This window comes from Oncorhynchus masou, chromosome 31 (genome assembly GCF_036934945.1).
Source record: "Oncorhynchus masou masou isolate Uvic2021 chromosome 31, UVic_Omas_1.1, whole genome shotgun sequence".
Classification (NCBI taxonomy): domain Eukaryota; kingdom Metazoa; phylum Chordata; class Actinopteri; order Salmoniformes; family Salmonidae; genus Oncorhynchus; species Oncorhynchus masou.
The window spans coordinates 21,036,352-21,145,760 of NC_088242.1; the positions used below are offsets into that span (position 1 = coordinate 21,036,352).

A 109,409-nucleotide genomic window follows, 5' to 3' on the forward strand; every position below is an offset into this window, starting at 1 on the left:
TGTTGTTTAAAGTTTGCCACAAGCCACCTGGGAGACACACCAAACATGTGGAAGAAGGTGCTCTGGTCAGATGAAACCAAAATTGAACTTTTTGGCAACAATGCAAAACGTTATGTTTGGCGTAAAAGCAACACAGCTCATCACACTGACCACACCATCCCCACTGTCAAACATGGTGGTGGCAGCATCATGGTTTGGGCCTGCTTTTCTTCAGCAGGGACAGGGAAGATGGTTAAAATTGATGGGAAGATGGATGGAGCCAAATACAGGACCATTCTGGAAGAAAACCTGATGGAGTCTGCAAAAGACCTGAGAATGGGACGGAGATTTGTCTTCCAACAAGACAATGATCCAAAACATAAAGCAAAATCTACAATGGAATGGTTCAAAAATAAACATATCCAGGTGTTAGAATGGCCAAGTCAAAGTCCAGACCTGAATCCAATCGAGAATCTGTGGAAAGAACTGAAAACTGCAGTTCACATATGCTCTCCATCCAACCTCACTGAGCTCGAGCTGTTTTGCAAGGAGGAATGGGAAAAAAATTCAGTCTCTTGATGTGCAAAACTGATAGAGACATACCCCAAGCGACTTACAGCTGTAATTGCAGCAAAAGGTGGCGCTACAAAGTATTAACTTAAGGGGGCTGAATAATTTGCACGCCCAATTTTTCAGTTTTTGATTTGTTAAAAAAGTTTGAAATATCCAATAAATGTCGTTCCACTTCATGATTGTGTCCCACTTGTTGTTGATTCTTCACAAAAAAATACAGTTTTATATCTTTATGTTTGAAGCCTGAAATGTGGCAAACGGTTGCAAAGTTCAAGGGGGCCGAATACTTTCGCAAGGCAATGTATTATAGATGACATCTGTACCATGTTTTATTGTTTTTAGGGTCTCAAAACCCATTGTGGACCATTCAAATTGAGTTTGATTTTTGTATCTTTATTTTGTATTATTGTATTATTGTGGACTGACAATTAAATACCTCTTTCTGACTCTAACTCTACCAAAGGAACTCAGCACAGTGTTTCCCCTACCATTATACTTTATAGGTATTAGGGAAATTGATTTCAATTGAAATCAACTCCATAACACTATCCCTGCATTGCACTGGCCACATCAACTGGTTGCCCTTCGTTTAAAGTTGTTGATGAGAAGTTGTACAGAGTAGTTGAGGAGGGCAACCAGTTGGTGTTGCCAGTGCAATGCAGGGCCAGTGTTATGGGCTTATGGCTGATCATCTAGGTAGAGAGAAGAGTTTTATTGGCCCCAGATAACACACGATGTTGCAGATATTTGCCAGTCATGTCCAGTTTAGGCTACAACTCTTCTCAGGGTTTTAGAGAGAGGGCCTTTGTGTCCGCGGCCAGTATATGAGGAGCCATTTTCACACATTGCCATGGATATTGTGGGGACGTTAGTAACAAGCAGCTCAATTAACAAATACATGCTAGTCATATGTGATTATTTCACACTTTACTTTGAAGCTTTTTCTCTGAGGAACATCAAAGCTAAGCAGGTAGCGAAAGCTCTAGGTCATTTCATCACACGTGTAGGCCTACCTAGAGAAATAATTACATATCAGGGCAGCAATTTTGTGGCTACTTTGCTATACAAGGTTTTAGGCATAAAGTCCATACGCAGTACTCCTTATCATCCAGAAACAGATGGGTTAGTGGTACGCTTTAACCAGACCCTCAAGGGGAAGCTCCAGAGATGTGTCAATGAGTTTGGAAAGGACTGGGATATATGGCTTCCCTATCTGCTGTTTGTGTACCACATGCATCCTCAGGATTCTCCACATTTGAACTCTTGTATGACAGAAATGTACAGACCCTCTGTTTCTCATGTTCTGCAGGTGAGGCACAGGCTCTCCCACAACACTATGCTGGGGAAAGAGAACATGACTGAGGCTCAGAAGGCTCAAAAGTGCTGGTATGACCACCACAGCAGAGGGAGTACAGAGGGAGTACATACGTGGCCAGAAGGTGCTACTGCTGCTGCCCTCCTCAGAGCACAAACTGTTGGCCAAGTGGCAGGGGCCGGTTGAAGTGGTCAGCAGGGAAGATCTTTCATGTGAACCTTCTAAAGAAGAGGAAGGAGAGGAAGAAGGCAATGGCTTGGTAAGGAAAGTGGAGGACGTGGAGGCTGCTGAAGGGTGTTCTCCTTGTGAGGAACGCCAGGAGACTAAGCCAGACATCAACCATCTGTCAGGGGACAAGAAGGAGGGGCTCACTGTGAATGGAACCAAGTATGTTGTTACCAGAGAAGATGTCCTGTACTTGGGCTTCCGCATTGGCCCAGAGGAAATGTGCCCTCAAGTGGCCAAGTAGCAGCTATGCAAAACGGTTCTACTCCTGGCACACGGGCTGCTGTGAAGTCCTTCCTGGGGCTCATTGGCTAGTACCACCATTTTGTTCCAGACTTCTCAGATGTGACCTACCCCTTGAATGAGCAGGCCAAAACCAAGGAGCAGAAACCATTCCTGCGGACCACAGCCTGTGAAGAGGCGTTTCAGAGATTCAAACGGGTGGTATTTAGCCATCCAGTTCTGGTCAGTCCAGACTTCTCGAAGCCTTTTGTGGTGCAGAATAGACTGATACATCCAAAATGGGACTACGAGCTGTGCTAGCTCATGGAGAGTCAGGACATAGTGTCCGAATATTTATCTTGTCACCCAGGCTCTGAAATGGCTGATGGGGTGGGAAATGTGAAGGGAGGCCTTCACGGGGTGCCTGAGTGGATGCATGAATGTTTACATGTTTATCCTTTATTATACTGGCCAGTGTCATAATCCATACTTCCTCAACTTAGTTATATGCATACTTTCATCATTACACCTTGATTCTTTGTTCTTAAGTAGTTGTATGTGATGTTATTTTGTTGTACTACCATTTTGTTTTCTTTGTTCCCTCTCTCTCCTCCCTCTATCTCTGATCACAGGTGGCAGAGAGGAAGGGCATATGAGGTGGTGCATTTGGGGTGGGGCTTGGGTTCTGGGAGAACATGTGAGAGGATGTCTCCGTGAGAATCCATTTTGCATTGCCACCCGTACCATGATCTGTTTCTTATTTTCAGCCTAAGGGCCAAGAAACAAGCCATATTAAATGTCCCTTTACTTTTCACGTAATACGTGGTCTTGAGTTTCATTCAATATTCAGTCAGTGGCCTGTCTGTGACAGATACAGTATGAAGAAGTGAACTCCAACCATTGCTGTCACTGTCACCCACTCGTGATTACTGATAGTGCTTCTGAACTTCCCTTCAGTTTCCATTCAAGTTCATATATGGGTGTAATGAAAACAGTTGAGAGCATGTTGGAATGGCTTTTTGTATAATTTGGGAGATTCATATAGGTGCCCCCTGTATTGTTTTTCATTACAGTAGGAGCTATCTTTTCAGTTTCTCTCCTTCAAACTAGTAGGTAATCATACTTTTTTGTCTGAGAGACCTACCCTTCACACCAAAGGTAGACATGATCAACAATTCACCCCAGCTGGGTTTTATGGTCTTGTTATAGACTGTAACGGTTTTCTTCCTCTTCTGACGAGGAGTATGAAGGATCGGACAAATGCGCAGCGTGGTAATTGTTCATGTTATTTATTGGAACAGAAACACTAAACAAAATAGCAAGAGAGTGAAACGAAAATTAAACAGTCCTGTAAGGTGCAGCAACACAAAACAGAAAACAACTACCCACAACCCATAGTGGGAAACAAGCTGCCTAAGTATGGTTCTCAATCAGAAACAACGATTGACAGCTGCCTCTGATTGGGAACCATACCAGGCCAAAACCAGAAAGGAAATAAAGGTCAGAACGTGACAGTACCCCACCCCAAAGGTTTGGACTCCAGCCGCAAAAGCTAAACCCATAGGGGAGGGTCTGGGTGGGCATCTGTCCACGGTGGAGGCTCTGGCGCGGGACGAGGACCCCACTCCACCATAGTCTTGGCCCACTTAAGTGGCGCCTTTGGAGCGGCGAGACACCCTTACAGCCGGCCCCGAATAGGCGGGAGACTCTGGCAGCGCCGGACAGGCGGGAGACTCTGGCTGCTCCGGAGTGAAGGGCGGCTCTGGCAGCTCCTGACTGACGGGCGGCTCTGGCAGCTCCGGACAGGAGGGAGACTCTGGACGGAGAAGACGGAGAGACAGCCTGGTGCGTGGGGCTGCAACAGGACCCACACGGCTGGGGAGACCTACAGGAGACCTGGTGCGTGGAGGAGGCACCGGATGGACCGGGCTGTGGGGGAGCACTGGAGCAACCTTGGCACCACTCCTCCAGGCTGGATGACCACTTTAGCCCGGACCCTCCAGAGTGTAGGCACAGGTTGAACCGGGCTGTGGGTGAGCACTGGAGATCTGGTGCATACCACTCGCACCTCTCCCTTAAGCTCAATGCCCACATTTGCCCGGCACAGGCGGAGAGCAGGCATAGGGCGCACTGCACCCTCCCAGCGCCCCGGAGACACAACACGCTGAGCCGGCACAATACGCCCTGGCTGGATGCCCACTCTCGCATGGCACTTGCGACTCCGCCAATCTCCCCGTGTGCCCCCCCCAAAAAAATTGGGGGCTGCCTCTCGTGCCTGTTGCGCTGCCTTACATCATATCGCCGCCGCTCAGCTTTCGCTGCCTCCAGTTCTTCCTTGGGGCGGCAATATTCCCCAGCCAGTGCCCAGGGTCCCTTGCCTTCCAATATCTCCTCCCAAGTCCAGGAGTCCAGAACCCTCTGCTCCTTGTTACCACGCTGCTTGGTCCTTTGGTGGTGGGTAGTTCAGTAACGGTTTTCTTCCGTTACAGGACAGGACGTGACATAGACAGTGATTTTGTGTTCCAGAATGCAATACAAAACACCCTGCTCCTGGCTCTTCCTGTGCTTTTCCACTGATGATATCAACCTAAATGCCTAAGAAACATCCATCAGACACAGACTGTGCATTATCAGACACTGTTATGTTTAACTTCTTGATACTACCCATCCCGTATCTGGGATCGTAAATACAGCTCATTACCATAACGCAACGTTAACGATTTCTGAAAATCGCAAATGAAATGAAACTAATATGCCTGCTCTCAAGCTTAGCCTTTTCTTAACAACACTGTCATGTCAGATTTTCAAAATATGCTTTTGAACCATAGCAAATCAAGCATTTGTGTAAGAGTATTGCTAGCTAGCTTAGCATTTTGCATAGCATTTAGCACGCAACATTTTCACAAAAACCAGATAACCAAATAAATAAAATCATTTACCTTTGAAGAACTTCGGATGTTTTCAATGAGGAGACTCTCAGTTACATAGCAAATGTTCAGTTTTTCCTGAAAGAATCTTTGTGTAGGAGAAATCGCTCCATTTTGTACATCACATTTGGCTACCGAAACGAACCGAAAATTCAGTCACCAAAACGTCAAACTTTTTCCAAATTAACTCCATAATATCGACCGAAACATGGCAAACGTTGTTTAGAATCAATCCTCAAGGTGTTTTTTCACATATCTCTTCATTGATATGGCGTTTGTGGAAGCCTGCTTTAGTCTCAGAATCCCATGGAAAAATACCAGCAGCTGAAAATGACGCACCAATTTCGACGGAGGACACCGGGCGGACACCTGGCAAATGTAGTCTCTTATGGTCAATCTTCCAATGATATGCCTACAAATACGTCACAATACTGCAGACACCTTGGGGAAACGATAGATAGGGCAGGCTCATTCCTGTCACATTCACAGCCATATAAGGAGACAATGGAAAACAGAGCCTCAAAAATCCTGCACATTTCCTGGTTGCAGTTTCATCTTGGTTTTGCCTGTAGCTCCTGTTCTGGGGCACTCACAGACAATATCTTTGCAGTTCTGGAAACTTCAGAGTGTTTTCTTTCCAAAGCTATCAATTATATGCATAGTCGAGCATCTTTTTGTGACAAAATATCTTGTTTAAAACGGGAACGTTTTTCATCCAAAAATGAAATACTGCCCCCAGGTTTCAAGAGCGCAAGACATCCAGTTCCGTATTTACATCCATAGCTTATGTACAATGCACAACTCCATGCTCAAACGGCAAACATAGCAGACAAAAAATGTATTATCTTCAAATAGTACAATTTATTTTGGCATGCATGCCCCCAGCTAGTTCAATATTCGGCCAGGATTCAATCCAAGTGCAATGCACTATCGACAAGGCAATTTCCCTGACATTCTTAGAGATTACATTCATGGTAAATGCTGGGGATGTTGGTGTCACACCCTGATCTGTTTCACCTGTTCTTGTGATTGTCTCCACCTCCTCGTGTCGCTTGTTTTCCCAAGTGTATTTATCCCAGTGTTTCCTGTCTCTCTGTGCCAGTTCGACTTGTATGTTTTCAAGTCAACCAGCAGGTTTTGCCATGCTCCTGCTTTCTATTCTCTTTTTCTAGTCTTCCCGGTTTTGATCCTTGCCTGTTTTTTTCCGGACTCCGTACCAGCCTGCCAGACCCTTCTGCCTTCCCTGACATCGAGCCTGACACCACACTCCAAGTGCCTTCACCTTCTCCCTGTAGGCTGTTTTGTCATTGTTGGTAATCAAGCCCACTACTGTTGTCCTGTCTGCAAACTTGATTGAGTTGGAAGCGAGCATGGTCACGCAGTCGTGTGTGTACCGGGAATACAGGAGGAGGCTGAGCACGCACACTTGTGTGGCCTCAGTGTTGCAGGTCAGCGAAGTGGAGATGTTCTTTCCTACCTTCACCACTTGGGGACGGCCCTTCAGAAGGTCCAGAACCCAATTGCACAGGGTGGGGCTGAGACACAGTCCTCCAGCTTGATAATGAGCTTGGAGTGTTCTATGGTGTTGAATGCTGAGCTGTAGTCAATGAACAGCATTCTTACATAGGTATTCCTCTTGTCAAGATGGGATAGGGCAGTGTGCAGTGTGATGGCGATTGCATCATCAGTGGACCTGTAAGGGCGGTATGCAAACTGAAGTGGGTCTAGGGTGGCCAGTAAGGTGGAGGTGATATGATCCTTGACTAGTCTCAAAGCACTTCATGATGACAGAAGTGAGTGCTACGGGGCGGTAGTCATTTAGTTAACACTTTTAAATGTTTTACTCACGTCGGCCACGGAGAAGGAGATGGGGGGCGCAGTCCTTGTTAGCGGGCCGTGACGGTGGCACTATATTATCCTCAAAGCGGGCAAAAATGGTATTTAGTTGTCTAGAAGCATCGGGTCGGTTTCCATGACGTGGCTAGTTTTCTTTTTATAGTCTGTGATTTCCTGTAGACCCTGCCACATACGTCTAGTGTCTGAGCCATTGAATTGCAACTCCACTTTGTCCCTGCACTGGCACTTCGCTTGTTTGATTGCCTTTCGGGGGGAATAACTACACTGTTTATCATCAGCCATATTCCCAGACCTATTTCCATGGATAAATGTGGTGGTTCGCACTTTCAGTTTTGCGCGAATGCCGCCATACATCCACGGTTTCTGGTTAGGGCAGGTTTTAATAGTCACAGTGAGTACAACATCTCCAATGCACTTCTTTATGAACTCACTTACCGAGTCAGCGTATAGATCGATATTGTTTTATGTGGCTGACCGGAACATATCCCAGTCCGCGTGATCAAAACAATCTTGAAGCGTGGATTCCAATTGGTCAGACCAGCGTTGAATGGTTTGAGTCACTGGTACAGCCTGTTTGAGGGGGGAGGGCTTTGTATGCATCGCGGAAGTTAGAGTAGCAGTGATCGAGTGTATTACGCCTGCGCATAGTGCAATCAAAATGCTGATAGAATTTAGATAACCTTGTTCTCAAATTTGCTTTGTTAAAATCCCCAGCTACAATAAATGTAGCCTCAGGATGTATGGTTTCGAGTTTACATAGAGTCCAGTGAACTTGCTTGAGGGCTGTCTTGCTCGTAGGGGTATGTACACAGCTCTGACGTAACTGACGAGAATTCTCTTCGGAGGTAATATAGCTGGCATTTGATTGTAAGGAATTTTATGTCAGAAGGACTTGAGTTCTTGTATGTTGTTATGATTACACCATGAGTCATTAATCATGAAGCATACACCCCTGCCCTTTCTCTTCCCAGAGAGGTGTTAATCTCTGTCAGCGCGATGCATGGAGAAGCCCGGTGGCTGAACCGATTCCGACAACAAATCCCGAGAGAGCCATGTTTCCGTGAAACAGAGAATGTTACAATCTCTGATGTCTCTCTGGAAGGCAACCCTTGCTCGAATTTCATCTACCTTGTTGTCAAGGTAGATGATGTTTTGGGTCGGCTTCTGGGATTAGATCCTTTGTCCTCGGTAGTGGTCCAAGCAGAGGATAAGCTTCGGGAAAGTCGTATTCCTGCTTGTACTGTTGTTAAGTTGACATCGCTCTTATATCCAATAGTTCTTCCCAGTATCCATGTAATAAGACTCCAGATTTTTTGGGATAACAATGTAATAAATAGTACATAAAAAAAACAAAATACTACATAGTTTCCTAAGGACTTGAAGCGAGGCGACCATCTCTGTCGGCGCTATCACAAATTTGTGACCTTGTTGCCGATAAGTGGACAAATTTTATGACTTCCTCCACTAATTTTTCATTTATGTTAAATTAGGTGTCTATTATGCATTTCCCGAATGAGTTTGGTCTACATTGTGCTGACTTTGAGACAAATGAAGGGATGTGTTGAAATGGAGGTGAAACGTACGTATAAGAGGAGCTTCCTGCAGTGTGGTAAAAATAATTGTAGTACATATTCTGATTTTCTGTCGTGCGTGCAATGATGTCAGAGGGACAAACCGTGTTTTTTCTTTCTTGTTGTATTATCCCAAAAGGAAGTGGCAAATTAAAAATTACAGCTTTTATGGAAATTACATTAAATTAAATTTGACGGCTCATTTTATTGACTTTGTGTCTTTGTGGTTCCCATTGAACAAGTCTTGGCTAAATAACTTGCAATTGTTAAACACTGCCTTGATATGTTACAATTGACACTTATCTTATTATTGGATCAAACATTTCACAATTCACAGAGCACACATTTGATTTTGTGTCTTTAGAGTAAAAGATAAATAGGTTTTGCATGTTCCCTTGTGATTGGCGTTCCAGACAGTGCTGAACAATTACAATCCTGAAAATCATACCCATTAAATATCAAAACAACCACCAATTATAAGTGCCAACTAGTTTACCCTGCAACCTTTGGACCCCCACTTGGGATTTCACATGAACTTGCTTATCGCCTCTTTATATTCGATTCTATTTAAGGAAATTAATACATTTATATATATGCATAATGATGTGGATTTGTGAATAGTGTGTGTTCCATAATATATGACACAGTCCATTTTCCTAATCAGGGCCACAGTAATGATTTAAACAGTGTAATCAGCTTGATTTTTCCAAAGAACCCTGACTGAAATATAATTTGCTGTTATCTATTCTGAAAACCTAATTAGAAGAGAATAAAGAGTGTTGGAAATGAGAAGAAGTGAGACAATTTCAAATCCCAGGTGAAGACTGCTGATGTGGTACTTGAAATGAATTAAACATTTTCTCATGGAAAAACAATCTGAATGATGTGGATGATCATAATGGGATTGTATTTGCTACTCTCAAACTCAAATGACTTACGGAATGAAAATTCAACACATTTCAGTGGGTAATGGACTGCATTTCGTAATGTTTATGCATGGGGTTCTCATATAATAAAGTTTATATTTATATAGTCAATTACACAATCCTTTCTATCGGTTGAAAATGCCCATCTTTATTTCTGGGCATTATTATGGGAATGAAGTTCAATAACAATACTTTATTTACTATCCTAAGAGTTAAGATGGGTTTAAATTGCATAGACGCAGGAACAACAGTCCAAGATCTGACACCTCTGAGTTTTTCTCACACATTCGACACACTTCCTGATCACAGGCCACACCAAGTTTACCCCCGACTGGTGCTTCGGCCTCATCAAGCAGCGCTTCAGACCAGAGTGAACACTTTGTCTGAGATTGCTGGTGTTGTGAAGGACACCACTGTGACAGGGGTCAACATCCCATAGCTGGTTGGACTGGAGGATGGTATGGCGATGGTGGAAAGCTATGGCTGGCAACAACACCTGACTCTGTACTTCAGGCCGCTGCCACAGATTAAGCAGTACCAGCACTTCAGGTGAAAATAATTGTCATTGTATTGCATGAGGTTATTCTTCTTATCTAAATTTGGGAGGTGAATTGATGTTGTTCAGGGTTGTAATGTCTTCTGATTTTTTTGTTGTTGTTATTCCCTGTTTTACAGCTTCGATGCTCTGGAGCCTGGTGTTGTTGTAGCCAAGGAGCAGTCGGACTGTGGGGATCAGGTTTCATTTGCTGAGCAACGCTGACATCCTTCCTCCCATAGATGGTCTACCTGTACAAGCACCACCTGGACAGGACACAGCTAGACAAACGTATCTTTTTGAGAAGATCTGGGAGTTTTGTGACAAAGAGGCTATGGACATCACATTTCCTGCACCAAAGTCAAGGGCAGGACAGAAACAGGCTCTCTGGATATAGATTCCCTTGTTCATGCGTGGTTTTGACGGACCAGTCATCAGCACTATCTGCAGTCCCTCGTTGCTGCTACAAAAAAAATCCACTTTACCCCTGATTCTATGGATATAACTACCTCATCTATCACTGATATTTTTATTGATATTGTTCTTGTACATAGTGTATATTATTTTATTTTGACACTATCTATTTCTGATATTGCTACTATGCAAGTAACCATTTGGCTGTTCTGTTAACACCTTTTGTAGAGACCCATCCACTTAGTAAGACTTAGCAAAATATTGATATATAAACTTAATATTGATATGTGTGGTTGTAACATATCACAACAATATCATGTGACCGTATCAAGTGTCCACCACATAAATATATTATCATTTTTTATTTTACCAGGCAAGTGAGTTAAGAACAAATTCTTATTTTCAATGACAGCCTAGGAACAGTGTGTTAACTGCCTGTTCAGGGGCAGAACAACAGATTTGTACCTTGTCAGCACAGGGGTTTGAACTTGCAACCTTCCAGTTACTAGTCCAACACTCTAACCACTTGGCTACCCTGCCACCCCAATATGGCACATCCACATAAATATGTAGCGCATGCATCTGTTTATGTACTGTACATGTGCACCTCACTCAGGTTTCAACTCAGGTTGCATGGCCTTAACTTATGTATGGAATACTATGTGATAAGTGTGTGTGTGTAACAGTATATGAAGTATGCTAATGTATTGGTGTGAAGACATTTGGTCAGTGGTCAAAAGTACTTGTGTAAAAATACTTTAAAGTACTACCTAACTACTGTATTTTTGGGGGGCTATCTGTACATTACTTTAGTATTTTTGCCAACTTTTACTTTTACTTTACTAAAATCATGTACTTTTTACTCCATACATTTTCCCTGACACCCAAAAGTACATGTTACATTTTGAGAGGAAAATTGTCCAATTCACACACTTATCAAGAGAACATCCCTACTGCATCTGATCTGGCAGACTCACTAAACACAAAAACTTCATTTGTAAATGATGTCTGAGTGTTGGAGTGTGGCCCTGGCTATCCGTCAATAAAAAACAATAAGAGAAAAAAATAGTGCTGTCTGGTTTAATATAAGGAATTTGAAATGATTCATGTTTTACTCAAGTATGACAATTTAGTACACTGGATGTGGCTGGGGGCTATAGCATTTCTTTCACATGACCCATCATCAAGTCTGTCTGGGTAAGCGTTATCTAATATTTATAAAATATTTTTATCTGGACACTTTCTGTTAACCTGAAAATGTTCCTTATTGTAAGCTGCTACCACTTTTAGCCTTAATTTTTACTACACTACTCACTGTTTAGCACATGGCCTCACATATGAATCCTTAAAGAGATGGGTGAGGCTGGCTTAAGAGGGTCTGAACAACGCTTAATAGGTGTAGACAAAGCAGAGTTCTCCAGTAGGTACCAAAACTTTCAAAGGCCCTTTTCTCAAAAGTGAGTTTACAAGTGTATCAACTTTCAAAGCAGAATAACTTTCCCATTGTTCCTCAAAAATTCTGTGTATGATATACCATTTTGTCAATGCCAATGTAAAAAAAAACTATTTAAAATGTTGTTACAGAAGACTGAATCCAGGTGGTGAGTCACAAATGTAAGCAAATTTTGAAATTATTTTATTTAGTTAAATATGATATCTGTTTGGGTTTCTTGCGGTCAATTTGCAGTTGACAAATGATTTGTAATTATGTTCCGGCCCCTGACCATCCGCTCAACAAGAAACCGGCCCATGGATGAATCTAGTTGATGATCCCTGGTGTAAATATTTAACTTTGTGTTGTAAGAGTTGCATTATTTTTCTGTATGAACAATTCTGTAATCACAAGCGTTTTGACAAAATTCCAGATTTGTCTTAAAACAGAGGATGCTTTTAATGTTACCACAGTGAACATTGTATGGTGTGTACTTTTTAAATTATTATTGTAAATTGGAAAGTATGATTTTTACTCAAAATATCTAAGTATACATTATATCAAATTACTCACATTTTCATTACAATATTTAAAATATGCATGATACCTAAATTTTACATTTTTGTTAATCAGCAAACCGTTGTTTTTTAAAAATATACTTAAATTCAGAATTTTTGTGCCATGATTGTTTTTTACAAGTACTCAAATATACCATTATCTATCAAGCACTGTAATAATTATTAATCTGCACACCTTCCCTCACTATAATGCAGCAAAACAAGGTTTTGGTTGAACACTTCAAATCTCACATGAATGACCAATACGTTTTCCCCATCCAATCCACTTATAATGTCAAAGCTGTCAAAGCATTTGACATTGTAACTTGGTATCACATTTGGTATCAACAGGTGTGTTACAGCCAACAAGCCAATGTGTCATGTATGCTTTAGGTGTAATGGTCCCATGTGGCTCAGTGGTAGAGCATGGTGCTTGTAACACCAGGGTTGTGGGTTTGATTGCCACGGAGGACTAGTATGGAAATGTATGCACTCACTACTGTAAGTTGCTCTGGATAAGAGCATCTACTAAAATGTAAAGTGCACAATTTGAGACAGAGTTTTGTAAGAATGAACAATACAGAGTACGGCTGTCCCCATAGCAGAGCGTTTTTTGGTTCCAGGTAGAACCCTCTGTGGAATGGGTTCTACATGGAACACAAAAGGGTTCTACATGGAGCACAAAAGCGTTCTACCGGGAAGCAATAAGGGTTCTCTTATGGGGACAGCCGAAGAAAGCTTTTAGGTTCTAGATAGCCTAGAACAGTGTCTGATGTCAGTCTCTCCTCTTCCCTTCCTTACAGAAGAGCTAGCCTGGAAACAAAATGATGCCCAGAAAGCAGCAGCTGTTTTCAGTTATTGCCAGGCTTTTTATTACCAGACAGGGGACCTCCACCGGCTTTAGAGGGGCTATAATTTGATACTTTGAAATCAAATATTTCATGCCCCGTGTACACTGTTCACCAGTCCCTCTCTCGTTTAAGTCCCTCTATTGTTTCTGACATGCTGTTCTGCAGTGTTACCTAAGGGAAATTAAATAGGAGTCAGCTTTTGTGTTTGGATTAAGAAAATATTCAGATCCATCATTAGGGAAATCAATGCATGGTTATGACCAGGTCTATGTATGGCTCTGGTTATGACTATTTATAAGAGGTATATTTATTCACAATTTACACCATGATGACAGTTTACATGAAGAATACATTCACACACAGAGTGTAACTCAGACTAGAGGAAGATGATGAATTAGGCCTCGATAGATTTTTCTACGGTTGGACATTTTGGATTGGATTGATTGTCACTTGTCAGTGTGATTAGCTTCGTTGAGTTGAATGATAATGAGGGTTGTTACGCTTGCTCTTCCATTAATATGACATGGTCTGCCTCAGACCTTAACCTCCGAGTACCAACTCTGTCAGATTTTAACAGAATAGAAGAGGTGGGCTCTATTGATAACCTCTTATTTCATTAGGATGCCAATACCTGTGTGACAGAGAGAAGATAGACTCTGTGGAGTTGAGAGCTGTGTGGTAGGTGATATGAGTGATCAATTCAGTTGACTATCAAGCTGTTGTAGTGGCTCAAAGAAAATAGGGAAAAAATGGTTGCATGTGGTTGAAATACGATTTTCTCAGTCTTTATGAATTAAGTGTTTATCCTGAAGATCTGTGAAAAGGGTAATAATCCCTTTTGGTTACTCAAAGAATGTGTCAGATGACAGGCTTCCGTTTGTTTGTCTGTCCATTGATGTCTGGAGGCTGGAAATGAACCATCCAGGATTTGGCTCACATCAACCTATTCTGTTCTTTGTTGGATTTCGTTAATGGTAAACCTCAAGCCATTCAGTATAGCCACCTGACTTGTTATAAAGCTGAAGGATGGGGATAAAGAAATGTAACCACTTCCAAATTCGATTGATCCTATGGATGCATTGACTGACAGTCCATGACATCAATTTGATAGTTACAAACTTTTAAAGCTGAAGGAACCACCTTGTTTGAGGAACATCGCTCAACCAATCTGAGAAAATGTAGGTAACAGTTCCGTAATTATTTCTAGGTTGAAAATAATCTTTTTATTTTCAACCTGGCATTGTCTTGCTCTAAGCCTCCTATATTTCATTACTATGGCAACACAGTCCATCTCAAAACTGCACACTTAGACACTGCAGAAAACATAAGCACATAGAAAAAAACACATTGAATGAGCAACACAGGCCCCTCTCTCTTATTTTAATTGGATAGTCTATTTTCAGATAAGCAAAGTGAAAATGAAGGACTTTCATGGCATTCAATACATTTATGTGATGTTTATATAATTGTGCTAAGGTTGTACAAGCTGTGTGACTACAGTAATTGATCATGGAACTGTGATCTAAACCAGGGGTGCAACTTTCACTGGGGACGGGGGGGGGGGACGACGACGACATTGCATTTTTGTCGCCCCCAGTTTTATCATTGGAATATGATACAAAACGAGGCAATGGTGTGTTTTAGGACCATGCGGACACCCCGAGCGGTCAGATAGGCTGTTTGGAGTGTTTATTTATTTAGGACCACACGGACACCACAGAGCAGGCTCACAGGCTTTGTGAAGGCAAAGCTGCTGGAAGGCTGGCTGGACCAGCATGGGAGAGTTGAGCATAGTTCAGTGTGTTTGAGTTGCACTCTTTCACCGAGTTGTAAAAGGAAGCAGAACAAAAACTGGCTACTCTTTAGTTGACTGATGTAGCTGGCAAGGTAACTTCTGTAAACTAATGTTTATTCGCAATGCTGAGCTAGTATTGTAACTGACATGTAACGTTAGCTAATGTTTCATCCCCTATCGACTGAGGTAAATAAGCTATGCCAGTGAGTAGCTACCACAGCCAGGTTATCTCTAGCCTCTAGTTATCTGTCAGATGGCGATATGAGGTGGCTAATATTACTATGTAACAGTAGTTGTTTGTATGGAAATGTTTTGTAACCTTTGTTCTGTCACGTTTCAGAAGTAAATGAAATTGGCAAGCTTTTGCCAGTTGATGTACCGTTGGAGAGAGAGCTGGCTAAAAGTTGGCTTTCATTTTTGCCTCAGTTAAACCATCGGCCAAACAATTCAAGATTTATATTTTATCCGTGCAATGTGAGTTGCATTAGTCAGTGTAACATCATTGAGCTGTCAGCTTACCTAGCTAATTCTCTACATTTCACTAGGCCAGTCAGTTAAGAACAAATTCTTATTTACAATGATGGCCTAGGAACAGTGGGTTAACTGCCTGTTCAGGGGTAGAACAATAGATTTTTACCTTGTCAGCTTGAGGATTTGATCCACCAACCTTTTGGTTACTGGCCCAAAGCTCTAACCACTAGACTACCTGCCACCCCACTTACAGTGATAAACAGCTTCCCTGTCATGGTACACAGTAGAGGTCTGTGGGACCGATTTCTTCATTCCCACCTGCCACCACAAGAACTGGTGCCAAACCCAACCGCAGTCCCGCAATGTTATTTTAGGCATATGTGACGCAGCTCACTTGCCAGTCATGGTCTTAGCAATTTTGTGCCCTATAGGCAATATCAAATGTGAAAAAATAACTTAATAGGTTAAATTACCAGAGATTCTCACATTGCCCTTACATTGTATTACGGGGCTATATCAGTCAACACTTGAACTCTCACGCCCAACTAGGAGAGGTAGGCTACTGAAGTTGAAGTAGTAAATTCTGAGTGTGTGAAAAATGCAGAAAAATATGTGTTTTTAATACAATAGGTAGGCTAACGCAGAAAGAGGACCCTTTCAAAATAACGTGTGAGACAACAAAATATTTTCATCCCAAAGTTGCCTCTCTGACCGCCCACTCCCACCTGCAGCATGAAAAATGCAGATCGCACCACAATGATCTCTGTCAGACCCGCAGGCATCCTGCAGGAATGCAGCCCTCTAGTGCAGTCAGTACACAACACTATGCTCACTGTTTCTTAGCAGGATCAGATGGTGACAGGGGTCCCAGTAGGGTCAGACAGCCAGGGAAGACCAGTCTACAGAGTGAATTTTGAAGTGTATTCAGTGAATGATACAAAGTTCCATCTTGAATTGATGGGTAGACCTATAGTAGCTACAGGAAAGTAGCTTAAAGCTATAGTCTGGGATCTGGGAGTAATGGTCATTTAAATGATTGAACCATTGATTATATTATTTGATAAAATAATGTATAAACGTACACCAAGGTAATTCTTTGTCATGCCTCATTTTAGGTGAGCGGGGTAACAGGGGTCTCAGCAGAGTCAGGCAGCCAGGGAAGACCAGTCCATGACAGAGGTGAGGTGAATTTTTGCAGAGACAACACTTTTTCTCTCTATCCAGCAAACACTGGACAATGCTATTTTATTAAGGCAGTCTGACAAACCTTCAAAGTTGATTTCTAAATGTTATCAAGAGTTGATAGAGGCTTTTCTCAATTAAAAATTGTAAAACAAAAATGTGAGGAAGACCTGGGAGATGCTATTGATGATGTGTTATTAAATGTTATTATTCTGCTGGATGTTTGAAGCACAAAAGGGGACATATTTGCATATGTTGTGCTCTTGGGAAGGTTGGCTAAATTCTGGCAGAGTATGTTCTTTTATCTCAGCATATCTACAGATTCTTCCTTCTCCGTTTTTGTTTCCTTGGAAATATTGATACTGGAGACTGTTATCAGAAGAAACTGTGTAACCTAGCATTTCTAGTGGCTAATAAATGCATTGCCATTAATTGGAAGGTTGGTTATCCTCCCACAATGTATGGAAGAAATGTCAAATTATGTACAGAATCACTAGATTTGTTTTAAGATTAAGGGTATACTGTGCAACTTTCATAAGGTCTGGAGGCCTTATATGGAATACTGAATGACAAAGGGAGTCTGTATTGAAAACATGCCCACGGTAGGAGAGATTTAGGCAATCCCTATCTGCTGGGCTGCTCAGCCCTGGCCCTGGGGGTCTGCTGTACTGTTGTCACTCTGGCCTTGGCCTAACACACCTAAAAGCGATAATTAATGTTTCACTAAGATCCTAAAGCTGAGTGGGGTGTGTTGGGTTGGGGTGCTACAGGGCCATGGACCCCTAGGGGCAGGACAGGGTGACCCAGCTATTTTGTGTGCAAGTAAAAAAAGCTCTACAGTACTATTATGCCTATGATATGAATTACAGTATTTGGAGGGTGTACTGTTTCTGTGTGTTAATGTGTAGGTGTGTGTGTGTTTTCATTCAACTTTTGTTTTCCAAACCTTTCCATTGAGACATAAAAAAAGGAAGTTGTTTTAGGGAGAGAGTTGAGTTATTGACGAGACTGGTGGGGATCAGGCGTGTAGGCGGCTTGGGTTGGCTGGGTGGTCTGGCTGAAATTTGATATAGAGAATAGAGACAATCAAAAGTTGTCTTTGTATTTTATTTGTAAGAGTTGTTCATTCATTAGGCTATTGGTTAAAGGTGCAACACAATATTGATTATTGAATTATCATGGATCTAGTTCAGTCTTATCAATCACTTAAACATATTTAATAATCTCTTACCTAGCTTAATGACTGTGGGCATTTTTGCTTCCTTTTGTTGTTCTAAATACAGACGGCTAGAAGGGCTGTCATATTAGAGTTATATTAGATTGTGTAGAAATGCAGGAAATCTGCTTTAGATGCCCACAAAAACGTGATGACCCCCAGACCCCCTGCCCAGTTATGTCCCGCTTTGCAAATAGCACTGCTGGGTGATTTAAAACGTCATAGTCAATCGATCAATAATATAATTATACTCTTAGCAAACATGTTTGTTTTTTATTTACAATATGTAGAATCTATGAGAATAGAAAGGTTCAGAACTTTTGTGAAACATCACAGCACAGTTTAAAAAATATATGGGAAATATACATCAAAACTGGAAGGGGTTCAGAGACAGATGGAGAGGGGTTGAGTGGAGCTGAAGGATGTGACTAAAAACAAACAAAATATAAATATTGTAAAATATACTGTGTCCGTAAATTGTATATAGTATGTGTGTAAGCTGGAAGTAGAAGCATAAGTGTTGTTCTCCATTAGTTTACTGCAATTAGGGGAGGGATGGTAGGGTTAGGGGAAAATAATAAAGGAAAACATATATTTTAAAATATATATGGATGATTGCAAATGATGCAGACAATTACATTGATGGAAGCTGCAATCTATCTGCAATATTAAAGCTGATCTACCACCCCCCCCCCCCTCCATCCCCATAAAAAAATATATATAATTGAATCACACCGGCTGTCTGAAAGGTAAACCTTATGTTACTGTGATAACTATTGAAGAAACAGTTCCCTCTGTCAGATGAGTTATCATCATAAATATCAACGTTGGAGCTTTTTGCATCAATATTCATTACATATAGATGGCTATGGCAGCATACCATTTTCGCATTAGGTTCCCACAGTTTACAGTAGATTAGCGCCCAATTGACCTTCCTCTATTGGCTTGTAAACAGTTAGGTATCAGAGACATTTTACGGACAGTGGACAATTAGATGGACTAGAAAAGGGAGAACTTTGCACTTGATGAAATATGAATTAGGATTAAATACAGACCAGCACAAATCAATACTACTTATGGATACTCCCTGTTCAATGAAATAAGATATTGGTTCACATTCACAAGGACGTTTTAAAATTCGTTTTTGTAATATCTAGGCTTGTATGTGATTAGATATTATATTACATTCTATATTACAACTGTATCATTTTTACACCATTACAATATGTATCATTGTTATGCAATACACGCAATTGGATTGATTTCAATCAATGTTCAATTGAACAAATTAATGCGTGCATCGAAACAATAATGATCACGTTAGTACAACTAAATGGTGGTCATGAATTACATACGAATAGATGAACTCTATGGGGCTGGCTTTGTTTCCCACCAGACATTATTCTATGTTACACGTACAGGACGTTCCGATACCTTTCCGTTTCCTCGGCGAATGACTCCGACCTGAAATAATCAACGTCGTCGTACACATTTGAACAAAGGTCTTGGTTCTGAGTAAGAAACCTTATAGCAGATTCTAATCAAACTGAATACAGAAGCTAAAGATATTTGCTTATTTTCGAAAACGATTGCTAACTTGGAATAATGCTTAGCTAACATTAGCTAGCTTCACTCGCCGGAGTTTAAACAATAGGCCTCATTTTAATTTCAAATAATATTTTAAAACTTGTTAGAGTTAACTACTTGTTACTCACTAATCGGTGTGATTAAAAAGTCGCCCGTGTTTAAACGGCACAACGTGAAATCATGTGGCAATGTGATCCTATTGGTTCTAGGCTTAGCTTGCTAGCACTACTAGTATCTAGTAAACAACCAGGATTTCTAGGGGTATGTTACTAGGCTGGACATTTACATTTTTAACAAAGCTTTTTTCTGATAACGATTTCATTGCATCCGCCGTGGGGCCCAGTTTTATAATATGACCATATTTCCCATCTGTTTGCCGTCGTTTTGAAGTAATCACGAAAAAGCAGGCCTTATTTTATGGCATTTTCATCCTCTATTAGTTACATTGAGCACCAACTCGCCTTCCGAACGTTCTATTCCCAGTTTAGTGTTCTTATTCCACAATGCCTGACTCGCTATTGTTAACAATGAGACGGCTCACGTTGTTTATAGTTAAAATGTAAACAACGAAATGACTCGATGAACTCGGCATGTCTGTCTAATTCTCCAACTATCTCGCAATGTGTATATTTGGATTGTTTAAATCAGACGCCATTTTAATCTCGAGAATCTCCTCTTTATAATTATGTAAATAATTTTTTCCCTACTTTCGAGTTTCCCCCCTCTGTTTCGTCCGACGAATATATTGTAGTGGTAAAATAAAAAGGGATACATTTGTACCATTTAGGCGAAATGAAATTCTAAGCATCACTCCAGTCAAAACAGGCTCTGTGATAGGTCGTTACCATTCATCTGCTATGGACTCGCGCTAGTGTTCCACGTTAGCCAACGTTCTTTTGCCGTTTTTCAGCCTTGGGTAAATTTTGTCTCGTTCTATTGTCCAGCCTAATGTTAATGCCAAAGCAGTCTCAATGACTTAACAAGCTAACTAACTTTCCTAAATGTTCAGAAATAACGTTTATACTTTTGGAATATAACGTTAACTAATCTTGAAATGGGCATTCTCATTGACTAAACAACCAAAAACACATAAGTTGATATTTCGTAATGTACCAGAAAATTAATAGTTAACGTTAGTTATTTCTAGTTGTTCAGCCTCATTAATCCTGCTTTGGTCTGTAAACCTATTGCCAGGTTTGCCGGCTTCGTGGCCTAGCTAATAGCAATAGCTTGGTGATTAGGTTTGCCTCTTCCATTGAAATATTCGTTAACTATCATGCCTGGTTGTTGGTTGTCATTATTATGTCATTGGAAATTTCAGACAATATCCACAGGAAAGTTATTTCATCGACTTCAAAACGTGTGTCTGTGCGTGGCTCTGACGGTTTGTTGATCACATGTGCATTTAGCACATGGGGATGTGTGAAACCCATAAAGTGTCCCCAGTTGCATCGTCCGATAGTTTTTCGCGTGCCGCGACTAATATGACGATTCAGGAGGGCGGTCACTTATGCTAGCAAGGCAGAGGTCCTGGGTCCGAGCTTGACGTGAGCCAACTCAGGAGGAACCGGTACTCTACTCTAACCCACAATGTAGGCGAAATGCATGTAATGTATGCGTACTAGTAGAGCTCATGCAGGGGTTTACATGTTTTTTTTTTCTTCTTGCATGTCAGGTGATATAAATCAATGGCAGTAAAAGTTTAATAATACTTTCCGGTGAATATTTTGTTACATTTCCAAAGACATAATGCCAGATTGACAACCAGCGGAGTATGTTCAAATGACAGTTTATTCAACATTCTGGCTATACAATGCACATTACAAATATTTCCCGAACTAATCAGCAAGCTATTGCTAAAAGGTCAGGACACCAGCAATTGCCAGGTAACATTGGCCAACTAATAGCTACATGCACTGACACTATTTTCCTTCCTTGTGTAGACATTTGCCTGAAGATGACAGACCGCTACAACATTCACAGCCAGTTGGAGCATCTTCAATCTAAATACATTGGAACAGGCCATGCGGACACCAGCAAGTGGGAATGGTTGGTGAACCAACATCGGGACTCGTACTGTTCATATATGGGTCACTTTGACCTACTGAATTACTTCTCTGTTGCTGAGAACGAGAGCAAAGCCCGCGTGCGTTTCAATCTCATGGAGAAGATGCTGCAGCCCTGTGGCCCACCTTCGGACAAACCTGACGATGCTTAGTCTAAGGAGTTCAACTGGCAGGAATTAGACAATGTAGTTTTACTGTTTGGCTATCCATCATGTTGATTAGAATTCATGTTTGAGATGCATGAAATGGAAGCAATGTTGACAAAACAATGCATCAGTTTTCCTTTTTCCTCCACCCATTTTATATTTGCCTTAAGAATTTGCATTGAAAATAAACATTGAAAAGAACTGGTTGTGGTCTCGTGTTATTTGTCTTCAAAGAATTGTCTACTTGCCCGACCGCCATCTTGTCCTTACAAATGCCAGTGAGCATTGAGAATGATCATTTTAGAATGTTCTGTATATTGCACCCTTATAAGAGCTTGTTGTCAATCACTTCAACAGTTATCTAAACATTTACTCAATGATTTTGATTAAATTAATTCCCAGTACTGGATAGTAATGAGTGCAGACCTGGGTGGAATATGTCAATACTTGAGGTGCACATTATTTATCTTGCCTGGCATGAGGAGTTTGGGATTATTTGAGTTTATTTGCAATTTGAAAAAGTACATATACAGACAGGACATGCATTAAAAAAGTCCATAAGTTACTTCCATTGTGTTCCTTTTGGCAGGTGTCTTAAAGGGCATGGTTGAATAATTATATAATCACAGACAAAAGTGGTCCTACAAAAGTCAGACTCGCTACTGAGCTCCCATGAGCCTATGGTTCAGTCATCAGCCAGCCATATTCTTTTTAAAAGAATGCTTTATTGCTTTGAGTTGTGGCTGTGTTCCCCTCTACTGAGCGGGTATACAGGAAGGAGTTTGAAACAATATCAGAGTCTGGCACTGGTATTAGACAGGTGAACATCTCTAATATAATAATTAGATAGGTAGGTATCTGGGGGTGGAGTCAGTAATTCTGTGGACCAGACCCAGTTGAATTTGTACAACCATTTCCTCCAGAGATGTAGGCATGAGTGGACACAAACACACAAACCCACCCACTAAGATTGAGCAAAAACAAAATGTATACATTTTTTTTTAATACTCCCTGTTTACTGTGCTCTCAGTTTGAGGGGAACATATGGAGGTACATGGCCCAGATTTATACAGTCCTAGTTACACACAAGATGCCAGTGGTTTGGCTTCAGTATTGTGTAGGCCTATTTGGGAGACAATTTGTCTTAGTTTCTCTATGTAGGCCGTGGTCACAATGTAGAAAATTCACCCTGTTTATTCTTGGTTATTCCATTTCAGATATTGTCCACTGAACTGGGCCTGTAATGGTTATGTTGGCCTTGGTTCTGATTGAAAAGATGCACCCCATTATCTTGTCTACCCACACACAATAAGCCTTATCATTCAAATGCCCACACAGAACCATGACTTTGACTACTTGTGCCTATGACAGAAGTAGAAAGACATTTCATTATGTGAGCGGAAGAGAGGACATGATGATTCAACGTTGAATAGAGAGCGAGCGAGAGATTACGTCATCGTGCCCACACTGCTGGGGAAGTCTCCTGTGAAGTGTGTGTGTGTGTGTGTGTGTGTGTGTGTGTGTGTGTGTGTGTGTGTGTGTGTGTGTGTGTGTGTGTGTGTGTGTGTGTGTGTGTGTGTGTGTGTGTGTGTGTGTGTGTGTGTGTGTGTGTGTGTGTGTGTGTGTGTGTTTGTGGGTGTGGGTGTGGGTGTGTGTGGGTGTGTGTGAGAGAGAGAGAGAGAGTCAGTCTTTGACTACTTGTGCCTATGACAGAAGTAGAAAGACATTTCATTATGTGAGCGGAAGAGAGGACATGATGATTCAACGTTGAATAGAGAGCGAGCGAGAGATTACGTCATCGTGCCCACACTGCTGGGGAAGTCTCCTGTGAAGTGTGTGTGTGTGTGTGTGTGTGTGTGTGTGTGTGTGTGTGTGTGTGTGTGTGTGTGTGTGTGTGTGTGTGTGTGTGTGTGTGTGTGTGTGTGTGTGTGTGTGTGTGTGTTTGTGGGTGTGGGTGTGGGTGTGTGTGGGTGTGTGTGAGAGAGAGAGAGAGAGTCAGTCAGTCAGTCAATTAATTAATTGGCAGGAACATCACCTAGCCGGGGTAAGTCCTCACCGGCTGTCCCCACAGTTTGAATCATGGATGTGGCGATGCTATTTCTGCTGTGTCAGGGCTGAGGACATTGGGAGGCTGCAGAATTTTGTCTCCCACTGGGCTCCCATGGCCAGATTTGATTATTGTTAATGTTTTCCATTTTCCCAAGCTTGGAAAGATGTATACAATAAAGCAAAGTAAATAGTGGGAGCAAGATCATGCGATATCACTATAAACTATTCTTCAATAAATAAAATAAAATTGTATTTGTCACATGCGCCGAATACAACAGGTGTAAACCTTAGTGAAATGCTTACTTACAAGCCCTTAACCAACAAAGCAGTTTTAAGAAGTAAAAAAATAAAAGAGCAGCAGTAAAATAACAGTAGCGAGGTTATATACAGTGGGTACTGGTTATTCGAGGTAATTGAGTTAATATGTACTCTAGGTAGTGTTAAAGTGGCAATTCATAGATAATAAACATAGTGGCAGCAGCGTAAAGGTGTGGGGGGGACAATGCAAATAGTCTTGGTAGCCATTTGATTAGCTGTTCAGGAGTCTTATGGCTTGGTGGTAGAAGCCGTTAAAAAGATTTTTGGACCTAGACTTGTAGCCTCCGGCACAGGTTGCCGTGGGTTAGCAGAGAGAACAGTCTATGACTAGGGTGGCTTCGGACCTTCCTCTGACACCGCCTGGTATAGAGGTCCTGAATGGCAGGATGCTTGGCCCCAGTGATGTACTGGGCCGTACGCACTACTCTCTGTAGTGCCTTGCGGTCGGAGGCCGAGCAGTTTTCATACCAGGCAGTGATGCAACCAGTCAGGATGCTCTCGATGGTGCAGCTGTAGAACATTTTGAGGATCTGAGGACCCATGCCAAATCTTTTCAGTCTCCTGAGGGGGAATAGGCTTTGTCGTGCCCTCTTCACAACTGTCTTGGTTTGTTTGGACCATGAACGTTTGGTGATGTGGTCACCAAGGAACTTGCAGCTCTCAACCTGCTTCACTACAGCTCCATCGATGAGAATGGGGGCATGCTCTGTCCTCCTTTTCTTGTTGTCCACAATCATCATCTCTGTCTTGATCATGTTGAGGGAGAGGTTGTTAACCTGGCACCACACGGCCAGGTCTTTGACGACTTCCCCTATAGGCTGTCTCTTTGTTGTCGGTGATCATGCCTACCACTGTTGTGGTAGGTGGAGTGATGGAGTTGTGCCAGGCCATGCAGTCATGAGTGAACAGGGAGTACAGGAGGTGACTGTGTTGAAGATCAGATGTTGTTACCTACCCTTACCACCAGGAAGTCCAGGATCCAGTTGCAGAGGGAGTTGTTTCGTCGCAGGGTCCTTAGCTTAGTGATGAGCTTTGAGGGCACTATGGTGTTAAACGCTGAGCTGTTGTCAATTAATAGCATTCTCACATAGGTGTTCCTTTTGTCCAGGTGGGAAAGGGCAGTGTGGAGTGCAATAGAGATTGCATCATCTGTGGATCTTTTGGGGCGGTATGCAAATTGGAGTGGGTCTAGGGATTCTGGGATAATGGTGTTGATGTGAGCCATGACCAGCCTTTCAAAGCACTTCATGGCTACAGACGTGAGTGCTACAGGTCGGGTAGTCATTTAGGCACCCTACCTTAGTGTTCTTTGGCACAGGGACTATGGTGGTCTGCTTGAAACATGTTGGTATTACAGACTCAACCAAGGACAGGTTGAAAATGTCAGTAAAGACCCTTGCCAGTTGGTCGGCACATCCTGGTAATCCGTTTGGCCCTGTAGCCTTGTAAATGTTGACCTGTTTAAAGGTCTTACTGACATCTGCTACGGAGAGCGTGATACAGTCGTCCAGAACAGCTGATACTCTTACACATGCTTCAGTGTTGCTTGCCTCGAAGCAAGCATAGAATTTATTTAGCTCGTGTTATACATACTGTATGAGTCTTCCTATAAATAGTGGGGCCAATGTGTGACATTGTGGATGTGATATTTAAAAATAAACAAAAAAAATATTTTTATGCAGTTCCACATGTGTACTTAGAGGAAAATGCAAATTGGCCTGTAACTCCACTTACAACAACATAGGACTATACAAACTTTCAGAACTGTCAGAAACCATGTAAGAGAAGCTCTTATGACCGCACGTGGTTTGACCACAACAGATTGGCGCAACAGGACAAGTCAATTGAAGTGGTGGGAAACAATCGAGTGGCCACATCTCACAAAAACGGATCAAAAATGAAATTACGGATAATTATAAGGGAGCAGGAGAACTTAGACATCGGCTAGAATAATTACAAGGACTTTTCATGTACCAAATTGAGGAAATGTCTGAATTTCAAGGCAGGCCTATTCCAGTACTTGAATTTCTGAACATCAAATTAAATTTGGCTACTACAAACCCCTTTGCAGTGTAACATGGAAACCGAAATGTATTTATCATGTTTTATTACCAGATCATATTATGAAGAAGCCCACTAGGCTATGTCATTATATCCAGAACAGTGGTGATTTTAGCATGTAAATCTTGGTGAGGCAAACTCCCCCACATTTTCTTTATGCATGCCACCAAAGCCACAACACTCAACAATACATTAATTGTGCTATATGGTGACAAACGGTGCCCACAAACTGTTAGGGCCTACATAAAGCTGTCCCAACAGCAAAGATTTCTTACCAGCACCATGGAGTAAATCCTTACTACTGCTACACCTGGCTATCAGCGGAGCCTTGTCTGGGAGCGAAACAGTTAATTCAACCTCATTTACTGCCTTTAAAAAACATGGCTGACTTACTTAAACATACAGTGGGCTCCAAAATTACTGGCACCCCTGACTGGCAATGCACAAACAATACTTTAAAAATATAAACAATATAATTATAGAGATAAACTCAAAATACCAACATGTGAGAAATACTGTACTTTATTAATGTTTCAATGGAACCAACCAAAATCATTCAATTATACATATTACATTTAAGTCATTTAGCAGACGCTCTTGTCCAGAGCGACTTACAAATTGGTGAATACACCTTCTGACATCCAGTGGAACAGCCACTTTACAATAGTGCATCTAAATCATTAAGGGGGGGGGTGAGAAGGATTACTTATCCTATCCTAGGTATTCCTTGAAGAGGTGGGGTTTCAGGTGTCTCCGGAAGGTGGTGATTGACTCCGCTGTCCTGGCGTCGTGAGGGAGTTTGTTCCACCATTGGGGGGCCAGAGCAGCGAACAGTTTTGACTGGGCTGAGCGGGAACTGTACTTCCTCAGTGGTAGGGGGGCGAGCAGGCCAGAGGTGGATGAACGCAGTGCCCTTGCTTGGGTGTAGGGCCTGATCAGAGCCTGGAGGTACTGCGGTGCCGTTCCCCTCACAGCTCCGTAGGCAAGCACCATGGTCTTGTAGCGGATGCGAGCTTCAACTGGAAGCCAGTGGAGAGAGCGGAGGAGCGGGGTGACATGAGAGAACTTGGGAAGGTTGAACACCAGACGGGCTGCGGCGTTCTGGATGAGTTGTAGGGGTTTAATGGCGCAGGCAGGGAGCCCAGCCAACAGCGAGTTGCAGTAATCCAGACGGGAGATGACAAGTGCCTGGATTAGGACCTGCGCCGCTTCCTGTGTGAGGCAGGGTCGTACTCTGCGGATGTTGTAGAGCATGAACCTACAGGAACGGGCCACCGCCATGATGTTGGTTGAGAACGACAGGGTGTTGTCCAGGATCACGCCAAGGTTCTTAGCGCTCTGGGAGGAGGACACAATGGAGTTGTCAACCGTGATGGCGAGATCATGGAACGGGCAGTCCTTCCCCGGGAGGAAGAGCAGCTCCGTCTTGCCGAGGTTCAGCTTGAGGTGGTGATCCGTCATCCACACTGATATGTCTGCCAGACATGCAGAGATGCGATTCGCCACCTGGTCGTCAGAAGGGGGAAAGGAGAAGATTAATTGTGTGTCGTCTGCATAGCAATGATAGGAGAGACCATGTGAGGTTATGACAGAGCCAAGTGACTTGGTGTATAGCGAGAATAGGAGAGGGCCTAGAACAGAGCCCTGGGGGACACCAGTGGAGCCCTCAGTGACACCAGTTATTTAATACAAAATAAATTTAATCAAAATCAAGGTTTCATATTTATTGGCACTCCTCATTTAGTACTTAGTGCAACCACCTCTGGCAAGGATAACAGCCTGGTCTTTTCCTGTAATGTTTGACAAGGTTAAGGAACACATTTGGAGAGATTTTGGACCATTCCTCTATGCAGATCCTTTCAAGATCCTTCACATTCTTGGGTTTGCGCTTATCAACTGCCCTCTTCCACTCAGCCCACAGGTTTTTGATTGGATTGAGGTCTGGCGACTGAGATGGCCATGGCAGAACATTGATTTTGTTGTCACAGAACCATTTCTGTGTGGATCTTGAGGTATGTTTCAGGTCATTGTCTTTTTGGAAAGACCACCTACGGCCAAGTCCCAGCATTCTGTTAGAGGCAACCAGATTGTCAGCCAAAATTGCCTGATACTTGGTAGAATTCATTATGCCATCAATCTTAACCAGTGCCCCTGGACCTCTGGAATTAAAACAGCCCCAAAACATCACTGACCCCCCTCCATATTTCACCGTGGGTATGAGGTGCTTCTCCTTGTATGCATCTCTGTTTCGACGCCAAACATGCCGATGCTGTATCTGACCAAAACGTTCAATTTGGTCTCATCTGACCAGAGCACCTTCTTCCAGTCATAATTTAAATGATGTTTGGCAAACTCCAAGCGCTTGTGTCTGTGTCTTGGGGTCAGAAAGGGCTTTCTTCTGGCAACCCTTCGAAAAAGCCTGTGGATGTGGAGGTGGCGTCTGATGGTGCTTTTTGAAACCTGGTGACCCCAAGACGCCACAAAGGCCTGCAATTCTTTCACAGTGATTCTTGGGGATTTTGTTGCTTCTCTCACCATCCTTCTCCCTATCCTGGGGGGCAAAATGCATTTGCCTCCTCTACCCGTGAGGTTTTCAACTGTTCCATATCTTTTGAATTTTCTAATAATTGCCCTGACAGTGCTCAGTGGTATATTCAATCGTTTGTGGATCTTCTTGTAGCCATTATCAGATTTATGAAAGTCTTTGACCATCTGTCTCTTTTGAACTGCTAGTTCTTTTGTTTTCTTCTTGGTGTTGGATGACAGCGGGATATTGCATGTGTGTTACCTCATTTCTATACCCTAGTGAAACAGGAAGTGATGTAATGGCTCAATATAGTTCCTTAAGACTTAGCTAAACTTAAATAAGTGGAATTTAATTTGTGGTTTAATTTTGGTAGATGTTATTTCCAATAATATTTAAAGAGTGCCATTAATTGTGAAACCTTGATTTGGATGACAATGATTTTTAATTAAATCAATAAATTATTTTGGTTGGTTCCATTGAAATATTAATAAAGTACGGTATTTCTCACATGTTGGTATTTTGTATTTATCTCTATAATTATATTGTTTATATTTGTTTAAGAATTGTTTGTGCATTGCCAGTAATTTTGGAGACCATTGTATGTGGTTTCTACTGACAATTGAGATTAACAAACTATGGCATGAGTGGATGACGAGCGGATGAGACAATCCGTTATTTAGATTAAGACATTAATGAGCGATCTAAGACAGATGTAGTCAATATAACTATTTGTTCAGCACTTTTGAAATATACAGCGACAGAATTCGGAACATGGGCTGGTCTTACAGTTTTTTCCCTGTACACCAAGTCAGAACCGTAGGCTAAATTATAAGGTGGAAAGGGACCAAATTATTAGGGTAAGGCACATGGGCTACTAACAGCTTACTACACTACATAAACTTAGTATTACTTTCTCAGCTACAGTATACATATCTCCCTGGCATATTACGTCATTCATACAGCAATTTACAATACATTTTTGGACTCACTTTGTTGTGCTGTGCTCACTTGAACAGGAAGGTGGCGCGGCAGTCCTCCTTGTAGGCACATTTTGTCATCAAACTTTGGTCTGGTGTTCTCTGGATTTATGGTGTATTCAAGACAACTGGGAACTCGGGCAAAATAACAAGGTTGATCATAACGTCAGTTATCTTCAGGTTGGAGCTATAGAAAGAGGCAGAGTTTCCGAGTTGGATGACCGTTCAAAACACATTTTACCAGTCGGAGCTCGTTTTTTCCCCCCAGAGTTCCCAGTTGTCTTGAACTCACTGAAGTCTGCGATTTCCCAGTTCGGAGTTTCCAGTTGTATTGAACGCGGCAGAAGTTATGCTGGATTTACAGCATGATTATTGTTGAATGTTTATCCTTTTAAGCTTAGATAAGAGACCCTTAAACCCAGACTTAGACCACACACACACTCCACTGAATAGCAGGCTAGTGATTTGCTTTGCAATGCTTGCCGTTAGCCACTGATTCCTTCCAAACCACTCATTGTTGAATTTGCGATTTCCAACTTGTGTAAAGTTTATGTCCAATGGCCGATGAGCACCGATACTTTTTTATCTATAATTTCTCTTCATATTATTGAAAAGGATTTGCCAGTATATTGTTAATGTGATTCATGATGACTGCTTGTCTAGATTGCTAGCTAAGATTTTGAAAGTATGATGTTGACATGATCAGTCCAATCAAAGCTATGGTAGATATAACGTGATTTGACGTCATTTTATCTGTGGACAATGACCTTGAGCCTTCTTGGATGGGCACTTGTAATGTACTAACTCTCTGACAGCACCCAAAGAATTTTCAAACTCTACCTGTAGATTTTGCAGTGACGTAGTCTCCCCATGAGTGACAGAACACTGAGCCAATCACGGCGCAACAAGAGAATATTACCAACCCCTACACTCCGTATTTTCCACCGGCTACCCCACCACCACAGAAAGCACTGAACTTGGCTGAAATGCCTGTATTTTGGAGCTGCCTTACTCAAGAAGGCAAAAGATAAACCATGTTTGACTGCAGCTTTATTAACTCTGTTTTTTTACATTGTTTACAAACTGATATGTGACACATTAATGTCAAAATAACATGCAAAACAGGTGGGGCTCTGCTCAAAACATACGAAGACATGAACTCATTACCTTGATGCTTCCTCTGTTAAATCTAACGACTCCCTGCTGTAAATCAAGCAGACTACCACAGATGAGCAACATCAATTTGCTAGGGATATTAGATCCATCATCAATCCAGTCACAACTGTCTTCACCGGTTTAACGAATGAGACACAAATATTCTGGACATTCCTCGCAAACACCTTTTTTTTCAGCACTTGGGCTGTTGGCGCATTTTTATTTATATTTTTTATTTAACCTTTATTTAACGAGGCAAGTCAGATAAGAACAAATTCTTATTTACAAATTACTTGTCCCGAAGCCAAAGCCTAGCGTCATGTCTGGAGGAAACCTGGCACCATCCCTATGATGAAGCATGGTAGTGCCAGCATCATGCTGTGGGGATGTTTTTCAGTGGCAGGGACTGGGAGACTAGTCATGCTTGAGCAAATTTCAGAGAGATCATTGATTAAAACATGCTCAGGACCTCAAACACCTTCCAACAGGACAACAACCCTAAGCACATAGCCAAGACAACGCAGGAGTGGCTTCGGGACAAGTCTCTGAATGTGCTTGGGTGGCCCAGCCAGAGCCTGGACATCTCTGGAGGGAACTGAAAATAGCTGTGCTGCTATGCTCCCCTCCAACCTAACAGAGCTTGAGAGGATCTGCAGAAAGGAATGGGAGAAACTCCCCAAATACAGGTGTGCCAAGCCTGTAGCGTTTACCAAAGAAAACCCAAGGCTGTAATCACAGCCAAAGGTGCTTCAACACAGTACTGAGTAAAGGGTCTGAACATTTATGTTAATGTCATATTTCAGTTAATTTTTAAATATTTGTTTTGCAAAAATCCTAAACAGTTTTATCTTTGTCATTATGGGTTATTGTGTGTAGATTAATGAGGGGGGAAAAACTATTTAAAACATTTTAGAATAAGGCTGTAATGTCACCAAATGTGGAAAAAGTCAATGGGTCTGAATACTTTCCAAATGTACTATATCAATTAATGAAATGCAAATACATCACCCCCATATGTATTTGGACAGTGATTCTAAAATTCAAAATGTGGCTCTATACTCCAGTATTTTGGATTTGAGATCTACGTTTCACATGACAGTACAGGATGTCAGCTTTTTTAAGGGTATTTTAATACAGTTTAGAAATGAAAGTACTTTATGTATCTATTTGTCCGCCCCAGTTGAAGAAGTCATAAGTATTTGGACACATTTTTTTGTATTTGGTGCCATATTCCTTATACACAATGACTATATCAAGCTTGTGTGACTCTACAAGCCTGTAGTCATTGTGTGCAAGGAATGTGGGACTAAACTTGACTACTTTAATACACTAATTGAATTTGTCCAAATACTTACAAGTTCTTTAAAGTGTGGGACTAGATACATAAAGTGCTTTCATTTCTAAATGATGACTAGATTGAGCTCTATTCCACATCAAGTAACTCAGTCAAACAGTAAAATCGAATTTAAAAAAAGATACAACTACACGTTATGGAACAGCGTAGACTGTGAAGAGACATGCACACACACACAGCTTTGCAAACACATGCTAACACATGCAATCTACACACACAAAAAAAGTTATTTTGCTGTATTATTGATTTTGTATTGTAGATATGTTATGGTAGAGTAGCAATATAGTAGTGTAATAATGTGTTGTGTTATGTATTGTTTTAGTGTATTTAATTGTTTATAGACCCAAGGAAAAGTAGCTTGTGCCTTGTGGCAGCTAATGGGGATCCAGAATAAAATCCAAATACAAAAAAAAACATAAAATACCCATAAATAAATGATGACATTCTGTACTGTTGCCTAATATGACATCTATCAAATCTAAAATGGAGTACTGTATAGAGCCACATATATATATATATATATATATATATATATATATACAGTGCCTTGCGAAAGTATTCGGGCCCCCTTGAACTTTACGACCTTTTGCCACATTTCAGGCTTCAAACATAAAGATATAAAACTGTATTTTTTTGTGAAGAATCAACAACTAGTGGGACACAATCATGAAGTGGAACGACATTTATTGGATATTTCAAACTTTTTTAACAAATCAAAAACTGAAAAATTGGGCGTGCAAAATTATTCAGCCCCTTTACTTTCAGTGCAGCAAACTCTCTCCAGAAGTTCAGTGAGGATCTCTGAATGATCCAATGTTGACCTAAATGACTAATGATGATAAATACAATCCACCTGTGTGTAATCAAGTCTCCGTATAAATGCACCTGCACTGTGATAGTCTCAGAGGTCCGTTAAAAGCGCAGAGAGCATCATGAAGAACAAGGAACACACCAGGCAGGTCCGAGATACTGTTGTGAAGAAGTTTAAAGCTGGATTTGGATACAAAAAGATTTCCCAAGCTTTAAACATCCCAAGGAGCACTGTGCAAGCGATAATATTGAAATGGAAGGAGTATCAGACCACTGCAAATCTACCAAGACCTGGCCGTCCCTCTAAACTTTCAGCTCATACAAGGAGAAGACTGATCAGAGATGCAGCCAAGAGGCCCATGATCACTCTGGATGAACTACAGAGATCTACAGCTGAGGTGGGAGACTCTGTCCATAGGACAACAATCAGTCGTATATTGCACAAATCTGGCCATTATGGAAGAGTGGCAAGAAGAAAGCCATTTCTTAAAGATATCCATAAAAAGTGTTGTTTAAAGTTTGCCACAAGCCACCTGGGAGACCCACCAAACATGTGGAAGAATGAAACTAAAATTGAACTTTTTGGCAACAATGCGAAACGTTATGTTTGGCGTAAAAGCAACACAGCTCATCACCCTGAACTCACCATCCCCACTGTCAAACATGGTGGTGGCAGCATCATGGTTTGGGCCTGGTTTTCTTCAGCAGGGACAGGGAAGATGGTTAAAATTGATGGGAAGATGGATGGAGCCAAATACAGGACCATTCTGGAAGACAACCTGATGGAGTCTGCAAAAGACCTGAGACTGGGACGGAGATTTGTCTTCCAACAAGACAATGATCCAAAACATAAAGCAAAATCTACAATGGAATGGTTCAAAAATAAACATATCCAGGTGTTAGAATGACCAAGTCAAAGTCCAGACCTGAATCCAATTGAGAATCTGTGGAAAGAACTGAAAACTGCTGTTCACAAATGCTCTCCATCCAACCTCACTGAGCTCGAGCTGTTTTGCAAGGAGGAATGGGAAAAAATTTCAGTCTCTCGATGTGCAAAACTGATAGAGACATACCCCAAGCGACTTACAGCTGTAATCGCAGCAAAAGGTGGCGCTACAAAGTATTAACTTAAGGGGGCTGAATAATTTTGCACGCCCAATTTTTCGATTTTTGATTTGTTAAAAAAGTTTGAAATATCCAATAAATGTCGTTCCACTTCATGATTGTGTCCCACTATTTCTTGATTCTTCACAAAAGTACAGTTTTATATCTTTATGTTTGAAGCTTGAAATGTGGCAAAAGGTCGCAAAGTTCAAGGGGGCCGAATACTTTCGCAAGGCACTGTATATATATACACACAGTGGTGAGAACAAGTATATGATACACTGCCGATTTTGCAGGTTTCCTACTTACAAAGCATGTAGAGGTCTGTAATTTTATCATAGGTACACTTCAACTGTGAGTGATGGAATCTAAAACAAAAATCCAGAAAATCACATTGTATGATTTTTAAGTAATTTATTTGCATTTTATTGCATGACATAAGTATTTGATACATCAGAAAAACAGAACTTAATATTTGTTACAGAAACCTTTGTTTGCAATTGCAGAGATCATACGTTTCCTGTAGTTCTTGACCAGGTTTGCACACACTGCAGCAGGGATTTTGGCCCACTCCTCCATACAGACCTTCTCCAGATCCTTCAGGTTTCGAGGCTGTTGCTGGGCAACACATACTTTCAGCTCCCTCCAAAGATTTTCTATTGGGTTCAGGTCTGGAGACTGGCTAGGCCACTCCAGGACCTTGAGATGCTTCTTACGGAGCGACTCCTTAGTTGCCCTGGCTGTGTGTTTCAGGTCATTGTCATGCTGGAAGACCCAGCCACGACCCATCTTCAATGCTCTTACTGAGGGAAGGAGGTTGTTGGCCAAGAACTCGCGATACATGGCCCCATCCACCCTCCCCTCAATACGGTGCAGTCGTCCTGCCCCTTTGCAGAAAAGCATCCCCAAAGAATGATGTTTCCACCTTCATGCTTCACGGTTGGGATGGTGTTCTTGGGGTTGTACTCATCCTTCTTCTTCCTCGAAACACAGCGAGTGGAGTTTAGATCAAAAGGCTCTATTTTTGTCTCATCAGACCACATGACCTTCTCCCATTCCTCCTCTGGATCATCCAGATGGTCATTGGCAAACTTCAGACGGGCCTGGACATGCACTGGCTTGAGCAGGGGGACCTTGCCTGTGCTTTAATCCATGACAACGTAGTGTGTTACTAATGGTTTTCTTTGAGACTGTGGTCCCAGCTCTCTTCAGGTCATTGACCAGGTCCTGCTGTGTAGTTCTGGGCTGATCCCTCACCTTCCTCATGATCATTGTTGCCCCACAAGGTGAGATCTTGCATGGAGCCACAGACCGAGGGTGATTGACCGTCATCTTGACCTTCTTCCATTTTCTAATAATTGCGCCAACAGTTGTTGCCTTCTCACCAAGCTGCTTGCCTATTGTCCTGTAGCCCATTCCAGCCTTGTGCAGGTCTACAATTTTATCCTTGATGTCCTTACACAGCTCTCTGGTCTTGGCCATTGTGGAGAGGTTGGAGTCTGTTTGATTGAGTGTGTGGACAGGTGTCTTTTATACAGGTAACAAGTTCAAACAGGTGCAGTTAATACAGGTAATGAGTGGAGAACAGGAGGGCTTCTTAAAGAAAAACTAACAGGTCTGTGAGAGCTGGAATTCTTACTGGTTGGTAGGTGATCAAATACTTAATGTCATGCAATAAAATGCAAATTAATTACTTAAAAATCATACAATGTGATTTTCTGGACTTTTTTCTCACGGTTGAAGTGTACCTATGATAAAAATTACAGCCCTCTACATGCTTTGTAAGTGGGAAAACCTGCAAAATCGGCAGTGTATCAAATACTTGTTCTCCCCATATATAATTATAAAAATATATCTTCACTGTCCAAATATGTATGGAGGGGAGTGTATAATAATAATAATATATCAATATAACCTTATTTAATTTATGAGTAGTGGACCTGGACTCATAGTGTTGCACAGAGTGGATGTTCATAGATGTAACAGGAAATATACTTTTCAATTGAGTAAAGATGTGTGTGTATTCTTCTACATATTAATCTGTAGTTAAACGCCCACAGAATGGAAGCATTCATTCACACTAATTCACAGTGATGACTCAGATATAACCCTGAGTGATTTGCCTGTGTCTTGTCTCCAGGTCAAAAATGTAACATCATGCTGTCTGTAATTATACTGCTGGGTCTTATGTTGACATTGTCAATTAATTGTCTGTTTAAATGGATTGAATGCATTGTGTCATGAACTTCTGTGCAATTTATTCATTTATTTAACCATTCAAACCACATCTGAACCGTATTGTGCTTGGCTCAGATATTTACTTTCACATATTTCTTTAGATACAGTGAGCTCCAAAACTATTGGGACCGTGACACGTTTTGTTGTTTTGGCTCTGTACTCCAGCACTTTGGTTTGGAAAAGATACAATGACTATGAGGTTAAAGTGTAGACTGTCAGCTTTAATGTGAAGGTATTTTCATCCACCTTGGGTGAACGAGTTGGGACATTGCTTACATCCGCTATGACAGGCTCATTTTCCACCCTCCCTCCCAAAAGCCTGGACGGGAAGAAAACCAAGCCTATGGGTTCGTTGGTTCAACCCCGCAGCGCGCACGCACGCACGCACACACACACACACACACACACACACACACACACACACACACACACACACACACACACACACACACACACACACACACACACACACACACACACACACAAACTGATTATGGACTGCTGAATGTATATATTTCTTTTCTTGCTTTGTTTGCCCTTTTCCAAGTCTATCTCTGATAAGCTACTCAGGAAAGGCCTGAAAATAGTACATATTAATATATTTAGCCTTAGAAATAAGATTAATGTAATCTATAATTTGCTAACATCAGATAACATTCATATATTAGCAATTGTTTTCATTTGATGATAAAGCAGTAGCAATACAAGGTTATAAAATCTATAGAATAAACGGGAATCTGTATGGGTGAGGTGTGGCTGTATATATTCAGAGCCATATCCCTGTAATGCTTAAAGAACATCGTATGTCAAGTGTTGTGGTTGCAGGTTCACTTGGCACATCGAAAGCCTTTTCTTTTGGGGTGTTGCTATAGGCACCAAGTGATAAGTCAGTATCTAAATAATATGAGTGAAATGCTTGATATTGTATTTGATGTAAACCCAGAGGTCTACTTTTTTGGGGACCTGAATATTGACTGGTTTTCATCAACTTGTCTGTAATCAAGTGCCTGTAATTTGGTTCAGGTTAATAATCAACCTACCAGGGTGTTTACAAACATTACAGGAACAAGATCTTGCACATGTATTGATCACTTAGATGGAAAGCTACTGTGGATGGTAGCTGACACTATAGCCACTCCTATCTGTCATAATTATCTTTAATCTGAGCCTAGAGGAAAGTCTTTGTCCTCAGGGCTGGAGAGAAGCCAAAGTCATTCCGCTACCCAAGAAGCAGCCTTTACTGGTTCTAACAGCAGACCTATCAGCTTGCTGCCAGCTCTTAGCACACTGTTGACATTTTTTTCTTCTTGAACAAATACAATGCTATTTCTCTGTCAATAAATTAACAGACTTTCAGCATGCTTATGTTCCTCAATGACATACATGACCGATGACTGCTTGAAAGAAATTGATAAGAAGATTTAGGGAGCTGTACTGTTTGATTTCAGTGCAGCCTTTGATATTATTGACAATAACCTGTTGTTGAGAAAACGTATGTGTTAAGGCTTTTCAACCTCTGCCATATCGTGGATTCAGAGCGACACAAGAAGCACTTTAATCTCACTGTATCCCTCTGTTCTCTAAACTCATAAGGAAGTAATAGAAAACATTCAAATGGATAAATCCCAGGTTCACAAAGAGGAACATCCATCTGGGAGAAAAACAGATTGAACACTGCCTTTTGTGAATTATTTATAGATCAAGATGGAATACAAACCTAGGCAGTGTACCAGATAGGGAAAGTCATCCTGCAAGTGAAATCACATTTTCCAGGTGCATGACATCTACAAGACAGACTGAGGGCAGATTGAGCAAACGTGTCATCATTTAGTCAGAGCCTTAGCTAGGATGAGCCGCTTCACTTAACCCGTTCACAGAGGCACTTTCATTACACACATGCCGCCGAAGCCTCTGCAGATAGCTGGAAGGCTGGTATGGCAGATGAGCTGTGAAAAATTGGGTTATCAATTTATCCTTTAATGTACTTTGGTAGCAGTCTATGACCAATTAAAGTGACATGCAGTCTACGAGGAGCACAAAGAGGACATGTGGTTCATTTAGCAACCTTTAAAAAGCATTTACCTGCCACAATACAGTAACTTAAACTTGTATAGTGGTATTTAGTAGGGGAACAATACTTGATTTATCGTGAAAGCCATTTGCAACCTGTTCAGAGCAGTATATCACAACCCTTATAATAGGTTCAGCTATCCTAGTCTGAAATGACATTGCTACCAACAACATCTATTAATATTCAAGTTGGATTTGTATCGACTGATTTTAATTTCTCCTTAAAATATGCATTTTTCCATTTGATTCATTTCACTTCATTGCAGTCGTTAAATTAATTCAAATTAAAAGGTCAATTGGAAAGCACAGAAATAATTTTCATGGCAGTCCTGAGGGATTTGTCATACGTTGGTGTGTACACTGATTGTCCAAAACATTAGGAACACCTGCTCTTTCCATGACATAGACTGACCAGGTGAAAGCTATAATCCCTTATTGATGTAATTTGTTAAATCCAATTCAATCAGTGTAGATGAAGGGGAGGAGACAGGTTAAAGGATTTTTAACCCTTAAGAGAATTGAAACATGGATGTAACGCCTGGCTTCATCAACTTCAATTAGAGTGGGCCGCATTGCATTTTGCGACCCTTGGTCTGTGATATATAATTATGAGTTATAATAGTAGCTACACTGTGTTCCAGATATGATTAGAAGAGCGTTAAATGACCACTAAACAACGTCAAGGTCAATGCATAGTCTAGGTCTAAATTAAAACTTTCTATAGTTGTGAAATAATTCTTACAATACATCAAATTATCAAGCCAGGACACCATTTTTTAAAGTATTTCATTTCACTTGATCTCTACCTGAACAAATTGTGGACATTTCAGCAGCAGGGGAGTAAACAAGATGCGAGAAAAACACTGTAAATATCATTTAAATCTTCTATTACAGGCCTGGCGCCTCTGAAGATAGCAGCTACGCTGTTTTGATCAAAACAGATTTGATAGGAGACTTAGTAGAAAAGAGTTTAAATATTTCAAGGTGAGGGTGTACAACGTGGAAGTGGCACCTCGGACAATAAAGGCTATTAAGTGGTTTTGATCAAAAAATATTTGATGGGAGAGTTATTAGAAAGTTTCACTCTTTCAAGGTGAGGGTGTACAATATGAATGTTCTGTCCCTTACTGGCTAGACTGCTCCATTGATTACAGCATACTTACTCATCAGTATGACATCATCCCACACAAAGGGGCAACTTTCTATATATTTTTTTTAACCTTTAATAACTAGGCAACTTGATTCTTAAAGATGTCAATAACTAGTCTGCCTCTTCTTTTTCAAAGGACGAGATCCCCAAAATAAACTCATCACTAGCCCTGTTTATACTTAGTTCTTACATGTGTGCTTCATCCAGATATTGTGCTGATCATGTCAGTTTACACTTACAAGATCTGATCACAACAAGTCTTTTAAATTGTCTACACCTGTCTAAATATACGGGCACAATCATAATGTAGACAAGATTAGGGCAAAGGACACATGTTAGCACCAGGTATAAACAGGGCTAGGGACTGATCAATCTACCTTAGCCGCCCCATTATTTTCCTACCTTCAAGCCCTACCCCCTTCTTTTTGTTTCATGTTTCTTCCTGTTGTTAGTCTGGCATTGTTTAAGTTTCTACAATTGTAAAGAGCTATATAAGTCCCATGTATTATTATTACTACTATTGGCTCTTCCCATTGTAGGCATGCCGCAAAGGAGGGCACAATTTGGAAACAGCTAATAGAAGCAATGTTGGCAGATTTGAAATGGAGCGAGCTTGTTTTGCAAGGCCCGGTCCCTTGGCTGTTGCCCGGGTGGGCGGAGTTAGCACTTCAGATTAACAAATGTTAATAGCCATTTGAATCAGAGACAAATGGAAGTGTCATGGTGCTGTCTGTGAAATAAGTCTTGCTTTTTTGATCTGTCTGACAATTAGTCCTTATCTATCGTGTTTTAGTTAGTGACCCACCTTTGCTGCCCCCGACTCAACAGCAATTGATTGCAACAGCAAACTCTGCCTTTGGTTACATGGTTCGGTGTCCCCCGGCTGTGCAAAACAAGCTCACACACTCTGTTGTTGTTCATGGCTGTAAACATGAAGTCGCCTCGCTGTATACCGATGTCATGTCATATTGCTGAGCCTGTGAAACCAATGGCCAATATCACAAATATGTGCACAAATGTAAGTAGGAGGTTGGTGGCACCACAAGGTAATGATGGGAGCGGAATCAGTAATGGTATCAAGTACATCAAACACATGGTTTTTAGGTGTTTGATGCCATTCCATTCCCTCCGTTCCTGCCATTATTATGAGCCGTTCTCCCCCTCAGCAGCCTCCACTGACAAGCAATGTCGGTTTGACTGCAACTCCTACATTAACCTACAAACTGAAACCAATAAACCCCCATCCATGTGAGTTGTGTTGATGTAACCCAATGGAAAGTGATACAAATTGACATGCTACATCTGTCTTACTTCTAGTAAAATATCAAATGTCTTAAGCAACTTTTAAACCATCTGTGTGTTTGCATAAAATGTGAGTTTAGCAGGTGTCAAACAAACGGCTCAAAAGTAACCCATTCCACTCCAATAGACATTCACATAAAGTATCTTCCACACACATATTAGCTACATATATTTCCAGCACAGAGATACACTGCTTCAAAATATGACAAAGAATACTACTTGAGAGACGTGTGGTTTTTGGTCAAGTGTGCAGTTCTGCCTGTAAGTTTGACCCTTCTAAGAGACTGAACTTTTTACTTTTGGCACTTGATGCTGCCTAGATCCACAGAGGTGCTTTGGACTATCCCTTCTCAACGGGAATCAATGGCCAAGGACCAGATAGACAGACAATATGCCACTGAGAACGAGTGCACCCCCCCCTGCTCAGCTTTTAATTGACCCACTCAATGGCTTCACAGTTGACTGCACGGTGGGCTCAGGCCAGGCAGACACATTACTTTCCACTGCACAGATGATTTTCAACACAAACACACTTCGAAAACATTTGGATCCTGGCCACTTTAAAGCCATTGTGCACAATGATCACAGAAGCAGTACGAAAAAAGGGAATCTCATACAAACCAATACACAATGACGGTGAGACATTCAGTGTGTATTTTCATCAATATACATGACATCCTAATGGATGTCTAAGTCAACATGTGACACCAATTCAGTGGCCATGGGGTCACTTTCAGTCTATGTAGCTAATACTGAAGGGTTATGGCATCTTCCTCCTGAGCATACACTGTTGATGTTTCACAGAAATGGTATCTAGTTATGTGATCAACAACTGAAAAATAAAGACATTTAGAGGCATATGATGCACGTATAGACCTATATGCATGATAAATATGGGAGTGACAATAACTGCATATACATTACTATTATGTACATGACATAATTCAAAGATACAGTACTCACATATGAACAGCACATAGCGCCATCAATCGAGATTGGGGTGGGTTTAAAAATAAACTACGAAAATTGTCCTCTTCATCACATCAATGTAAAAATCTATCAGGTAATTGGCAGTAAAGTTGTGATCATGCATCAGATATACATTTTCTTACAGAAAATCCATAGAATGAGAAAGAAATGGACATGAATACTGTGGTTCTCCTCCAATATTCTACACATGCCCTTAGCAGTCTGAAATTAATATAAATTCTGATGGATTGGTGTACCTGATCACAGAAATGTCAAAGAAATGCTTTACAAAAGACATTTTGGACATTTTATGATTAGGAAAAAAGCTCCTGATGGATTTATCTCGGTCTGTAAAATGCTAACATTTACCACATCCTTTCAAACTACACAGACCATCCATTACGAACAGCTCAACCAATCAAAAGCAGACCAATTTTGTCTGAACTTGTTCTAAATTTGGAAACTCACTGGATGACTTGCAGATAAAGGGGTATTTGCAAAGAATCACCTACACCAATCAAAAGGGTCCACTCTTCTCTGTCCCCATAAAGATATGCTCAATAATGGTAACTTACAGTTCCAAAAAGCATGACACATATAGTAATGATACATAATGTTTAGTTTCTAGGCACAATTCATGTAGTCCCAGCCACTTTAAGATCAGCATGAACAATCACCCCTTAAAACAAGACCTAAAACACTTTTATTTCCACCATCAAAACCACATGGCAGTAAAAGTGACCATTCTTCCTTCAACACTCCTTTCCATGCACTTACATTACGTTATGAATATGTGTTTACTTTTTTTATTTGTTTATATTTTTCATTGCACTGTTGAGGAAGCTCGCAAGTAAGCATTTAATTGCACCGTTTAAGCTGAATTTATTTGATTACCGTTACCCTTGGCTGGACTTGCCTAACCTACAACATCGCCATAGTTGCAAAACCATTTCCCTTCCACAGGGACTTGGTCAAAGTTTGTTAGGGGGCGTTAGGGGAAGCCAACAGGTACAGTATGTGGGTAATTCAATCAGCGCTGTGTTACAAAGTGCAACAGTTTTGTTTCTTCATGGTGTGCAAAGACGGTGAATGGGCATGGGCTCGGCCCATTCACGTTCTCTTAATGGATATTGGTCTCTCTCTCTCTGTATCTTTCCACACAACACTAAAGCTCAGTCTGGTCTGTGTAACCAGGTGTGGCCCAATGTCAATGTCATTGATCTCTAAAGGCTGGAGACAAGTTTGCCCCAGGGGACATTGTCCATGTGTCCGTGCCTAGGGGCATCTAGGCTCCAGGCTTCGGTGAAGCCCACAGCGGGACACAGGGCAGCTGGAAGAAAGAGCCCTCAGGCAGGTCCGGCAGCTGACCAGGACCCCCATTGGAGAAATAGACACCTCAGGGTCGATGGAACCTGCCAAGGCACGGGGACAACAGATGCTGTTGATTCAGAACGGCAGTCTACCTATTATAGTACACTGCATTCTAGGACTAAATCAATCAGCAGTTTATTATCTTGTTTGACTCATAACATAATGTAGTATAATGGCTGGGGGTCAATAAGGTCAAAGTTGTCATTACCTGGTGAATTGCTTGCTCTCTTCATGAACTTCCATCTCTTTGCTTTTGAACTCATTCAGTTCTTTACGGATAGCAGCCTGATGGAATATAAACATTCAAGATCAAAGTCTTCATTTACAAAGAAGAACTACAAAAAAAACTTCAATACTTTCAGATAGGTAAACATGTTTCATATAACTGAAGATTAAAGATGCAATATGCAGAAATCGCTCCACCATTTCCTGGTTGCTAAAATTAGAATAATTTGCCTAAATTCAGCTTGTGACAAAATAAGAAATGCATAGTGTAGAGAATCATTGTACAATCTAAACCACTGTGAAATATATTTTCAATAACCCAAAATATTGTATTTTCAGCTGTTTGAAGCTAGTGTACAAAACTGAAAGTTAAAGGCGCAAAATCAAAACTTAAGAATGGGAAACATAGAAATAGTGCACATAGAACATCACTTTCAATGAGAATGACATATCTATAACTCACATTTCTATGTGAATTTGTTCAGGTTGCCCAAAAAGTTACATATTGCCGCTTTAAATGATACATCTTTATTATTGTTTGTGTGTAATGTATTTACTGTATGGTTCAGTTGCTGGCCAGTATGTGGTATGCATGAGGAATACAATTCTAACAAAACGTTTTTTAATTACACCTTTTTATCACCTGTCTTATTCCAAGTATTTAATCACATTATGAATGTCATGTATTTTAGGTTCTCTTGCAATAAAATCATACAGTAGGAGTCTGGGACCCACTTTGTCAGCTGGAGTGAGCCTGGTCCAGGGTTTGTCTGCACGGCGGTCATAGTCCTTAGCATCTGTGCACTCCACATACTCATTGAAGCGCAGAATCCGCCGAGCCACCAGCTCTGCTACTGTGGGCCTCACACTCAGCTACACACACACACACAAGTAACCAGTGATTGACAACTGTAAATTGGGACTTGTAGATAAAACATTTGGGGCCTGGGAGAAGATGGGTAGAGAGTTGTGGGAAAAGTTGAACTCCTTCAACGGTGCCATACGGGAGCACAGTGTTGGAACTAGACTCCGGTTCTCAATATAGCTGAGGTCAAGCCTCGTTGGCCTAACACTGGCCAATCCCCTCTTCCCTCCCTACCACCACTGGGGGCGAGCAATCTGGGGAATTTAAAGCCTGATGTAACACTTTGAGGCATGCTGCTCACACGGAGTTGGAATGCCCTACAGTATGCACTGTATGCATCGTATGTCATACGATTGCTGAATTTTACAATTTACACACATTTGTACAATTTTTTGTAAAAAAAAAAAAAAGTTAACTAACTGACAAGGAACAAATGAGTTAGAAATGTGTTTGGTAATTCAGAAATTAAGACATTGTTTGGTAATTCATTATATTGAGTTCAGTCCATATATTCAGTCTACATGAGTTTGACATGTGTTTGGTTCCAGTTATTTCAGTTCCAGCTGTGTCCACCAGATGGATCTGTGTACCAAATATACAGTGCATTCAGAAAGTACTCAGACTCATTGACTTTTTCCACATTTTGTTACATTACAGCCTTGTTCTACAATTGATTAAATCATTCCCCCAATCTACACACAACACCTTATAATGACAAAGTAAAAACTCGAAATTGAGCTCAGGTGCATCCTGTTTCCATTGATCATCAATGAGATGTGGTAAATTCAATTGATTGGACATAATTTGGAAAGGCACACACCTGTCAACAGTTGAAGTTGGAAGTTTACATACACTTAGGTTGGAATCATTAAAACTCGTTTTTCAACCACTCCACAAATTTCTTGTTAACAAACTATAGTTTTGGCAAGTCGGTTAGGACATTACTTTGTGTATGACAAGTAGTTTTTCCAACAATTGTTTATAGACAGATTATTTCACTGTATCTCAATTCCAGTGGGTCAGAAGTTAACATACACTAAGTTGACTGTGCCTTTAAAACAGCTTGGTAAATTCCAGAAAATGATGTCATGGCTTTAGAAGCTTCTGATAGGCTAATTGGCATCATTTGAGTGAATTGGAGGTGTACTTGTGGATGTATTTCAAGGCCTACCTTCAAACTCAGTGCCTCTTTGCTTGACATCATGGGGAAATCAAAAGAAATCAGCTAAGACCTCAGAAAACCTGTAGACCTCTACAAGTCGGGTTCATCTTTGGGAGCAATTTACAAACGCCTGAAGTTACCACGTTCACCTGTACAAACAACAGTACGCAAGTATATACACCATGGGACCACGCAGCCATCATACAGCTCAGGAAGGAGACGCGTTCTGTCTCCAAGAGATGAACGTACTTTGGTGTGAAATGTGCAAATCAATCCCAGAACAGCAGCAAGGGACCTTGTGAAGATGCTGGAGGAAACAGGTACAAAAGTATCTATATCCACAGTGAAAGAGTCCTATATCGACATAACCTGAAAGGCCGCTCAGCATGGAAGAAGCCACTGCTCCAAAACCGACATAAAAAAGCCAGACTACGGTTTGCAACTGCACATGGGGACAAAGATGGTACTTTTTGAAAAAATGTCCTCTGGTCTCATGAAACAAAAATATAACTATTTGGCCTTAATTACCATCGTTATGCTTGGAGGAAAAAGGGGGAGGCTTGCAAGCCGAAGAACACCATCTCAACTGTGAAGCACAGGGGTGGCAGCATCATGTTGTTGGGGTGCTTTGCTGCAGGAGGGACTGGTGCACTTCACAAAAGATGGCATCATGAGGACGGAAAATTATGTGGATATATTGAAGCAACATCTCAAGACATCAGTCAGGAAGTTAAAGCTTGGTAGCAAATGGGTCTTCCAAATGGACAATGACCCCAAGCATACTTCCAAAGGCAAAATGGCTTAAGGACAACAAAGTCAAGGTATTGGAGTGGCCATCACAAAGCCTATAGACAATTTTGAGCAGAACAGAAAAAGCATGTGCGAGCAAGAAGGCCTACAAACCTGACTCAGTTACACCAGCTCTGTCAGGAGGAATGGGACCAAATTCACCCAACTTATTGTGGGAAGCTTGTGGAAGGCTACCTGAAAAGTTTGACTCAAGTTAAAGGCAATGCTACCAAATACTAATTTAGTGTGTGTAAACTTCTGACCCACTGGGAATGTGATGAAATAAATAAAAGCTGACATAAATCATTCTCTCTACTATTATACATTCCTCAAATAAAGTGGCGATCCTAACTGACCTAAGACAGGGAATTTTTACTAGGATTAAATGTCAGGAATTGTGAAAAACGGAGTTCAAATGTATTTGGCTCAGGTGCATGTAAACTTCCGACTTCAACTGTGTATAAAAAGTCCCACAGTTGGCAGTTAATGTCAAAGCAAAAACCAAGCCAAGAGGTCGAAGGAATTGTCTGTAGAGCTCCGAGACAGGATTGTGTCGATGCACAGATCTGGGGAAGGGTACCAAAACAATTGGGTCCCCAAGAACACAATGGCGTCCATAATTCGTAAATGGAAGAAGTTTGCCACCACCAAGACTCTTTCTAGAGCTGGCCGCCCGGCCAAACTGAGCAATCGGAGGAGAAGAGCTTTGGTCAGGGAGTTGACCAAGAACCCAATGGTCACTCTGACATGGCTTCAGAGTTCCTCTGTGAAGATTAGAGAATCTTCCAGAAGGACAACCATCTCTGCAGCACTCTACCAATCAGGCCTTTATGGTAGTGTGGCCAGGCGGAAGCCACTCCTCAGTAAAAAGTGCATGAGTTTGCCAAAAGTCACCTAAAGACTCTCAGACCATGAGAAACAAGATTCTCTGGTTTGATGAAATCAAGATTGAACTCTTTGGCCTGAATGCCAAGTGTCATGCCTGGAGGAGACCTGGCACCATCCCTACGGTGAAGCATGGTGGTGGCAGCATCATGCTGTGGGGATGTTTTTCAGCGGCAGGGACTAGGAGACTAGTCAGGATAGATGGAAAGATTAACGGAGCAAAGTACAGAGACACCCTTGATGAAAACCTGCTCCAGAGCGCTCAGGACCTCAGACATGGGCCAAGGTTCACCTTCCAACAGGACAACGACCCTAAGCACACAGCCAAGACAACGCAGGAGTGGCTTCGGGACAAGTCTCTGAATGTCCTTGAGTGGCTCAGCCAGAGCCCGAACATCTCTGGAGAGACCTGAAAATAGCTGTGCAGTGCCACTCCCCATCCAACCTGACAGAGCTTGAGAGGATCTGCAGTGAAGAATGGGAGAAACTCCCCAAATACAGGTGTGCCAAGCTTGTAGCGTCATACCCATGAAGTCTCGAGGCTGTAATCGCTGCCAAAGGTGCTTCAAAAAAGTACTGAGTAAAGGGTCTGAATACTTTTGTAAATGTGACATTTCATTATTATTATTTTATTTATTTATGAATGTGCAAAAATGTCAAACATTGTTGTCTTTGTCATTATGGGTTATTGTTTGTAGATTGATGAGGAGCAAAAAAAACAATTTATTACATTTTAGAATAAGGCTGTAACGTAACAAAATGAGGGAAAAAAATCAAGGGGCTTGAATACTTTCCGAATGCACTGTATCAACACGAGTCATTACATGAATTTTATGTCTAATGAGATGCAGACATTTAGCAAGCCTAGTACTGGCGTGCTTAAATAAAGTATAAATGACAGTACCTTTCGGGAGAGTCTCCTTTTAATCTCTTGTATTGCTTCATGTTTATCAGCTTCATTCGTCTCTGCAGTGAAATTAAAAGAAGTTGTAAGTAGGCTAAGGTGGTACTTCACTGCCCAATATAGTGATTATTAATTAAGCAATGTGGTTAATGGAAAGTCTGGAAATGATACAGTGCTTATCTTTCCCATTGATTTTGGAACGTGCCATATGGCTGCATCTACAAAAACAGATGGCCTAGAACATGGACTTCTCAACAGTCTGCTTTTTAGGTCTGAAAACATCTGACAAACTTTGATTTGGTAGAGTCAACTCTTTAAACCAGAGCACAGTGTAGACCTGTGTTATATTCTTCAACAGGTAGTTGTTGAGTGTGTGACAGATGTGCATAGAGTCCCTGGGAGGCATGCAACCTTTGCCATCTGCTTTCAATAAGGCAACAGTCAGTTAACTGCCCTCTCCCTCTTAGCCTCATGCATTATGATTCCACCACAAAGATCTCATAAATAATGCAGTAAACACCCCAGCAAGATTACAACAACAAAATGGCCCCTTCTTTCACTGCTTCCTGTTTAATAGACAGGAAGTCTCCACGTGAGCATTGACTGTATTTCAGGAACATGTTTTAAGCCTGTTGATCAAATGGTAGCCCTTAGATTTTTCTGTAAAGTGTGTTCCGATGCATTTTAGATTAAGTTTGATTTGCTTAGAACAAAGTTAGCTTCTAGGAGATGAGCTTCTAGAGAATGACCAGGTAAACATAAATAACACATTCCTATTGACTTTTATCCTGACCTTCTCTGACCCAAAAATGTAAAACATTGTCTGGCACGATAAGAGCTCAAGATGTTATCCTCTTAAAAATGTTAATGTTCACTGGTCATGCTCAATCTGGTGTAATGTGTTTCACAAAATTGATTTACTAACCAATAAACTGGGCAAGTAGATGAGCCATCAGTCGATAACTGGCCTCCCCCCACATCAATGCACCATTAGACCTTGATGCACAGCTGTCCAAGCCAGGAGAACAACTTCACCTTTGTCTTGGATTCCAGCGGGGCTAATCTATTCACATACACTGTCTCCTTATGAAAACGTAACTGGTCTAGCATCAACCTTTGACTGAATGGGATAAAGTCATCAGCTGTTTAGGTCATGTGGAACTGAACTATCTACACTGAACAAAAATAAACGCAACATATAAAGTGTTGGTCTCTGCCAAGATAATCCAAGAATCTGATTAAACAGCATGATCATGACACCGGTGCACCTTGTGCTGGGGACATGAAAAGGCCACTCTAAAATATGAATCTTTGTCACACTACACAATGCCACAGACAAGTTTTGAAGGAGTGTGCAATTTGCATGCTGACTGCAGGAATGTCCACCAGAGCTGTTGCCAGATAATTGAATGTTAATTTCTCTACCATAAACTGCCTCCAACGTTGTTTTAGAGAATCGCAGACCACGTATGGCGTCTTGTAGGCGAGTGGTTTGCTAATGTCAACGTTTTGAAAAAAGGGCCCATGGTGGCGGTGGGGTTATGGTATGGGTAGGCATACAGACAACAAACACAATTACATTTTAAAATCAATGGAAATTTGAATGCACAGAGATACCGTGACGAGATCCATGGAGGTCCATTATCATGCCATTCATCCGCCACCATCACCTCATGTTTCAGCATTATAATCCACGGCCCCATGTCACAAGGATCTGTACACAATTACTAGAAGCTGAAAATGTCCCAGTTCTTCCATGGCCTGCATATTCACCAGACATGTCACCCATTGAGCATGTTTGGGATGCTCTGGATTGACGTGTACAACAGCGTATTCCAGTTCCTGCCAATATCCAGAAACTTCGCACAGCCATTGAAGAGGAGTGGGACAACATTCCACAGCCCACAATCAACAGCCTGATCAACTATGCAAAGGAGATCTGTCGCGCTGCATGAGGCAAATTATGCTCACACCAGATACTGACTAGTTTTCTGATCCACGCCCCCATCTGTTTTTTTAAAGGTATCGGTGACCAACCGATGTATACCTGTATTCCAAGTCATGTGAAATCCATAGATTAGGGCTTAATTTTTTTAAATTTAAATTGACTGATTTTCTTATATGAACTGTAACTCTAGTAACAATTTCAAAGATTTGACTGTTGCGTTTATATTTTTGTTCAGTATATAATCTGAAAAACACACATGACCAAAGCCAGAAGACAAACAGACCTTGTGTGGGGGAAATGTCTTGTACAGTACTAAGGGATTGTCTGACTGGGGCCAATGTGGTGCTGTCTGTCTGTCGTCACTCACGTTTCAGAATGTTCCTCTGCTCCAGTTCCTCAGTGCTGGGCCTCTGACTAAGTCGTCTGTGAGGGACAGAGGGAGAATGAAACGAGACAATACCTCAGTGATTTGGGAACAGGGGTGAGTTCCCCAAAAGCTTTGTAGCACTAAGATCATCTTAAGTCCCTTGGATGAAAGGGGATTTTAGTGCTACCAAGTTTTCGGAAATCTCACACCAGAACAGTTATTTCAGATTAAATACACACAATGCATGTGTAGGCGTGTGTGTGTGTGAGACTCTATGGGTGTACTCTGTACCTCACTAGCTTGGAGTGAATCTGTTGCCGGAGTTCCTGCCTCTCAGTCTCAGAGGTTCGAGGCAGGATGTTCTTCTCCTCCAGCTCTCTCTTGCTGGGCCGGTTGCCCAGTTTGATGGCCAGGGTGTCCCTGCGGCGGATCTTACTGGCTAGGGAGCCTAAATAAACAATAATGAACATGAAAATCTAGCTAGCCCCTTCCCCCAGCGAATGCCATGCAGGCTGCCCCCAGAGAGTCTTAAAATGGGCTGAGTCAGAGGACAAGAGTATGGCTTTATAGGAATGTGTGCTGTGCAGTAAATATAAAATAGAAGTCAAAAAGTACATATAAAACCACCAATAAAGAGTGTGGAAACACAATTAATGAGATTGTTATCAAAGTTCTTCTCATTGTTTCTAGTCCTTCTTTCTAGTCCTTGTTTCTAGTCCTTTTTTTTGTTCTTGTTTCAAGTCCTTGTTTCTAGTGCACGAGTGGCTACGGACTAATTTGTTGCAAAGGCTGGACAGACAGACATTTAACACATGCTGACTGACTAAAAAGGCTAGAATTCAATGAGCTTTAAGCTTCTATATCTGCGACGGATTCCTTACTTGTGGTATACTCGTCTTCCTCATCCTCGTCTTCGTCTCGGTAGAGGATGGGCCCATCTGAGTCGGAGTCGCTGACTGTGGACTGGTAGTCAGACTCCGTAGTGCTGTCTGGGATGACTGTAACCTCTGGGCTCTCCAGGTTAACACTGTGGAGCTTCTTCTCTCCAATCCCATTGGTAGGCCTGGAGTCACATCACCAAAACCCTGATAAACTATTCTTACCCGATTGATTTGTCTTCTGATTTATTTATCATGTCCATTGTTTTCCTTGTTGCATAATGGAAAATGTCGATATACAAACTCTAATGAAGGGTATATAGACCAAAAACATTGGTGAAAACGGGCCTTTTCTTTCCCAACAGTCTTTTCCTCATGAATCTGGTATCATGCAAGTAATGTGAACTATCATCTTTCCAAATGGTTTAAGGCCTATAACACAGACAGAGCTCTGTGACTTACTGTCCCAATTCAAGTTAAACCAGTTCAGCTCAGGGCTATGAAGGCCATTTATGACATCTATGCTGACTCAGACGTGTGTGTGTGTGTGAGAGAGAGACAACCATTTGCCACACCACCAAATGTTTAAATAGAGGGCTAAATAGGTTACTCCCTATTACAAAGCAGCCATTATGAATTATGACAATACTGAATCCAGGTAGCGGTAAATGGTAAACTAGGCTGCTAATGCTGCTAAAATATTAACAGCATTTTCTGGGCTTTGAACTCAAGCTGTGGTGCCGTTCATCATCAGAACAGTACTTCAGCAATGAGGAGCCATCTAAGAATACAGCACATAGTAAAATGTGAAGGTTGAAAACTAAGCACAACAGCTTTTAGAATGCATACTATGAGGTGGTAGTGGCTATAAGGTCGAGTATTGTACATTTATAGACTTTGACCTTTGTGATGACCTTACTGTTAAACACATGACCAAGTGCAATTCCAGTGGGAAATAATCCAGTAAAGCAAAACCTATCATAATTATGTTTCCACACAGGATAGCTTTTCACACTGCTGTGCCATTTTCTGCAGTACTGTGTGACTCCCAACACTAACCATCTCAAGCTGCAAAACACTGAGAATGACGAACAACATTGCCACATCATGTAATATACTTGAAACTTTTCATATTGATTTACACTACACATGCAGCAAGAATTACACCAGGTATTCAATGGAGTTTTCTAAAGCATACTGTACTATTTTGGGAATCATGATTGCGGTAAAGAGCTTTCCCTCCAATGCCACCAGATTTCATTCTAAAGTTTCATGACAGCAATTATGATGTAAGACAACATTTTATTTTCTTCAGTTTAATTCCAACCTGGGTCAAATATATAACTCAATTATTTTCAAATACTTATTTAATTGAATTGGTCTGGTCTGGTTCAATGGAACAGCTCCAAAAGTGCAGAATTCAAGCTACATCAAGTGTACCTCACATATCTTAAATACTTGAAAGTGTGTTTGACCCAGGTCTTCCCATAGGGTTTTTCTGCACTAGAAGCCTATAGATCAGTGTTGCAGTATCGATACATACCACTGACGTTTCTCTAACTCATGGTCTGCGTCCCCCCACTGTTGCCCAGGGTCAACACCTCCATCTTCCCCGGTCCCCAGGGCTTCCTCCATGCAGCTCTCGCTATGAGACTCGGTGAAGAAAGTGTCCTCAGTGGTGTTGTTGACCAGAGGGGCCTTCTCCCCTGGGTCCTGAGGACTGGCTCCTGAGGCATTGTCTTTACCCATTCCAGTCAGAGAAGAGTCATTCTGACCAGTAGCCCTGCCTTCTGGGCCAGAAGAGGGCTCCTCCTTGCACCACTGGTTCCTATGCCCAGTGCCCGGGACCCGTCTCTCCCCAGAAAGGCTGACTGTCTCTGGGGAAGCCTTGGGAGCTCCAGAGAAGCTGGAAGGGTCAGTTACTAGTTGGAGGATGCGCTTGTTTGTCTTCTCTGTCCCAGTTGGGTTGGCAGGCCTGTCCTTGGAGGTCTTTGTGGTACGCGGTGTGGACGATGAGGAGGATGAGGACTGGGCCGTGCTCTTGGATGTGCCTCCAGTTTTCTTAGGATGAGAGGATTTGGCTGAGAGGAAAGGAAACTTCATTAGATTTATATTAAACACAACGGCAAAAACTGTCTGATGTCCTGTAGCATTTTATGCGCTTTTGTTAGTGCCTTCATGTCAAATGACCTGCCCAGGCACTACAGATGAACATGAGCCTTTTGTCTAAGTCTGACACATTAACAGTTAATGATGCATTGTCCCTGACAAAAAACATATATTACTTCTATAGAATGTTGGGGGTCATGTGACGGAATAAGAAGAGTAAAATAATAATAATAATTTGGTTGGTGCTTATATTTGTCCTATTTCACACATGTACAAGTGTGTATTATAAGCCTTCCTTTTTTGCATATCCCAACTCTCCCTGAGACACCTTCATAGAGTGGGGTCATGGCCAGGGTCTAAGTCAAATATTATTTGTGGCTGTGAAAGAGGTCGTAATGTGGATAAGCCATTTGGCAGATATACAAAAGCTATTCAAAACCAAATAAACTACTGACACTCAACAAGAGAACAATGTGCACTCAAAATTATTATAGGAAGAGGATAACAATGGATATTAAACAGAAACAGAAAGAGCCCAAAATCTGGCATTTCTTCTAAGAAACTCATAAAATATCAAGTTAGACATGCCCATTACAATCAACACAATTGTCCCTGGGTAGTGCAGTTTACTCCAGTGGGGTCAAACAAGTCACATGCACGGACGCTGGCGCACACACAGACATGAGACATGGCCACATTGCCCTGGGAAACCAAACGATCCATGAACCAGATAGTCATGCACCAAAGACAAAAAAAGCAAGGGTTTTCAGAAACCCTTGGAGGCTGGCAGGCAGGCAGGGGAACAAAGATGGGACACACAGTACACAGCATATCTTATTGTAGTGCTATGCTGTCTGAAAATGGAGAAGTCTCTGCACGGAACTCTGTACACACTCTCCTCACTTCCTGTTTCACAACAATAACAATTAAACGTTCAACTACTGCAAATCCCTAGCCTTCTAGCATGGACACTACCATTCAATCCTAAAGGGGAACAAGGAGGGATGCACTGATGGGCAGTGGGAGGCCTTCCACATGCAAAGACGGGTACATTCTCCATGCCAACAGGGCTCTCTCCCAACCAACCAGTGCCACTGATACTCACCGTTCCCAATGTAATTGTTTCGAGGGTTTTGTTTGGCCGGCAGAGCGGAAGCTTGCTTGCCTGTGCTTTTGGGCAGCTTTTTAACACCAGCGGTCCCATCCCTGCGCCCTGCTGTAGCCCCACCAGCTGATTTGGGAGGAGCGGTGGTGGGATGTTTTTTAGCCTCCCGCGTTCTGGCCTGGTTTCCTTTTGGAGTAGCTTTGATTTCATTCCTTACTAAGAGAGGTAGAGGAGGGGGGAGCAGAGCAACCTCTCCTGTAATTTACCAAACCCAGAGGGAGGGAGTCAGGGAGAGACAAACACAAGGGTGGGACCATGTAGAAAAATGTGTCTAGCTAATACTCGTAAAAGTCAAGAACCTAAAGTGGCTCCATCATGTGCATATCTAAGGTAGGAAGCGAAGTCTAACAGACATAACCTGACCTCCAACCTAATGTGCATTATGATGTTGGGAGAATACATTTTTTTTGGATACATTTACATATCGGGATATTATTTTAGATGATATATCGTATTGTTTTGACAATATAGCACTAGTTGGCTGCACCAGCACCAAAACTCCAGTATCTTGTCCTCCATCTTCTTTTTAGCACACTTTTTTCATCACTTTTATTTCCATGACTGATCAAAACTCGTTGCGCCCTGTATGATACAATGTATGTATGTATGTATGTATGTATGTATGTATGTATGTATGTATGTATGTATGTATGTATGTATGTATGTATGTATTTTTATTTATTTTATTTCACCTTTATTTAACCAGGTAGGATAGTTGAGAACAAGTTCTTATTTACAACTGCGACCTGGCCAAGATAAAGCCAAGCAGTGCGACACAAACAACAACACAGTTACACATGGAATAAACACAATATACAGTCAATAATACAGTAGAAAAAAAAGTCTACATACAGTGTGTGCAAATGAGGTAGGATACCAGAGGTAAGGCAATAAATAGGCCATAGTGGCGAAATAATTACTATATAGCAACTAAACACTGGAGTGATAAATGTGCAGAAGATGAGTGTACAAGTAGAGATACTGGGGTGCACAGGAGCAAAAATAAATGAAATAGATAACAGTACGGGGATGAGGTAGTTTGATAGGCTATTTACAGATGGGCTATGTCCAGGTGCAGTGATCTGTGAGCTGCTCTGACAGCTGGTGCTTAAAGCTAGTGAGGGAGATATGAGTCTCCAGCTTCAGTGATTTTTGCAGTTCGTTCCAGTCATTGGCAGAAGAGAACTGGAAGGAAAGGCGGCCAAAGGAGGAATTGGCTTTGGGGGTGACCAGTGAAATATACCTGCTGGAGCATGTGCTACGGGTGGGTGCTGCTATGGTAACCAGTGAGCTGAGATAAGGCAGGGCTTTACCTAGCAAAGACTTATAGATGACCTGGAGCCAGTGGGTTTGGAAACTAATATGAAGCGAGGGCCAGCCAACGAGAGCATACAGTTCACAGTGGTGGGTGGTATATGGGGCTTTGGTGACTGCATCTACACTTAACCAGCATGGCTACCACAGCATTCTGCAGCAATACACCATCCCATCTGGTTTGAGCTTTTTGGGACTATCATTTGTTTTTCAACAGGACAATGACCCAACACACTTACAGGCTGTGTAAGGGCTATTTGACCAAGAAGGAGAGTGATGATGCTGCATCAGATGACCTGGCCTCCACAATCACCCGACCTCAACCCAATTGAGATGGTTTGGGATGAGTTGAACCGCAGAGTGAAGGAAAAACAACCAACAAGTGCTCATATGTGGTAATTCCTTCAAGACTGTTGGGAAAGAATTCCAGCTTAAGCTGGTTAAGAGAATGCCAAGAGTGTGCAAATCTGTCATCAAGGCAAAGGGTGGCTACTTTGAAGAATCTCAAATATAAAATATATTTTGATTTGTTTAAACCTTTTTTGGTTATTACAGTCTTCCTGAACCGCACTGACCAGCAGAACCACTTTGAATGTGTTGTTGGAGAGAGCTCTAGCAGGTCATCCCAGTTTGTCTTTGGTCAGCAGTATTAAGTGGGCAGCAGTATTATTTTTTATTTAACCTTTATTTAACTAGGCAAGTCAGTTAAGAACAAATTCTTATTTACAATGATGGCCTAGGAACAGTGGGTTAACTACCTTGTTCAGAATGACACATTTTTACCAGCTCTAGCAACCTTTTGGTTACAGCACCAACACTCTAACCACTAGGCTACCTGCCGCCCCAGCAGTAGATTGGCTTACTATTGATCTGAAGAGGCTAGAGCTCTGGCTCCAGAGGCCCATATTGTTATGGTCAGTAGAGTACTGAGGGCCTTTGATCATTGCAGAAGTGACAGCCTCCTTTTGTCTGCAGCGCTTAAGAATAGGGGATTTCTGCTCTTTCGTTTCCCTATCTGACTGTCAAGGAGATTTAACATAGGTGTATCTGGATACATTCTGCTGGAGTGTGCCGCATTATGCCTATCAGTCAGGGGCTACTGCTAAAAGATCAACAGCAATGAAGACGTGTTAATAGATATGGGATGGAAAAATTGAATTGAGGAACCCCCACAACATTTAAAAAGCTTCAGATGGCAATACTCATGCAGGTCTAAAAGGGTGATATTGACCATTAGTGGATGGGTTATTGCTCTGTTCAGACTCCTGCTTGGAGGTCAAAGCCAAAATAGACATTATTCAATTGGAGCTCACCGAATGGATTTAGACCATGCCATTTCATTTAGCTTTGGCCTGCTTGCAGACAAACACGTTAAAAGCATTCCAGTATACCTGCTTTGTCCTCAGCATTCTCCGACCCCTTTGTCTTCTCCTCCAAAGGTGTTTGCGGAGACTCCATGTCAACTTTGACCTCATCTGACCCCACACTAGGCGTTGCATGGCCATTTAGATTGTCAGATTTCACTGGGTCCTCTGGTGCAAATGAAACATTTAAGAGTTAGCAAGGGGTGAGAATGGGGTACATTTTAGCTGACATTTAACTGACAGATATTTTACTACACCCATTAATTATACAGTACACACAAGGAATGTAAGAAGAAAGGAGGCTTCCGTCTCGAGACATTTACCATTAGATTAGCTCCCCTAAGAACAAAATTACATTTGTCTTCCTTGACGCAGATTTGAGGTAATGTTACATTGGTGTTAAACAATGCGTGGGAGGGGACTACAGTACAGTGTACCAGGAGGACACAAACAACTTAGATGGAACTGCAGTTTGGGTTTCTTCCTCATCGTAGCAACAGCTAACATCAGGTGGTATTCCACTTCCTGATGACGTAGAGGAAAACGGGGGTTTGGGGCAGGACTTCTACTCAATACTATAATAAACAAATGGAACACTTAGCACACTGTTAGATTTCATACATTTTCCCGCCATAACTCACCTTGATCGGGAATGAGAACGCCTCTTCTTATCAGCTCCTCTCGACTTTGCCTTGTGGAGATTTTCCTCTCCAGAACTATGGAGAGGAGCATGGCAGAGTTGTTAATCATTGACCAGATGCAGTCATTAATTATATGCCTTTTGCAATGACAGGGGAGGATATTACCCACTGCACCCCCCCACCCCCACCCCAAATTAGGGATTAAATACAAGTACAGGAACAATTACACAGAGGAATCAATTACAACAGGCCATGTGAAAGATGAACAGCAGTCGGGAAAGTAAGCCCATTAAATATGTAAATTATGATCCCTCGAAGGCTTTATGGAACTCCGATTCTCTATCATGTTTTATTTATTTATTTCACCTTTAAACACGCAGTCAATAATACAATATAAAAAGTCTATACACAGTGTGTGCAAATGAGGTAGGATAAGGGAGGTAAAGCAATAAATAGGCCATGGTGGCAATATAATTACAATATAGCAATTAAACACTAGAGTGATAGATGTGCAGAAGGTGTGTGTGCAAGTAGAGATACTGGGGTGCAAAGGAGCAAAATAAATAACAGTATGGGGGATGAGGTAGTTGGATGGGCAATTTACAGATGGGATATGTACAGGTGCAGTGATCTGTGAGCTGCTCTGACAGCTGGTGCTTAAAGCTAGTGAGGGAGATATGAGTCTCCAGCTTCAGTGATATTTGCAGTTTGTTCTAGTCATTGGCAGCAGAGAACTGGAAGGAAAGGCAGCCAAAGAAGGAATTGGCTTTGGGGGTGAACAGTGAGATATACCTGCTGGAGCGTGTGCTACGGATGGGTGCTGCTATGGTGACCAGTGAGTTGAGATAAGGCGGGGCTTTACCTAGCAAAGACTTATAGATGACCTGGAGCCAGTGGGTTTGGCGACGAATATGAAGCGAGGGCCAGCCAACAAGAGCATACAGTTTGCAGTGGTTGGTAGTGTATGGGGCTTTGGTGACAAAACGGATGGCACTGTGATAGACTGCATCCAATTTGCTGAGTGTTGGAGGCTATTTTGTAAATGACATCGCCGAAGTCAAGGATCGGTAGGATAGTCAGTTTTACGAGGGTGTGTTTGGCAGCATGAGTGAAGGATGCTTTGTTGCGAAATAGGAAGCCGATTCTAGATTTAATTTTGGATTGGAGATGCTTAATGTGAGTCTGGAAGGAGAGTTTACGGTCTAACCAGACACCTAGGTATTTGTAGTTGTCCACATATTCTAAGTCAGAACCGTCCAGAGTAGTGAGCTGGGCGGGCGGGCAGTTGTGGGCAGCGATCGGTTGAAGAGCATGCATTTAGTTTTACCTTCATTTAAGAGCAGTTGGAGGCCACGGAAGGAAAGTTGTATGGCATTGAAGCTCGTCTGGAGGTTAGTTAACCTGTCTGGGAACGGGGTTCCGCGGAACCCCTCGCCAACAGCCAGTGAAATTGCAGGGCGCCAAATTCAAACAACAGAAATCTCATAAATCAAATTTCTCAAATATACAAGTATTAGGCAGCATTTTAAAGATAAAATTCTCGTTAATCCAGCCACAGTGTCGGATTTCAGAAAGGCGTTTACAGCAAAAGCTCCACAAACTATTATGTTAGGTCACCACCAAGTCACAGAAAAACACAGCCATTTTTCCAGCCAAAGAGAGGAGTCACAAAAAGCAAAAATATAGATAAAAAATCATCACTAATCTTTGATGAGCTTCATCAGATGGCACTCATAGGACTTCATGTTACACAATACATGTATGTTTGTTTGATAAAGTGCATATTTATATCCTAAAATCTAATTTTACATTGGCGTTTTATGTTCAGTAGTTCCAAAACATGTAGTGATTTTGCAGAGAGCCACATCAATTTACAGAAATACTCATACTAAACATTGATAATAGATACACCATTTTCAGATTTTAAAAAAACTTTAAGGAAAAAGCATAGCATGCAATAATCTGAGTACGGCGCTCAGAGCCCAAACAGCCAAAGAAATATCCGCCATGTTGTGGAGTCAACAGAAGTCAGAAATAGCATTATAAATATTCACTTACCTTTGATGATTTTCATCATAATGCACTCCCAGGAATCCCAGTTCCACAATAAATGTTTGATTTGTTCGATAAAGTTAATAATTTATGTCCATATACCTCCTACTGTTAGGGCATTTGGTAAACAAATCCAAACGCGCGTGCAAGTCCAGCAGAAAGGTCAGACGAAAAGTCCAAAAAGTTCCGTTACAGTCCATAGAAACATGTCAAACGATGTATAGAATCAATCTTTAGGATGTTTTTAACATAAATCTTCAATAATCTCCCAACCGGAGAATTCCTTTGTCTGTAGAAAAGCAATGGAACGCGAGCTAACTCTCACATGACCGCGCGTCACGAGCCCGTGGCTCTCTGCCAGACATCTAACTCATTCCCCTCTCATTCAGCCCCCCTTCACAGTAGAAGCCTGAAACAATGTTCTAAAGACTGTTGACATCTAGTGGAAGCTTTAGGAAGTGCGAGATGAACAATATCCCACTGTATCTTCAATAGGGGCCGAGTTGAAAAACATCAAACCTCAGATTTCCCACTTCCTGGATTGATTTTTTTTCTCAGGTTTTTGCCTGGCATATGAGTTCTGTTATACTTACAGACATCATTCAAACTGTTTTAGAAACTTCAGAGTGTTTTATATCCAATACTACTAATACTATATTAGCATCTGGGACTGAGTAGCAGGCAATTTACTCTGGGCACGCTTTTCATTCAAAAGTGAAAATGCTGCCCTCTATCCCAATGAAGTTAACACAGCGTCCGAAGAAGGGCCAGAAATTTCGTGTCATCTGCATAGATGTGGATCAGAGAATCACAAGCAGCAAGAGCGACATCATTGATGTATACAGAGAACAAAATCAGCCCGAGAATTGAACCCTGTGGCACCCCCATAGAGTCTGCCAGAGGTCCGGACAACAGGCCCTCTGAACTCTGTCTGAGAAGTCGTTGGTGAACCAGGCGAGGAAGTCATTTGAGAAACCAAGGCTGTTGAGTCTGCCAATATGAATGTGGTGATTGACAGGGTCGAAAGCCTTGGCCAGGTCGATGAATACAGCTGCACAGTATTGGCTTTTATCGATGGCGGTTGTGATATCGTTTAGGACCTTGAGCATGGCTGAGGTACACCCATGACCAGCTCGGGAAACCAGATTGCATAGCGGAGAAGGTACGGTGGGATTCGAAATGGTCAGTGATCTGTTTGTTATTAACTTGGCTTTCGAAGACCTTAGAAAAGGCAGGGTAGGATAGATATAGGTCTGTAGCAGTTTCGGTCTAGAGTGTCTCCCCCTTTGAAGAGGGGGATGACCGCGGAAGCTTTCCAATCTTTGGGGATCTCGGACGATATGAAAGAGGTTGAAAAGGCTAGTAATAGGGGTTGCAACAATTTCTGCAGATACATTTTTTTAGAAAGAGAGGGTCCAGATTGTCTAGCCCGGCTGATTCGTAGGGGTCCAGATTTTGCAGATCTTTCAGAACATCAGCTATCTGATTTGGGTGAAAGAGAAATGGGGAAGGCTTTGTCAAGTTGCTGTGGGGGGTGCAGGGCTGTTGACCAGGGTAGGGGTAGCCAGGTGGAAAGCATGGCCAGCCGTAAAAAAAATGCTTATTGAAATTCTCAATTATCATGGATTTATCGGTGGTGACAGTGTTTCCTAGCCTCAGCTGGGTGAGGGGTGGTTGTTTGACCGTAGACCCATTACAGACACAGGCAATGAGGCAGTGAACGCTGAGATCCTGGTTGAAGACAGCAGGCGTGTAATTGGAGGGCAGGTTGGTTAGGATGATATCTATGAGGGTGCCCGTTTTTACGGATTTGGGGTTGTACCTGGTAGGTTCATTGATAATTTGTGTGAGATTGAGGGCATCAAGCTTAGATTGTAGGATGGCCGGGGTGTTAAGCATGTCCCAGTTTAAGTTAAGGTCACCTAACAGCACGACAGCACCTAACATCATTAATAGTACTTGCATGACAATCTCACAGTGAAGTGTTACATGAGCCTTCAGGTGAGATTGTGTTTGTGTTCAAGAGAATGGATTAGTACTAACTAGAGGCTGTCCAAGGAGAGATAAAAGGAGTAAACTGCATAGGACTAATACAATACCTGGTATGACTAGGGCTGTGGAGGTCTTGACATTTTATCAGATGGTTATTGTCATGCAAATGACTGCCAGTCTCACAGTAATCGACCTTTTAAATTAACATAAAAACAAGTTTAGCATCTCCAGGCATAGGCCTACAAGCCACTGACGCGCGTCTTTGGAACATCTACATTTTAAAAAGAGTAGAATAAATCCATTTACTATACATCACAATAAATCCATTATTTTAGGCAGGTCTAAAGAAACATTATGATATGAATAAAATGTATTTCAGAAGAAAAGAATATGAGTTGTCCTACTGTATGCCATCTGGCTATGTGCCATACCACAGGCTGTAGGCTTGTTCATTTAGTAGACAAGATATTGCTTACAAATCCTGTGCCATTATTTTATATTATATGATTTTATAGTAATATAGAATATAATTGACCTTAGCTGGATAAAATAGAAAATATATATTTTCCCATTCTGGAGTGAGTGAGCATATGGAGTGGCTATGTTGAGTGTAAAAGTGATCATTTGAAACAGGTCCTTATGCTAGATTTAGAGTTATTTGGCCACTTTAGTTGTGAATGATACAAACCTTAGAATGTATATGGGACTACATGGTGCGACTATAGGCTATTGAAGACTTGAGAAAGCCACAAAAAAAAGCTTGCACTCTGTTCCTTGCCTCAGGCTGCACACACTCTTTTTTTCTCACCTTTATTTAACTAGTCAAGTCAGTTAAGAACAAATTCTTATTTTCAATGACGGCCTAGGAACAGTGGGTTAACTGCCTGTTCAGGGGCAGAATGACAGATTTGTACCTTATCAGCTTGATGGTTTGAACTTGCAATGTTCCGGTTACTAGTCCAACACTAACCACTAGTGACCATATTTCACCCATCAGACTATTCTAAATGTAATCTTGTCTTTACTAATATGTCAAAGTTGTTTTGATTTAGAATGGCCCATTATAAAAAAGGGGCAAGAACAGGTGTAGGGAAAAAAAAAGAGATCCACATGCACTCGAATGGAGAAAGGAGGCCGCTTTCCCATAGCTTGTTTTTCAATCATGCAGGGTAGGCTACTCTGGTATTATAGTGGAGCATGTGCTTAATATGAGCAGCTGAAAACTAAATATAGTAGCAGATGGGATCCTCCTCTTTTTAGTGGCAACCATCAAAACTCTGCTCTCATAGGAACACCTATTTCACTCCACTGTTTGAGGAGCATGCAGCCTCTCGCTGTGCGACAGGTTTTTTCCGCCCAAACTCTATGCCATGGGCTGTCCAACCCTGTTCCTGCAGCTTCATTTGGGAAACAAAATCAAATCTGTTAGGGAATATTGATAATAACTTTTTTTCGCAAGAAAACATTTCATTCAACTATTGACAGCCCCCCTCTCTGCACGCTCGAGAAAGGAGAGAGAGGGAAACGCACAGTGGTGAGATATTCTGTAGCTAGGGGTAATGTCAGTCTATTAATTATGAAAATATTTTTTTAAATGCCCTATTACTAGGCTATTTTGGGTGTTTTGAATTAATCATCCCCTTAGAAAGTGCTGTCCATTTAGTTGTATTCGGCTTTGAAACGAGATTCACAACGACCGTGTTTTCCACTCAGTTTCAACCTGTTGTTGAACTTCTTTCTTCAAATTGATCGATCACAGTGAAGTGAGTTTTAAAAGCATGATACTGTTTTGATGATAAGTGTTTGATGTGATTTTTAATGGCATTTGCATTGATGTCAGAGTGGTTTGAGGGACAATAGAGTGCTGAGTACCAGGCCATTAGCGACCTGACGGTCATTAGTGAGTTGGGTACTACCAAAGCATGTCCAGAGTGCATAAAAGGAGATTACAGTGACTCAAAGGTCAAGTGGAATTTTACTGCGGTCATGACTCATGACTGCCGGTGTGGCGGTAATACGGTCATCGCAACAGTCCTAGGTATGACCATTCTTCAGTCCACACCAGAGGAGTATTCTCAAGCCTTCTGAAGCCTTTAGATAATGTAATCTGCTTACCACTTTAATTTAGTCCTAGTTCTTCTAGTTTTCCATAGAAATAGTAACTGACTTTAAGCGTAAAGTTTCACTCATACTAGTTACACGGGAAGGTTGGATTTTATACCACCTTGCATGTGACAGATATTTCGATAGGCTGGCATAGACTGGGGATACACTGCTGACTATTGGCGGCCCAGATACAGCCATCCAACACTTTAGCCATGCAAGAGCACAAAAAGCTGCTTTTGTTCAAATGAGATGCTGCCAGACAATTACTGCCACTGTAACACAGCTAATGGAGAGCATTTGTGTTCGAAAAACAATTATCACACCAAGAGTTGAACCTGAGAAGTCCTTTCCACTACCAGCCAACAGACCTGGGTTCAAATAGTATTGGTTTTCTTTCAAACAGCTGCGCTTGATTGAGCTTGCCTGGCACAATGGAACAAATGGGTTAGAACCAACAATGTAAACCCCACCCAGACAGGCTCCATCAAATGGTGAAAGTATTTGAAAGAAAACTAAAATGATTTGAAGCCAGGTCTAGAATGACATGAAGAGCTCAACATGACTGCATATGATGATCAGATATCACTTCATTTAGTTCTGTGTTACATAGTACAGACAGTAGAGGATGCTTGAGAAATTAAACCCATGATCACACTTCTATTCTTTGGCAGCACCGAATTCATTTCAAACCTGCCCATAGCCAGCCTATATTCTATCGCTCGAGATCTTTACATAAATGTAAATTGTCAATATCACAAGATTTACATTAGTTAAGGTATTCACACTATGTAGCTTGCCAGGCATTTCAGCGTCATGCAAGATACAAACAAATGGCTTTGTGTGTGTGTGTGTGTGGTGGGGGGGGGGGGAAATAACGAATAGAACAAGTGTCATGTTAGCATGAAAACATATGGCATGGCAACAAAGGAATAGTTGGCTACAGCATAATAAAACAGTATGTGACCAGTCTACTTCAGACGTACCTTTGGATAGGTCCTGAAACTTGTCACTGGTTTTCTTCTTGCGCCATTTCCAGGGTTTGAAGATCTTGCCTATAGTGGAGAGCTTCCCCTTCTGCTTCAGTGGAGGAGTCTGGGTGCTGCCCACCACAACATCACAGTTGGACAGAGATGCTTTTTCCAGTCCATCAACTGTGGGAAATCACACAACTGATCAGAAAACGTACTTACTTAGCCCTGTTCATTCCTACGTGGAACATAGGGTTGCAAAACTACTGGTAATTTACCAAGTTATCGGAACTTTCTATAATTGTGGTAATTAACAGGTAATCTATGGTAACTTTGGTAATATATTTGAATTACAAATACATATTTATTAATTCTTATTTCTGTGTACATATTGTCCATGGGTTTCTAGTAAATAGACCAAAGGTTCAAGGGAAAAGAGCCTAATTAATGAAAAAACATTTAATCAAAAATGGCATAATTTTCTATTAACTCTGCAACTCTTCCAACTAATACACTTTTCACAACACACTTTTTTTCACAACTGCCACCAGTTTGGCATCAAAACACTTACAAAACCATATTGACATAGTAAAATAAATAAATATACTTGATATGTTACGAAAATTCCATAAAATCCTGTATGTTTTCGAAACTCCTGTAGTTTACTGGTAAACTTTGAAAGTTACTGGTAATCGACCCTCCATTTGCAACACTATGCTTTAAGAATTACTAAACACAACATGAGAAAGCGGATGTTGCACAATGGTGAATTCACTTCAGTATGCGTCAGAAATAAACATGTACTTTCACATGACTTTATTGAGATTTTCTAGGTCAATCATCATTCAACTTTGTTGCATTTAATAATATATCTTCTTTGCTAAACAAATCATAATCTCCATAGCAAAGCAAAAGAGGAGATAAAACCTTTTGATAACCCACGTGCAGCCCTGTTTCACAGTGATTCATTTGTTGCTGTACTTGGCCTTAGCAACCAGATTCATGTCCTTCCCTAATCCTTTCCATTCCGGTTTGAACGTAAGAAACCAGGGGAATGGGAACAGGCTGGAATGCTAAGGCTGGGGGGGGGGGGGAAAAGTGGTGTAACGTTTCCTCATGCCAAACTTCTCAGGAATAGGGAGGTTCCATGGCTCATGGCTGCTGAATGTTGTTTTCTCTGCACCATCCATCCTTCCATCCATACATACATAAAACGTTGCTAACACAGAGGACAGTGGAAGATTATCCACATATTTATTTGAAAAGATTAAGAAGTGGAATCATCGCCTCAACGATTAACTGTGGTGTCCCCCAAGGCTCAGTCTTAGGCCCCATTCCTTTCCTAATCAGGAAACGCAACATCCAATTCCACGAGAACATAAACACAACCCCAGACTCCCTCTTCTTCATAACACCCAATTCCTCTGGTCCCCAATACCTCATTGAACTCTTCAGCCCCAAACAGTCTTCACGTTCACGCCGGTCAAATTATCAATGACTCCTTGCTGTTCCAAAGACGCACCTAAAAACAATGGGTCACGGAGCATTCTGCTGTCTCGACCCCCGGCTCTGGAACGAGCCCCCCCACACCCCACCCCCATGCCCCAGACCACCACTGCCTTGAAGTCTGAGCTAAAGAAACATTTCTTCAAACTGGATTTCGCTTAATGTGATTGTTGTAGTATCTGTTGTCAGTCTTATACATTCGTTTCAAGTTATTATTTTGTCCATGTCGCCTCCTTTATTAAATGTATGTATCTTGTATAATACGAGGCTGCCTGCAATCTCTTAATTTCTTGCTTAAAGTTTTTTAGCCCTTTAACTAAAAAAATTTCTCCAGCTCTCAATTTAAGGAGCTTTGTGATTTATGTCTGTAAATGAAAAGCGCTCTACAAATGCAATTATTATAGTATGTTTGATGTTTGTTTTGATTGCTGAAGGAGCGCATCCTTGTTCAGGAGAAAAAAAACACTTAATACCCAAGGATGATTTATTAAAATTGAATTAAAGAAAGGTGTTTAAAAAAAACACGGTGGGACAGAAACCCTAACCATCTCAAGAACAACTCAAGCTCTGTTTCATTTAATGTCCAGGTAGCTGTAAATAAGCAGCACAACTGTATATGAAATCATGGGTCTCTGTCTGATGGAGGAGAAGTGAAGTGAGGCCTGTCCAAACAAAAGGGGAACACAAGAGCAACACATGGGAGGTTCCCAAGACAGTGTAAAAAATAATGTGCTTGAGAAACATAGGAAGTGTCAAAGATTTAGGCCCTATTCCAACTACAAGAGATGGAGGAGAGTCTAAGGAGCAGAGGAGCCAAATAGATTTCCACTTTTCAATTCACATTACATAATTGCCTTACCTTTTGTTGTGGCTTGCAATATGACATTCTTGGTCCGCAGCTCAACTTCACCGTACATATCACAGTGGCCACGAGCCAGTAAGCAAACTATTTAACAATGCAAGTAACTTCTCTTCTAAAACATATGACAATATGTTAAATCAAACCATATTACACTCTTGAATAAAGCAACAATCCACAAGCATGTGCAGACAATTAAAGGGTTTATTTTAACATCCGCTACACCATTCCTGGTTGCTAACATTCTAATAGTTCACCTAATTTCAGTTTGTGACAAAGCAAGCAAATATAGTATAGAGAATCATTGTACCATCTAAACCAGTGTGAAAAATCTTTTCCATAACTAAAAATATTGTATTTTCGATGGTGTACAACTCTGAAATTAAAAGACACAAAAGCAAAACTTAACGGGAAGCATAGAAATAATGCACATACAGTTGAAGTCGGAAGTTTACATACACCTTAGAAAAATACATTTAAACTCAGTTTCACAATTCCTGACATTTAATCCTAGTACAAATTCCCTGTTTTAGATCAGTTGGGATTCACCACCTATTTTAAGAATGTGAAATGTCATAAAAGTAGAGAGAATGATTTATTTCAGCTTTAATTTCTTTCATCACATTCCCAGTGGGTCAGATGTTCACATACACTCAGTTAATATTTGGTAGCATTGCCTTGAAATTGTTTAACTTGGGTCAAACGTTTTGGGTAGCCTTCCACAAGCTTCCCAGTTGGGTGAATTTTGGCCCATTCCTTCTGACAGAGCTGGTGTAACTGAGTCAGGTTTGTCGGCCTCCTTGCTCGCACACGCTTTTTCAGTTCTGCCCACAAATATTCTATAGGACTGAGGTCAGGGCTTTGTGATGGCCACTCCAATACCTTGACTTTGTTGTCCTTAAGCCATTTTGCCACAACTTTGGATGTATGCTTGGGTCGTCGTCCATTTGGAAGACCCATTTGCGGCGCCGACAGAGATGGCCGCCTCGCTTCGCGTTCCTAGGAAGCTATGCAGTTTTTTGTTTTTTTACGTGTTATTTCTTACATTAGTACCCCAGGTCATCTTAGGTTTCATTACATACAGTTGAGAAGAACTACTGAATATAAGATCAGCGTCAACTCACCATCAGTACGACCAAGAATATGACTTTCGCGAAGCGGATCCTATGTTCTGCCTTTCAACCAGGACAACGGAATGGATCCCAGCCGGCGACACAAAAAAACGACTTCGTAAAAGAGGGAAACGAGGCGGTCTTCTTGTCAGACAACGGAGATGGGCACATCGTGCCCCACTTCCTCGCATTCTTCTCGCCAATGTCCAGTCTCTTGACAACAAGGTTGATGAAATCCGAGCAAGGGTAGCATTCCAGAGGGACATCAGAGACTGTAACGCTCTTTGCTTCACGGAAACATGGCTCACTGGAGAGACGCTTTCGGATGCGGTGCAGCCAGCGGGTTTCTCCACGCATCGTGCCGACAGAAACAAACACCTTTCTGGTAAGAAGAGGGGCGGGGGCGTATGCCTTATGGCTAACGAGACGTGGTGTGATCACAGAAACATACAGGAACTCAAATCCTTCTGTTCACCTGATTTAGAATTCCTCACAATCAAATGTAGACCGCATTATCTACCAAGAGAATTCTCTTCGATTATAATCACAGCCGTATATATTCCCCCCCAAGCAGACACATTGATGGCTCTGAACGAACTTTATTTGACTCTTTGCAAACTGGAATCCATACATCCTGAGGCTGCATTCATTGTAGCTGGGGATTTTAACAAGGCTAATCTGAAAACAAGACTCCCTAAAATGTATCAGCATATCGATTGCGCCACCAGGGCTGGCAAAACCTTGGATCACTGTTATTCTAACTTCTGCGATGCATATAAGGCCCTGCCCCGCCCCCCTTTCGGAAAAGCTGACCACGACTCCATTTTGCTGATCCATGCCTACAGACAGAAACTAAAACAAGAAGCTCCCATGCTGACGTCTGTCCAACGCTGGTCCGACCAAGCTGATTCCACACTCCAAGACTGCTTCCATCACGTGGACTGGGACATGTTTCGTATTGCGTCAGGCAACAACATTGACGAATACGCTGATTCGGTGTGCGAGTTCATTAGAACGTGCGTTGAAGATGTCGTTCCCATAGCAACGATTAAAACATTCCCTAACCAGAAACCGTGGATTGATGGCAGCATTCGCGTGAAACTGAAAGCGCGAACCACTGCTTTTAATCAGGGCAAGGTGACTGGTAATATGACCGAATACAAACAGTGCAGCTATTCCCTCCGTAAGGCTATCAAACAAGCTAAGCATCAGTATAGAGACAAAGTAGAATCGCAATTCAACGGCTCAGACACAAGAGGTATGTGACAGGGTCTACAGTCAATCACAGACTACAAGATGAAATCCAGCTCAGTCACGGACCAGGATGTCGAGGTCCCAGGCAGACTAAATAACTTTTTGCCCGCTTTGAGCACAATACAGTGCCACTGACACGGCCTGCAACGGAAACATGCGGTCTCTCCTTCACTGCAGCCGAGGTGAGTAAAACATTTAAAACGTGTTAACCCTCGCAATTCCGCAGGCCCAGACGGCATCCCCAGCCGCGCCCTCAGAGCATGCGCAGACCAGCTGGCTGGTGTGTTTACGGACATATTCAATCAATCCCTATACCAGTCTGCTGTTCCCACATGCTTCAAGAGGGCCACCATTGTTTCTATTCCCAAGGAAGCTAAGGTAACTGAGCTAAACGACTACTGCCCCGTAGCACTCACTTCCGTCATCATGAAGTGCTTTGAGAGACTAGTCAATGACCATATCACCTCCACCCTGCCTGACACCCTAGACCTACTCCAATTTTCTTACCGCCCAAATAGGTCCACAGACGACACAATCTCAACCACACTGCACACTGCCCTAACCCATCTGGACAAGAGGAATACCTATGTGAGAATGCTGTTCATCGACTACAGCTCGGCATTTAACACCATAGTACTCTCCAAGCTCGTCATCAAGCTCGAGACCCTGGGTCTCGACCCCGCCCTGTGCAACTGGGTACTGGACTTCCTGACGGGCCGCCCCCAGGTGGTGAGGGTAGGCAACAACATCTCCACCCCGCTGATCCTCAACACTGGGGCCCCACAAGGGTGCGTTCTGAGCCTTCTCCTGTACTTCCTGTTCACCCACGACTGCGCGGCAACGCACGCCTCCAACTCAATCATCAAGTTTGCGGACAACACAACAGTGGTAGGCTTGATTACCAACAACGACGAGACAGCCTACAGGGAGGAGGTGAGGGCCCTCGGAGTGTGGTGTCAGGACAATAACCTCACACTCAACGTCAACAAAACTAAGGAGATGATTGTGGACTTCAGGAAACAGCAGAGGGAACACTCCCCTATCCACATCGATGGAACAGTAGTGGAGAGGCTAGTAAGTTTTAAGTTCCTCGGCATACACATCACAGACAAACTGAATTGGTCCACTCACACAGACAGCATCGTGAAGAAGGCGCAGCAGCGCCTCTTCAACCTCAAGAGGCTGGAGAAATTTGGTTGGTCACCAAACTTCTACAGACGCACAATCGAGAGCATCCTGGCGGGCAGTATCACCGCCTGGAACGGCAACTGCTCCGCCCACAACCGTAAGGCTCTCCAGAGGGTAGTGAGGTCTGCACAACGTATCACCGGGGGCAAACTACCTGCCCTCCAGGACACCTACACCACACGATGTTACAGGAAGGCCATAAAGATCATCAAGGACAACACCCACCCGAGCCACTGCCTGTTAACCCCGCTATCATCCAGAAGGCGAGGTCAGTACAGGTGCATCAAAGCTGGGACCGAGAGACAGAAAAACAGCTTCTCTCTCAAGGCCATCAGACTGTTAAACAGCAACCACTAACATTGAGTGGCTGCTGCCAGCACACTGACTCAACTCCAGCCACTTCAATAATGGGAATTGATGGGAAAGGATGTAAAATATATATCACTAGCCACTTTAAACAATGCTACCTAATATAATGTTTACATACCCTACATTATTCATCTCATATGTATACGTATATACTGTACTCTATCATCTACTGCATCCTTATGTAATACATGTATCACTAGCCACTAACTATGCCACTTTGTTTACATACTCATCTCATATGTATATACTGTACTCGATACCATCTACTGTATCTTGCCTATGCTGCTCTGCACCATCACTCATTCATATCTTTATGTACATATTCTTTATCCCCTTACACTGTGTATAAGATATTAGTTTTGGAATTGTTAGTTAGATTACTTGTTGGTTATTACTGCATTGTCGGAACTGGAAGCACAAGCATTTCGCTACACTCGCATTAACATCTGCTAACCATGTGTATGTGACAAATAAAATTTGATTTGATTTGACTTCCCGACTGATGTCTTGAGATGTTACTTCAATATATCCACATAATTTTCCATCCTTATGATGCCATCTACTTTGTGAAGTGCACCAGTCCCTCCTGCAGCAAAGCACCCCCACAACATGATGCTGCCACCCCTGTGCTTCACGGTTGGGATGGGATTCGTTAGCTTGCAAGCCTCCCCCTTTTCCTCCAAACATAACGATGGTCATTATGGCCAAACTGTTCTATTTTTGTTTCAGCAGAACAGAGGACATTTCTCCAAAAAGTACGATATTTGGCTCCATGTGCAGTTGCAAACCGTAGGTCTGGCTTTTTTATGGCAGTTTTGGAGAAGTGCCTTCTTCCATGCTGAGCGGCCTTTCAGGTTATGTCGATATAGGACTCGTTTCACTGTGGATATAGATACTTTTGTACCCGTTACCTCCAGCATCTTCACAAGGTCCTTTGCTGTAGTTCTGGGATTGATTTGCACTTTTCACACCAAAGTATGTTCATCTTGGTGTTAATACTTGCGTGCTATTGTTTGTACAGATGAACGTGGTACTTTCAGGCATTTGGAAATTGCTCCCAAGGATGAACCAGACTTGTGGTGGTCTACAATTTTCTTCTGAGTTCTTGGCTGATTTATTTTAATTTTTCCATGACGTCAAGCAAAGAGGCACTGAGTTTGAAGGTAGGGATTGAAATACATCCACAGGTACACCTCCAATTGACTCAAATGATGTCAATTAGCCTATCAGAAGCTTCTAAAGCCATGATGTCATTTTCCAAGCTGTTTAAAGGCACAATTCCTTGTGTCATGCACAAAATAGATGTCCTAACCGACTTTCCAAAACTATAGTTTGTTAACAAGAAATTTGTGGAGTGGTTGGAAAACAAGTTTTAATGACTCCAACCTAAGTGTATGTAAACATCCGACTTCGACCACTTCTTAGACATGCTTTTAATGAGAATGACAGATCTATAACTCACATTTCAATGTGAATTTGGTTGGGTCGCCCAAAAAGTTATTGCAACTGTAAATTAGCTGACAAAAAAACCCCAATTCATGCTCTCTAGCTAATTAACATTAACAACATTCGTCATAATCAAGTAATGTTAGCATATAATAATGAAAGTATACCCCTCCCATACGAATATAAAAGTACCGTACCGTTATCATACAATGTCATTCATATTATAGTATAGGCTACACAGCTATGTAACACTAGGTAGCTCAACAAAATCATTTCGGCATCCTCACATAAACGTGCTGGCTATAGCTGAATACTGACGCTTAGCTGAACCATAGCTAGATAGTAGCTAGTGTCAGCCTAAAAGCTCCCGTATTAAAGTTACCTTAGAACACACCAGGCTTAATTTTATAAATATCATGGAAGTCATAATATGAGGTACAAGCAAAATCTCGACTGAAAACATTGATCATTCCCTTTGGAGCTGCTTCTCTCGGTGGAGGCCCAGTGCAGTCAAAAAACACTATTGAAATGTAAAGCTACGGCAACAATTTCAGAATGTAACAGGCTGTTACTACAATTTCATGTAAAAAACAACAACAATAAAACAGGAAAATCTGGAAAATATTTGGAGTGGAGGCTCCTCAGAGGAGCAAGGGGTGGACCACCCTCCTCAGGGAAATTTCATAAAAATAGTGAAACACTAAAGTTATCCTTTTTAGATAAAACTATACTAAATATATTCATATGTCACCAAATAATTTATTAAAACACACTGTTTTGCAATGAAGGTCCATAGTAACTTCAACAGCACTCTCTGGTGTAGCCAGAGGACAGCTAGCTTCTGCCCTCTTCAAGGTACATTGACTTCAATACAAAACCAAGGAGGCTCGTTGTCCTCACTCCCTTCCATAGTCCTACATGGTAATTTTGACCACCACTGGAGGACGGCCTCCAACCAATCAACGCTTTTGCAGTAGGAACTGAGATGTTGTCCATCCAATCATAGGGTTAGGATCAGAGAATTAACCTAGTGTGTTGTATTGGGGTTGTGCTGCAGACCATTATGGGGGGTGTTCCATGTGTTGAGAGGCTTGGTGAGTTGGTGACATTATTAGATAGATATTGAAAAGTGATAGTTGAGCAATTTTTTGTATATAATTCAATTCAAATTAGTTTCTTCAAATTACAGGAGACGGAGGTAGATTATAAATAGTTTTCTTGATTTTAGAACTTTATTTTTGTGTCTAGCTACTGCAATTTATATCAAACTTCAGTAGCTTGCTAGCTACCAGCTCGAGTGTGCAGTTTTCATTGCATATTTTGTTTACTTTTTGTTTAAGAACCCCTTTCATTCTCTGGGGTACACGGAAAAGGTGCAAATTAAAACCGTGGGTCGACCTCTGCCTGAGATCAGTTTCATGAAGAAGGATGAAAAGGTGAGGGCATTCAATATTAATTGGCATCAAAAGTATAGCTGGTTAACATGGAGCCTTTCATCAAGCCGCTTGTATTGCTGGCCCTGTCTGCTTTTTGGAAAGTGAGTCTTGGGCGAAAGGGGGGGTATAGTGACCCGAAGAACATTGATCGTTCAGCTGAACAGCAAAACAAAAGCAGGGAGCATATAAATGCCCACATCAGATTCAAGCTTCAGGGAAAAAGCTGCATCGATCATGACAAAGGTCTGCGTATTCAAACTGTGCAACACAATGAGAAAGTAAGAATAAACAGGGATGATGTTCTCAAGCGGCTTATCAACACCACTGCGTTTTTGGGCATGCAAGAATTGGCTTTTAGAGAACACGACAAGAGGGATAGTTCAGCTAACAAGTGCAACTACAAGGAGCTTGCAGCGGTAATTGCACATTATGATGCTTTCTACTGTCTTTTCTGGGATGAATCTCAAATATAACATTTACATTTGTATTTTTTTCTTTTTTTCGTGGTATCCAAATTGGTAGTGGCAGTCTAGTCTCATCGCTGCAACTCCCGTACGGACTTGGGAGAGGCAAAGGTCAAGAGCCGTGCGTCCTCCGAAACACAACCCAAACAAGCCGCACTGCTTCTTGACAATGCCCACTTAACCCGGAAGCCAGCCGCACCAATGTGACGGAGGAAAACACTGTACACCTGGCGATCCTGTCAGCGTGCACTGCGCCCAGCTCGCCACGGAAGTTGCTAGTGCGCGATGGGACAAGGACATCCATGCCGGGCAAAACCCTCCCCTAACCTGGACAATGCTGGACAAATTGTGCGCCGCTGCCCCATGGGTCTCCCTGTCGCGGCTGGCTGCGACAGAGCCTGGACTCGAACCCAGAATCTAATGTGGCACAGCTAGCACTGCGATGCAGTGCCTTATAGGCCACTGCGCCACTCGGGAGGCCATATATTTTGATTTGTTTAACACTTTTTTGGTTACTACATGATTCCATATGTGTTATTTCATAGTTTTGATGTCTTCACTATTATTCTACAATGTAGAAAATAGTAAAAAATAAAGTAAAACCCTGGAATGAGTAGGCGTGTCCAAACTTTTGACTGGACACACACACACACACATATACATATATATACATATATATATATATATATACACATATATATACACACATATATATACACACACACACACACACACACACACACACACACATATATATATATATATATATATATATATATATATATATACACAGTGCCTTGCGAAAGTATTCGGCCCCCTTGAACTTTGCGACATTTCAGGCTTCAAACATAAAGATATAAAACTGTATTTTTTTGTGAAGAATCAACAACAAGTGGGACACAATCATGAAGTGGAACGACATTTATTGGATATTTCAAACTTTAACAAATCAAAAACTGAAAAATTAGGCGTGCAAAATTATTCAGCCCCTTTACTTTCAGTGCAGCAAACTCTCTCCAGAAGTTCAGTGAGGATCTCTGAATGATCCAATGTTGACCTAAATGACTAATGATGATAAATACAATCCACCTGTGTGTAATCAAGTCTCCGTATAAATGCACCTGCACTGTGATAGTCTCAGAGGTCCGTTAAAAGCGCAGAGAGCATCATGAAGAACAAGGAACACACCAGGCAGGTCCGAGATACTGTTGTGAAGAAGTTTAAAGCCGGATTTGGATACAAAAAGATTTCCCAAGCTTTAAACATCCCAAGGAGCACTGTGCAAGCGATAATATTGAAATGGAAGGAGTATCAGACCACTGCAAATCTACCAAGACCTGGCCATCCCTCTAAACTTTCAGCTCATACAAGGAGAAGACTGATCAGAGATGCAGCCAAGAGGCCCATGATCACTCTGGATGAACTGCAGAGATCTACAGCTGAGGTGGGAGACTCTGTCCATAGGACAACAATCAGTCGTATATTGCACAAATCTGGCCTTTATGGAAGAGTGGCAAGAAGAAAGCCATTTCTTAAAGATATCCATAAAGTGTTGTTTAAAGTTGACCTGAGACTGGGAAGGAGATTTGTCTTCCAACAAGACAATGATCCAAAACATAAAGCAAAATCTGCTGTTTTGCAAGGAGGAATGGGAAAAAATTTCAGTCTCTTGATGTGCAAAACTGATAGAGACATACCCCAAGCGACTTACAGCTGTAATCGCAGCAAAAGGTGGCGCTACAAAGTATTAACTTAAGGGGTCTGAATAATTTTGCACGCCCAATTTTTCAGTTTTTGATTTGTTAAAAAAGTTTGAAATATCCAATAAATGTCGTGACATCCAATCCTCGTTTGCTAAGTCAAACGACACCGCTGGTTCTGCTCACACTGCCCTACCCTGTGCTCTGACCTCTTTCTCCCCTCTCTCTCCAGATGAAATCTCGCTTCTTGTGACGGCCGGCCGCCCAACAACCTGCCCGCTTGACCCTATCCCCTCCTCTCTTCTCCAGACCATTTCCGGAGACCTTCTCCCTTACCTCACCTCGCTCATCAACTCATCCCTGACCGCTGGCTACGTCCCTTCCGTCTTCAAGAGAGCGAGAGTTGCACCCCTTCTGAAAAAACCTACACTCGATCCCTCCGATGTCAACAACTACAGACCAGTATCCCTTCTTTCTTTTCTCTCCAAAACTCTTGAACGTGCCGTCCTTGGCCAGCTCTCCCGCTATCTCTCTCAGAATGACCTTCTTGATCCAAATCAGTCAGGTTTCAAGACTAGTCATTCAACTGAGACTGCTCTTCTCTGTATCACGGAGGCGCTCCGCACTGCTAAAGCTAACTCTCTCTTCTCTGCTCTCATCCTTCTAGACCTATCGGCTGCCTTCGACACTGAACCATCAGATCCTCCTCTCCACCCTCTCCGAGTTGGGCATCTCCGGTGCGGCCCACGCTTGGATTGCGTCCTACCTGACAGGTCGCTCCTACCAGGTGGCGTGGCGAGAATCTGTCTCCTCGCCACGCGCTCTCACCACTGGTGTCCCCCAGGGCTCTGTTCTAGGCCCTCTCCTATTCTCGCTATACACCAAGTCACTTGGCTCTGTCATAACCTCACATGGTCTCTCCTATCATTGCTATGCAGACGACACACAATTAATCTTCTCCTTTCCCCCTTCTGATGACCAGGTGGCGAATCGCATCTCTGCGTGTCTGGCAGACATATCAGTGTGGATGACGGATCACCACCTCAAGCTGAACCTCGGCAAGACGGAGCTGCTCTTCCTCCCGGGGAAGGACTGCCCGTTCCATGATCTCGCCATCACGGTTGACAACTCCATTGTTTCCTCCTCCCAGAGCGCTAAGAACCTTGGCGTGATCCTGGACAACACCCTGTCGTTCTCAACTAACATCAAGGCGGTGGCCCGTTCCTGTAGGTTCATGCTCTACAACATCCGCAGAGTACGCCCCTGCCTCACACAGGAAGCGGCGCAGGTCCTAATCCAGGCACTTGTCATCTCCCGTCTGGATTACTGCAACTCGCTGTTGGCTGGGCTCCCTGCCTGTGCCATTAAACCCCTACAACTCATCCAGAACGCCGCAGCCCGTCTGGTGTTCAACCTTCCCAAGTTCTCTCACGTCACCCCGCTCCTCCGCTCTCTCCACTGGCTTCCAGTTGAAGCTCACATCCGCTACAAGACCATGGTGCTTGCCTACGGAGCTGTGAGGGGAACGGCACCGCAGTACCTCCAGGCTCTGATCAGGCCCTACACCCAAACAAAGGCACTGCGTTCATCCACCTCTGGCCTGCTCGCCTCCCTACCACTGAGGAAGTACAGTTCCCGCTCAGCCCAGTCAAAACTGTTCGCTGCTCTGGCCCCCCAATGGTGGAACAAACTCCCTCACGACGCCAGGACAGCGGAGTCAATCACCACCTTCCGGAGACACCTGAAACCCCACCTCTTCAAGGAATACCTAGGATAGGATAAAGCAATCCTTCTCACCCCCCTTAAATGATTTAGATGCACTATTGTAAAGTGGCTGTTCCACTGATGTCAGAAGGTGAATTCACCAATTTGTAAGTCGCTCTGGATAAGAGCGTCTGCTAAATGACTTAAATGTAAATGTGTCGTTCTACTTCATGATTGTGTCCCACTTGTTGTTGATTCTTCACAAAAAAATACAGTTTTATATCTTTATGTTTGAAGCCTGAAATGTGGCAAAAGGTCGCAAAGTTCAAGGGGGCCGAATACTTTCGCAAGGCACTGTATATTTGTGTACCCGAGGGAATTTTTGCAAAAAGTCTAGTGAATGTGAAGACTCTCTTAAAAGCAGCAATCCTTAGTTGAAACAATAACAACTCCAACTCCCCGCCCGTTTCAGAAAAAGTCTAAAAGATGGGGCTGGCGAAATGCAACCACTCAAATTCATACAGCTATGGATGCAAGGACTGACCATCCATGATATCAAAACCATAGTTTTATCCATGTTTTGAGGCTATATAGTGTTTGTTCACATTCATACTGTACAAAAATATAAATGCAACCATTTCAAAGATATTACTGAGTTACAGTTCATAAAAGGAAATCAGTCAATTGAAATAAATAAATTAGCGATCCTGTCAGCGTGCACGGCCCTAATCTATGGATTTCACAAGACTGGGCTGTGGTGCAGCCATGGGAGAGCATAGGCCCACCCACTTGGCAGCCAGGCCCACCGACTGAGGAGCCAGGCCCAACCAATCAGAATGTGTATTTCCCACAAAAGGGTTTCATTTCAGACAAATACTTCTCAGCACCACCCTCAGGTGAAGAAGCCTGATGTGGAGGTCCTGGGGTGGCGTGGTTACACATGGTCTGCAGTTGTGAGCCCGGTTGGACATACTGCCAAATTCTCTAAAACAATGTTGGAGGCAGCTTATGGTAGAGAAATTAACATTCAATTTTCTAGCAAGAGCTCCGGTGGACATTCCTGCAGTCAGCATGCCAATTGCACGCTCCCTCAACTTGGGACATCTGTGGCATTGTGTTGTGTGACAAAACAGCATATTTTAAAGTAGCTTTTTATTGTCCCCCAGCACAAGGTGCACCTGTAATGATCAGTAGTGAAAAAAGTACCCAATTGACATACCTGAGTAAAATAAAGATTCATAGAAACGGACTTAAGTCAAAGTCATCCAGTAAAATACTACTTGAGTAAGTCAAAATATTTGATTTTAAATATACTTAAGTATCAAAAAGTAAAAGTATAAAAATCTTCACATTAAGCAAACCAGACAGCACAATTTATTTTTCATTTATTGATAGCTAGGGCACACTCCAACACTCAGATATAATTTACATAAGAAGCATGTGTGTTTAGTGAGTCCGTCAGATCAGAGGCAGTAGAGGGATGTTCTCTTGATAAGTGCGTGAATTGCATTCAACATGTTACGAGTACTTTTTGTGTCAGGGAAAATGTATTTTTACTTAAGTACATTAAGTACTGGTAATGATCATGTTGTTTAATCGGATTCTTAATAATCCATCCACCTGACAGGGTTGGCATATCTAAAGGTTTTTGTGCATATGGAACATTTCTGGGATTTTTTTTATTTCAGCTCATGAAACTAACACTTGACATGTTGCGTTTATATTTTTGTTCAGTGTACTTTGCTTACAAACATTGGATTAAAACAAGGTTATATGTTGGGTTCTGATGGGGTATGACAGTTGAACTAAGCTCATGAGACATTTATAAATTATATTCTTCGAGAATCAAATGGGTACATATCATTAACTTAGAACTCCAAAAATGTACATTACCATTCAAAAGTTTGGGGTCACATGTCCTTGTTTTTTAAATAAAAGCACATTTTCTCTCCGTTAAAATAACAAAATTGATCAGAAATACAGTGTAGACATTGTTAATGTTATGACTATTGTAGCTGGAAACAGCTGCTTTTTAATGGAATATCTACATAGGCGTACAGAGGCCCATTATCAGCAACCAAACCAATGGCATATTGTGTTAGCTAATCCAAGTTTATAATTTTAAAAGGCTTAATTGATCATTAGAAAATAATTTTGCAATTATGTTAGCACAGCTGAAAACTGTTGTGCTGATTAAAGCAGCGATAAAACTGGCCTTCTTTAGACTAGCTGAGAATCTGGAGCATCAGCATTTGTGGGCCCAATAACAGGCTCAAAATGGCCAGAAACAAAGATCTTTCTTCTGAAACTCGTCAATCTATTCTTGTTCAGAGAAATGAAGGCTATTCCATGTGAGAAATTGCCATGAAACTGAAGATCTCGTACAACGCTGTGTACTACTCCCTTCACAGAACAGCACAAACGGTCTCTAACCAGAATAGAAAGAGGAGTGGGAGTTCCCAGTGCACAACTGAGCAAGTGGACAAGTACATTAGAGTGTCTAGTGTGAGAAACAGATACCGCACAAGTCCTCAACTGGCAGCTTCATTAAATAGTACCTGCAAAACACCAGCCTCAACGTCAATAGTGAAGAGGGAACTCCGGGATGCTGGCTTTCTAGACAGAGTTGCAAAGAAAAAGCCAGATCTCAGACTGGCCAATAAAAAGAAAAGATTACGAGAAAAGAACACAGACACTGGACAGAGGAAAAAAGTGTTATGGACAGACAATTCTAAGTTTGAGGTGTTCGGATCACAAAGAAGAACATTCGTGAGATGCAGAAAAATGTAAAGATGCTGGAGGAGTGGGAGATTTGTACAGGGTAAAAGGGATCTTGAAGAAAGAAGGCTATCACTCCATTTTGCAACGCCATGCCAAACCCTGTGGACGGCACTTAATTGGAGTCAATTTTGTCCTACAACAGGACAATGACCCAAAGCACAGCTCCAAACTATGCAATAACTATTTAGGGAAGAAGCAGTCAGCTGGTATCCTGTCTATAATGGAGTGGCCAGCTCAGTCACCAGATCTCAACCCTATTGAGCTGTTGTGGGAGCAGCTTGACCGTATGGTACGTTACAAGTGCCCATCAAGCCAATCCAACTTGTGGGAGGTGCTTCAGAAAGCATGGGGTGAAATCTCTTCAGATTACCTCAAATTTACAATTAGAATGTCAAAGGTCTGCAAGGCTGTAATTGCTGCAAATTTAGGATTCTTTGACGAAAGCAAAGTTTGAAGAACACACTTATTTCAATTAAAAATCATTATTTATAACCTTGTCAACATCTTGACTATATTTCCTATTCATTTTGCAACTCATTTCATGTATGTTTTCATGGAAAACAAGGACATTTCTAAGTGACCCCAAACATTTGAATGGTAGTATATGTAGCAACTACAGATTTTCCCTTTGAGTAATAGCACGTAGTACAAAAGCACACCAACATCTCCAGTATACTCAACACTTCCTTTTTAGATTTGCTGTTCACTGCAGTGCACAAGGATGAGCCTATATGTATATTTTTCTCAAGGATTCAAAAGCGGAAGCACGAAGGTAGTTCAAAGGTTAATTGCTGGAAGCGTCAAAAAGGCCATATAGGTTAACATTACCTACCTTAGGAGGTGTGGCTCTACAAAGACCATAAGATTACGACAGACAAGAGGTATCGTATCACTAACAACCAGGAACCGTGTGTCCTACACCTTATGATGGATTTCATTAGCAATTCTATGTTATATGAGGAGTCAGACATGGAGACTACACAGTATGCACTCCTCCACACCAGTCAAAGGAGCACACCCACATTCCCTGCCAAAGACACTCCCCCAAGATCCAGTGATCTTGAGTCCTTGGTTGTTTTTGGATTCCTAGGCTGTAAAATGTGACCTTGTGTATTCTTTCTGACTTTAGCTTGACCTAAATTGAAAAAGGAAAGGAGGTAGGGAACTGTCACGAGGAAAAGAAAAGCAAAAAGATAATGGAATTTGAGTTAATCACACCATCCTTGTTCTCTCTTTCACTCAACTGAATTCTGATTCAAAGAAAGTTACCTAGCCTACGTCAAATCACTATTCACTGTCACACACAACCTATATTCACACACATCTATAGAGTAGAACCCAGTAGAATCAAAGACAGATGTATTTGATTGGTCTGATGTATTTGATTGGTCTGAAAGGTATCATGTTTGCACAACATTTTGAGTAAACAAATAACAGGTAATAAGCTAATGCGGCGCTTTAACTGAGAGTTTTACCCCAGGCACCGGTCCTAGAGAATAATCAAATGTGTCACAGCCAGTGTTTATACACAGAGTGTAGAAAACATTAGGAACACCTGCTCTTTCCATGACAGACTGATCAGGTGAAGAGGTCAAAGCCATGATCCCTTATTGATGTCACCTGTTAAATCCACTTCAGTGTAAATTAAGGGGAGGAGACAGGTTAAAGGAGGATTTTAAGCCTTTAGACATTGATTATGTATTTGTCATTCAGAGGGTGAATGGGCAAGACAAAAGATTTAAGAGTCTTCGAACAGGGTATGGTATGAGGTGCCAGGAGTACCGGTTTGAGTATGTCAAGAAATGCAACACGGCTGGGTTTCTCACGTTCAACTTTCCCGTGTGTATCAAGAATGGTCCACTACATGCAGCCAACTTGACACAACTGTGAGAAGCATTGGAGTCCACATGGGCCAGCATCCCTGTGGAATGCTTGACACCTTGTAGAGTCCATGCCCCAACGAATTGAGTCTGTTCCTAATGTTTTGTACATTCAGTGTATATTGCAAGTGCTCCAGTGTGAAGAGAAGCACAGTATGAGGCAAGTGTGATTTCTAGCAACTTGAGCGAACACCACCATTTCAGCTAATCTTGTTTTTGTCTAGCTAGCTTATGTGACACTGTTCGAGGGTTGGGTTTTGATTAGAGAATGACAATTGTCCATCATTCTAAGGTGATTCATATCTTATGCAATTGCAATGAAAAAGTACTTTTTCAAGCCGTCAGGCAGGTTTATAGCCCAAATTGTGTTTACAGGGTCGACATGTCATTTCCAATATGCATTGACCATTAAGCCTTTCAGCAGAGTGCCAGTTCCAAGTTCAAACATTCTACCCATATAAAACTGATTAGCTATATAAAAACTGATAACTCTCTCTCATTGCAAATGGCACTTACCAAACATTGGTGCAATTATTATAATATATTTTTTTTACAACCATGATGACTCATGATTATTAACATGAATGACCAGACCGGCAGGGATAATGTCTTACCTGAGGCCTGACATTGAATTTTGAAAAGGCCTGAGGTGATCAGCATTGAATACTGCAAGAACATGTCATACACAACTACAGCAAATCAGTAAATACCTTCCCTTCAGACTTTGCTCCTCAATTCTGACAAGGAATTTACAGTGAATGTCATATTCACAGAAATGTTTCTTGTGCATAGAACATTTATTTCTCTCAAATGTTGTGCACAAATCTGTTTATATCCCTTTTAGTGAGCATTTCTCCTTTGCCAAGATAATCCATCCACCTGACAGGTGTGGCATATCAAGATACCTTCTGCTGGGGACAATAAAAAGCCACTTTAAAATGTGCAGTTTTGTCACACAACAAAATGCCACAGATGTCTCAAGTTGAGGGAACGTGCAATTGGCATGTGGACTGCAGGAATTTCCACCAGAGTTGTTGCCAGATAATTGAATGTTAATCTCTCTACCATAAACTGCTTCCAACATCGTTTTAGAGAATTTGGCAGTACGTTCAACCGGCCTCACAACCACAGACCACGTGTAACCACACCAGAAGTGAACTTCTGTCTGTAATAAAGCTCTTTTTTGGGGAAAAGCTCATTCAGATTGGCTGGGCCTGGCTCCCCAGTAGGGGGATTGATAGATAGTTTTCTATATCCCAAACAGCTATCTACCACAAAAAAAACACAAAAAAAGTTTGACACAAACAACCACAAACTGTTTGGGGCATTTTGGGGTAAGCCTATTGAAGGACACATATATTTTCTACAATAATCACATTTAGTCTCAATTAATCAAGCTAAGCTTACAAACATATATGAAAGAGGTGGGGCCAGCTGCATTCCAAACTTCCAATCCCATGGTTTCATTCCCAGATTGATATCAAATAGGAACAATGGGACTGTTACAGTAGGTTCTTTGTGTGGTTAATGACAGAAAAATCTGTAAAGCTCACAATTATCACAATTAGACTTCAATAAAAGACTAGAACTGCCTGGAAGCGAATGGACAATGGCTTCACTTGTTGCTGCTCAGTGGAGAGAGTTAGAGAGGTTGACTATTTGGGAGAACTAAATTTGGGACATAGCTCTATATTTCAAATCAATTGAGAGACATTGAAATTTACAGTACCAACGTTTAAATGGGGCTACTGACAACTTTATTCTGTTCTTAGACAAGCAAATTTCATTGACAGAGGGAACAGTACTCCTTCTCAAATGTGTTTGATTTTCTTGTGAATTAATTGACTGTCAAACCAAACAAACAGACAATGATTGAGATTGCACTGACAGCAGAAAAATCTAAGCCACATACAGAAGAATGCCAATCTGCTAGGGAAAAAAACCATTCAGGATTTGTTGTCAATGTGGATCTCCTAACACATACAGTATACAAAGCCTAAAATTAGATTAGTGTTGATCTCTGGTATAGTCCAGGCAGCAGCTTTCATGTTTGGGTGGAGGTATAACTCACAGACAGTATCAAACAAAGTACTGCATGACAATAATAATTCAAACAGCTGCTTGACAAGGGAGAAAATGGTTTAGGGACACAAACAAAGTTAGTCCTCAGCTCTAACAATGCCTCCCTTCAGAGTCAAGGAGAATGACTTGGAGCCATAACGAAATGAAGGACACAGAAAATCCCACTTCTGTACAGTCCCAGTCATAAATGTGTATATAAGCCATATTCACACAGGACTAGTATTACTATAGAACGTCATGTCCGGACAGGATTAGTTTCACCAAACTGCCCCTGTAATTATATTTTTTCCAGCTATGACGGAAACCTGGAGGCTCTTCTAGACGTGAATATTTCAAATGTCTAGGGATAGTCTAATATTGGCCTGATGGTCTTCAGTTCGGAGAAACTGTAACCTGTGCAGACATTTAATAACCTGACGGATTTGGCAATTTATCAATTAGTCTGAAGTTTTATTTGAAGCTGTGTGACTCGTACTGAACGGATGATGACATCATTGGAAAGGCATGTCATAACCAAAAACATCAATACCGTTTGTGCCTCAAATAGAACTTTGAGTAGCCAAATGACATACGATGGAACTACACACCAAATCAAAAAGCATTCAAATGCTTCACATCCATCTGTGTGCTTTAAATTCAATCAGACATGCTGTTTGCTCACCAGATGTTTTTCCCATTGTCTTGCTTTATGTGCCACCGGCAACCAGAAAAACATTTGGTCAAGGGGAAATAGGGAGAGGTTTCTTCAGCTGAAGCCCCCAGGGAGGGTTTATACAGTCACCGGGGAGATTTTTGCACTTAGACATCATGGTATTTTAAGATCCCAAGCTATTTGACATTCAATATTATTTTCAAATTTAGTGTAAACAACCAAACATGTAAAAAGCTGATATGTTTTATTATGAACAGTGAAAATGATGGGCTATGATTACTTATAGGAGAAAAAAGAACACGGAGAGAACAATGTTGTTAAAGAGTATACATACCTTGAAAGGTAAACTCAACCATAACACCTTGGGTTATGTTGCTGCACTAGAAGGTTATTTAGGCCTTGAAGAGTTGAAATGTCAGGCATGCATTTACTTGTGAGTAATGTTATTGTTAAGTAAGCATTGTGGTTAGTATGCTACAGAAGATGCATCCCTGCTCCACCCTGTGCCGACAGCAGGGCAGGCCCACCCATCAGACAGGATTAGGTGGACACCTAGAGCTGCAGATTGACGAGGGCACATTTTCCCAGCTAAACTGATCAAGACGCACCTCCAACACAGAACACCTCACATAACTCAGCCTCAAAACAATGAAAACTTCTCTCACCCAGTGGCATTTGAGCTATTAAATTGAACGCCGATGCCTCCCCATGATAAGCAGTGCACTTTGCCAAAGGCAGGGGTGCAAAATATGTATCTTGTCCATGCACAGCACGCCTCTCCATGGTGCTGTTGGAGAAGCAGTGCTGTGGTGCTTCACCAATACTCCATCAAATCATGTAGCCTATAGGGTAGATAGAGTATATAGCCTCTGTGGTCTTTTCTGTAGCCTACAGGGCAACCAAATGTATAAAAATGTCATGAGAGAGACACTTTTTATATCATGTATGCTTCCGATCAAATAGCCTAAATGGCGTCCTATCAAATCAAAACATTTGCTTCAATGTGAATATGAACTATCATGTTAGCAAACACACCATATTCTAAAAACAGGACAGGATAATAGCCTATGGAATGAAATTAGGCTACTCACTACTGCTGTCCGGGAGTTTCACAAAGTGGGCTAAATTGTCATGATAATTAGCGGTTTCAAATTGTAGGCCTGTTCTTCAATTTCTGATATGATCATGGCAAAGAAGAAAATACAAACTGTATTTTTCAAGATAACGCAACGCATGATAAACTTGGGTAGCTGACAGGCAGCATGTGAGCTTCACTTTTGGGTAAGCTAAGAATGTATCCTACCATTTCTATGTGCTAGTTATGATTTTCATACTCACATTTCATTTCTCAAAATCATTGTCACATGGTTACAAAAATTACAGAACCTGTGTATTATTAGTGGTGGTCAGAAATCAGACATCCCCAAATGTACTTTCCTAAATTTGCGCGCTGCAGGCCAGGTAGTCTACTTTATGCTGATCAGGCTCGCGCACTCCATCAACATTAACAGGATAGAGAAACAATCAGACACATGCTCATATGGACCGCTCCAAACAAGACAATAAAAAGATTAACAAATCTCATAAGTCATGGTATGAAATAAACCAAAACTTTTGAACTCTGCAAACAATGTTTCCATTCAGAGAATGACTGTAATTAATCCATGCATTAAGAGATATTAATGTAACCAAATGACAGAGATTATATATAAATAGTACATTTACAGTTATATATATAATTTTATTTTTTTACATTTTATTTTACCTTTATTTAACTAGGCAAGTCAGTTAAGAACAAATTCTTATTCAATGATGGCCTACCCCGGACAAATCAGGACGACGGTGGGACAATTGTGCGCCGCCCTATGGGACTCCCAATCATGGCCAGATGTGATACAGCCGACTACCGGTGATATATGTAATGAGGAATTGATACAAATAAACAAAGGGAAAACAATTCAGACAATGAAACAATTAATGTGCATGAATTGGCAGGAGACAGCTGAGCACATTCTGGAGAGCTGAGTGCATTCTGGAGAGCGATGAGCCTATATCTTTGCCACCAAAACCTCCCCTTCTTGTCTTAACATTTCAAATTATACTCAAGACACATCATCTTCACACATATTTTTGATGCTTTTCACTGACAGGCACAACTCAATAATCAGCTAAGTCTATTGCCATGAGTGCTGGCAAAATTGAGGACAACCCAACAATGCAAAGCCTACTCGCCTGTGATTTGAAACAATCCACAGCAAAACAATTGAGAAGTTAATGATCCTCTGAGGCATTTGGAAAGTATTCAGACCCTGTCACTTTTTCCACATTTTGTTACGTTACAGCCTTATTTAAAAAAAGGATTACATTCATTTGTGTTCCTCAATCTACACATAATACCCCATTATGATAAAGCAAAAACAGGTTTTTAATCATCTTTGCAAATGTATTAATAATAAAAAGCTGAAATATCACATTTACATAAGTATTCAGACCCTTTACTCAGTACTTTGTTGAAGCACCTTTGGCAGTGATTACAGCCGCAGCCAACTCCAAACTTCTTCCATTTAAGAAGGAGGGAAGCCACTGTGTTCTTAGGGATCTTCAATGCTGCAGTCATTTTTTGGTGCCCTTCCCCAGATCTGTGCCTTGACACAATACTTTCTCGGAACAATTCCGTTGACCTCATGGCTTGGTTTTTGCTCTGACATGCACTGTGAATTGTGGGACCTTATATAGACAGGTGTGTGCCTTTCCAAATCATGTCCAATCAATTGAATTTACCACAGGTGGACTCCAATCAAGTTGAAAAAACATCTCAAGGATGATCAATGGAAACAGGATGCACCTGAGCTCAATTTTGAAAGTCTCAAAACAAAGGGTCTGAATACTTGTGTAAATAATACTTGTGTAAATAAATCTGTTTATGTTTAATACATTTTGTAAAAAAAATCTAAAAAACTGTTTTTTCTTTGTCATTATGGGATATTGTGTGTAGATTGAGGAGGAAAAATATTTATTTAATCAATTTTAGAATAAGGCTGTAACGTAAAACAAATGAGGGAAAAAAAGGGGTCTGAATACTTTGTGAATCCACTGTATATAAATTTGGAAAATGTTTTCCAATTTACTTTAGGAACCGCCACCTACGGTAGCTGATATTTAGAGCTTGAATAACCAAAATGCTGTCTTAAATCTTTGTCAGGTATCAGGACTATAAAGCCATTACAGCTGTTTTTTTTTATAAACAGAGGCGACCACATGGATAGGCATGAATTAAAGTGCATTGTCGGTTGACACTGCATAGCCTAGGCTACTATTCTGCTGAGGGATAAAAGGAGGACCGCAATTTTTTTTGTCTCGCCAAAGGTGGCATGCCGACAGAGACCATGCAAATTTCTAAACCACCCACATATTACTGTAACTTTGACATCAATACAGTAATGTCAATTTGCTCGAGCTTGTGTGACCAACCAGGTATTGAACACATGTCGTCTGCAAGACTACTGTGTTATCCCACTGGTCTCAGTCAGTTGTGGAAAAAGTACTAAAATGTCATTCTTGATTAAAAGTAAAGATACCTTAATAGAAAATGACTCAAATACAAGTGAAAGTCACCCAGTAAAATACTACTTGAGTAAAAGTCTAAAAGTATATATATTTTTTAAATATACTTAAGTATCAAAAGTAAATAGAATTGCTCAAATGTATTTAAGTATCAAAAGTAAAAGTATAAACCATTTCAAATTCCTTATATTAAGCAAACCAGATGGCACAGTATTTGTTATTTTTTTATTGATGGATAGCCAGGGTCACAACACTCAGACATAATTTACAAATGAAGCATTTGTGTTTAGTGAGTCTGCCAGATCAGAGGCAGTAGGGATGACTTTTTGATAAGTGTGTGAATTTGACAATTTTTCTGTCAAAATGTAACAAGTACTTTAGGGTGTCAGGGAAAATGTATGGACTAAAAAAGTACATTATTTTCCTTATGAATGTAGTGAAGTAAAAGCACACAAAGAAATAGTGAAGTACAGAAAATAACTTACTTTAAAGTATTTTTACTTGAGTACTTTACACCACTGGTCATTGTCGAGGTTTCGTTACTCATTGTGTGTATGACAATTCACCAAACCTACATGCCCCTGCTCTCTTTTGAAAAGACAACAGATGTGCTTATCAGTATCTCTCCCCCATTGAGTATGTAGCTCACAGTACTCAAACCGGTCAAAAGGAGAGTCAGAGCAGTTTGGTACTGGATTCTTTATTATGGAATAACCGTTCACTATTGCACAAATGATCTGTTTTGCATGTCTTCCAGTTTGCATTGCGATTTAGTTTGGGTATTGAAAACTGGTTTCGAAGATGAGTCATTGTTGACTCATTAGTTCCATGACTGATGAGCATAACGTAACCGTTAGTGGTACAAAGTATCCAATTCTTGTCAAAGTGAATGTTACCATCTCCTAATGCAAGACAATTATTCTAAAAGCTTTCTTTATGCATTCAAAATCAGTTGCAATGATGTAGATGCATATGTACGATCACATTGGAGTAAGAGGAAAATAAGACCGATATTTTCAAGCAAACCAACTCAAACTTGTCAAAAGGGTAAAGTTAGAAAAGTAAGACGAGTTAAAATTGTCAGACATTATCGACTTCCTAAACAATAACATATATCTGTATGCGCGTGAATGAGGAAAGCAGACTCACCACTCGCATTTTGAGACAAGGAGGAGACAGAAGTCTGGCCCATTCTGTCTTCAATGGACCGCCAAACCAACAATCACGCGGTCCTCGATGAACTTTCACAATAAAGTCATCGCCAAATCCTAAAGTTAATTTGACCTACTTCAGGCCAATTGTTGGGTTAAAACTATTGAAAAGAAACTTCGCTTGGTCTGAGGACCTCTGTTTAACCTCCCTCCGATTCAGCTCAAGAATGCCTGTCATTTCTTTATGCATATTAGGATACTTCCCGTCAGAGGTCGAGGGGAGGAATTCTCTACTACCAGAGAGGAAGAGGCGAAGCGAGAGGGTTTACTCCGCCCAAAATCTGTCCACGAAGTGAGGAATTTGTGTATGGAGGCCAATGAGAGTGTCGAATTTGGTTAAAAATATATATATATTGCAAATTTGCTACGTGAGATTTATTTGATCGAATATAACTTTCGTAATGCTTAGGTTGTTACAAGTGTACTGATATAAGTGGACGCACGTGTCATTCCAGCAACTTTGAACACATATTTGATATCAGAGTTGTGTCTGCCCTTTCATTGGCTATAATGTTCCCACCTGATCTGGCGTCCTCCTGCCTGTCTTCCGCCTTTGTGAACAACGACTGCCGTTGTTAGGGTGGAGACACGAGCATCTCGTCATTATAGCCACAATCGCTGGTATACCGCCCCAATAGCCTACAACCACCTCCGTGCCTATAACAGATGTAAATAGTTGGATGTCATTTAATCAACACAATATAGATATTTTCCAACCACACAGTGACACCATAATACAATTCCAGTGTTCAGATCTTCAAACTGATGGCAGTTTGAGGATTGCATAACAAGCAAACAATCTAAGATAAATCAAATCAAATTTTATTTGTCACATACACATGGTTAGCAGATGTTAATGCGAGTGTAGCGAAATGCTTGTGCTTCTAGTTCCGACAATGCAGTAATAACCAACAAGTAATCTCACTAACAATTCCTAAACTACTGTCTTATACACAGTGTAAGGGGATAAAGAATATGTACATAAGGATATATGAATGAGTGATGGTACAGAGCAGCATAGGCAAGATACAGTAGATGGTATCGAGTACAGTATATACATATGAGATGAGTATGTAAACAAAGTGGCATAGTTAAAGTGGCTAGTGATACATGTATTACATAAGGATGCAGTCGATGATATAGAGTACAGTATATACGTATGCATATGAGATGAATAATGTAGGGTAAGTAACATTATATAAGGTAGCATTGTTTAAAGTGGCTAGTGATATATTTACATCATTTCCCATCAATTCCCATTATTAAAGTGGCTGGAGTTGAGTCAGTGTCAGTGTGTTGGCAGCAGCCACTCAATGTTAGTGGTGGCTGTTTAACAGTCTGATGGCCTTGAGATAGAAGCTGTTTTTCAGTCTCTCGGTCCCAGCTTTGATGCACCTGTACTGACCTCGCCTTCTGGATGATAGCGGGGTGAACAGGCAGTGGCTCGGGTGGTTGATGTCCTTGATGATCTTTATGACCTTCCTGTAACATCGGGCGGTGTAGGTGTCCTGGAGGGCAGGTAGTTTGCCCCCGGTGATGCGTTGTGCAGACCTCACTACCCTCTGGAGAGCCTTACGGTTGAGGGCGGAGCAGTTGCTGTACCAGGCGGTGATACAGCCGCCAGGATGCTCTCGATTGTGCATCTGTAGAAGTTTGTGAGTGCTTTTGGTGACAAGCCGAATTTCTTCAGCCTCCTGAGGTTGAAGAGGCGCTGCTGCGCCTTCTTCGCAATGCTGTCTGTGTGAGTGGACCAATTCAGTTTGTCTGTGATGTGTATGCCGAGGAACTTAAAACTTGCTACTCTCTCCACTACTGTTCCATCGATGTGGATAGGGGGGTGTTCCCTCTGCTGTTTCCTGAAGTCCACAATCATCTCCTTAGTTTTGTTGACGTTGAGTGTGAGGTTATTTTCCTGACACCACACTCCGAGGGCCCTCACCTCCTCCCTGTAGGCCGTCTCGTCGTTGTTGGTAATCAAGCCTACCACTGTAGTGTCGTCTGCAAACTTGATGATTGAGTTGGAGGCGTGCATGGACATGCAGTCGTGGGTGAACATGGAGTACAGGAGAGGGCTCAGAATGCACCCTTGTAGGGCCCCAGTGTTGAGGATCAGCAGGGTGGAGATGTTGTTACCTACCCTCACCACCTGGGGACGGCCCGTCAGGAAGTCCAGTACCCAGTTGCACAGGGCGGGGTCGAGACCCAGGGTCTCGAGCTTGATGACGAGCTTGGAGGGTACTATGGTGTTGAATGCCGAGCTGTAGTCGATGAACAGCATTCTCACATAGGTATTCCTCTTGTCCAGATGGGTTAGGGCAGTGTGCAGTGTGGTTGAGATTGCATCGTCTGTGGACCTATTTGGGCGGTAAGCAAATTGGAGTGGGTCTAGGGTGTCAGGTAGGGTGGAGGTGATATGGTCCTTGACTAGTCTCTCAAAGCACTTCATGATGACGGAAGTGAGTGCTACGGGGCGTTTAGCTCAGTTACCTTAGCTTTCTCGGGAACAGGACTGTTTAGCTAGCACAGACTGGAGATATGGCCAAAATATAAATTCACAGTATTATTTTAAAAAGTATTTTCTTTTTAAGGTATGGTGGTATTTGATGTTTTTGAATAATACACATTCTACATTTTCTTTGGGTAGTGTGTGACCCTAGGGTGGCAACACATGCATTCTAAATGATTTCAATGGGTCTTTCTCCATTCTGATTGTTTTATACTGTTCAATTAAACTTCAACCAAAAATACTGACGACGATGAGACAGTCTACAGGGGGGAGGTCAGGAGGAGGTCACACACACACTCACAAACTATATACACTCACACACACAATACACACACATACGCATGCATATCTAAACCATTCACACACTTTCACACTCTTCACATACACTGCTACTCTGTTTATTACCTATCCTCATTGCCTAGTGACTTTTACTCCTACCTACATGTACACATTACATCAATTACCTCAACTACCTCGTACCCCTGCACATTGACTCGGTACCGTTACTCCTTGTATATACTGTAGCCTCGTTATTGTTATTTTATTGCGTTACGATTTCCTTTTTATGCTAATCTTTTCTTAGGTAAGTAAGCATTCCTCAGTAAAGTCTACACCTGTTGTATTTGTCGCATGTAACAATATAACTTTTATTTTTTTAAATCTTTCAAATCACTATAATCATGGTATTGTTTTTTAGTGTTTTTTTTAGTTAGCCAGTTTAAAATAAATGTGAACTCAGCACAAATTTTAAAATAGGTCTTTGAAAACGGAATAGAAAGTTTGTTTAATAATATATTTGGCCAATGGAAAGCTTAGATCTATATAAATCATCTTAAATTTTCGTAAAATCTGAAAATTGTGGTGGAAAATGATGTCTTTTCAGCCTGAATGGAGGATGCTTTATGTACTAGCCGGTCCACAGGGGACAAGAGTGTATTACCGGGAATGAACATCAATCTTAGAGATCTAGCGGCCACTGCCGGCTGCCTATGCTACTACCTGCACAACTTTATTACATATATTATTTTGTCTTTTCTTTTTTCCCACAACTTTCTTAGAGTGTAACAGCCATCCAAACAGTTCCTCTTTAGCTGTAGGCTATGGTTTGCTGAGAAGGAGAAAAAAGCCCTGAGTGAGCTGTATTGCCAGTGGGTGGGGACCACTCAGGAAGGCTCTCCAATTCCTGCCAAGAGCTGACGGAAACCAGCCCTCTCCTGCCTCCAGACCTTCTCTGAGCATTGGCTCATAGGCAGCTACATGGTGAACTTATCATCATAATCTATCTCCACGTTCTCCCACCTCCCTCCTATTCCATAGTGTATCTCCTAATGTTAAAGCACGATCATTTGGAATTGGCAAAGCCAGCGCTGTACAGTAAGCATATGCTGTTACTTTGGCCCTAAATGCTATGAGATCACCAGCCCTGAGCACAATCACACCATTTAAAAATACACCAAAGATGGCTGACTCGATTTCTTTTCGAGGCAAGAGGCTCAACCCGTGTGTTGGAGTGAACTCCAGCTTTCGACAGCCCTTGGGCAATGCGATTCTTATGTCATAGAGTGCTCTGCGGGGGCTCAGCTGACACCTTGGCTGCATGACGTGTGTTAGCAGGAGATAAAATACCTTCACATACCAAAACATGGGTATACTAAACAGTCCAGCACTGACACACACACTGACTACAACTTATACCTTAAGTAAGAGCATTGGCATTGTACAAATAGGGAAACTGTGAGTGTAGATCAAGTGAAATGTGCAAACTACTATATATAGAAGCTCAATTAAAGGACCAGTTAGTGTTGACATGTAGGAAAATTTGAATCATGATTAATGGCCAGAATGTATGTACATAATAGGGTCTATGGTGAGTTGATATACAGAGTAGCCTAATGAAAAGAGGCTGTACAAATTAATTGGCCTTTGCAGAGACTGTTTGGTTTAGGTGCAGGGCTGCCATCTACTGTTTAATAAACAATGTTCTGTATACAAGGATTTATTGAAACTATACCATAAATCAAAATCAGACCTAAGAAAAGTGTTACCAAAATGTTCCACAGTACATGGAGAAACATAACATTAGCCTTATAATATTGAACACAATCAGGGGCTCATATAATTCTACATCACTATAACACTGCTGATTCATTGTGGTCTGACGCTATGCAAATGTGGACAACCTGCCTTGTATGATACAGCATACAAATTATGTTTTGCATTGTAAAACACAGAATGAAGACAATTTACTGTTAAGAACCCATAGGGGGCGCTCAATTGGCCCAGCCTCGTCTGGGTTAGGGGAGGGTTTGGCCGGGGTAGGCAGTCATTGAAAAATAAGAATTTGTTCTTAACTGGCTTGCCTAGTTAAATAAAGGTTAAATAAATCAAATAAAATAAATATATATATGCTTATAATAATTACAGATGTAGGATCTTCATTTGATCACTCTTGTTGCTGAGAATATTTCTACACCACAGGAAATTCAGATGAGCTTTGTGATTTACATGCATTCTCTGAAAACTCGCACTAATACTAACACACGGTTATATTAACAGTATTGCACTTTTCATGTAGCCTCATTTTGTCCAGCTAATAGCCAAACCACCGATCAAGTAACATTATGGACTAAACGTTCAAATCCTGTTGCTGCAAGCATTATTTTGCTGTGACAATACTGGTCAAATTAAGATCCAACATTTGTACTAAAGCATTACTAGTCAGCTTTAAGTAAAGTGTTACCAAACATTGCTCTAGAGATGAAAGCCTGCAGTGGCATAGGAAGGAAATCCCTGAGGACTATAACCAATGTGCAGTCTAAGTGGATATGGAAGGGAATTGATTTTTGATTGGCCAAGAGTATATTCTTTACTTATCAACCTCTCCACAAGAACCCAAATAGCCCCATGAATCTATCAGTGCTAATACACTTATTCCCCAGCTAGCCCTACAACTTATTCAGTTCCTGAATGTATTGATAGGTATGTTGGGACAGCCTACTTTTACAAAATCACTGGGTAAATACTAAGTTAAAAATAGTACAACATTTATATTGTTTCAATACTTGACAAGTAATTATGTATGGCCTAATTACTTTGCTATTCTAGTACAATTTTCGCTCAGCATTATGATAATGATTAATTATGAAGAAGGCCCAGTAGTAGGAAGTGAAATAGCGTAATGGATACTGACTGTATGTCTTTGTATTGTTACAGTATACCTCACTCATTGACTAATGGCCAAGGATGAAAAAGGAACTGCACTGTAACAGGATGTCTGAGAAAATAGCTCGATGGGCACACAGCTCATTGACATGTGGAGGAAAAAGAGAAAGAGTCATACATTATTAAGCAGCAATTTCAGAAAAAAATACACAGTAATTATTGTTTAAGTGGTGCTTTTTAGTTCTTCCTCCTTTAGATTATTTATTGACCTCAAATGTGGAACCAAAGGGAATGTGTTCCAAAGTGTTGGTAAACAATCTTTTATATAACCTAGTTTCTATCTGTCTAAAATGATAGCAAAACCATGGTGAACATTTCTAACTGTGTCATAACAAATTTGATACATTCAGTGCTCTGAATCGACTCTGAATCCCATACTATATGACCTGTTCTGCATGAAGGATTGAGTGGAGCAGACAGGACCGTTTGCCCATACAGGTAATTGCTATTAGATCCAAAAAGCAAAGGCCTAGTTTCGCTATCAAGCACTGGGAAATAATTGGATGGTCGTTGAGTTTGTCAAGTTGCTTATAGTCTAACCACACAGAGCTAAGTGTCAGTGAGTGCATTCAGATTACAGGCGGCAGTACAGTACACATTGAAGTGAATTTATGTGATGGACCCAGCTAATATTGGCTGTTATAGAGGTTTTTAAGAAAGGAATTAAGTTATACCATTTCGGCATTCCATTCCATAGCTAGCAACAGTTAAAAGACAAAAATAAAAATGGCATAATGTGAGCTAGAGAGGTGCAAGCACGTACTCATACTTCCAATGGTAGAGACGGGATGGTAACTATGTTTTGCATGTGCAATTTGCACCACAGTTTGATTCTGTATGCTGCAACCTCAACCTTTCATCACATACACAAATCATTAGTGATTACATACAAATACTATATATATCTGTATGGTATATTAAGAAAAAAAATAACATTGACATATCAGAATGATCTACTTTATACACAGCATGATTAGATTTGATCTTCTCCACAAGCAAACTATTATTGAAACTGATACCAGTTACTTTGTTACTTTGTTTGGATGGCGTGAATCTGTCATTACGGGACCACTTCACTTCCTACACCGAAATGTTGTAGATATACAAATCAATACATGGCATCCTGTAGGTAAGTAGATTATTTTCCCTGGTCTGGATGGCTCTTATTTTGAAATCTAGGCTGCTTAATAATAGCCCATTGCAGAGAGAATTGAGAGCATTATATTTCACAGTGCAGAGAAATTGGGGCTTAGTGATCAAGTACAGGTTGACTATGAGAGAGAGGAGACAACAACAGACTCAGCCAGAGACAGAGGTCTACACACCCATTGCTCATTCACAAAAAAATAAACAATGTAGGACTGTTTGTTTCTTGGAAAATCACCACCACTACCTGCAGCAAATTAGAAATCTGATCTTCCTCAATTAGAATCCAATTGTCTTTGTTCAGACGTTTCATGCTGCTAAGGTTATTGATGCTTAGTGTCATTGATTTTTACCATTATCACAGCTACTTTGGTCCCTTTCCAAGACTGAACCATTACACTGCCATAATGAGTCCTGTTGTTTGTACCAAGACTGGTCTGCTGCTTCAAGGGTATACGCTGTCACACTGTACTAAAGTTCTTTCAATTAAAAGTTTGATTGAAAGTACAACATACAACTAGACAAAATAATCAAACATTTGTCAGAATGCATTCAATCATTGACCAATCATTAACCAAAATAGTACAACATTTACCACCATGGAGTACATCTATTTTGGGGTATGGTTGATTGTGACAGAATAAACAAACTTTCAGCATTAGTAATGCCACAGGGAAGTTGAGAAGTTAGTTTTCACTCTTTGTTGAGTTTTGTGAAATAAACAAAGGAGTAAGCAGATCCTATCAATCACTTTAAATGACTTTAGCCTTGTCAAGCATTGGGGTTTTCTACATCAATATGACACTGCTGATTCACTGTGGTCTGAGGCGATGCAAATGTGGACAACCTGCCTCGTATGATACAGAATACAAATTATGTTTTGCATTGTAAAACAAATATTGAAGAGCACAACCTGGACCATATGAAATCATGGGTAAAGAAATATACAAAGCTATAACAGAAACACACAAAGTCATGCAGAATGGCTTTGTATACATTACATCATTGTTTGTTTCTACTGTAGTATTATCATAGTGGCAGTTGATATATTTCTGTTTTTGGGCAATCTGTGTACTTAGTTCTCCTTGTCAGTCCACTTTCTCCAATACAAGTTGCATTTGAACAGGAGTTATGGCAAGAGTTAATAGACTTGGTTAAATGTTATGACATTCACAGTGTGGCAAACGTAATTAAACATATAAAATGACATCAACTAAATATAGACTGACCGTAATGCACTACTAAAGAATAAGTCATCATACCCTGTCACTAGATATGACTATACGATAAGTTATGTGATGATGATGCATGTAATATTATTAAATGTAATCTCTCAAAGTGATAAGGCTATGTGATTTGTCGTTATTTAATCAAATAACTACAACACAAACCAGGTTTTGAAACAATTTAGGCAAAACAAAGTAATTTAAACAACTGTAAACCAACAACCATCACATTACAGGCAAGGGTCTATTTGCCTGGCGGTGTTCCCTGAACAGCTGATCTGAATACACAGAGGGAAACTCATAAAGGTCCTTTTCAATAGGCTTGCAAAGTAGGGTACTTAGCAATCACAGCTGGCTCTAGGTGACCCTCTTCATGCACAGTCCAGGGGCAATTTTGCCAACAGAGAACATTAGAGAGCTCCTACTATCAACTACTGTACAGTACACACACACTAACTTTGACAACAAGCACAAAGACAAGAAACTCTCTCACACCCACAGACACACTCAAATAGACACAATAACATAGACACACACACAGAGACAGAGTAAAGGGCACTCACGAGCATGTTCCATGACTGGAAGAGGAGAAAGCGATCACCCTTGTAAGCAGATCCTTTCTTTTCCTCGTCTCTCTCTCTCTCTCGTGCAGGGAGATGTCTCTCTCTCTCTCTCTCGTGCAGGGAGATGTCTCTCTCTCTCTCTCTCTCTCTTTCTCGTGCAGGGAGATGGCTCTCTCTCTCTCTCGTGCAGGGAGATGTCTCTCTCTCTCTCTCTTGTGCAGGGAGCTAGCTCTCTGACATTCATCAGTGTTCCTCGCTGCCTGCCTCTCTGCAGTGGACCTGACCATGAAGCAGCCCAGGGAGCACAGGGGGATGACACAACAACCATTACCTCCATTAGTAGGGCCTGATTGAGCCAGTCTGGAACCTTCCTGTCCACTGGGGCTTTTAGCTGCAGCCTGAGGCCACGGGAAGAGAGAAATATAGAGGGAAGGAGAGAGAAAGGGGGAGGGTGGGAGGGTGGGAGGGAGCTCTGCAACCTTCATTAAAGCCAGACTAATTCCATTGCTGCTATTCACCTACATTTTTAGATGATCTCTGCACCCCAGACTCCATGTGTCAATACCCATCACGATTATCAGAGAAAAAATGGGAAAGTTATGTGAGCATGCTAGATGGTTAAGTCGTTGAACAAGTGGGATTGAGGGATCCAATCTCCACTGTGTGAAAAATCTTATTTTTTTAAGCAGTGTTGAAATTGTACATTGTTCTAAAAGGAATGAGTCATACTTGACAAGATAACGACTGCAAGTACTGCCACTTATGTATTCCACTCACAACCTGTCTTGTCTCCCAGGAACCAACACCTGGTAATGTAATAGCTGAAGAACCATGGGGGTTTTTTATGTCTTTTTTATTTTACCTTTATTTAACTTGGCAAGTCAGTTAATAAGAACAAATTATTATTATTTTCAATGAGGGCCTAGGAACAGAGGGTTAACTGCCTTGTTCAGGGGCACAACTACAGATTTTTACCTTGTCAGCTCGGGGATTCGATTTTGCAACCTTTCGGTAACAAGTCTAACACTCTAACCACCAGGCTACCTGACGCCCCAGGGAGCTCTGCAACCTTCATTAAAGCCAGACATTAAAGCCAGAGTTGACATGAGAAGAGGCCTCAAAGGCTTCAAAGAGTTTCCAAGTCCTTGACCCTTTATTGCCCCTGACCAGCTTGATGCCCATTATTGCCCCTGACCAGCTTGATGCCCTTTATTGCCCCTGACCAGCTTGATGCCCTTTATTGCCCCTGACCAGCTTGATGCCCTGTATTGCCCCTGATCAGCTTGACGCCCTTTATTGCCTCTGATCAGCTTGATGCCCTTTATTGCCCCTGACCAGCTTGATGCCCTGTATTGCCCCTGATCAGCTTAATGCCCTTTATTGCCCCTGACCAGCTTGATGCCCTTTACTGCCCCTGACCAGCTTGATGCCCTTTATTGCCCCTGACCAGCTTGATGCCTAATTTAGTGTAACATGGTTATATTGGTGATTCCCCTTGCCACTTTATTGTTAAGCCAATGGGTTTTTGGTTTGAGTTTGTCTTGCCTTCACCTATTCAACATGGCATCTTATTGGCTGGTTTGCGTAGCTTGCTTACGAGGGGGGATGTTCCAGTTAGAATCGTCCCAGTGAACAAGCACCAAACCAGCGGTAAGTTGTTGGTTGCCAAGCACTGTACATCAAAAGTGATTTTTATACTCTCAAGTGATGATTTAAATGTACAATTTATATCAAATTGTTTGTAAATGTTATTCGAACATCACACATAAGATGCAGCGGTTTTTGGAGAATATTTGTTGTGCATTTTGTTGTAAAGAATTCCCGCCAGTACTAGCTAGCAACTTACTGTGTCTGGTGGGGGTCGATGACTGATTGTACACAACGCAAGAAGAGTACTGTTACATTAGGACATTGTGTAAATTATACACACTGAAAATAAACCCCAACACTCCCATCCCTAATGGTGTTACAACTGAACCGCATTACTGAAAAAGCTGCATCTTCTCAATTCTCAATGTCAAAGTCCATGTTAAATTTCCTCCAGTGTTTCAACAAAAGGTAATTCAATGTACTGTATTTAATCATTATTGTGTGAACAGCATTATTACAAGTTACAACATGGTGACAATATCCTCCTTGTCCTGTTGGTCTTCCAGAAACAAATGACCTAAAGTATGACATTAACTGAGCTGAGTTACTGTTTGACAATTGGGTCAGCTCATGTGGGAGGAAATTGTAAGGCAGTCCTGTATGTGTTTTTGACAGTGACAGCGGAAACAACTTTGTATTCGAGGCTCTTTAAGCAATGATAAACACAGTGAGCCACTGACGTGGCACAGTCAGGTTGTTGTATAACTTTAAGTCACACTGTACCTTTTAAAGGTTGAGTTTTACTGTCGGAACTTATAAACCATGGTCATGGAACAAAGTATGATATGTGGCAGCAGCATAGATGCAGATATTCAGAACTCTTTTGTAACTTGACCCATGAGGATAAGTCATTACTATAACTGTAAAGACAGCAAAACTAAATAAACATTTTATAAGCAATTAAAAAACATAAGGCTTTCTCCACCACCCCCACCGGGTGTCTCCCATTTCCCCCCATTTTCCCCTGTGTACTTACTATATCTGCGTTTTCTGTTGATCTGCTGCTAGTTCGTCTTATCTTATCAAGTCTTACCAGCGTTCTCCCATTTTCAGCAGCATCTCTAGTTTCTGTTTTCTAGTCCTCCGGATTCTGACCATTCTGCCTGCCCTGACCCTGAGTCTACCTGTCGTTCTATCCCTTATTGGCGCTGTCTTGGAATACCGACCTCTGCCTGCCCTGGACCTGCCATTTGCCTGCCCCCTGTTTTGTAATAAACATCTGAGATTCGAACTGTCTGCCTCCTGTGTCTGCATCTGTGTCTTATCCTGAGTCATGTTAATAAGACCCAGCTTACAAATCTACCCTTTGTGTGTTTGATGATGACACACACACACACTTTGTGGCCCTGTGACATGGCATCGCCGTCTCACAAGGCCACGATTTTACATTCAAGAGAGCTCATAACACTTGGAAACTTGAGCAAGGTAGATGTTGGAGCCGTTTTCCCTGCATCCCCCGCAGGTTAGTGGGGGTAAAGCCAGGAATAGATGTCTGTTCATGTCGGGGCCTGATGGACAGGCTCAAGAAGACTCATTTACTGTAACGTTATGCCAGCAGACTGAACACTTCACAATGGCAGGCCCTTCAAAACAGATTGAACTCAGATAAGTTGTCTAACAGTGACTCTGGCACAACTGTAATCTACTTCACAAAGAGATAATGAAGTTGTAACTTCAATGAGTTGGGTGAAAATACTTGTCCTACTTGTCCTACAAATACTTGTCCTACTATCCCAGAAGCTTCACTCTATGCGTATTGGTCACAACTCAAGATGAGGATATGACTCGAAAACAATGACAATAAAACAGGAATGTAGTGGGACAACTTGATCCGGACATAAATATCTGCTCTCAAATTAGACCAGGATCAACCAGGTTCTCCAATCCATGAGGGGATACGATCAACAGCTGAGGGAAGATCATTTCAGGGGAGGAGAACTTTGGGATGGTGTTCTGCTGTGTTGAAATAGTCCCAGTCAGCTAAAGACAATTAATTGAGCACATCAGCCAAATCACTCTGAAATTATCTTAGTTAGAGGCAGCCATCTGTGTACCCACACAGCTGCCTGCATAGAGATACTGTATAGAGCGTATAATGTTCTAATTCTAACTGTTAACTGCTTAGATTACCCTCTTTCACTTTCAGTTCCTTTCTGGCACTTTCCAAGTCATCCCAGGTTAGGGACTGATTGCTTTAAGAGAAAGGAGCTCACTTCCCTTCACTCCACTCTGCGGTTTCAATCCAGCACCACCCGCAGTTACCTCAGGTCCTAGTAAAGGGTTGTACTTTCCTAGAAAATCATTTCCCCCTAACTAATCCAGCTGTAACCATGTAGTAATTAACACACAAACATAGCATGTTTTGATGCTTATTGATACTATATTACCACACCAGTTAGGCCTGTTGAGAAACCAAGGAGCCTGCTACAGTACAAATTCTCACAGAATGTAGTCTGAGCATCTTTTACATGACATAATGTACATTGTTATTGACCTAGCTATGATTGAATGCAATGCTAGATATGTTGAAAACACAAGTACTACCACAATATAAAAAGCTGCATTGTGTTAACCATAGGCAGTAGCAAAGGGCACAGAAAGTCTGATGCGTAGTCATTTGGGGTGTAAAATTTAAACTAAATGTCTATTTTGGGATTATTGTACAAAAACGGCACAATGTGCACAGCGTGCTACACTGCCTGCCTTCCTGACTGTGTAATTACATGACCAATTACATAACTAATTTAGTGTAAGGAGGAACAGTCTATTATTTACAAGTAGACATGTATTGTGATGTGTGGCCTTGTACTATTATGTGTATAAGAAGACCACAGCAGTGTTAGATGAATCATTCTTATCGAATAAATTATGCAAATATATTTTTGTCATTTAGCAGACATTCTAATCCAGAGCGATTTACATGAGCAATTAGGGTTAAGTGCCTTACTCAAGGGTACATCAGCAGATTTTTCCCCTAGTCAACTCTGGGATTCTAACCAGTGAGCTTTCGATTACTGGCCCAATGTTCTTAACCGCTAGGCTGCCTGCCGACATGTTGGCTTGAGATCAGTGGAGGCTGCTAAGGGGAGGACGACTCATAATTATGTCTGGAATGGCGTGTAATGGCTGGAATGGAATGGTATCAAACACATGACGTGTTTGATAACATTCCATCCACTCCATTCTGGCCATTATTATGAGCCATCCTCCCCTCAGCAGCCTCCACTGTTTGAGATACATTTCAGATACAACAGACACAGGCAGTTAACTCAAACAGAAGGAGCTTTTCCCCCTCTTGTGGCTTTTTCAGAAACTACCATATCTCCCAGAAAACATCCAGCATTTCCTGCCATTACTCTACAGTACAGGTATAGGATCAAAATGTTAGCCAGTCTGCTACAGCAGAGAAATAATCCTGCAGAAACAGGAAATATTAATTATTATGTGGATTATAATTAATGGACATTTTTGTAGGGGTTGCTATTGGGGGTGATATTGCCTTCTCCTGTTGATAAAAATAACTTCAAACAAAATGATGTAGATCATATTAAAATCCATATTGGCAAAGGCCTTGACATTGTGCGTACTGTGTGAGAACATTATGACTACATCAATGGTCTTGTGAAACATATAAACATTGTCACACCTGTGCTTGTTAAATCAAGAAACAAAACAGATATGGTGTTCATACTTCTCTTCTGAACGTTATGGAATATCTCACAAACAAAGTATGTCTTCCCTAACCATCTCAAATGAAATCACATTGTATTTGTCACATGCTTCGTAAACAACAGGTGTAGTCGACAACCTTGTAACCCATTTCAGGGTCGTTCATTAAACTCTATCTTTTTCATTTGACTAAAATAAATAATTACTTCAATTTCAGCAAGCAAAACTACACTGAACAAAAATATAAACACACATGTAAAGTGCTAGTCCCTTTTTTCATGAGCTGAAATCAAAGAAATATTCCATACGGATACAAATGTTATTTATCTCAAATTTTGTGCAGAATTTTTATCACATCCCTGTTAGTGAGCATTTCGTCATTTGTCAACATAATCCATCCACCTGACAGGTGTGGCATATCAAGAAGCTGATTAAACAGCATGATCATTACACAGGTGCACCTTGAGCTGGGGAAAATAAAAGGCCACTCTAAAATGTGCAGTTTTGTCAATCAACACAAAGCCACAGATGACTCAAGTTTTGAGGGAGCATGCAATTGGCATGCTGACTGCAGGAATGTCCAGAGAATTGAATGTTAATTTCTCTACCACAAGCCGCCTCCAACGTCATTTTAGAGAATTTGGTAGTACGTCCTGTCCTGCCTCACAACCGCAGACCACGTAGGGGTGGGGGGAGGGGTGGTGGTGGGGTTTTGGGTGCTGAGGAGTATTTCTGTCTGTAATAAAGTGCTTTTGTGGAGAAAACCTCTTTATGATGGGCTGGGCCTGGCTCCTAAGTGGGTCAGCCTGGCTCCCAAATGGGTGGGCTATCATTGTGTTTACTTTATAGCTACCTACACAAATAGCTAGCTAGAACAAAGTGTTAATAAGATACAAATGAATTAAAAATATTTAAAAGCAATAAATATAAAAGTTGTCCAGTAGGCATCTAACTCAACCACAAGGCTCTCCAGAGGGTGGTGTGGTCTGCACAAAACATCACCAGGGTCAAACTACCTGCCCTCCAGGACACCTACAGCATCCAATATCACAGGAAGGCCAAAAAGATCATCACGGACAACAACCACCCAAGCTACTGCCTGTTCACTCCGGTACCATCCAGAAGGCGAGGTCAGTACAGGTGCATCAAAGCTGGGACTGAGAGACTGAAAAATAGCTTCTATCTCAAGGCCATCAGACTGCCTACAATCAGACTCAAATCAATGGCCACTTTAATAAATGGATAACTAGTCACTTTAAATAATGCCACTTTCATAATGTTTACATATCTTACATTACTCATCTCATATGTATATACTGTAATTTATACCATCTATTACATCTTGCCTATGCTGCTCGGTCATCGCTCATCCATATATTTATGTACATATTCTTGTTCCATGCCTTTAGATTTGTGTGTACTAGGTAGTTGTTGTGGAATTGTTAGATTACTTGGCTCCGGGCAGCCGAGCGGAAATGGAGGAAAACTCGCCTCCCTGCGGACCTGGCATCCTTTCACTCCCTCCTCTCTACATTTTCCTCCTCTGTCTCTGCTGCTAAAGCCACTTTCTACCACTCTAAATTCCAAGCATCTGCCTCTAACCCTAAGAAGCTCTTTGCCACCTTCTCCTCCCTCCTGAATCCTCCTCCCCCTCCCCCCCCTCCTCCCTCTCTGCAGATGACTTCGTCAACCATTTTGAAAAGAAGGTCGACGACATCCGATCCTCGTTTGCTAAGTCAAACGACACCGCTGGTTCTGCTCACACTGCCCTACCCTGTGCTCTGACCTCTTTCTCCCCTCTCTCTCCAGATGAAATCTCGCTTCTTGTGACGGCCGGCCGCCCAACAACCTGCCCGCTTGACCCTATCCCCTCCTCTCTTCTCCAGACCATTTCCGGAGACCTTCTCCCTTACCTCACCTCGCTCATCAACTCATCCCTGACCGCTGGCTACGTCCCTTCCGTCTTCAAGAGAGCGAGAGTTGCACCCCTTCTGAAAAAACCTACACTCGATCCCTCCGATGTCAACAACTACAGACCAGTATCCCTTCTTTCTTTTCTCTCCAAAACTCTTGAACGTGCCGTCCTTGGCCAGCTCTCCCGCTATCTCTCTCAGAATGACCTTCTTGATCCAAATCAGTCAGGTTTCAAGACTAGTCATTCAACTGAGACTGCTCTTCTCTGTATCACGGAGGCGCTCCGCACTGCTAAAGCTAACTCTCTCTCCTCTGCTCTCATCCTTCTAGACCTATCGGCTGCCTTCGATACTGTGAACCATCAGATCCTCCTCTCCACCCTCTCCGAGTTGGGCATCTCCGGCGCGGCCCACGCTGGATTGCGTCCTACCTGACAGGTCGCTCCTACCAGGTGGCGTGGCGAGAATCTGTCTCCTCGCCACGCGCTCTCACCACTGGTGTCCCCCAGGGCTCTGTTCTAGGCCCTCTCCTATTCTCGCTATACACCAAGTCACTTGGCTCTGTCATAACCTCACATGGTCTCTCCTATCATTGCTATGCAGACGACACACAATTAATCTTCTCCTTTCCCCTTCTGATGACCAGGTGGCGAATCGCATCTCTGCATGTCTGGCAGACATATCAGTGTGGATGACGGATCACCACCTCAAGCTGAACCTCGGCAAGACGGAGCTGCTCTTCCTCCCGGGGAAGGACTGCCCGTTCCATGATCTCGCCATCACGGTTGACAACTCCATTGTGTCCTCCTCCCAGAGCGCTAAGAACCTTTGCGTGATCCTGGACAACACCCTGTTGTTCTCAACTAACATCATGGCGGTGGCCCGTTCCTGTAGGTTCATGCTCTACAACATCCACAGAGTACGACCCTGTCTCACACATGAAGCGGCGCAGGTCCTAATCCAGGCACTTGTCATCTCCCGTCTGGATTACTGCAACTCGCTGTTGGCTGGGCTCCCTGCCTGTGCCATTAAACCCCTACAACTCATCCAGAACGCCGCAGCCCGTCTGGTGTTCAACCTTCCCAAGTTCTCTCACGTCACCCCGCTCCTCCGCTCTCTCCACTGGCTTCCAGTTGAAGCTCGCATCCGCTACAAGACCATGGTGCTTGCCTACGGAGCTGCGAGGGGAACGGCACCGCAGTACCTCCAGGCTCTGATCAGGCCCTACACCCAAACAAGGGCACTGCGTTCATCCACCTCTGGCCTGCTCGCCTCCCTACCACTGAGGAAGTACAGTTCCCGCTCAGCCCAGTCAAAACTGTTCGCTGCTCTGGCCCCCAATGGTGGAACAAACTCCCTCACGACGCCAGGACAGCGGAGTCAATCACCACCTTCCGGAGACACCTGAAACCCCACCTCTTCAAGGAATACCTAGGATAGGATAAGTAATCCTTCTCACCCCCCCTTAAATGATTTAGATGCACTATTGTAAAGTGGCTGTTCCACTGGATGTCAGAAGGTGAATTCACCAATTTGTAAGTCGCTCTGGATAAGAGCGTCTGCTAAATGACTTAAATGTAATGTAAATGTTGTTAGATATTACTGCACTGTCGGATCTAGAAGCACAACAATTTCGCTACACTAGCATTAACATCTGCTAAACATGTATGTGACCAATACAATTTGATTTGATTTGATCAATACACAGAGTCAGTACAAAGATACAGGCGTCCTTCCTAACTCAGTTGCCGAAGAGGAAGGAAACCACTCAGGGATTTCACCATGAGGCCAATGGTGACTTTAAAACAGTTACAGAGTTTAATGTCTGTGATTGGAGAAAACTGAGAATGGTTCAACAAAATTGTAGTTTCTCCACAATACTAACCTTATTGACAGAGTGAAAAGAAGGAAGCCTGTACAGAATAAAAATATTCCAAAACACGCATCCTGTTTGCAATAACGCAATAAAGTAAATTACAGAAAATGTGGCAAAGAAATGAACTTTATGTCCTGAATACAAAACGTTATGTTTGGGGCAAGTCCAACATAAAACATCACTAAGTACCACTCTTCATATCTTCAAGCATGGTGGTGCCTGCATCGTGTTAAGGGTATGCTTGTCATCAGCAATTTTGGGGGGGATAAAAGAAACAGAATAGAGCTTAGAACAGGCAAAATCCTAGAGGGAAACCTGGTTCAATCTGCTTTCCACCAGACACTAGGAGATGAATTCACCTTTCAGCAGGACAATAACCTAAAACACAAGGCCAAATCTACACTGGAGTTGCTTACCAAGAAGACAATGAATGTTCCTGAGTGGCCTTGTGTTTTATTGACCTTAATCTACTTGACAATCTATGGCAAAACCTGAAAATGGTTGTCTAGCAATGATCAGAACCAATTTGATAGAGCTTGAAGAATTTTGAAAAGAATAATTGGCAAATGTTGCACAATCCAGGTGTAGAAAGCTCTTAGAGACTTACCCATAAAGCTGTAATTGCTAAAAGTGATTCTACAAAGAATTGACTCAGGGGTGTGAATACTTATGTAAATGTATGTTCAGAGTAATAATATGTAGATGAATGATAAAGACAAAATAACATAATCCACCATAACTCCATATTACAATATTTTCATCAATACGGAACATCCCACTGGCCACGCACAGGTTGAATCAAAGTTGTTTCCATGTCACTTCAATTCAATTCAATTGAACCAACGTGGAACAGACGTTGGATTGAAGTGAAGTTACCAAAACAATTCAGTTGGTGGCAGCATTGTTTCAGCAAAAAGGGACTCTGCTTTTCGATTGTTATTATTTTAACTAACAATTTTGGGTACACTGAGTGTACAAACATTAATAACTGCTCTTTCAATGACACAGACTGACCAGCTGAATCCTGGTGAAGGCTATGATCCCTTATTGATGTCACTTGTTAAATCCACTTTAATCAGTGTAGATGAAGGGGAGGAGACGGGTTAAATAATTATTTTTAAGCCTTGCAACAACATGGATTGTGTATGTGTGCCATTCAGAGGGTGATTGGACAAGATAAAACATTTAAGTGCCTTGTGTATCAAGAATAGTTCACCACCCAAAGGACCTCCAGCCAATTTGACACAACTGTGGGAAGCATTGGAGTCAACATGGGCCAGCATCCCTGTGGAACGCTTTCGACACCTTTTAGAGTCCATGCCCTGATGAGTTGAGGCTGTTCTGAGGGCAAAAGTGTTCCTAATGTTTGTATGTAACACATTCTTTACAAGTAA

The 109,409-nt window shown here is 41.7% G+C and overlaps 2 protein-coding genes across 2 annotated transcripts; one reads left to right on the forward strand and one right to left on the reverse strand.

Annotated features, from left to right (window-relative positions):
* The first annotated feature begins 19,452 nt into the window (after nucleotides 1-19,452).
* sf3b5 (splicing factor 3b, subunit 5) lies at nucleotides 19,453-22,048 on the forward strand. The gene is made up of 2 exons (XM_064950321.1): nucleotides 19,453-19,563; nucleotides 21,579-22,048. Exon 2 carries the CDS (start codon nucleotides 21,593-21,595, stop codon nucleotides 21,851-21,853), a length of 261 nt encoding a protein of 86 aa, XP_064806393.1. The 5' UTR covers nucleotides 19,453-19,563; nucleotides 21,579-21,592; the 3' UTR covers nucleotides 21,854-22,048.
* A 19,316-nt stretch (nucleotides 22,049-41,364) lies between these two features.
* On the reverse strand, nucleotides 41,365-90,463 carry phactr2 (phosphatase and actin regulator 2). Its single transcript, XM_064950322.1, has 12 exons — nucleotides 90,183-90,463; nucleotides 65,052-65,219; nucleotides 57,919-57,993; nucleotides 57,305-57,445; nucleotides 52,869-53,406; nucleotides 51,329-51,510; nucleotides 50,739-50,895; nucleotides 50,448-50,503; nucleotides 48,133-48,194; nucleotides 44,263-44,400; nucleotides 43,511-43,587; nucleotides 41,365-43,343 (listed from the first exon to the last, which is right to left on the reverse strand). The coding sequence occupies exons 1-12, from the start codon at nucleotides 90,223-90,225 to the stop codon at nucleotides 43,328-43,330; spliced, it is 1,653 nt and encodes a 550-aa protein (XP_064806394.1). The 5' UTR covers nucleotides 90,226-90,463; the 3' UTR covers nucleotides 41,365-43,327.
* Between the last annotated feature and the right edge of the window lie 18,946 nt (nucleotides 90,464-109,409).

Excerpts from the sequence above, each read along its gene's own strand:
- sf3b5 (XM_064950321.1), top strand. The coding sequence starts at position 21,593 with ATGACAGACCGCTACAACATTCACAGCCAGTTGGAGCATCTTCAATCT.
- phactr2 (XM_064950322.1), bottom strand. The coding sequence starts at position 90,225 with ATGGGCCAGACTTCTGTCTCCTCCTTGTCTCAAAATGCGAGTG. Across the intron at positions 48,195-50,447 it reads GCAGAGGAACATTCTGAAAC|AGACGAATGAAGCTGATAAA; the intron begins GTGAGTGACGAC and ends ATTTCACTGCAG. Across the intron at positions 44,401-48,132 it reads AAAGGAGACTCTCCCGAAAG|CTGAGTGTGAGGCCCACAGT; the intron begins GTACTGTCATTT and ends GTGTGTGTGTAG.